Here is a 110,565-nt window from a genome sequence, read left to right as displayed (position 1 = left end):
CTGGGAGTTCCCTGGTGGCCTAGTGATTAGGATTCTTGGCTTTCACTGCTGTGGCTTGGGTTCAATCCCTGGTGAGGGAACTGAGATCCTGCAAGCCACCTGCTTTGGCTAATAATGTGTTAGCGGAAGGAGCATGTTTCACTCCCAGAGATGGGGAGAGCATTTAGGAAAGAGTGGCTAACTCTCCATACTCCTCTTCCCGTGCCACAGTGACTGTGGGAGGGTGTGTAGCTATGGAAGCACCGTAATGTTTAGGCAACCTGGGAGGCTGAGCCACCACCTGGGCAACAGCTGCCCTGAAGAGATGCCCAGCTCTTCAGTGTAACTTGCATAGGTAAGAAACGAACTTTTGTTGTGTTAAGCTGCTGAGATTTTGGTGTTCTTTGTCACCTCAGCATAACCTAGCCTATACTAACTGATGTTCCACTTCCAAACCATATGAAGGAGAGGTGTTCAAGAGAATCACACACCATCATGGGAGGAGGGCTTCAAGAAGAGGACAGGGGCATCTTGCTCCCTAGTTGACGTCTGCTGAGCCCACTCTGCTTTCGGTGCAGAGCGTAGTGAGGGAGATCATTCATCATGCCTTAGTCTCGATCCCATCCCTGGGGGCTGGGATCAAGGCTAAGGCAACAGTTTTTAAGGAAGGGAAGAGGGCTCAGGCAGCTCAGGGGGAGGCAAGGCTTTGGGGTATGGGTGTGGCTGGGCCAGCCGTGACTCCTGGGGGAAGTCTTTCCCTCTCAGAGCTGCTGGGGAAGTAGCTCTCCAGGCTGTCGGGACTCCAAAGTCCTTCCTGGGTGCAAGGCAGTGTGTACTCTGGCCCTGGCCCCTCCAGCTGCATAATTCACTGCTGGCAGCCCCCAAGCCAGCTTCCGCTCCAGTCATTTCCGTTTTCCATGCAGTTGCATACGCTCATTCCTCTTCTGGAAACACCTTTCCCCACCTTCCTCAACCCTGCTCATCCTCCACAGCTCAGCTCAATCCCCTCTTCTGACATCCCAACCCCCTGTACACGCAGGCATGCACCGCACACATGGCTAGATTAGGAGCCTCTGAGGTGGGCTCCCGTAGCACCAGCCCACACCACTAACTCACCACAACCTTCTGTAAGTACCTGTTGGCAAGTCGTTTCCCCCTCTTGACATCTTGAGACAAGATCCTTTTTCTCTCTGGGCTCTCAGCACCAAGAACAGTGCCTGGCACATAGCCATGGACTGTTGGCCTAAATCACAGTGAAATTTGTAAAAGAAGATCTAGTTTCTAGTCCCAGCTCTGCCGTGAACATCTGAGACACTGACAGACCTGGACCAAGGCACTCAACTTCTCTAAGCTTCAGTTTACCCGTCTGGAAAATGGGGATAATGTTCCCTGACTCCTTCTCATTTGTGAGGATCACACAAGAGAGAAATGGGATTGGTCCTCTAGGGTGGCAGCAGATGTAAGCACACTGCAGGTTTAGGACATCAGCTCTGAAGTTATTAATAACAGCTGCTAATAACGACCTGCTTACTTGAAGGAAATTTCCCCTCCCTTTCTGTGGGATGGCCTGGTTTTGTCCTAACCCAGCTCCATTCTCTGCTTGACGATGAAGCCAGGTTCCCTCTTCCCTATCCCCCTTGTCTCACAGGTTTCATATGACCTCAGAAAATCCTTCAAAAGTCTGACCCACATTCTTTCTGTTGCAGCTCTGCCCCCCCCCCTCGTGTGTCCTAAGAGCACAGTCCTGTCTGTGAATCTCCGATGACCCCGAAGCCCCATCACCTTATAAGGCTTATCCTTCTGAGGTTGATGTCCCCACTGCCACTGCTCAGACAGAGGGAGAGAGATGGAGAGAGAGACAAAGAGAGAGGGAGAGAAAGGGAAGCCCCAGTCTGGAGTGAGGGCGTGGAGAGAGAATCACCGGAGAGATGGAGATAAGACAGCAACAAGGACTCCCCAACACCCAGACACACAATGACACAAATACTCACCACACCACCACCACCTTCAGCTGCCTGGCTTCCGGGGGAGGGACAATTGTCTTACGGCTTTCCATGACGTGAGTCCTCCGCGAGGGCTAGGGCTGTGGGTGAGGCGACATTTCCTGCCCCCGGGGGCTGGGGTGAAAGGAGAGATGAGTCGCTGAGTGTGCACACCTTTTGAGAGCCCAGACACACACCCTGCTCCAGGGGCTCCTTTCCTAGGCTGCCCCCATGGAGTTCCCCCTGGCCCAGATATGCCCTCAAGGTAAGTGTGAAGTTGGGGAATGTGGGTGGGAGGGAACATCAAGACCCCCATGATGCCTGCTCTCCTCCCTCTGGGCCTGAGCTCCCACTTCAGGGGTGACGGGCCACACCTCAAGCCAGAGCTGGCGGGCAGGCGGCCCACAACCCCTGCTCCCCTTCGGGGGCTCCAGGTCCACGCATCCCTGAGGATAAGGGTGAAAGGGTCTTCTGAGGGCTTCTTCGAGTGGAGAGAGGAGGCAGCAGGAGGATGAAGGGGGCTGGGAGGTCGAGGATCCTGGGCCAGCAGAGGGACCTGCCCTGAAGAGATCTGCCTCCTTTCCCGGATTTCAGGACTTCCGGACCAGCCGAAGGCCAGCTGGCTTACCAGCGCTCCTTCCTGGGGCCCAGTTTCCCTGAGAAGCCCCTCTGCGCCTCCTTGGCCCCTTACTCCTCCTCCCTGAGAAATCGTGTCTGCCATCCCTCCTGCATTTCTCCTGCTGTCACAACTGTCCCTGTCCTCCAGGTCCCCAGGGAGAGGCCTATGGGGCGCCTCTGAGCCTGGGGGAGGGGTGGGCGGCAGAGGGAGAGGCAGGCCCTCACTGAGAAACTTCTCTGTGCTAACAGGGAGTCAAGAAGCCCCCACCATAACCTTCAGCACCTGCCAGCCCATAGACTTGAACCGCAGGAGCTGCCAGAGCCTGGGCTTGCTGCCGGGACCCAGACTCCAGGCCCTGAAGGCCCAGGAAGCCCAGCCCAGCCCCAGGGCCTCCGCTGTGCACCCTGCGGTGAGTGGGAACCTGGGGGGTGTTGCTCCCTCCTCTGCTCCCACCGTCCCACGGGTGAGGGCTTGCAGGGGGACAGAGGCCAAGGCAGGAATGAGCTGGAGGCTGCCGACAAAGCCAGCGGCCCAGAGGGAGGGTCTGCATCTCTGTCCGTGGCCTTCATTTGCCCAGTGCATCCTCATCTCAGGCCTTCTCACTCACCCAGTCATTAGGAAATCCTCCCTGTGAACCAGCTCGGTCCCTCTTACTGTAGGGTGAGCCCTCCCTCATTCTGGCCTCTGGCGTTCCCTTCATCCCTCAGGCCAGGGAATGCCTTTCTGTCCATCTGGAAGGCCTCACTCCCATTTAAGCACAGTTTAACAGTTCACTGCTACTGGATCAAAGGCCCACGGACCCAGACGGAAGTGGAAGGAAATTCCCTGGAAACAAAAACAGTTTGACCTAAAGAAGAGATTTAAGTTACACTTTGGGAGGGACTTTCTGAGCAATTATACCCTAAAATAGGCAACAGGGATGGGGGACGGGGAGCTTCCTCCACATGTCCAGGAGGGGCTAGGTATGAGGATGAGAAGGGAGTAGCTGGCTTGAAGTCAGAAGAAGGACCACTAATCATGGCTACTTCCCCCTCCTTGAACTCTTCCCCTATCCAGGCACCTCCCCAGGCCCCAGGGGCTGCCTGCAGCCCAAAGGATATTGGGAAGGAAGAGGTGCCTAGGGAAGGAGGTATGTCCCTGCAGGCTGAGACTCAGGCTTGGTTCCAGAACACCCAGGCCCATGAGCTCCTGCAGCATGGGGCAGCCCCTGCTTGGTTCCACGGCTTCATCACCCGGAGGTGAGTCACAGAGGAAGAAATAGGCCCAGAGAAGGGCAGGAGCCAGTCCCGGGTCCTGCGGTCAGTCAGGAGTAGATTGAGGCTACAGGCCAGGCTATGACACCTGGAGGTTCCAAGGCTCCTCGTTAAGGCAGCTCTCCTGGGGGAGATCATTGGAGAGGCTCTAGCCCAAACCCCCTACTCCGTGCCTCAGTTTCTCCCTTCTAGGCTCAACTTTCCTCCTGTCTCTAAGGCTTCTAGTGCTCAAGTTTCCACCTCTGCCTCAGTCTCTCTCCCTCCATCTTTATTTACCTCTGGCTCTCTCCAGCCCTCTCCTCTTTCTTCCCTCCCTTGCAGTTCCTCCCTCTTCCTCCACTTCTCAGCTTCACTTCTCCCGTATCTCTCTGTTCACATCCTCTGTTCAGCTTGTGACTTCTGAAGTCTAGGAGTCTATTACCATCCCTCTTGCTGCGGCCACTGTACTGACCCCCTTAGTCCCCCACCCCAGGCTGCTTTTCCAGCCAGGATGAGGCCAGGAGGAGGATGCAGGGCTGGGAGGTCTCCTGACCATCTACGCCCAGTCCCTGCAGCAGGAGCGCAGTGCCCACATCCTCTCTCTCCCACCTCCACCCTTCTCTAGCCACTTAAGCCCTCTTGGTAGGGGGTAGGGGTCCCCCCATGAGAGCCAGGGAGACAGGGGGTGAAGCTGGAAGAGTCTGAGCATCTTCCGTGTCTTCTCCATCACCCACAGAGAGGCTGAGAGGCTGCTAGAGAGCAAGCCTCAGGGATGCTACTTGGTGCGTTTCAGTGAGAGCGCCGTGACCTTTGTGCTGACTTACAGGTGAGGGGCGGAGCGCTGCGCTGAGCGACAGGGAGGCGGGGCTTCGGGCTAATCAGAGGGCGGGGCTTGATACTGACGGACGTGTGAGGGGAAGAACTTCATGCTGACTCCCAGCAGGGGTGGAGGAGGTCTATGCTCAGCCCCCAGGCTACTAAGGGTGGGAGACCCGGGCGCGGGGCGGGTAGGGGTCACTCCTCGTGCTGGTGCCCTGGCCGGGAAGAGGGAGCAGGTCTGATCCTGACTAGTGCCTCCAGGAGCCGGACTTGCTGCCGCCACTTCCTGCTGGCCCAACTCGGGGACGGGCGCCACGTGGTGCTGGGCGAGGACAGCGCCCACGCGCGGCTGCAGGACCTGCTGCGGCACTACCAGGCGTGCCCGCTGAGCCCCTACGGGGAGACGCTCACCGAGCCCCTCGCCCGCCAGGTACGCAGCCCCCATCCCTGGCCCTGACACTGACCCTGACCCTGGGAACCCAGGCCAGCGCCCCCTCCCCACGCAGAGCCCAGGCCGCAGGACCTCGACATCAGGCACTTTCCCATTCCCACCGACGACCCAGCCAAACCTCCCTTGCCCACACATCTCCACGCAGATGCCCTTCCAGAAAGATGCGTGTGCTGGAGGAGGGGTCCTTGAGAGACCAGCCCAGCCACACAAAGGCTGGGAGTGGCCAGCTAGGCAGACGGGTCATTTGGTGGTGGGGGGGGGGGGTTGTTTTTTGTTTTTTGTTTTTTGTTTTTTGCCTCGAAGCTTGTGGGATCTTAGTTCCCTGATCAGGCATTGAACTCGGCAGTGAAAGTGCCCAGTTCTAACCACTGGACGTCCAGGGAATTACTGGGTCATTTGTTCTCTAAATTAAGAGATATTTACTGAGACAAGACATATAGGTGTCAAACCCACAAAGCTACTTACCAGCGGCAAAGACATATAATAGGAATCAAGTGTGAGAGTGTGATGAGAGAGGAAATACAGAGTGGGGTGCCATTGAGCTCACGTGGTGGGGAGCCGTGTCAGAGAGTGCCTCCCTGAGGAAGTTCAGGCAGTTCTGAGGGACCGCTCTGTGCCAGGCATTGGTCCGGGCACTGGAAAAATTGCAGTAAACAAAACTGACCCAAATACCCCTACCTCCATGGAGCTTCCATTCTAGTGACAGGAGACAGACAACGAATGCTAATACAGAAAACAAACAGAGAATACAGAAACAAGGAGTGACAGGGTTGGGGCTATTTTACATAGGAACATCAGGGAAGGCTATTCTGGTAAGGGGACATTTGAACAAAGGTCTGAATAAAGTAAGGGAGAAAGTCATGCAGATAAGTAGAGGAAAAACATTCTAGGTAGATAGCACAGCAGGTGCAAAGGCCCTGAGGCAGAAGGATCCTTGATGTGTGTGAATAAGAATAAGAGCAGTAAGGAAGCTAGCATGGGTAGAGAGGTAGGAAATGAGACCACAGGGGTGAAGGAAAGGGGCCCAGTAAATTCTTGTATGATTTGGAATTTTATTCTGAGTGAGATGGGATGGCACTGGACAGTTACAAGCTAAAGAGTGACATGACCTGGCAAGTTTGAGAGGGACATGGGTGACCAGATGGAGACCACTACAATACGTCAGGAGAGAAGATGGCAGCCTGGACCCGGTTGGTAGAAGTGAAGGGGTGAGGAGGTGGAACACTGGGTCTGTTTGGAAAGTGGAGCTGACAGGGTTTTTGCAGGATTGGGTGAGGAGTGTGAAAAGATGGAGTTGTCATTGACTGAGATGAGGAAGGCTACAGGAGGAGCAAGTCTGCAGGAGGCAGGGGAGATGGCGAGTTCAGTTTTGACGCTTGCGGTTTGAGACATCCATTCAATATGCAAATGGAGATGTCAAGTACGCAGTTGGAATACAGGGATCTGGAGTTTAGGACAGAAGTCTAGGTTGGAGATCAACATTTGGGAGCCATCAGCATGTAGACGGATTGATTCTAAAGGCTTCAGGAGGGATTAAATCTCAGGAATGAGTGTAGATGGAAAAGAATACCAAGTCTCCAGCATTGAGAGTTTGCAGAAATAAGGGGGAACCAACAAAGAAAACTGAGAAGGAGCAGTCAGAGAGAGAGGGGAGAAGAACCAGGAGTGTGATGCTCTAGACGCGAAGCAAAGAAAACGCATCAGGGAAGAGCAGGTCCCAGTGCGTCCAGAATTAACCACTGGATTTGGCCAACAGAAGGTCACTGGTGACCTGGGCAAGAATAGTTTCATAGAGCTTGATTGGAGTCAGTTCAAAGAACTTGCCTTGGGCTTCCCTGGTGGCTCAGTGGTTGAGAGTCCGCCTGCCGATGCAGGGGACACGGGTTCGTGCCTCGGTCCGGGAAGATCCCACATGCCGCGGAGCGGCTGGGCCCGTGAGCCATGGCCGCTGAGCCTGTGCGTCCAGAGCCTGTGCTCCGCAACGGGAGAGGCCACAACAGTGAGAGGCCCGCGTACTGCAAAAAAAAAAAAAAGAACTTGCCTTGAGGGACTGTGCCTAGGGGTAACTCTTGTGCAGAATTTTGTGAGGAATAAGTGGAGACCTGAAGATTCCCAAGCAGTTGGAACAGGGTGTAGGGAAGTCTGGTGGGGAGGGGAGCCAGCTGGAGCTGCGAGAGCCAAAGGCAGAGCTGTCAGAGACCAAGCTCCATGACCGGCCCTCAGAGGGTCTTGTCACTCACGTTTTCTGGAGTTTGGGCTTTATCCTGGAGCAACAAGCAGCCATGGAAGGATTGCTAAGGGAACTTCTGCAGGCTTACTCTGCTCACGGAGTGGAGAATGGGTTAGCAGGGCAAGATGATGCAGGAGGAGGACTTAGGAGGCCTGAACTGGAGTGGTAGCTGTGGGCGTGGAGAAGGTGTGCAGATGTAAAGATATTTAGGCAGTGGAAGGAGCAGGGTTTGTGCTCCGTTAGATGTGGGGAGGAAGGGAGGGAGGTGTCCAGGTTGACTCCTAAGGTGCTGCTGTTTCGGCAGCAGGGTAGAGGTGCTCTTTTTTATTCATAAAGGGAATGCTAAGAACTCTTAGGGGGTTGAGGCAAGGGAAAAGAATTCTGACTTGAATCCATGAACGGCCTATACACCTTAAGATGGAGACATACACTTGGTGGATTGCAGAAGCATGAGAAAAGGCCTATGGCCTGAGCCTTCCAAAAGTAGCGGGCATGTGGAGAACATTCAAGAACCCAGGGATAAATGCTGAGAAAAAGCCTACCTAACATGGGAAGGAACCCTATAAGGCTCATCTCCTCATCCCTGAGGCAGTGTCTCTGTCCCGAGAATGTCTAGCTTATAGCTCCATAAAGTAGAGTCGCCTGGCACCTGCAGAAATAAACACAAGCACAGAAGTCTTGGAGATCTATCCCCATGCCGAAAAATTTTAGGCTAAAGACTTCTAAAGCCTTGTTGCAGTTTTACAATCACAGGTACAAATGGCGACTGGCCTGGCCCTATGTTCCAGATGAAGTTAAGTTTAATGCTAAATATGGCCTGTGACCAGAGCGACTGTCCCGCCTCCTGGTCTCCTTGCCGCCTCTTCCTCACCCAGAAACCCAGCGCCACCCAAATTTCTGTGTCGCACCTCCACCCCCGACATTATCCGTATGGACGAGATTATTTTGCGCCCCGCTGCATCACTTGCCGACTCCCATCCGCCCCTCGTGCACCAAGTCCCTGAGGCCTCCTTCTTTCCCCGCAGACTCCTGAGCCCGCAGGACTGTCCCTAAGGACTGAAGAATCAGACTCTGGAAGCAAAAGCCAGGTCTCACAACCTCAGTATACCTCAATCCTCAAAAAGGAGCAAAGCGCAGCCCCCATGCAGAAAGATGGGGCGGGGGCGCCAAAACAGGTACTGGGCGGGAGGGGCTGAGAGAGGTGGTGGGGCCTGAGGGAGTGGAGGAGCCGGGAGACGAAAAGACGGAAGGCCCTGCGGTCAGGGGCGGGGCCAGTGGGGAGGGGGCGGGGCCTGCAGGGAGCGGAGGCTCGGGCTGAGCTGCAGCTTTGGCCCTGCCTGTGTTGCTCTGACCCACTCTCCTCCCCGCCTGCCTTCTCTCTTAGACGTCCCAGCCGCCCAAGCCCAAGCCTCCCATCCCCGCCAAGCCTCAGCTGCCTCCCGAAGTCTACACAAGCCCCTCTCCGAGACCCCGCCCAACCCCGCCCCCCAAGCCCTCCAACCCCATCTACCACGAACCTGATGAACCCATAGACTTCTATGCCATGGGCCGTGGCAGCCCCGGGGAAGGCCCCAGCAACATTTATGCCGAGGTGGAGGTGAAGGTGCCTGATTCAGGGTGTGAGGGCCCGCCGTGCATCCTCAGGCACGAAGTCCTACAGAAGTGCCAGTCCAGGCCTGTCCCAGGAAGCCAGGTAAATAATGGGGGTGCAAGGAGGATTTCCTGAAAGCAGATTGCGGAGGGTGGAGAAGGTGTTCAGACAGGATGCCTGGGTCAGGGTGAATGCAGGTCAGAGGTCTGAGGTGAGATGGGAAGGACAGAGGGTCCAGGCTGCCAGCAACCCTCTTCCAGGCCCAGAGTTGCTCCCTCTCCTCTGCCTGGAGTTACTGGGACCTGCCTCCCCTTTGTCAAGTCCCCACTCCCTCCACTTCTCAGAGAAAATAGAGGCCCCGTCAGCCTTCCCCCAACTGAGCCTGTGTCCCTCTCACCTGGCTTGTCCTCTTCAGACCCACCTGAGATTGACCCCACCCTGTGCTGGCAATCTCCTCCCAAGTCTGAACTTGGGCCTCTCACTCTGGCTGCCTCCCCTCAGCCTTCAGGGACCTCCTAAAGAAGAGCACCTGGAGTCCCTTGTGTCACCTCAGATGAGCTCAGGGGAGGGGGTACCTGCACGTCCCCTCCTTCTGCACACTCCTCCTCTCCTCCATCCTCCCACCTGCCCAGTCTTCTCACTGATCAGTTCAAGTCAGTATCTTGTTTCATGGGATGTGTTAGACCCACCAGCTGCTCCCACGCAATCCCTCTGCCTCTGCCCGCCTCCTCAGGCCCTTCCCCACCCTCCCCCCCACTTCTGGCACCTCAGGCTCCTGCTCAGCCCTTGTGCCTGCTCCCACTTATCCACACCCCTGCCACCTGCTACCATCCTAGAGCTGAGGTCACCAGTCCATGTCTCTACGCAAACTTCTCCCCAGGCTTCTGCTCAGCTCCCCAGCATCCCACAGCTTCTTGGACTCAGCACAGCCAACACTGTTCTTACCCTACTCCCTGGATGGCTCCCTCCATTGTTCCCTCTCTGATCGGGTACCTCTCCAGTCACCCAACTATTCAAGATCGTAGGGCTCCCTTGACGTCTCCCCTCTCTTCACCCTCACTCCCCTATAAGCCACTGATTCCTGCTGAGTCTCTTCCTAAATATATTTTTCCTTTCCCCAGTTTCAGCCCCCATCATCTCTCATCAGGACTTATCCAAGGGCTTCTTAACTGGCCTCCTAACCACCAGTCTTACCACTTCTGACCCACTCGGCCCCAAGAAAGTCGGAATGGTCTTTCTAAAACAGCTACCTGGCCCATGAGGCCCTCTATACTTGTGTGGGCTGGGGAACCACCTCCTCAGTCTTACCATCAGCTGCTCCCACCCTCCCAGAACTGGTCACATTCCTCCAAACACACCAAGTGGTTGCAAACCTCCCAAGGTTTTGCACATGCCAGTCCCTCTGCCTATAGCTACTTCCTGCAAGTGCACCCTCTGGCTGCCCAGCAACCTTCTAATCATCCTTCAAGATCAGCTTGCCCTTCTCCTCCTCTGCAAAGACTTCCCTGACCTCACCGCAGAGGCCGTCCACACAGAGGCTTTATACACACCTGCCATGCCACTGATCATTGACACCCATCTCCCCTCTCCCCCAGCAGAGTGTGAGCTCCCTGAGGGCAGGGGCTGGGACTTGTTCATCTCTGTTTCCAGAGCACCCAGCACAGTGCCTGGCAAAGAGCAAGTGCTCAGGAAATGTTTGTTGAATGAATGAGAGAGGTTTAGACCTCCTCTCTGCAGGCCAATGTCTGTTAAGATCAGACGTCTTGGCCCTTGAGGCTGCAGGTAAGCCTAGGAGGCAGAAGGAAGAGGGTGTGACCTGGGACCAACCTTCTCTCTACAGAATCCAGGTGGCCAACAACTGCATTCTGAGAACTCTGTGGCTGAACAAGGCCCTGCTGTGCCCCACAAGCCCCTACCCCGCTGGGGGCACACCCTCCCCCACAACCTTTCTAGACAGGTGCTTCAGAACAGAGGTCAGGCGTGGCTCCCCCTGGGGCCTCCTCAGTAGCTGCTGAGTCTGAGCTGGGGTGGGGCGGGGGTGGGGGATAACTTGGAACAGCGGGTCCAGAGACCTTCACACACACCCAGGCGCCCTTCTCACAAAATGTGGATGGAACAAACTGTAGATGATCAAAGCTGGAAAGGACCTCAGCCATCATCCATTGCAAAGATGGCAAAAAGGTGTCACCTCGCATGCCAACTCCAATCCATTCATTGTGGCTGCCTAGAGCGCTGCAATGGAAAGGATGTTGAGGTCATATCTGAACTCAGCAGAAAAGAACTCTGTGATTGATTAGTGATGTCTGCCACGGGTGAGAGAAGGAAGAGGAGCAGCATCTCCTTTGCTCTTACTGATCAAGTTCGACTCCCTCACTGTGCAGATAAGGAAACAAAACCAGAGGGGGATAGTGGCTTAGTCAAGGTCAAGGACTAGAACCCCAGCTTCCTGTTTAGTGCTCTGTTCCATACCCCACATCCACTAACTCTTTACCACGGGAAATGTCAAGAGATTTCCTCAGGAAATCTGGCTGCTTTCCAGAGTTCTGCCTCATGGGGGCCCGGGTGCTTGTTCCCCTCCTCCAGATCCCAGCTTACCCCTGTTCCCCTAACTGGTCTGAGGCCCCACAAAGAAGCCTGGAGGTCAGAGGAGCAAATGTGGAGTCGGCTTCCTTTTAGGGACACACTCACTGGTTCCCTCCCAAGAGTCTCTAAGAGCCCAGTGGCTCAGTGCTTGCCTCTAAGGAAGTGGGCTAGGAGGGCCCTGCTGCAGCCCGCTACCCTGGTTTCTCCTCCTGGAGTCTGATTTCCTTGGCCCTCTGAGCCTTTGAGTCCGGGCCCTGGTCCAATGCTGCTGTTGTCTGAGGAACAGTTTGGCGAGAACAGATGTTAGAACTTGTTTGTTGATTCTTGTCTGGCTAATAAATCATCGCCAACCACCTCCCCCAACAGGGATTCAAGTACTCCAGGCTCCTTCTGTCTCTCCTTCTGACTCTCTCATATTGTGGAAGGCAAGTGGTTGAACGACCATTGCAATGGTGGGAGAAGGGTCGGGGGTTGAGAGACTCCTGGGCAAGGGTCACAGATCTATGGGCTGGGGGCAGGGAGACAGCAAGGCAAGGGACACAGACCTCTCTCTGAAAAGTATTCTCTCCCTAACTGGGGTGAGCTGGGCAGCTAGCCAGGGGCAGAGGAGTGGCTACATCACCTGCGGGTTGCCAGGAAAGAAAGGGGCAGGGAGGGGAGTGGTTGAAAGGTAGCCCCTGCACCTCCTTCCCCAACCCCCTGCCAAACACAGGACTGGGAGGGGGAGGGGGCATTGTTAGCCTATGTGTGTGAGCCCCTTAGGAGGATGGGGAGCCCCCCTGCAGCAGCTCCCAGCCTCTTGGGCTTAGGCCTCCCCTGTTCCTCTTATGAGGCTTCCTCCTGTCTGCCCAGACCCACTTCAGGGCCATCTTCCTGCCTCTGTGGCCAAGCTCTGCATTCTAAGCTTCAACCACCTAGAAGAATCTGCCTTGGGTCTTATTTTTTTATCAGACTGGAGGCTCCCTGAGGCAGGGCTGTGTCTGCGCCTGGATGGCCCTGAGGGCTCAGAATAGACTGCCCCCAGGAGCCACTCAGGGGGCTTCTGGGTACTCCTGTGGTCCCAGCCTGTTCTATGAGAGTTCAGTCAAGACAATCAGAGCCCATCGAGGTCTCTCTTCCTGCCAAGGGGCTCTGGGTACTTGCCTGAATCACAGAAGCCCCCCAGACCCCCTCCCTGAAGACATATTCCCTAGGCCTAGATGCTGCCACCACCATGCCACCCCCAGCCTGGTGCAGGGCCAGCTCCAGTGACTAGTGAATTCCCCTCCTTTCCACTCAGTGCTAATCAGCTCAAGGAGAAATATGGTTGCTGAGTCAACAGAGTGGGGCTCCACTTCCTTCTGTCTGTAGGTCTAAACTCCCTCCTGAGCAAGAGACGGGGGAGGGGAGGGGAGCAGATGGCTTTGGGAGGGGAGGCTGAAAGCGCAAGAAAGGTCTTAGATTAGACTCAGGGAGTCACCTCATGGCTGGTTCCTCGTGGCAGGGGAGGAGGCAGGAAAAGGAGAGGCTTGCTGTATAGCAAGGGCTGGAAATCAGAGTCAGAAGATGGGATTTCCTTAGACTTCGGGATAGAACAGGATGGCGGGTTCGGGGAGGGGACAGAAATGCCTAGGGACCCACTTGGTGTTTCTGAAGGAGCAAAGCCTGCTAGAAAGGGGTGAGCAGGACCCAGGGAATCTCCCCCTCCCTCTTCAGCTCCTCACAGCTAGGGGTGGACTCCCCAGAGTGGGTGGGAGGATCCAGATGATGGCATTGTCAGGAGCCCTGGGTTCCTGTCACGGCTGTTTGCTAACAAGCTGCCCAGCCTTTAACAGGGGAACTTGTTTCTGCACCACTGTTCCCTACACTGCTTTGAAATGGAGAGAATGCCTTATTTGCCCACAGGGCTGCTGTCCAGAGCAGATGAGACCAGGCAGCGAGGGGCTTGGCCGAGCAGGACTGGGACAGGAAGGGACTTCCAGACCCCTTGTGACTGACTTCTTGGTTCAACCAAATCGGAAACTGAGGTCTAGAGAGGGGAGGTGACAGGGTACTGGAGATAGGACCAGATCTTGTCATCCCAGTCCAATGTTCCCCCTTATACTGTGAGGTCCCTCCCAGGCCAAAGGATAAGGCCCCGGTCCTCCTGAGGGCTCCAGCTGCAGGCCCAGCCCTGACGACCAAGGTAGTGGAACCTCCCTTCTCCCCACCATAGCCATAGGCACCCCTGCACCATCCTGCTGATTTCACTCCCACGGGGGCCTGGGGCTGCAGTGAGACCTCAGGAAAGAGAAGTTGAGTAACTAGTACAGGAAAGGGAGCCTGGCGATTGTGCTGAGCAGGTTCCTCAGCCCCAGCAGAGACCCCTCGGGCGGGGAGGGGGAGGGCATTTCCCAGCTGACTCAATCTCCCATGGTTATTCCATCCCTCCAGCTTCCTCTAGGGAGGGCTCTCTCTGGCTCAGCCCCCTGTCAGAAAGAAAAGTCTCTTACCCCGAGCCCCAGATCCCCTTCAGAGCCTGCAGCAGGCCTTGCTGCAAGTGGAGGTTCCAGCTTTTTCCTCCAGTTCCAGCCCCTTTAGCACCATGGCCGACCCTGAAGTCTTTTTTTTCCTGCTCCTGTCTCCCTTAAGCTGTCCCCTTTATCCTATCAGCTCCCTCAGCTAATGCAGTAGACAGTCTCAGTAAAGTACCCTGTAACTCTGGCTCAGGGGACCAGGGCAGGGGCAGGGGGCTGAGAAGCTATTAAACCCCAACCTCAGCTGTCCCGAGTCTATAGCACATCATTCCCCATGGACCCACTTAAGGAGGACTGGGGGCCAGTCATCACTGAGGCCCCATCCCCAACTACCTCTACTGGCCTTAGAACATGTGTCCCCACCGGAAACAAAGCTGAGCAGAGGGAGAGGGGGCAAAAGAAGGTTGGGAGCAGACAGCAAAGCCTTCCAGCACCCTTGCCACCTCCCCAGGCCCCACAGAACTTCAACCATCCCCTCAACAGACTGCGGCTTCTTGGACAGCAAGCTCAGCACCCAGCTGGGGCGAAGACCTGGCCAGGTCCCTGCCCAAGGGTCAGAGCTGAAACCCCCTTTGTGACAGCTGTGCCATCTCTGGGCAGTTCCTAAGTCTGCGTCCTGAGCCTGTTCCTGTGGACCTCACCTTCCTCAGCTCCTGCCCTGGGCAATGCAGCACTGAACACTTGGGCTTTGCCCCAGCACCTCCAACACCTTCTAGGGCCATTGGGAGCCACTCTGACCAAGGCCTTCACCTCCCGCCCCCACCAACCCCGCCCCTTGGCTGCTACCGCCATGCCAATTTGAGCCAAGTTATCATTCCTTATTCCTCCTTCCCTCTCCCTCATCCCTGTCTTCTCTTTCCTGTTTATTTATCAGAACTTGAGGTTATTACCTCAGGAAGCCCTCCCAAATAAAGTCTGTCCATTTTCTAACTTGTATTTCTCCTGGTAACCAAGAAATTCTAACCACCAAATAATAATGTCATCTTTAGTAGGAGTAAAAAGTGGCTTTAAAAAAATGGCTTAGGGCTTCCCTGGTGGCGCAATGGTTGAGTCCGCCTGTCGATGCAGGGGACACGGGTTCGTGCCCCGGTCCGGGAAGATCCCACATGCCGTGGAGTGGCTGGGCCCGTGAGCCATGGCCGCTGAGCCTGTGCATCGGAGCCTGTGCTCCGCAACGGGAGAGGCCACGACAGTGAGGCCTGCATACTGCAAAAAAAATAAAAAGGCTTAATACTACCTCCAGAGAACCAAAGGAGGTGGCAGGCAAGAGGAAGCTGAAAGATATCTGGCTTAACTATCCGTTCCCAGAAGACACCAGGACAACCCCTGACCACCACGCCTTGCCTCTCAACCCAAAGCACTTCCAGCTCCATCATGATGCAGCCCCTAAAATGAGAAAGTTGAACTGCTGAATCCCAGGAGTGTGGCAACTCAGGAGGGCAGGGCTGCGTCTATAGCGTACTGAATACAGAAACAGCACTTGACGCCATGGGACCTCAGACTTTGGGGCCCTGCTGAGCCTACCTCACCACCTCACTTCACTATGACACCCCTGAGGGGCGACCTCAGCCCTCAGTGCCTCTGTGGATGGTGGGAGTGGTGGTACGGGCTAATGCTCCTTGCTGAAGGCTGGCTGGATGCACTGACTTGGACAACTACAGCCCAAGTGTCCCTGTGGGATGCAGGAGCCCTGTCTGGCTCCAACCTGAAGTAGGTCAGATTTCAGATAAGCGGGTGGTTTTCCTGTAAGTGATGAAACCCTCCTCTGTACTTAATGAGAAACAGACTCCTCAAGTTACCCCAGCCGACAAGAGCAGAAGCATGATGAGATTCCTCACTTCTTCTAGTCTCCAAGTCCCCACCACACACTTCTTCAAACTGCCCCTCTGGCCTTAGCCTTCCTGTCACCAGGACTGTCAAACACCAGTTCCCCCTAGTGTTTTCCCCATTCAGAACCTGCAACGACTAGAGTCAGGCATCTTTGTCCAGTTAACACTGCTCTGCCTAGCACCTAAGGCTTTTCTTCTTGCAGGAGTTTAACAGTCCCTTCCTGCAGGAAGCCACTGCAGTCAAGCCCTACTGGAGTCCCAGTATCCTCAGCAACAGGTTTCAGTAGTGTCTACAGTAGGATTTGCATGCTGCTTGGTGAACGATACCCGGTATCTTCCATCTCTACTTGAACCTTGCTCCGAGGAGGAATCATGCCACCTTTCTTGTGGCTCCTGGGCACCACAGTGCCCTACAGCTAACTCAAGTCACAGACCCTGCCACCTCTCTTTCCCATCCATCCACCCACCCAACCTGCCCCTCCCTCTCAAGCAAAAAGCTAGGAGTCCAGAAATCTCCAAGATCTATCTAGACCCCAAGCTCTATGCAAAGCTTCCAAACCAGCCCAGGTCGATGACAACCAGTATAAATCTGACTCATCTTGAGGGACAGGCATTTCACCACTTTTTCATGTCCAACAACTCTTTCATGTCACAGAAACAATCTCCTTGACTTCCCCCAGTCTTCAGGGATACCCGAGATCAGCAACACTTTCCATATTTGGGATCACAGGCCCCTGTCCCATACAAAATTGTTGGTACAATTCCTAGAGTCTTCAATGGCCATGACCCCAGTTTAGATGGTGAGTACTCAGAAAAGATGCAAAGTAATCATAAGGCAGCTCACGATAGTTTGGAGGTTGCTTTACACAAAGTAAATATTGAGATCCAAAGACAGGATAACAAATGAGAAGGGTCCAAAAAAAGAGACCTCACTTAAAAGTAGGAAAGGGTCAGGGCAGGCAGCATCTGTCAGACTGAATGTTTTATTTCAACAGACATCCCTGGTTTAAAAAAAAAAAAAAAAAAAAAAAGATGGAGGGGTTCAACATTTCGTCACACCCAACAGAGAGCAAAACTCCCATCCAAGAACTCAGAACCCCTTCTGAGGCATCACTTGAGTCTCTGCTAGCTCCAAGACAGAAAGGAGCTGAATTTTCTAACTTTTGTTAAGAAAAATCTATCAAATATGTTCATTCTCGCAGAGGCGAGGGCTGGGTCCTCAGGGAAGGAGATCCTGGGCTTGGAACAGCTGGGGTCCCAGAGACGAAGCTGGGGGCCCGGCCAGCTGGGCAGCAGGAGATCCAGGGGGCAGTCAGGTCTACAGCCCTAGAATCCATATTTGGCTTGGGTCTGCCGGCGGCTGAGCTTGTTCTCCGACCAGGTGTTCTTCAGTTCCAGCTCCCGCTCCTTAGCCTATGCGAGGAAGAAGGGGCAGGGGAGAGTCACACTAAGGTTCTGAGAAATATTTTTCTTTTGCCTCTGTGCACTTCCCAATTTAAGTCTTTCTCCCGGGCTTCCCTGGTGGCGCAGTGGTTGAGAATCTTCCTGCTAATGCAGGGGACACAGGTTCAAGCCCTGGTCTGCGAGGATCCCACATGCCGCAGAGCAACTAGGCCCATGAGCCACAACTACTGAGGCTGCGCGTCTGGAGGCTGTGCTCTGCAACAAGAGAGGCCGCAATAGTGAGAGGCCCACACACCGTGATGAAGAGTGGCCCCCGCTTGCCACAACTAGAGAAAGCCCTCGCAAAGAAACGAAGACCCAACACAGCAAAAATAAATTAAAAAAAAAAAAATTAATAAACTCCTACCCCCAACATCTTTTTTTTCACTTATTTAATAATATTGGTATGTATATTTAGAATAGTGTTACATAAAATATTTTAAAAAATAAAAAATAGAGCCTTTCTCCCATCAAAACAATTAGGTGGAAAAAGCAAATTCCTTGAAAGATTTAATTTTCCCTTATTCAAGCAGAAGGGGAAGACCCTGAGAAAGCAAAGAAAAACCATCTCTTTGGGGAGCTAATAGGGTTTAAGCAGAATAAAGACTCAAGAATCCTGGTCCTTCATCAGCTAGAATTAAAACTGAGATGCTCAAGTGGGAAATGGACAAATGAGAAACTGAATCTGGCATCTGAAAGAAAGACAACTGGCTACCTTGGATACCTAACTAGCCAAGTGGGAGAGGACAGCCTCAAAGACTTGGACAGGTCAAAACAGGACACCAACCAATAATAACTTAGTCTGGAGCCACAGTTTGCTGTTGTGTTGAATACAGTGTATATGGTACCCTAGAAATTCACACCACTTTCAAGTATAAACTGAAGCTGTGAAAAATTGACTGGAAGGAACTAGAATTAATGCTTTCTCCTTCTGACTGCAACAACTCCTGGCTCTACATTGCATTCTGGGAAGGTACAAGCGCCACCCTAGAAATAGGGCTCCTCAACCCCACTCCCACAAGCTAGCTGATACCTGCTCATTTCCCCTGGAATGGGGTGGGGTGCTAAGGGTTTGGGTTTAAAAAAAGACCCTACAGGGGAGCAGCTAGCAAAAACAAATAATTAAAAAATAAATTTAAAACAATTTTGAAAGACCCTACCCTCAAATTCTTTCCCTACAAACAATAAGACAGGGTAAGGGTACAAAGGAGTCTCTGAAAAGGAATGTGAAAATATGATAAGAACAACGAAAGCAAGTTTTGCCACGGAAATCACCAACCAGCATATACACTCCCCAGGGAAATGGCCAGGAAAGAGTCTTATTCCTGTCTGTACCCTTGACAGCATTTAGTACAGTAGGTCTCGAAAAGATATTCAGTGATTCAGTGAATATTTGAAAGCTGCCAGGTCCTATCAAATAAATACAAAGACATATTCTAATTCCAGAAGATATTCTGGATTATCTGTAATTTTGAATTATTTGCACTGATGTTTCCTGCCACAGAAATGGAGAACATAAATAAAACCAACTTCCTCACGAGGTGGATGTTTTGCTAAAAGTTGGTGAACCAATTTTTCTTTAAAGTTTTTTTTTAATTTTTAAAATTTATTTATTGGCTGCATTGGGTTTTCATTGCGGTGGGCGGGCTTCTCACTGCAGTGGCTTCTCTTGTTGCAGAGTGCGGGCTCTAGGCGCACGGGCTTCGGTAGTTGTGGCATGTGGGCTCAGAAGTTGTGGCTCGCGGGCTCTAGAGTGCAGGCTCAGTAGTTGTGGCGCACGGGCTTAGTTGCTCCGCAGCATGTGGGATCTTCCCAGACCAGGGCTCGAACCCGTGTCCCCTGCATTGGCAGGTGGATTCTTAACCACTGCACAACCAGGTAAGTCCCTAAAGTTTTTAAAATTATCAGATAAACTTGCTATTTGAAAGAACCCTGTGATAAACCATTTCACTCCCCTCTTACCTTTATGCTTTGAATATCTGAATTTTCACTTACAGAGTTTATTCCAAGCACCTGTACTTGAGTCTTATCTAAAGTGAGACTGATGCAGAGTAGGAGAATTCTGAAGGACACATCCCCACCTAGTGGCCATATGGAGAACTGGGGAGGGTGCCTGCTGGAAGCTTCTTAGCCTAGATCTCAGCCTTCAAATCCCCAGGTTTACAGGGATCCTGCCTAGCAGGCCAGGGCCCTCAGCCCTCTCACCTGATGAATCAGATACGTGATCTGGTGTTTCCGCCGCTGCTGGCCTGTTGGCTGCTCACCTTTCTTCTGCAAGGGAAGAAAACAATCATTAACCCACTGAAAGAAAAGTGGAACTTTCTCACGTGCCCCAATGAGGCAAGGTTGGGCATTAAGAAACCAACTATACACAGCCCAAATCCTAGGGGGAAAAAGTCAGCTTGGAGCTGTTTTTATGTCTGTATACTTACAGTTATTTTTATTAAAGCCATTATGCAAAACTCCCAAGCTCAGACTACTTGCCTAAAATAGCCAGCTAACATCCCCATTAGACTGGAAATCCTATGGGGTCAGGACTGTCTACTACACGTCTTTGGTAAGTAACCCCACCCCGCCCCCAGCACCAAGCATGGTGTTCTGCCCACAGTGGGCACTTGATACCAGCTTTACTGCCTGCAGTCAGTCTAAAACAGCTGAAGTGCCAGGGTCCAGGAGACCTTCCTCCCTCCTTTCCTCCTGCCCTCCAGACTCTCTCACCACCCACTCTGCCCATCTCCCCTTTAGGCCCTCTTCATCTCTGTTCACCTCTCCCCAGTCAGGCCAGATGTCTAGCCTATCTCCTACCTACTGCTTACCAAGCTCTCTCCCATCAGTCACCTCTGGCTGAAACCCCAGTCCCTCATTCTAGTAACTGCCAACAAACAACTTCCCTGGAATTAGATTTTCGCCATCACCCCACCTCTCTCCAGTCTTCCAGCCTCCACCCGTAACTGCACTGAACCCCTAACCAAACTTTGATGCAAATGATTTACTGTCAAAGTCTATATTGGTCTGGGCTTTCATTCTGCGGTTTTTCTGTCCTCTGCCAGTCTTGTCTCAGACTAGAAGCTTCCTAATCAGCCCCACCCAACTCCCAAAACTCCTCTCTGGAGTCTCCTCAGCACTTATGTAATCAATTTGCACCATAATCATTTACACTCAAGTGTCCTTAAATCTCTTTTTCTCAACTACACTGTAAACCCCTCAAGGACAGGAACTGTATCTTTCCTTTTTTTTCAATCTGGCTCAATACAATGAGATGATGGAAAAAAACCTTAGACCTGGGAAAACAGCAAACTCCAATTCCTTGATGCTATTTAATATCATTTAATATGACAGTTAAAGATGACAAACATAAAACATCCAGCTCCATTCCTGGCCCACAGTGAGCACTGACAACAGTAGCTATTACTATGTGATGATGCTTCTCGACCCACAGTTAGTAGAGCATGCTCTCCTAAGTGGTTTTTCCAGTAAACAATGATGGATCTATGCTGATCTAACCACAATCCTTTGCTCTGTCCTGTATGGCCGCCAACATTCAGTTAAAACAAATGGCTGGGGCTCAGATGGCCATCTGTGGCCACAGAACAAAGCAAAGAAAATGGATAGAGAAGGGAGTAAAATGCCCGACCTTGGCCTTACTGGTGCTCGGCTAGAATCCAGGGTTCCCCACATTTTCCCCCCCTGTGGCAGGCTCATAAATGTCCACATTTGCTGTACTCAGCTACTAGGTGAAGAGATGTTCATCATACTGACGGAAGAAAACTAGCAGAGAGAAGGTAGGAGTGTGGTGTGGGAAATGTGAGGAATAAAGCATCTGAAAAGACTACAGCTGGCTACAATAAATAATGGAAAGAAAGGAGAGAGAAGGACATGTACACTCAGCACCTAGGACCCCAGGGCTTCTGAGGCTCTGCTGTGCCCACACCTCACAGATGTCTGTGCCGGGTCCCAACTTAACAGAATGGAGAGAGGGATATGACTGCAGAGAGAAGGAAGAGCAGCTATGGATCCCGTCCAGCCAGGGAAGGAGCCACACATATCAGAGATCTTCCCAACTGCAGGTTAGGAAACTGTTTCAACCATCCAATCTCAGTAACCAGACTCCACCACCCAGATGGAGAGCAAAGTGCTGCAAATTCTGAAAGGCGGGAGCTCTATCTGGGAGGCTTGGTGTACACTCCAGTACCAAGGGGAACAGGTGTTTGCTAAAGGTGCTGGGACAGTAACAATGGGGTTTGGGGGTCAGATTTTGCTTTGGCCACCCACTAGACCTTTCCCACTTACTTTGCTGAATGACTTCATGGTTTTCTCTTCTGTCAATGACTTGGTCATCCACTGCTGGGCCCCACTGAGCTGGTCATCACCTTTGATCTCCACAAAGTTGATCTCCTCCCTCCCTCGGTTCCTTTTGCCCTGCAGCCGCTTAAACTGGAAAAGGGGGAAAAAATTCAGGAGTGGGGGGTCTGGGTAGGGGGTCAGGAGATGTCACCAAGGATCCAGAGTTTATGGAATGGTTTTGGGCCTCCCCAATTCCATTGCACCCTTAATTCTCTCTATGCAGTATGTCCTTTCACTGTGCCACCTACCAAGTGGCCTTGAAGCCAGGTGAAAGGCTACTTCTCAGAGGTTCTCCTGGCCTCAGGGAAAGGAAGGCCAAAATGTATTCCCAAACATAAGTGAGTGCAGAGAATCACTGATATGAATTTGTATTCAAATTATTTATAAATTGTATCTGCCTAAAAGGACTGCATACTATTTTCAAATTAAGGGTACAAAAAAAAAAATTTTAGGATTTCTCTTCTAAAAATTGGTTCTTTTAACATGTCTGTTCCTTCGCATTGGTTCAGTATCACCAAATCAGCAGACCGCACAACAGACCAGACATGAGAGAAGGAGAACGTAGAGATGGGGAGAGAGGAAGCCTCAAAAAAAGACCTGGCAAATTTTCTAGGAGACAGCTACTCTTTCCTCCTCAAAAAAAAAAAACAAAAAAACATCACACCACAAGTCACCAGGAGATATGCCTAGAAGGAGTGTGAGCAAAGGGGAATTAAATTCAATAACACTCGGAAACCTGCAATGAAACCCAGGTTGTGGTCTGAGCATTAGCAAGGCCTCCTGGGGTCACTCTACCCATAAGAAGCTGACTTTTGCCACTGGATGAGCTCTCTGCTGCCTCCTAGGCTTAAAACAAAAAGGGCCTAACTACTGAACTTGTCAAGGAGGATATACACAGGGAGGTGTATGAACACAGTATTAACCACAGGCAGAAGTTTGCAAAGGGATGCACATCTTTCTGTGAAAAGGTGAGAAGAAAATTATTTTTATAAGAACTTGCATGCAAAGAGGTAGAATCCCCAATTTCTCCAACCCACTCCTAATAGGCTGTGACCTCCCTACAGATGGAATACTTTATCTCCTCAACATGACCAGATGGCCGCAGGACATGGGGTTTTCATCTTCCCTTGTGCTGAGTTGGGGAAAAGCTCAGCAGCAGGGAACACAGTGATGTGAAACACAGGGTTATTTACTGTGGCTGCCGTTCCCTCCCCAAATCCACTCGCCTTGTCTCCGTTAGTATGAATGAACCCAACGCTTCGGCTAGGCACATTACCACCCAGCGAAAAGACTCCATTTCCTTGCAACTAGATATGGCCATGTGACCAGGTTCTAGGCAGTAAGACAGAAGGGGAAGTGTTCTTAGGAACTTTCAGGAAGTCTCCTAAAAGGGGAGGTGACTTTCTTTCTCCACTCTGCTGCCTGGTATGCAGTAATGATGGCAGTGGACTTAGCTACATTCTTAATTTTTTTTTTTTTTTTTTTTTTTGCGGTACGCGGGCCTCTCACTGCTGTGGCCTCTCCCGTTGCAGAGCACAGGCTCCGGACACACAGGCTCAGCGGCCATGGCTCACGGGCCTAGCCTCTCCGCGGCATGTGGGATCCTCCCGGACCGGGGCACGAACCCGTGTCCCCTGCATCGGCAGGCGGACTCCCAATCACGGCGCCACCCGGGAAGCCCCATTCTTATTCTTATCACTAACCCTAAGAATAAAGGCCACAACCTAGGGATGGGCAAAGTAATGATCAGAAGGGGACTGGACCCCTGACAGCTTTGTGGAGCTGCCATACCAGCCTTCGCCTGCCTACCTCTAGCCTTCTTTTATGAAGAAAAAAGTTAACTTCCCTTACATAAGCCAGTATTACTTGAAGTTTCTCAATTATATGTTGCCAAACCTAATCCTAAGTGAATGTAGTTTAAAAAAAAAAGAAAGAATTTCCTTTAGCTTCAGATTTGAAACCTGGTGACCAGGGGTTAAAGATGGTCACTTGTGCTTTGTTAACTTACTGCTTCGTCATCGATGAAGGAGGCATCTGGGGCAATTTCCTGTGGGGGGACCAGAGTTGGGTCCTGTGCGGGATAGTAGCCACCACTGTAATAATCCTGCAGTCAAGGAGGGAAAAAAACACACCAACTGAGGGCACAGTGGAGAGGGGACAAAGAAAACCCTCATCAAAGAGGCAGTGGTGACACCCACACCCACACTACAGACCCTCAAATGGACCAGTAAAAGCACAGATCCTAAAGACCTACCCTATAACTCAAGAACCAGACTTTCTTCTCATCGGCACCATCCAGACGGATATTTTTTAGGGAAGAGAGGTAAGAAATAAAGACGTTCTCTCTGGCTTCAATTTACCCCCTGCTCCCCTGGCCACTTCCCAAGAGTGGTTCCCACTCCTGACCTCTACTGCGCCTCAGCCCTGCTCCTGCTCGTGAGACCCCAGCAGAATCCAGTGTGAGCAGAGGTGAGAGGTGTGAGTCATGCCATTCATGCTCCTCGTCCTATCTAGCACCCTGGACACAGGAGATCACCTGTAACAGGCAGGGAGGTTGCAGATCTCGGATAAAAATCAACCCCTACAAGGGTGGTATGGAATTTACAAAGCTGGGAACAAACCAGGTTTGCATTACCAGATTTTTAGTTCAGGAATTGATGATTTCCCTTTAGAGGTGAGCTGTCCAGATGTTGTTATGGACCCTAGAGGAAGAGGGGTGAAGGCAAGGGCAAGGCCCCTACTGTGGCCGAGTCAGGCAGCCACAGGGCTGAGAAACTGTTTCCTCCCTGCCTGCACATTTTCCTAATTCTTCCACCTTTGCCCAGAACTCCAAGAAATGCTCCTCTAAAAACATTCACTTTATAGTGAGCTATAACGGTTTAATTCTGAATAAAAATAATACATAAAAACCCAGAGTAATTAATTTTCATTAGAAGTATTGATAATAACATACATTTAAATTGCAGGGCCCCCTAGTGTATTTAAAGTGCTTTAATTTGCACAGATTACCTCAATACTGTTCGTAACTGCATACAGAATTCCAACTGATACTCATTTGCTGGATGTAAACTAGTGGTTTCTTAAGATTTTTTTTTTCTTTTCTCCTGCTAAAGAGATCAAAACACTCATGTTCCTCCTTCCTTCTAACAACCTTGAGGGGAGATGCATTATCCCTGATCAGCCTACAGGATACAACAAGGTTTAACGGCAAATAGTTCTCAAGGTCTTTGATCAGAACAGAGTGCCTTCAAAGCCCACTGCCTAGACTGTAGATAAGATTAACACTGACCATTCAGAGAATCACAGTGGCTGAAGAAGACTGAAGTCTTGAAACCATCGCATGCTGGCAGGAAAACTTCCTACAGCTGCCCAGCCACAGGACCGGCCAGAGGCCTCTGTCCCACCTCCACCACTGCCGTGAGTCCCCGAACTCCTGGGAGCTCTCTCCATCTCAGGAAGCTCTGACCACTGGAAAAGTCTTTCTTAAACCTATTTACAACCTGGCCTCATATATTCTCACTCTCTGAGGCCACATAGAACAATTTAAACAGCTCTTCCAAATAACATTTGAATAAAAAGTTATCATAACCATTTACTGAGCATTTGCTATGTTCCAGGCAGCACGCTAAACCAATGTAATTCTACCTAACAACCCTGAAGTTGCTAGTATTCTTCCCATTTTAGAGCTGAGAAATCTGAGACTCAGAGAGGCAGTTAAGTAATAGACTCACATAGTTTGAGATTCAAACTCCAAACCACCCTCAAACCCCATTCTCTATCTCTGCCCAAACTATGGTCCTCCAGCATCTTCTTTCCAGGGACTTGCCTCAGTCCCTTCAACTTCCTGTGACTCAGTCGAGGCCTCTCACCATTCTCCTTATTCCCTTTTGCATTCGACTCTCCAGATTCCCTCCTGTCCTCCACAGTCCCTCCTCTCCCTTGCAGTCCTCAGCACTCCCCGCCTCCAGAACTCTTCTTGGACTCACTGCTGTCTAGGAGTCTATGCCACAGTTCACTTATCCTCCTCACCCACATCTGCAGAAGCTACCTGGGATCTCTAAGACTAGAGATTGCTCCTCTTCCACTTTCTCCCTATACCTTTCATCAGCTCCTACAATGACATTTTGTTTTCAGAATAAACGGGTCAATTATGTGTTTCGACCTATCAGACTACAAGACTTAGCATAAAGGTAGTATGTTTTGAGGCCTGACAGGTACAGGAAAACCAAGGCACCAGAAGATTCATTAATTCAGCCAAAGTGATGCCACAGAGGCCGTATCACTGGCTCAAAGCTCTCCCTGACGGCCGTACTCCAACATTCCCTGGCCTGCCCTCCATGCCTCTTACCCACCTGATAGTAAGCACCAGCGGCATTGGCATCGCCATACGTGGAAAACTGATTGTAGCTGTAGTCATCCCCAGGCTTAGGCATCCAAGGGGCCCCACTTGAGCCTGCTGCCATCTTGAACTCTAAGGGGGCATTGGCTGCATCGTCCTGGAAGGCCGGCTCTGGTTCCGTGCCTGGAGGCAACTCTTCAGGGACAGTGGGAATGGGGTAAGGGTATGGCTCAACTCCAGGCGGCTCAGCCTTCTCAGGGAGGGAGAAAAAGTTCTCAGGGGCTACTTCCTCATCACTATCGTCCTCTTCCTGCGTGATCTGCTTCGTCACCTGCAGGGCAGCACTCTTGGCAGCAGCCTTGATAGCAGAGGGCGATGGAGTGGTGGTTGTGGTGCCCACAAGAGGGGCGAGAGAAGAGGGCTTGGTCTTAGAAGCTTGTCTGGAGGGCTTAGTGTCAGAGGAGCCATCCGAGGGTTTCCGGGAGAAGGCATGGGGCAGGAGCAACCTGTTAGTCTCTTTCACAGTCAGGTTTTTAGGTTGGGGAAGCAAGGCGGACAAACCAGTCCCCTCACTGGATCCCTGGTAAGCCCAGGTTTGGGTAAGGAGGGAAGAAAGATGACAAGTGAGATGTTATGATACATACTTACTGACATTAAGAACAAGCATTACAGATATGTGCTCTAGCCTAAAATCTTACCAGCCCTGTTTCTGTCTAACCTCGGACCACTAACGTCATCCAAACTGGACTTGACTCCTCCTACCTCAGGCCATTCTGCTGTCCGCTTCTCCCAAGGTAAGATGTCATCCCTGTTTTCCTCATCCATCTCAACCCAGCTCCACTTCCCTCTGCCACAAAGCCTTCCCTGACTCTGATTTTTTTGCAAATATGATAAATACATTTGGCAAATACATCATCCCTCTTCGCAAAAAGCCCAGGGCTCTCTCCAGCTGATCACTGAACCTCTATGTCCTAACGGTTCCTCTTAACATGGGACTACTCCCTGCTTCCTTTGGATTGCCACTCAAAGTCAAGAGCGAGCCTATGTCCAAAAAAGATATTCATACATACCGCCAGAAGTTCCCTCCCCGACCCAAGAAAAGCCCTACAGACGGGGTATATTCAGCTTGCTTACGCCAGAGTCATGCATTTAACTTATCAATTTGTAAGCTAATTGGCTCAGCCTATCCAGTGTTCCTCAGCCCAACCAGAGTTGCTATTATTCATAAGAATCTCTGGGATTCTGCTTTCCATGTGCTACAGGTCCAGCTTGGCCTAACTGCAGGGCTGAGGGAGGTGTCAGTCTGAAAAAGGAGAATGGAACAAGGTCATTGTGTCACCGTCCTGGAGTACCCATCTACCTCAGCTCTCTCAGCCAAGAAATGCCCAGAATGAGTAAAATAAGACTTCTGAGTCAAGCAGGCCAGGCAGAACTGTTCATCCAGAAAATGGGCTCTTCTCCCTGCTGTCTGTGTTCACAGATTTGGGTCATTTCAGCCTGGTAGACCCCAGAGGCTCAGGTTCATAAAAGGCAGACTGAGGTGGCAGGTGGAGCACATCCTCAGGCTACCTTCAAAGTATCTGACTTCTCAGATACATCTGGGATCATGGCTACATCCCTGGGCAGTGCTGGGTCCATACTCTGCCTTAATAGCTCAGAGTTTCTCTATGCACTCATCTCTTCCTACCATCTGGAAGACTGCTTTTTACTCCTGGGGTGCCTTCTGAGCCAGTGTCCTCTCATCTCTTCAGTTGCCAGTCCACGTCCTCCAGGAAGCCATTCTGATAACAGAGAACAACTGGCTTCATTCAGTCTCAGCAAGTCAGTATCTTCCATGATTCCTCCTCCATCACCCACTACAAATATGGACACAACATCACTCTCACTAGTTATCTTTCTAACTTTCACATGACTTTGTCCTTCTAACACCTCCCAGCCACGGAAGTGACACCTTAACAGAGTCAGGGGAAGGAGCAACTTCAGCATCATATACCTAAATCATGAGACAGCAACCTTATAAAGGCAGAACTGTTTTTGTTTTTTTAGCTGTTTTGGGTCTTCGTTGCTGCACGCCGGCTTTCTCTAGTTGCGACAAACAGGGGCTACTCTTCGTTGTGGTGCACAGGTTTCTCATTGTGGTGGCTTCTCTTGTTGCGGAGCACGGGCTCTAGGCGCACAGGCCTCAGTAGTTGTGGCTCACAGGCCCCAGGAGTTGTGGCTCTCAGGCCCCAGGAGTTGTGGCTCACAGGCCCTAGAGTGCAGGCTCAGTAGTTGCGGTGCACGGGCTTAGCTGCTCCGCGGCATGTGGGATCTTCCGGGACCAGGGATCGAACCCGTGTCCCCTGCACTGGCAGGCAGATTCTTAACCACTACACCGCCCCCAGGGAAGTCTCAAGGCAGAACTGCTTTTGCTCTTCCTGAGGCATATAATCAACATGAGGTCAGAGAGTGTATAAATCACCGAGTGTGGAGCTGAACAGGAAGAAACTTCTGGGAGCCAGAATAAAGGCACCGGGACAAGGGGAAACAGGAAACAGCAGCAAGATCATCTCCCGACACTGTCTGGTTAAGGACTTCTGGTCTTGATGACAGAGCAGCAGCCAAATGCAGCAGGTAAGAGCTTGGACTCTACAGTCAGACTGCCTCAGTCTGAACCCCAGCTCTGTCCCCACTAGTTGTCTGACCTCGGGCAAGTTCCTTAAGCTCTCGTTTTCCTTGTATGTAACACGGGGATGATAATAACGCTATGACTTAGGCACTATTAGGAGGATTAAATCAGTTAAACACTGGTACAGCACTTAGTGCCTGGTAAGTGCTATTTAAGTGTTTCTTTTCCAGGTTAAAAATGAGACAGGGAGAAGATGGATAATTTTAAAGTTCAGATGTTCCATAACAACATTTTGACCAATCCATTTACTCTACCGTTCCTAAATAATCCTTTTACCTGAAATGTAATGGATCAAATTGAGTTCCAATTCATCTCCCTACCACGCCTGTCCTCTAGGAGAGACGCCAGTGCGCTGAAGCCAGGGAACAGCCAGGAGAGGGTAGAGAAGCACGAGGTCTGATGTTATCAGGAAAACAAAACTACACCCAAACAGGCAGTCGTCCAATACTTGCATTTGCTCTACGCCTGACCTGGAAATTTCCCATCTTTCAGGAAGCAATATGGGAAGAGAAGAAATGGCTTCTATTACATCACAAAGCTTACCTGAAGGACAGTTTTCTTCTTTGTGGGTTCATCTTCCTCGGAATCTGACTAAGAGAAAAAGAAATGGAATAAGGCCTCACTGTTTAAGGACAGTGGAGAAGCACCCACATTAAATGAAGCACAAATAAAGGACTGGACAACAGGGGTCATCATCCTGTCCGAGCCCCTCCTCTGTAAGCGAGATGCACCCCCCAGAACCAGCCAAAAAGCAGAGCTTCCTTCCTGCTCTCAAACGGCTTCAGAAAACAAGGTATGCGTTGACCACCCCTGGTTACTCATTCCCATACCTCCAGACCTGTTGCACAGCCTTCTTAGCATCCATTTCTAGTCCTTTAAATTAAGACTACTTCCTCCCATTCAGTCTTTGGTGGAAAGAAAAAGCTACACCCATTCTTCTTCCTATAAATCTGTCCACTAGAAGATGAATGGGATTTGGCCCACAATCTCACCCAATCTCAGTTTCACTTCTAAAACCACTTATATAGACTACATAACCACAGGGCTGGGGAACTCCAGTGGGATTAAGTGGTATGTTAACTACTCTTCTATGAGGTATTAAAGGTCAAAGCCATTGGAGAAATCCATTCCCTCTCGAAGTATGATCTATTGTCTGCCAGACAGAGTTGTTTGTGTCCAGGAAGAAGGCGAGCAAATGATGACTGTGAGAATTTGGAGCAAGAAGGGAGCTCATCTGTGTTACTCCTCTGACTCATCAGGATTGTTTCTAATACAAGCTCTCACACTAAAAATGTCTAAACTTTTAGCTCAATACCAGTTCCTCAGCATCTCCAACTATCAGAAAGATGCAAGGCATATGAAGAGCAAGCTTTCACATTTTATTTTAAAAAATTAATATCCAAACTGAGAACCTTAAAAGTTTTCCATTTGTTCTTAGCACCTTGGTTTGGGGCATCTGTAAACAAAGGTGATTAGGCAAGAATCTAAGATCCTATTCATCTCCAAGATTCTAAAGAACTCAAATCCTCTGCCTGTCTTTCTCAACTGACCCTCATATCTCACAAGTTCCTTTTGGGGTTTTTTGGGGGGGTTTTTTTGTTTTTTTATATTTTATTTTTATTTATTTATTTTTTTGGCCACACCGCATGGCATGCGGGATCTTAGTTTCCCCACCAGGGATCGAACCTACGCCCTCTGCAGTGGAAGCACAGAGTCTTAACCACTGGACCGCAGGGAAGTCCACAGGTTCCTTTTTGGATTTGTGTGCTACAAGGACTTTTTGATCATCATTACTCAGAACCTACTGTATGCAAGACACTGTGCCAGGCACCGTAGACAGAGTTTCCCAGCTGGTGTCCTATGGCTGGGTTATAGGTACTGTGATGATACTGACCCACTCAGCCCACAGGGCATCAGGCAGGGCTTGGAGCAGGTAGAGTCCTGGCCCACTGGTTTCCAGAGGCACAGCCTGTACCACTTCCCCCACTGTGCTTCAAAGATTTTCTTGTGTGCCATGACATGAAAAAAGTCCCTGCCCTCAAGAAACTTACAGTCCAGTTAAGAAGAATGACAAGTACCCAAATAACTGTAATAAAGGCAGTAAAAAGATAAGGGCATCAAGTGTGGTTCCAACATCCCCTCAAAGAATTGGCTGATCCTCCATTTGTGCTTTCTTTCACGTAAGTCCCCCACCTTATTACTCCCTCTCCCCTACCTGAGTCACTGACACCTCTCACTCTCCTGTCAGTCTGCACTCTGTACTTCCTGACTCGAAACTCCTGAAGTCTTTCTGAAGAAGCTCACCTTGCTCTTTTTCACTCTGTGTCCCTAAGTTATTCATTTGTCTGGGGTGGCATCATGCTAACAATGATTCATTTGTGCTTGCTGTGTAAATGTTACATTTTTCACGTGCGTATTCTTCCCTTTACTCTGACAGCCAAGGCCCTATCTTACAGTTCGATATTACCTCACAGTAGTCAGTACACAATGATTTTAATTACTAACTGCTGCCAATTGTAGTATTAAAAAAACCTGTTAAGAGAAATCTGTCTTAGACTTCCCTGGTGGCACAATGGTTAAGAGTCTGCCTGCCAATGCAAGGGACATGGGTTCGAGCCCTGGTCCAGGAAGATCCCACATGCCGCAGAGCAACTAAACGCGTGCACCACAACTACTGAGCCTGCGCTCTACAGCCCGCAAGCCACAACTACTGAGCCCGTGTGCCACAACTACTGAAGCTCACGCACCTAGAGACCATGCTCCTCAACAAAGAGAAGCCACCGCAATGAGAAGCCCACGCACCGCAACGAAGAGTAGCTCCCACTCGCCGCAACTAGAGAAAGCCCGTGTGCAGCAATGAAGACCCAACACAGCCAAAGACAAATAAACAAAACAGGGCTTCCCTGGTGGCGCAGCGGTTGAGAGTCCGCCTGCCGATGCAGGGGACACAGGTTTGTGCCCTGGCCTGGGAAGATCCCACATGCCGCGGAGCGGCTGGGCCCGTGAGCCATGGCCACTGAGCCTGCACGTCCAGAGCCTGTGCTCCGCAACGGGAAAGGCCACAGCAGTGAGAGGCCCGCGTACCACACACACACAAAAAAAAATTAATTAAATAATAATAATAAACAAAATAAATAAATATATATTTTTTAAAAAAAGAGAAATCTGTCTTAGTTCTTAAATATGGGGGTAAGAGAAAGGGCAGTAAAGGACAGGACAGTCATTTGCTGAGTAGCTACTATGTGGCAGGCAATTTATTCACAAGTTTTTATTCAATCCTGAATAAAATTTCAAGGTAGGCATTATTATCTCAACTTTACAGGTAAAGAAAATAAGGCTCAGAGAGGTTAAATAATTGCTAGTACACGGCAGAACCGGGATCTGAATCAGTTTAGGCTCCCATGCTTTTGCAGCAACATCTGTCACGTTTTTGCAGCTGAGCTGTGCGTGTCCAGACCTGAGATCCACACTGATCAGATCCCACATGAAACAGCCGAGAGCACAAGGCACAACATCAGAAATACAGGTTTATAGCTAGTGGGAAGCAGCCACATGGCACAGGGATATCGGCTCGGTGCTTTGTGACCGCCTGGAGGGGTGGGATAGGGAGGGTGGGAGGGAGGGAGACCAAGAGGCAAGAGATATGGGAACATATGTATATGTATAACTGATTCACTTTGTTATAAAGCAGAAAGTAACACACCATTGTAAAGCAATTATAGCCCAATAAAGATGTTAAAAAAAAAAAAAAGAAATACAGGTTTGAATCTCAGCTTTGCCACTCATTGGCTGGGAGGATCCCCAAAGAGCCATTTAACCCCCCAAGCCTCAGTTAGCAATAATACTTATCCATGTCACAACATTGTTCTAAAGACTGCATGAGCTACTATCCATGAAAATGTATATAAACTAAAATTCTTAACAGAGTTCAAGGATTACTATTCTCTCTGGTCTGCCAAGATGTCAAACACAACCGAAGAATAAGGCTTAAGCCCCAAACACCCAAGCATTTCTGACCTTTTCTCTCTGTTCCAAACTCCCACTGCCTCAGGGGCTACTGACCATTTCCCTTGTCTTCTGACCGTGAAGACTTTTCTCCTTTCCAGCAGACCACACAGAGCCACCTCACTATGGGGTATACAAGGTTTTCATGAAGTCCCCAGGCACATTTAAACTTTAACATCTAAGGCAATACGTCCAATGGAAACAATCTGAAAATAAAATTTTATCAAGTTTAAGATGATTACGTTTATAAAATTGTACAAGCATACTTTTATTTTTCAGATCCTGTGACAAACAGAAAGTGGCTACTTTGAAAGTGTAGGCAAACTGTCCCACGGCTAATAGAACTGAAGGCCAGATCAGCTGTGGGAAGAAAATTCAATTTTTCCTTAAATGTCAGATTGTTTCCATTACACTGTCAACCTAAGTTGTTTTATTTTTTCCAACCTAAGTTTAAAAGCACGTGTGCGCACACACACACACGCACACACACACACACAAACTGTACAAAGACTTTGGGAACACCTTATTAATTCTGGATTTAGAGAACTGCTATGGCTACTCACAATCATCCTTCTTTGAATGTTTTGTACTAACCTAATGAACTCCATTATAAACCATCTCAAGACGGGCACAAAATATGACAGACTCCCTAAAACAGAACACTAAGACCCTCAAAAACATGTGCTGAGCCCCTAAACACTTCTTAAGTCATGACTATTCATCTTTGAGCGAGGGGTAGAAATAAATCTTTACCTCTTAAAGCTGGCAAACAGGACTCCGAGACATTCAGTAATCTACCCAGGGCCACAGAGGAAGTCCAGGGCCATTGGGAGGGTGAGGAAATAGAATGAGAACCACCTCTTGCCCCCTGAACTAACTTTAGCCAACTAAAGAGGTTGGAAACACAGGACTCACTGGTTCACTATGAAAAGAGGCCTAGATGCCACTCAAAATACTTCTGGGCATGTGGGGGCCTGAATGAAAACTAACAGGAAGCGAAAGGAAAGCTCAGCAAGGAATTATCCAAATACCTCAAACAAAAAAATAAACTTCAGTTCAGAGTGCCGAAAAGGCGGAGATAAATAAGCCAAAAGCTAAGAGATGTGCCACATATCCTCCAGTCACAGGGTAGGGGTTGGAGTCGGGGGGATACAGCTGTCTTGGAGCAGTTAAAAGAAAAATTAATTCAGCTTCTATCAGGAACCAGCTAGAAGCAATGGGCTTAGCCTAAATACAGTATTTAACTAAGACACAAGAACTTCCTTGATGGTGAGAGGCACATGAGTATACTGGGTTTTTCCCCCTTATCATGGTAAAACATATATAACATAAAATTTATCATTTTAACCATTTGTAAATGTACAATTCAGTGGCAGTAAGTACATTCACAATATTGTATAACCATCACCACTATTTCCAGAGCTTTTTCATCACCCCAAATAGAAACTCTGTACCTACTGAACAATAATTCCCTATTGCCCAGCCCCCAGTAACCTCTACTCTACTTTCTATCTCTGGATTTGCCTACTCTAGGTACCTCAATATAAATGGAATCATACAATAGGTGTCCTTCTGTGTCCAGCTTATTTTACTTAGCATGATGTCTGCAAAGTCCATCCATGTTGTAGCATGTACCAGATTGCATTCCTTTTTAAGGCTGAATAATATTCCATTGCATGTATATACCACACTTTTGTTTATCCACTCATCTGTTGATAAGTTGGGCTGTTGCGCTGTTGCCACCTTTTGGCTACTGGCTACTGTGAGTAGTGCTGCTGTGAGCACTGGCATACACGTATCTGTGTGAGTCCGTTTTCAATTCTTTTCACCTAGGAGTGAAAATGCTGGATCACATGCTAATTCTAATAAACTTTTTGAGGACCTGCCAAACTGTTTTCCACAGGAGTATATTAAATGGAGGCTGTGGAGTCAATTCCTAGAGAATGCTAAAGACCAGCAAATGGTGATCTGAGTGGGTCTGTTTCATTAGACGCAGAAAGAAGGGTGATGCTAGAGATACGGGAGCACCCAGGGCTGGAAGAAGTACGCTGGGCCAGAACAGGCATTCCCGGGTTTTAGAGACACAAACCGGTTGTGTCTCTTAAGAAGAAAGTATTGTATTTCTTCTTGGCCTCATTAGAGCCTGAGCCTCAATGGCCACCACTGTCCTCTCTGTTCCAGCTGCCAAGAGTGACAAGACACACACACCCAGAGACTGCTGAGCAAGAACGGAAACAGACATTTTCCATTAAGCCAGGCCCAGTGGGATCTGCTAATCTATCAGAGCCTCATTCCCCGTGGCAGCCTCCCTCTTATCTTTCCAGGCTCTGGTTCTGACAGACTCCCTCTCCAAAAAAGCAATCACTAGTTGCCAGGGCCAGGAGCCAAGAAGAAAATCAGGGCCCAAGCACAGCCTCTCCTACCCCCAGGCTCCAAACTCTAATCACTTCTACACTCCTCTCTGCTATTATCCCAATTAGCTAGATTCATCAACTTCTCTACCCTTTGGTCTCAAATATGTTCTTACATCTGCCCTTCAGTTAGGACGTCATTTTCTCTCCCGCTTTTGCACTGCTCATCGTATCACTTTCATAGTTCCGGTTGCTCAAGGTGGTTCTATCTTTTTGGTAGGCACTAGGATAGAAAGGAACAGAACACACCCTGGGTACGACTTCTGCTACTCCCCAACTGTGTGATTTTAGCTCTGCTCTCTAAATTCCTATCTCCTCACCTGTAAACTAGGGGTAACACTTAGCTTACAGAGTCGCTGAAGTGCCCAGCACCATGTCGGACACTACGCAAGTGCCCCACAGGTGTTAGGGCGCTCCTCCTTCCCTTTCTATCTAGGGCTAAATCTTAGCTAAATCCACCGCAGTCTACTCTTATATTACTTGGCTAACAGAAATGAGCAAAATTAGTGAACTTGCAATCTCACAGCTTCAAATCTTCCACTACCTGGGTAAACAATCTAAAAGGACGGGTAATACTGATCCAGATAACCCTAAAATTTCTATTTGTGTTGTAATGCACACTATATGACAGAAAACTCTTACAGCAAACTTATTCTTCTAATTTTGTTTTTTTTGGTATCCTAATTTTAGAAGTCTGCATCCCCTAAGCCCGCAAAATCAACAATAAACCACTGTTCAGAAAAAGAACAGTAAGAAGGGAAAAGGAAAGGATGGTTCTCCATTTTATGGGTCATTCCTAATTCCTCACAGAAGTCAAAAGCTGACTGAATTTGATTTTGCAGTGCACCTGGAGAGAGAAATTTGGTACCACCCTGTCCCCGGACTGCAGCTGACTGATGAGCTCACCCAAACCAATCATATCCTCTCCCCTGGAAAACCAGAACTGGGACTGAGATTGTAGGTCAATCTGAGCCAATCACTAAAAGGAAGAAACTAAAAACCAAGGAGGTATGGGTGGCCATCTTTCACCTGCAACAAAAGTTGAGAAGTGGAAACTGGTCTGCAGACAAGGAAGAATGAAGCAGATGTGCAGAGAAGCTGTGTGGGTCTCCGACAGATCTCCAATTCCTGATTCCAGGCCCTTTCCAAGGTACCTCAGTATACTTATGACGCATTTCCATTTAAGCCAGCTAGGAGCGGTTTCTGATACTTGTAACCAATTAAATCTAATCCCCAATCTGCTCAGCCTCTGTATTCCCTAAATGCACCACTACCCTCCCAGCTGCCTGAGCCAAAAGGCAAGGGATCAGCCGGGAATCCTCTCCTTCACCCATGACACCCAATCAATTCCCTAGTCTTAAAACGTCTACCTCAGAAAAAGACCTGGAGCCTCCAGCTCTCTCCAGCCCCCGCTACTCCCTTATCCAGGCCGCCATCATCTTTCACACTCTCTGCCAGTCTTGCTCCCTCCAGATCTTTCAGCACCCTGCGATCAGAGAATTCCTGCTCAGACTTCAAGGGCTCTTCACTACCCTAGAATTATGTACAAAGGCCTTGGCATGGTTTCCAAGACCCATTATCATCTAGCCTCAGCCTCCTTCTCTCTAGCTTCACCTCTCATCACTGCCCCGCCCACCAATGCGCTCCAGCCATGGTGCCTTACAAAAGGTTCCCCCAAAGCATTTTCATTCTCTCACCTCTGGGCTTTTGTACATTCTGTTCCCCTGCCTGATGTTCTCCTCTCCATCGCCCCTTTCTCTGGCTACCTTCTGCTCATCTGTCTTATCTCTGAAGTTTAGACATCGACTCCTCCTGGAAGCCTCCCCAACCTGTGAACTGGGTTAGTGCCCCAGAGGAGTGCTCCCATGGCACCAGCTCTATCATGGTTCTTCTCTGACTTGACCTAAAATCTATTTCCTTGTCTGTCTCCCCCACATTGACCATAAACTCCTTTTGTGACAGGATCTATCATGTTCACTACTGTACTCTTAGCTCCTGGCACAGAGAAGCAGCTCAATACTGAACGAACAAATGAATGAAAATTCAGAGTAATTATTTCTACTTCAGCACCAAACCCTAAAGGGAAATTATTTAAGGAAACCTAATTCATTCACTCAAATGTTTACTGAGAGCCCAATAAGCACAAGACACAGAGCTTGGAACCACAGGGCCTTAGAACCACAACTATTTCAAAGGCGAAAGTCACCCTCACCTAATCACCTTGGAACTCTCTTAGGCTACACTTCCCAGGAACTATATGTTCAGAAAACAAAAATACTAACTTGAACAGAACAAAAATGGGAAACTGAACCAGCTAAGGGCTAGGATTTGGCTTTATTTTAATTATCCACATCAGGATTCACCTCAGGAATTTAGTAAATTATACTCACAAAGGAGGGACAGTTAGAAGTCCTCAGAGTTTTCTGCCACTTCAGCCAGCCTAAATGGAAGATTCTACAGCCTCTACCAGCACCTTTTTTGTTTTTTTTTTTTTTGTGGTACGCAAGCCTCTCACCGTTGTGGCCTGTGGTTGCGGAGCACAGGCTCCGGACGCGCAGGCTCAGCGGCCATGGCTCACGGGCCCAACCGCCCCGCAGCATCTTCCCTGAATGGGGCACGAACCTGTGTCCCCTGCATCGGCAGGCGGACTCTCAACCACTGCGCCACCAGGGAAGCCCCCAGCAACTTTTCTTAATGCTACCTTTGCAGACCTAAAAATGAGCCTTTCCACCGTCACTGTGGAGGGTGGAGGGAGGCAGGTTTAAAGTGCCATCTTCCACCAGATGTAACAATTAGGCTGCGAGAAAAGTTGGTGGGAAAATTGTGAAAAGAAAACACCCCAAACAACAAACCTATTTTCCTCTGTTCTACTCAGGGACTTTCCTTTGTTCCAGGTTAAATCAAGACCAAACTAAGTTTCAGTGGAGCAATACAAGCCTTTCTGGGAACCTAAACTTAGAAATGACAAACTCAGGTGAGAAAGAAGGGGGAAACGATATGGAAAAAAGTTTGGAACAGGGCCTCTCTGGTGGCGCAGTGGTTGAGAGTCCACCTGCCGATGCAGGGGACATGGGTTCGTGCCCCGGTCCGGGAAGATCCCACATGCCGCGGAGCGGCTGGGCCCGTGAGCCATGGCCGCTGAGCCTGTGCGTCCGGAGCCGGTGCTCTGCAACGGGAGAGGCCACAACAGTGAGAGGCCCGCGTACAGAAAGAGAAAAAAAAAAAAAAAAAGTTTGTAACAAGGTAGTAAAGGAGATTCTGGAAACTCCTTCTATAAAGAATCCATATTCATTTGAGTTCATTCACTCAAAATATTTAGGTAGCATTTAGCTTGTGCCAGGCACTGTTTTAACCACCAGGGATATGGCAGCGAATAAAATAAACAATAAGCCTATCTTCATGGAACTTGTATACAAGCAAAAGGAGAAAGGCAAATAAAATATACAGTATGCTAGACGGTGGTATAGTATTTTAGATGTCAGTGCTACAGAGAAAAATAAAAGAAGTGGGGTGGGGAGGAGCATGTGACAGGAAGTTGCAATTTAAATAGGTCGGCTAGGAAGTCCTCACCGAGAACGTGTCTTTTAAGCCAAGATTTGAAAGAGGTGAGGAAAAGAACATTAATACATGGAGGGGGGGGCGGTGGGGGGGGGAGAAATAGCCTCCAGGCAGAGTCTGAAGAAAAGAAAGGGCAAGAATCAGCTTCTCTCAGAGGGTTACCAAAGGTGAGCCAGGGATTGACCTAATTAACCTTTTAGAAGAGAGAGAATGGAAAGAACTCCAAATAACTGTAAAGTATTACCTGCCCCTAGGCTGTCTCCTTTATCCCCCAAAGTGCTCACCCCAGAAAAGGCCTTCAATTTTTCTGATACAACATTCAGAAAACGACAAGAGCTTGGTTGCCTCTCTAGGACCCAAATGTCCTAATTCACCTAGGCTTGAGAAATACCTAAACCGTGAAACTGAGGCACAGGCCTGGAGTTCAGATAAACCCTTAATCTTCACTCTGCCCTTTGCCAGGTAAGATCATGCATACTGGACACCTGTTTCTCATCTGTAAAAATTAGAATGTTATCTCCCAGAGTTCTGTGACAATTGAAGGAAAGGGCCAGTGCCTGGTAAACGATCTATACTAACCAAATACTCAATTTCTTCCCTAACTCCCCTCAAACACAGAATCCAGGATTCCTATCCTTTTCGTTCCGAAGCCTGATGCTTTTAAGTTCAGAGGCAAAGGAAAAGGTTAGTCCTGAATGTTCAGCAAGGGCTCAGGAATCCTGTCTGCTGTTACCTAAGGTGCCAGATTTTATGCTGTTCTCAGTATAAGACAGAAAGAGGAAAAAAAACAAAAACAAAACTGGGCTGCGGTGAAGATGCAACAAGGCGGAGTGGAACCACGTGTCCCTAGGCCTGGGCCTGTCAGTGCCAGGTGATGGTATATGGCCCTTCTGCAGGCGAATCCAGCTTGAAGAAACCCGCATGGACAAATACCCTAACTCCCCGAAGCCGACAAACTTCACCTCAATTCATCGCACTGTACCAGGAATCCAGCGGTCCGGAATCAACGGATGCATTTACAGGAGAGAGTCTCGCAATCTCCACAAGTCCCTCCTACAGCTGAGCCCATGCCCAAACCCAATGGGCAGTTTGGGGGTGCCCTCCTCAGATACTCACATCCCCCTTATGCAGCTCTGGCGCCGCAATCTTCACCGGCTCTGTCCTCTTCTTTGGCTTGGGAAGCCCCAGGGGGGGCCCGGCCCCGCCGATATTGGGGGGCAGACTGAGGCCAGGGCCTCTGGGCGAGGGCAGCCCCAATCCCAGCCCCTCCCCAATTCCCGCCGCTTCAGCCGGGCTCACGCCTGGAGGTGGAGGGAAGCCTCCCAAACCGAAGGGCAAGGAGGGAGGAGGCTGGAGCCGGGGGTCTCCGGTGGGTGTGGGCAGCAACAACGGCGGGGGAAAGGCTGGGGCCAGCATCTGGGGGGAAGGAGGCAGCAAGCCCGGACCCTTGGGCGCGGGAAGAGAAGCGAACAAGCCCCCTAAAGTGGGCCCAGGTGTAGGGGCTGCCGTCTCCTCCTCCTCCTCCGCCTCCGGCTCAGCCTCATCCGGCTCACTCTCATCGCTGCTGGCGTAAGCAACCAGCGACATGGCGCCTCCCGCCTTTGGGGCGCCCTTGCCGGCAGACGAGGCCTACTTGACACCGGGGATGTCCGGAGGCCTAGTGGGCCCCGCTAGTTAGCGGGGCGGTGAACCAAAAAGCCCGCCTTCTCCGTACTCTAGGGGTAGCCCCGGTAGAGGCCCATGCCCACAGTTGATTTCCACCGAATAAGCCTTCCCTCTCCACTTAGGCTCCTAGTCCCGGGCAACTACACACAGCTAATGGCCGCCGAGTCACTCCACCTCCTCCTCGTCTCACCAATATACGAACTACAACTCCCAGAAAACACTTTGGCCACAGCACCATTCTCCGCCGCAGGGAGCTCAGCGCAAGGCACGGCGGGAGTTGGAGTCCGAGGAAGGATTAAGGGGTGCGGAGAAAGACAGGAGGTAAACCCGCCTCTGACACGAGGACTCCTGGGATGAGTAGTTTTTTTGGTCTCCTGACAATTCCTAGGTAACTACAAGCCCCATCGGTCACCGCGGTAGTCACGGAGACGGATAGGAGAGCATTTCGGTACTTGAAGTTCCCTAAAACAGCTGCCTGGGCGCTAAGATTTATGGGAGACGTAGTGCTCTTAGAAACTGCAAGTGAGGCTGGGAATGAGAGGGAGTCTGGGAAGGTGACGGATTGAGGGAAAATAGCTTAAAGGGAAAGAGGTCTGTAAATGAACTGATGAAGCTTCCGAAGCCACTGAAACCCCTAGTTGGAATAAAACATCCCAAGAAGAGCCAGGGCCCGAGACACCTGTACGGAATTGGGCTGCGAGCCAGAAAGAAGCAAGACTTCAGGCCTAATTAAAAACATCTCAGAGCTGAAATAAATGTGACGTAAGAGGGAGTAAGTGATCTCCCTCGCCTTGACCAAGGTGCATATCCAGGAGCACACCTAGCCCTTCCAGCCTGGGTCCTAACCTCTCTCTGCAGTGAGACTGAAAGATGGGCAGGGCCCTGGAAGGCAGAACCTGGTACTTGAGGTTAATCCCTTCCCCTCAGCACAGTGGGTTAAGGGGGCCAGCTACATCTGATACCCCTTCACAGATCTGAGGCATCATCTGAGTCCATCTCTATCTGCATATGTCCTTTGTATCTGTGTGTCCGTGCTTGGTATTCGTGTGACTTTGTGTGTGACCTTGTTAATCGGTCTCTGTGAGTGCCTCTTATATCCATCCATGTTTGTGTGTCCTTTTCCAGCGCACACATGTCTGCCCGTGATTCTGCAGCTGTCCTTCCCTGTCCGCCTGTAATTTTGTGTCCTTTTCTTTATATTCATCTTTGCCCCTTCCTGTCTGCCTGTGAGTGGGTGCCCTCTACTTGTCAACTCTGTACATGTCCTATATATGCCAAACCACCTCTGTGTGGGCTCTATCTCCCTATTCCCAGAGCAGAAGGCTCTACTGAGCTCAGCCCATAAAGACTGTTGAGGTTTGGGGAGGAGGCTAAAAAGGAAGATGGAAAGGATGACAAGGGGGGCGATGATGATGGCAACAACAGAGAGGGACAGTGAAAGCCCAAGCATGAATTCTCTGTCAGACAGGCCTGCTATGGCCCCCTCCTCCCCACCTTCTCCATGTGTCTAAATCTCACCCTACCTTCACCAACAAACTCATATGCTGCCTTCTCCGTCTGTTTGCTTAAATCTGTTTGCTCCCTGCTCTGGATGCCCAGAGCATTTTTTCTGCCCACCAATTCTTAAACTTTATTGTGCCTAAGATCACTGGGAAAACTTCTTAAAAATGCAAACTTCTGAATTCCAGCCTAAGAGATTCCTCTTCAGTAAGTGTGGGGTGGGGCCCAGAAGTCTAAATTTTTATTTTTATTTATTTATTTTTTTCCAGTACGCGGGCCTCTCACTGTTGTGGCCTCTCCTGTTGCGGAGCACAGGCTCCGGACACACAGGCTCAGCCGCCATGGCTCACGGGCCCAGCCACTCCGCAGCATGTGGGATCTTCGCGGACCGGGGCACGAACCCGTGTCCTCTGCATCGGCAGGCGGACTCTCAACCACTGCGCCACCAGGGAAGTCCAGAAGTCTGACTTTTTAAGAAACTCCTCAGTTGATTGCAAAGCAGGTGCACTGAGGACCGCGTTGAGAAACTAGACCTTCCAGTCCTACCTCGCAGCTTTGCACAGTACTGACTTCTAATACCACCTTTTCGAATCTAGGTTCCCCAACCTACTTTCTGGTGACTTTGGACAGTCACTTCTCTTCTCTGAGTCTCACTTTCCTCCTTTGAAAAATGGGTAGAGTATGAAGGAACCCTACCCTACTTCTGTGAGAGACATCTGATATTAACACACAGTGAAATGATTCAGAACCGTAAGAGAATGGGAAACTTTCAAAGGGAAATGACTATCCTTGTTCCTGGTCAACATATCTTGCTGCCCTGCAGTGAAGAGACACCCCAAAAGGGCAGAGATCTTTTTGACAAACATTTTCTAAGCAGGGTCCTCTTACTGTAAAGATTAATGATTTACCTTAATAGGTAGATACCCTGCCCTTGAAAGGTTGTTTTCGTGCAAGAAATTGATAATAGAAACTTGAGGACAGGGATGGGAAGGGGATTTATTTCTTACTGCTTACTCCTTTATACCTTTAGAAATTTGTAACTTGTGCATGTATTACCTATTCCAAAGTAGTAATAACAGTTATAAAGTCTTCCATTAAAGATAGTGAATAGCATAGACATATCTAATTTGGTTCCTTCCTGAAATTCTACTAAAACTTCAATTAAAGGAATTTTTTTTTAAGGCATTAAAGATCATTTTGAAAAGATTTAAACCCACAAAGATGGGGACATGAGAAAAGGAGATCACAGTAAGAACATTTGGAGGGTGGAGAGCAAGATGCATCAATGGTACTGACTTGGCATATCCAAGAGAGCCGAGAAGCAAGCTGGCCTTGGGGAATGGTGAGAATGAATCTGAAGTATCTGTGGAAACCTCAAAGGGCTCAGGAGTGGTGGCATCAAGTACCTCCGGAAGTGAATGAGAAGGGAAGGAAGCAAAAGTGAGGGCTGGTTACAAGATGGTTAACAAACAGTTAGATCCCTGAATCCCCTCCCCCACTTCATGCTAGTGGAAGACTGCCTCTCCCCAATCCCAGAAAAAATAAAGGGTTTTTGTTTTTTTCCAGAGGGAACAAAACAAGAGGGTTTCTGCTATGGGGAAAACCAGGCACAGTCAAGGGCAGAGGTATTTTACAGAAATCAAAGGAATTAAAGCAATACGCACATGGAATACTGAGACCCCAGACCTAATTCTCCAGAAGACTGGCCACGGCCTTTACCCTAAAGGCTAGATGCTGGGAAAAATCTCCACAGGAAAATGTGTTCAGCCCAAGAAGAAAGATCTATGGAATCCCACATCAGAGATTCCCCCTACAAATTTCCCAGCCAGATAACCCTCACATCAAGTTCTCAGTTGAGAAGCCCCAACCACATGCCCATAGGTACAAGATGTCTTTTTAGTCCTTCACTCTTTTTTTTAAGTCCCTCACTCTTAAACATGAGCAGGCACTCTGACATGAATGATAGAGACAAAACAAACAAGTAAAAAGAGAGAAAGTGCAGGGAGAAGAAAACTTCCAAAACCTAACAATTTTCTCAAATAAGTAAGAGAAAATACTATATACATGAAACAAGAACAGAATGCCATAAAAAAGTAACAAGCAGAAAATAAAATAGAGCTCTTGAGAAATCAAAATATAAGCACAGAAATAAAATTCTCACTAGAAGAGTTGGAAGAGAAAAGTTCAGAAAATCAGAGAACCAGCCCAGAAAGTCTAATATCTGAATAATAAGAGTCCCAAAAAAAAGAGAGACAACAGAAAAAACACAGAGGGAAGGAAATCGTCAAAGGAATAATTACAGAAAACTTCCCAGAACTGAAGGACGAGCGTTTGTTTTCAGATTGAAAGGGCCTACCCACTGCTCAGCATAATGGGTAAAAATGGATCCACACCAATATGAAATTTCAGAACACTGAAGACAAAGAGAAGATCCTGAAAGTTCCCAAAGAAAAGAAACAGATCTCTTAAAATGGATCAGGACAGGGACTTCCCTGGTGGTGCAGTGGTTAAGAATCTGCCTGCCAATGCAGGGCACACGGGTTCGAGCCCTGGTCCAGGAAGATCCCACATGCCACGGAGCAACTAAGCCTGTGCACTGCAACTACTGAGCCTGTGCTCTAGAGCCCATGAGCCACAACTACTGAGCCCACATGCCACACCTACTGAAGCCTGCGCACCTAGAGCCTGTGTTCCGCAACAAGAGAAGCCACTGCATCGAGAGGCCCGCGCACCACAACGGAGAGTAGTCCCTGTTCACCACAACTAGAGAAAGCCCGCGCACAGCAGTGAGGACCCAACACAGCCAAAAATAATAAATAAATAAATATGCTGCCAAAAAACAACAACAACAAAAAAAATGGGTCAGGACAGAATGTGCAAGGCCTTCAAAAATGCAGAGGAAAAATATTTCCAACCTAGAATTCAACTCCAAGCCAAGCCATCAATCAAGTGGGAGGGTAGAATAAAGACATTTTCAGACATAGAAGTTCTCCAAACTGTTCCATTCTAAGCACCTTTACTCAGGGAGCTACCAGAGGATGTGCTCTATCCAAAAAAAGGGGGGGAGGGGAGATTAACCATGAAAAAGAAACACCTAGGATTTAGAAAATACAGGAGAGGGATGAAGGGAATCCCCAGGAGGCTTGGGAAGGGAGATTCCAGGAGGAAAGCTGTAGACCAGACTACTCACTGCCAGCCACCTATTCACCTTCAGACCTACGCCTTGCCCCCAACACTCCCTCAGGGCCTGGCACAGCACCTACCAATGTGCTGTGAATATATGTGGGGGTGAATGAATGAAGCTTCAAGCCCGTGGCAATGTGGTGGCAGAAATGGTGGCCTTTCAGTACCTCCATTGCCATCTGTGCCCACAGAAGCCATAATCAGCTTCCTCCAGCAGAGCCAAAACTGCTGCTCTCTCTCCCTCGGTGGTGGGGAGGTGGGGAGAGGGGCAGAGAACCCACTAGGGCTCAATCTTATCATTCCAGAAAAGGGCCCTCGGCCCCTCCTCACCCAGGCACCTCCCAGGCTCCTCTCCTCCCTAGGCCTCTGTCCCTGGTGTCTCAGAGCAGTGCCCTTGGTGGGAGAGGGCTGAAAAGTGTGGTCAGACACGATCAGAGCCACAGCAATTCTGTCAGCCTGACTCTGGTCCCAGACCTCATTCCTTTAAGTCTCAGGGACCAAGGGGAAAGCAGACAGACCTGGGGTTTGTGGCTGTACACAATGGAGGCTTCTCATTCAACCTTAGATGCCCCTGTCTATAATTAGCAAGGTTACTTCCAGCACTACTTGTCAGCAAACTCCTGCAAATAATGTTGCTGTGAATGACCTTTTTCATCTTGCAAATGGGAGAGAAAAATGGTGAGGATCCTCACCCGTGAAAGAGATGAAATGGCACAGTTTTATTCACTACAGCATTATTGGTATTATCAAAAGAAAGGACAAAACCTGAACATCCATCTACAGGGGGCTGATTATATCATTTATGACACAGAAATGTTGTGAACTATTATGCAATCATTAAAATGAATGGGGCCAATCCTTGTGTACTGAAATGGAAGGAGTCCCAAGATATATTGTTAAGTAAAAGGTAGTAAAGTACAGAACGGTGAAAATGAGATGCTACAATTTGTGTAAAGGAAATAGATAGCTCTGCATTTGCTTGAAAATTATATATAGAGAATATTACTAGAAAAATACATACAAATTGGTAAATTTTTGCCTCTAAGAAGAAAATTGGGGTGGCAAGGGATAGGGAGGGGTAACATGAGATGACTTTTCGCTAAATTATCTTCTTGACTTTCTCAATTTTGCATCATATACACATATTCATTACATATACAAAAATTAAGCTGAATTTTTTTTTTTTTTTTTTTTGCGGTACGCAGTCCCCTCAGTGTTGTGGCCTCTCCCGTTGCGGAGCACAGGCTCCAGACGCGCAGGCTCAGCGGCCATGGCTCACGGGCCCAGCCGCTCCGCAGCATGTGGGATCTTCCGGATCGCGGCATGAACCCATGTGCCCTGCATCGGCAGGCGGACTCTCAACCACTGCGCCACCAGGGAAGCCCTAAGCTGAAGTTTTTTAAATGGCATCTACAACTCATGGGGATCTTGAGATGCTCCTGACTCTTTCCTGGTCTACGAAGGCTGAAGTTCTCTCCCCTGAGGGCTGAGGAGCCAAGGAGCCGTTGCCACCATAATTCTTGGAAGAGCGGAGAAGAGAACCCAGGAATACAGCTCCCCGGGAGCGTTCATAGCCCCTTCCACATGTGAGGTCACACGTCCCAAAGCAGAGACCACCGCTGTACCCTCTCCATGACCTGGCAACTCCAAGCCACTCCACACCCGTGCTGCCTCCAAATGAATCTTCTAGAAGTTCACGTCTGCTCTTGCCTAAACACTTTAACAGCTTCCACTGTCAACCAATTAAATCTAAACTCTGGGGAGTCTGGCCCAGGCAGTAGTATTTTATAATTCTTCAAGTGACTCTAATGTACAGCTCAAATGGAAAGCCATGGCCTTGGAACACTGCTGTCCAATAGAACTTTCTGAGCTAATGGAAATGTTCTGTATCTGCTCTGTCCAATACGGTAGCCAATAGCCACATGAGACCACTGAATACTTAAAGAGTGGCTCATGTGACTGAAGAAGGGAATATTTAGTTTTAATTAACTTACATTTAAATAGATATGTTAAAAGAATAGCTTTAGAGAATGAATCCAATGATTCTCACTTTTTAAAAAACAGAATCCAGGAGTTCCCTGGTGGCCTAGTGGTTAGGATTCCGGGCTTTCACTGCTGTGGCCCAGGTTCAGTCCCTGGTTGGGGAACTGAGATCCTGCAAGCTGCATGGTGGCCAAAAAAATTAAATAATAAATAAAAACAGAATCCTCTTTAAAAAAATATATTTTTCTTATACAGGATATTATACATACAGAAGAGTTATAAAACATAAGCGTTTTTAAGAAAACTAGCTAAGGGAATTCCCTGGTGGTCCACTGGTTAGGACACCTCATTCTCACCGCCAAGGGCCTGGGTTCAATCCCTGGTCCAGGAACTAAGATCCCACAAGTCTGTTCTAAGCCTGTTCTCAACATCCCCCTTTACAGATGGAAAACTGAGGCACAGAAAGGTTGAGTAACTTGTGGCTGGTCACACAGTTGGTAAGTGGTGGAGTGGGACTCAAACGCAGGTAAATGGGTTCCCAAGCCCATGTGAACACCCACATTCATTGTAGTAGTGCCAGCTTTACCAGCGCATAAGGCTAGTACCTAGAAGCTCACTGCAAAGTAACCCATTTTCTTGAACTATTACTCAATCGAATCTGATAAATACAGTGATCACTGATTTTATCAAGCATTTACCATGTTCCTGGCTCTATTCAAAGCACTTTAAAATACATTAAATTCATTCAATCCTCATCACAACCCTTTTTACAGACATGGAAACTGAAACTCACCCATTTCACAGACATGCAAACTGAGACTGGGAGCAGTGAAGTAGGTTTCCTAAAGCAATACAGTGTGTCACAGTGGTGGAGCAGGTACTTAGACCCTGTTATCTCTGACTCCTTGTAAAATGCATAAAACCATGAATGCTTTTTTTTTTTTTTTTTTTTTTTTTGCGGTACACGGGCCTCCCACTGTTGTGGCCTCTCCCGTTGCGGAGCACAGGCTCTGGACGCACAGGCTCAGAGGCCATGGCTCATGGGCCCAGCCGCTCCGCGGTATGTGGGATCTTCCCAGACCGGGGCACGAACCCGTGTCCTCTGCATCGGCAGGCAGACTCTCAACCACTGGGCCACCAGGGAAGCCCATGAATGCTTTTTTATTTGGGGAGGCACCAGTGGGAGGGGCCAATGGAGGCGGTTTTGAAAACCACTGTTCTAAACTTCCCATCCTTCTCTCCTCCATTTTCCAGAAGGGGTAACCGGGCCCAAGAAGTAGTAATGGGAGCAGGTCACACAGCGTTGAGGGCTGGGACCGGAGCCAAACCCCTCGACTCTCTCTTAGGAGTTAAAGGGAAGGAACCTCCTTTGAAACTAATGAGCAGGTAAGTTTTTCACTCAGATGATCTCCTTTTCACTTTACAACCACACCATAAGGGTGGCTATTTGTATTAGTACTTTTGCAGTGGAAGAAAATTTTGTTTAGAAATTCTAGTTAAGTCATTTGCTAAAAGCAAGTTTCAAACAAACACAGATTGTTTCCACTAGACTACATTGCCCCTTCCTCTAGTACTCTAAATTCCACAACCCTACTGCTGTGCCAGTTCCTCCTTCCTGACATGGAAAGAAGAAGTCCGCCACCATCTTCCCTGACCTAGCTCCTCCAGACTCGCTTCAGAACCCTAGAGCCAGATCTGCACCCTCAAGCCTTCTCTGCTCTAGGGCCCCAAGTCCACTGTCTGTCTTGACCTCCCCCCCACACAAATGTAGACTCAGGCACCAGCATCAAAGGAATCATCTCACTGAGACATCTGTGAATTGGTTCCAAGCTGGACTAGCAGCCGGGGGCCTGTGGCCGAGTGTTTTAGACGTTACTAATCAACAGAGGTCCAAAGCAGCAGCACCTTGGGTGATGAAATAGAAATGTGGGCACCCCACACCTACTGAGTTAGAATCTGCTTTTTAAGAGGATCCCCAGGTGATTCATTTGCACATTAAAGTCTGCAAAGCGCTCAATTAGACCTGAATCCCAGGGGAAGCAGGTTTATGCCCGCCCCTGTAACTGACCCTCTGTGGCTCTTGGCTTGGTTGGTAGGGGCAGCTGTGAATTGGTTGATGATGTTATTGTAAGGAGAACTTGGATATTAAATTGCAACCAAGGCCTGGGAGATTATTGCAACAAAGGGAACCCTGGTTGTTTTATTGCAACCAGCATCTGCATGGCAGACTGAATGACAGGCCCAAGAGATTTGTTGCAAAAAGAATTGAAGAAGCCTTATTGCCATCTCCATACAACAAAGTGGAGAAATGGATAGGAGTCTTTGGTTTAAACTAAATTGGGGTGTGCTAAATTGGAAAACAGTTTAAAAAACATGTTTGTTGCACTGAAATGGCATATTTGTAATACTGGCCTGAACACTAAATAAAAGGAAACCAATTGTGACACTGGATTTACTGAAACATTTCTAAGAACTTGTGACAAGATTCTCTCCTAACAACAATAAGAACAACAAAGAAGGGTATTAGCCTGACAGAATCTGGACTATCACACTGACTGCATTTCAAACTGGAATGCATGGTAGAGTAAACACCAACTGGATCTAGCTGCTCTGTTGCAACAAGTTTGGATTTGCTATTGAAACAAATCGACAGGTCTGTGGCTGAGGGCATGCATGAGGACCTTGCAGAGTGCCCCGCTGTGCCAGCAGCCTGGGGCCTGGAGTGCCTGTGGACAGGGCCAGCCACCTCCTATCACAAGGTGGGATTATGCTGAGAGGCCACATTTTACAAAGGCAACAATTGTGAAATGCATTGCCATGGACATAAGGACAACCAACTGATATGAAGGCCTGCAGGGAGCAAGGTCAGGCCTCAGCTAATGATAAGCAGCCCTTCCATGTCTGTGATGTTGGCAGGAAAGTAATGTGATCCCATCTCACAGTTGAAGAAACTGAGGCTCAGGGAGAAGTTCAGGGGGTAGCCCAAGTTCTCATGACTAGTGAACAGCAGGGTAGGATGTGGATCTGGGCCTTTTGGCTTCATCCTGCGCTTCTTTTTCAGGGAGACTTTGCACATGCTTTGAAGTAGGATCAGGAAACTTGTGGGAAGAAAAACACACATATTTTCTCTCTTCAAACCTAGAATATTTTGTTGCAAAATTTTAAGGATCTGGACATACTATAACATAAGATCCAAATAGCTTATTTCTAAGTTACCATAGGTGTCTGGAATTTCGGCAAATCCAAGATCAACAGAGTGACAGCAAATCAAAGATGTAATTACGGCAAAGTCTTGTTTGGCTTAATGGTAAGCGACGTGAATTCAAGTTTTGGCTCTATCAGTTCTTAACATATAACCTAGTCTAAAATGTTGTCTCTGGAATCCGGCAAGCTCACATTCGTCCTTTAAGGCCCAACTCAAAAGTCACCACTTTGTGAAGCCTTCCCAGATTTTTCCCCACTCTCACCGCCCCGAGAAAGCTAGTGACTTCACGTTTTATCGATGGTTTGGGATTTACTGGCATTCTACTGTCTCTTCCCACTAGAACAGAGCTCATCTTTGAGGGCTTAACTGGTGGTAAAGCCCAGATCTCTTTTGCCAGGAAGTAGCAGAGAACCGAGACCTGTCTAATGCACATGGAACGTGGCCACTTTGTGCCACAACCCCTCCGAAGCTTCCTCGATACCGAATTCCACAAAGGCCGTCGTAGGGCGCAATCCCCGACGTTTCAGGAGCCGCCCCACAGACTGTAAGCACGTCGAGGTCCAGGCCAAACCTCTGTGCGCTCAGGGGCGCGGTGCCCAGCTCTCGCCCCGGCGCCCAGCACGCTGCCATGCACTGGGTGCCCAGCAAACATTCGTGGATGGGGATGGAGCCGAGGGCAGGTAGACACTGCGCCTAGACGTCGACAGTTGGCAGCGCCGAAGCCGCAGTTGGGAGCGACCCGAGGGGCCGGGGGAGGGGCGCCAGGCCGCTCCGTCCTGCCGGGCGCCAGCTCCTCCCGGGCGGGCGGGCACCCACCGACAGCGGGCACACAAAGCCTACTCGGCTTGCTCGGCAATCGGCTCCTCACGCCTGTGTCGCCGCGCACCGCCAGGCGGCTCCAGGTTGGGCGTCGGGCAGTGGCAGGCACAGGGCGTCAAGAAGCCGCACTCATCAAACCGCCGCGGGAGGGAGCGCGGAGGAGGGAGGAGGAGGAGGAGTGAGAAAGGGAGGAGGGAGGAGGAGGAGTGGGGACCGGGAGGGGGGTGGAGGAAGAGGCCTCGCGCAGCGGAGGGAGCAATTGAATTTCAAACACAAACAACTGCACGAGCGCGCACCCATCGCGCCGGAGCGTTGCCCCCGATCCGCGCCCGCCCCGTCCGTGCGGCGCGCGGGCGGAGACGCCGTGGCCGCGCAGGAGCCTGGGCCGGGGGCCACCATCGAGGCGGGGGCCGCGCGAGGGCCGGAGCGGAGCGGCGCCGCCACCGCCGCACGCGCAAACTTGGGCTCGCGCTTTCCGGCCCGGCGCGGAGCCCGGGGCGCCCGGAGCCCCGCCATGTCGCGATCCAACCGGCAGAAGGAGTACAAATGCGGGGACCTGGTGTTCGCCAAGATGAAGGGCTACCCACACTGGCCGGCCCGGGTGAGCAGGGCGGCCCGCCGCCCCCTATCCACCTCCAGACTTGGGTTGCATAACACCCGAGAGGGCAAGAGCGCTCCGCGCGGAGGGGGTGGGGGTGGGGGGCGTCTGAGTCCCCGAATCTTTCCCGAGCGACTCAAGCCCACCCGCCGGTTATATAATGGTGGAGGCGGGGTGGTGGGGGTGGTGGTGGCGGCAGCGGCGAACACCTGGCCACACGGCGTCCGCGCGTGGTGGCGTGTGCGCGGCGTGGGGATCTGAGGGCGCCGGTCACTTCCCGGCCCCCGGCTCCGCGTGCTCAGTTCCGCCCCCAGCCCCCATACTCCCAGCGGTTTCGGGCGCGCTGCCTGGGTTTGGGCCAGCAGTGTAACTCCTCCCACCACCACCCCCAGGCGCCACCGCTACCCCCTTCAGGGACCCCCTTAGAGACCCCCAGTTTCTTCACTGATTGTTACCCCCAGTTCAAACTCTCCTCTTCCTACATTAGATGGTTAAGAAGGATCTCAGCCCTGAAAGGCTAGATGGAGGCGGAGTTCGCTTCTAGAAAACTTTGGTTTGGGGCATCCGTAAGAGGTCTGAAGTTGGGAGGGTCGAGGAATCGTTGGGGGGGGCGGCAGAAGAGGGGATCCGTCTAGCTTGGAAATCACCGGCTAGTACCCTTCACTCCTCAGCTCCACAAAAATATTTCTCCGTATGCTGCCGACTCAGATTGGGGGCTGAAGGTGGCAGAGCCCTTGTTGGGATTGGGAAGTCCAGTCCAGACTGCCCTGCCTCTTAGTGGAGGTGGGGGGAACCCGAGTTGCTTCTCCTCCCCATTTCTGAGCCTCTCCCGCCAGAACGGCCCAGTCTGCCATGTGGTTGATTAAGCCCGCCAATGTGAGGCGCCCACCCTCCCCCCACCCCAGCACCTGGCCAGGTGGGAGGGTGGGGCCCAAATGCCCAGCCTGGCGCATTCATCATGTTTCCCCTAAGAACTGAGACAGGTGAAGTAAGGAGTAAGGGAGGTTGCCAGAGGGTGCTGGAGGAGGTTGGGGGTGTCACAGGGCACAGTGTCTCTGGCACCTTATTTCAACGTTGGTGTAGAGAGAGGCCTTTGGTATCAGCCCTAGAGTATAGGACTCCTGTAGAGTGTAATCCAAGGGCAGAGAGGAGTAGAGGGAGGGAGTCTTCTGGGCAAGGGGACCAAGTGCAGAACTGCCTTATGGCTGTGGGTTGCTCTTTTCCACATGAGTCTGTGTCTTCATCTGGGCCAGACCCTGCTCTGAGCTTGGGAAGTTGCCCCAGGCTCCCTTGGGTCCTGTTCAGTGTCCAGACCAACTTTGGGGCCACTCCGAGAAAATCCAGGAGACCCTTCCTCACTCACTACCCTCTCCTGAGGAATATACCTAATCCCATATGCCTTGAGCTCCTTGTTCCCTGCAACTTCTAGATGTCTGGCCTCCGGAATGGGAGTGAAGTACAGAGTGAAGCAGGGCTCTCCAAGCCTCCAGGGCCTTCTAGGGGACTTGGGTTTGGGGGGTGGGGGGCAGTGTGAGGAAGCAGCCACAGACAGCCTTGTGTGTGCATGTATGTGTGTGGTGTGTGAACACTCATGTACTTTACCCTGCACCTTTGATCCATCTGGCTTCTTGGTCCAGATGCCAAGGTCCTGGTGGGCAGGGCAAGAACTGAACACAGGTCTCTACTGCTTCTACCTCCTGGGGGTGGGACAAAGTCCAGAGACTGAGGAGGGGGCTCAGCTGGAATGGGGGTTGTAGGGAACCCCTTCAGGCTGCAGGGAAGAGAGAAAGGGGGGCCCATGCAGACCCACATTGGCCCCTGTGAAGAAAGCCTTCAGGTTTCTGGTAGCCTTTGGAGTAAGGGCAGCGCCTGGGACTGGGGATGCTGTCCATTTCCTCTGTTCACCCTAGGCCTCCAGGACAGAAGGGCAGGACAGGGAGGCAGTCTCTTGCTCTGTTGAGGCCTGGGCCCTTTAGATAAAGTTTGGGTTGGGGGAGGGAGATCAGACTGGATCCCAAAGAGATAGGACCCCACCCTTTGCCTGTGCTCCGGGTCTTGATTCTGAAAATTGGAGAGAGTGGTACACCCAAGGTTGTTATCTTCCGAATACCTCACCATCCTTGGGTGCTGTCTTAGTCTTGTGAGTGGCAGAGCCTGAAGGGGGGCCTGGCTCCTCCTGAGATGGAGGAGGAGTAGGGGGGCCTCGCTGACTGCTCCATCTAATAGGCAACCAGAGTCCTCAGCCATGGTGAAGGCCACTGTGTGGGCTTTCCTTCCTCAGCCCCTGCTTCTGGGGAGGATGGCTGACTCTGGGTGAGACTGGAACAGCCCAGTGCTTGGAGAGTTCAGCCAGAGGGACCACGTGGTAGGCAAGACCTGCCTGGAAGGATGGTGTGACTCCATCTTAACCTTCTCCTTTCCTCTTCCTCCTGCCAGACTTCCTGGGGGATCTCCAAGCACTTAACAGTTAACCTCCAAGACTCAGGGATTTTCCCCCTGAGGTTCCTTCCTCCTTTCTCCACTTCCTGTTTCACAGTCCCAGGAAACCTGAGCAGCCAGAGGGCCTCGCCCATCTGTCTGCCCTCTGCCCTTCCCCCACATCCAGGCACCACCTTCTCTTTTCTGCCTCTTGGGCTTGCCACACTTTCCTGACCCCAACTGTCTCCTGCCCCACATTTTACGGTTCATGGGTCAGGCTGGGCCTGGGCCTTGGGTGTGGTGGTCAGAACCCTGGCTGGCAGTCAGGGTGGGCTTAGCCTTCTCTGCTGCCTTTCTATGTGCTCAGCTGGCGCCCCTGGGCCTGGATTTGGTATGAGGCTGGGGGAGAGGTGTTCAGTCCTCTCTCCCCACTCCTCACCTGGGTACTTAAGGCCTTAGAAGGTGCCCTGGGCTCTGGGAGGATGGGACTTGTGCTCAGGCCTGTGTGATGGAATGAGGCACGTGCAGAGGGCAGAGGGTGGGGGGTGGGGTGGGGGTGGGAGTGGATGAGCCCCAGCCGGGGTGGGGGTGGGGGAAAGTAACTTGCCAGGATTCCTGGAATGGCTGAGAAGTAGCAGAGCCCCCTCCCCTGTTGGCCAGTGGAGGAGGTGCAGTGGGGTACCCAGCACTCATCTGGCCCCACCCTGACCCACTTAGCTTTGACTCACTTGTTCTGAGTCACAACCTGGATATAAAGGCACCGCCTGGGAGACACATGTCTGTATTGGGAGTACAGGCCTCCCCTGAGACTTCATATCCTCTGTCTTCGACGGAGAACCTCCCTTCACTTCCAAATGCAGAAGGACATTTCCTTTGTGGCTTGAAGGATGAAGGGTCCACTAGAGAAGGAATGTCTCCCCTTTTTGGGGTGAGGGGTTGGGAATTCCATTAAGTTAAAGGAGCACGCCTCTCCTGGCCCTTCCCCCACGGTTGCCTACACTCGAGGTGAGGTGGGATTGGGGTGGTTTTATGCTTTGGGGGTAGATGCCCATCTGCCCAGGCCCCTGGCCTCCCTCTTTCCTCTTTCCTCTCGACCTACTCTTTATCTGGCTAGAAGTCAGCAGGGCGGGTATATCTGGTGTGTCCCGTTCTGTCTATTTTTAATTCCCATCCATTCTTTGGTTTCTCCCCCGCCCCTGAGGCTGGGCAGCTGGTGGCCTCCTGGATCCCCTGTCACAGCGTTCAGCTACCTCTCTTTGAGTTCGCTTCCCACGGGAAAGAGACTGACGGGCAGAGCGCTGCTTTGCCTGGTCTGAGCTCCTTGAGAGGACCTCATGTCTCCTGTTTCTGACCCCTTCACTCACCATCCCCCCTTTCCTGAGCCTCAGTTTCTCCCTTTTCATCACATGTTTCCTACAAGCCTGTTAACGTCCTGGCTCAAGTGTGGCACTGAAAATGCAGAGCCCAAAGTAGTTCCCAGCTGGGACCCTTAGATATTCCACCACCACCCCCCCCACCCCCCACCCCCCCCCGTCCTCTTTCCTGGTGCTCGATGATCCACCAACAAGAGGCCTAGGAAAGAGCTTTTGCTATTATTGTCCTCTGCCTGTCTCCTGGGATCTCTAAGCCCTGGAGGCCCTCATTTTATTTTTTGCTTCCCCCTCTGAGAGGAGGGTGGGGAGCTAGCAACAGGACCCAGGTATCCTAGCAGAGGACTGGCTCCTCCTTTGCCCACACCCCAGCTCTGCCTTCCTGAGAAGGGCCCGCAGCCCTCAGCCCTAGCTGTGGTTTCAGGCACAGCCAGGGACCCAGGTGCCAGACTCCAGGCTTGGGGGTGGGGTGTGTGTTAGTGTCCCCTCCTCCCCAATCTGGAGAGAGGGCCTGGGGGGGGGGAGGGGCAGTCACATTCCTGGTTGCTGAGTGGCCCCGGGGGCGGGGTTGGGTTGTCATGGCGATGGGGATTGAGCTGGGGTGGGGGACAGCGTGCCTTTCCACCCCCAGCTCTCACACCCCAGTGTCTTCCCGATTGTGGGGAGGGCCCAGTTTGTGCTGAGCCTTCCTGGGGGGGAGGGGCTGGACCTCTGTCCCCAGCGGCCACAGGGCAAGGGGGGAGGTGCTCAGGAGCTTGAAGACTCCATGTCTGGAGCAAGATGCCCCTCAGATTCTTGCTCAGGTTCCACCCCATCTCCTGGGTGTGTCTCAGCTTATTTCCATCCACCTAGCCTCCCTGTCTCCCCAGGCCCCCAGTCAGGCACTCTGTCCTAGTCTCTGTGTGTTTAATCACTGCCTTGGTCTGTCTGTCTCTTTCCTATCTGCACCCCGGGCCCCAGCCAACATGGCCACCTGGCCTCTGTCCGGTGGGAAGCCCGGCCGCTAGGGCTGCTGCAAGTGTTGCTGGGAGTTGTAGTCCTCTTCCCCCGTCCCCCACACCCCCTCCCCCCCCAGCTCAGCTTGGCCTGGGCTTCTAGGGCCTGATCTGGGAGAGGCTATCTGGGCAACTGTCTCTCACCATTTCCCTGACCTCAGACCTCTGCACCTTCTCCACCACAGCATCCCTTATGCCCCCAGGACATTTGAGTTAGAGGATCAAGTCAGGAGCTCTAGTTCTGAAATCTGGCCCTCACTAACTTGTCCTGTCATCTTGGGCAAATCACTTGTCTTTTCTGGGCCTCAGTTTCCTTGTCTGTAAAATAAGAGAGTCTGACTACATGACATGACTTTCAGAGAGTTTCCCAGAAGTCTTTTGGAGCTGCTACTGATGGGGGATATTGAATAGGCAGCCCTTGGCCTCACCTCTCCACTTCAGTCAGAGCAGGCTGCTTCTGTCTGTTTCATAGAGTCATTCAGCATATCTTCACTGTGCACTCACTGGGTGCTAGGCACTGTGTTGGACTTACAAACAGACCTCTCTGTTCTCGGGGCAGGTATAGTCCACGTAGACATTAAGCAAACGGTAACATGAAGAACTGTAAAACTAGAATTGTGAAAAGCACTGTGAAGGAGAGGTGCTGAGAGTTTTATCTGGGAAGCCAACCAGGTTGGGAGAGGTGGGGAAGCTTTCTGGAGGAAGTGATGATGGGGCTGAGGTTGGAAGGCTGATCAGGAGTGACTATAGGAGACTGAAAGGTCAGTGTGGCTGGAGCAGAGAGCAGAGGGGCAGCGTACTGGGGAGAGGATGATGATAGCGAGCACATATGCGGGACGTACTACATTATGGTCTTTTAATCCTTACAACGCTATGGCTTAAGTACTGTGACCATCTCCATTTTACAGTTGAGAAAATTGAGGTTCTGTCAGTTGCCCAAGCTCATACAAATACTGTTGGCAGCATTGGAATTCAGACCTTGACATTAGGGACAATGGTGAACAGGTGGGCCCTAGAGTCCTGAAAAGCCACCGGAAGGTTTCTAGCAGGGGGACTGAAATGCTCAGACCCGCACTTGGAAAGGCCCCCTCTGGCTGCAGTGTGGAGAATGAGTTGTAGTGGGGCAAGAATGGAGACTGAGAGAAGAGAGGGAGGCTGTGGTTTCAGTCCAGTCAAGAGGGGACAGTGGTTGGACCAGGGTGATGGCAAAGACGTGGAGCTTATGGGCAGGATCTGTTTATGGACGCTGTTTGGTTTGTGAAAAAGAGAGGCGGGGATTCTGCTGGGCTTTTATGCCTGACTTCTTTTGAACAAAGTCACACTGCTAAAAATGGTTCAGAAACCCCTTTGGTGAACTCCTGGGTCCCTCTCAGTCTGATTTTTCACAGATGTGCCTTAGAGATCAGCCCCTTAACCCCTACCCTCCGGCCCCAAATTCGTGACCTCAAGACTCCAGCTCACGCTCACTTTACTCATCTTGCTCTCAGATTGACGAGATGCCTGAGGCTGCCGTGAAATCCACAGCCAACAAATACCAAGTCTTTTTTTTCGGGACCCACGAGACGTGAGTGAGGGGGCAGAGGTGGGGAGGGCCACGGGGGGACCACTTTGGGGAACGAGCAGTGGTGACGGCACGCCTTCCCTATGGGGCTGCGCAGCTCAGATGCGGTGAGGGACTCGAGAGCACAGTCTCCCATCTCTCACCAGGGCATTCCTGGGCCCCAAAGACCTCTTCCCTTACGAGGAGTCCAAGGAGAAGTTTGGCAAGCCCAACAAACGGAAAGGGTTCAGCGAGGGGCTGTGGGAGATCGAGAACAACCCTACCGTCAAGGCTTCTGGCTACCAGGTGAGCTGCCATCCGCCCCAGAGACCTCCTGGAAAGCGGGTGTGGCCATAGGTGCCGGGAGCCCCTGGGCCCACGTGTGCTGCTTCAGGAACAGGGGGCTCAGACACCAACACCAGGGCTTTCAGAGTAGGAGCTCGTGGGGTGGGGGGTTGGGGGAGGCTTCTTGCAGAGGGGAAGGGGTTCCGGGTGTGTGATGTAGCTGTGGTCAGGGGCCACCTGTTAGACAGCGCCTGGGGGGGCAGGAACAGGATGGAGGCGGTAAGTGGGGACAGGCCTTTGGCAGGCCCAGTGTGAGTATAGGATGTGGCCTTAACTCTTTCCACAAAGGCTTCCAGGAGGAGGTGCTCGTGAGCCGGGCAGGATGAGGCGGGAGGGTGGGGGGCGGGGGTTGGCGGGGAAAGGGTCCCAGCTCCCTCTGGGAGAAGTTGACCCGAGGTTTTGCCTCCTGCTCCAGCCCTCCCCCCTCCTGCACAGAGCCCTGCCTGCCCGGCCAGTGGGTTTACCCCGGGGCTAATCCGACAGAGGTGGGTCTCAAATCACTTGTGAGACTGGGCACCTGGGTGGGGGCGGGGGAGAGGTGGGAGAAGGAAGGAGTGAGTGGCCGAGGGAGGGGTCTGGGGAGGGGGCCCAGCGTGGCAGTCGCTGGTGCCACTCAGCCTTTGCTGTCTCCGCCGCAGTCCTCCCAGAAAAAGAGCTGTGTGGAAGAGCCCGAGCCCGAAGCCACCGAGGGTGATGGCGATAAGAAGGGGAATGCCGAAGGCAGCAGTGATGAGGAAGGGAAGCTGGTCATTGATGAGCCGACCAAGGAGAAGAATGAGAAGGGGGCGCTGAAGAGGAGAGCGGGAGACCTGCTGGAGGTAACTGCCCCCTACCTGGGGCCCTGGAGCAAGGCTCCTAGTCTGAGGAGGGACGTTACGACGTTTTCAGGGAGTGCCCGTCTGAGAGACAGACTCAGCCCCTAGTTTTGGGGAGTCCCTTGCTGAGAAGATGGGACACAGGAGACCTCTCAGCTAGCAGAGGGTTGGAGGACTGTGGGTCTGCCTAGGAAGGAGAGCCTCTGGGGAAAGGAGGGGGAGGCTGGTGTCCTCCCTCTCTAGCCTCAACCCACCTCATCTCTGCTAACCCTGCCCAGGACTCCCCCAAACGTCCCAAGGAGACAGAAGACCCCGAAGGGGAGGAGAAGGAAGGGGCCACCTTGGAGGGTGAGAGGCCCGTTCCAGTGGAGGTGGAGAAGAACAGCACCCCCTCGGAGCCGGGCTCTGGCCGGGGGCCTCCTCAGGAGGAAGAAGAGGAGGAAGAAGAGGAAGAGGCTGCCAAGGAAGATGCTGAGGCCCCGGGCATCAGAGACCATGAGAGGTGAGTGAGCCCCCTGCCCCTAGGCAGCTGGGCTGGGAGGGCCCAGCCCCCTGCTGAGAGGAGGAGGAGGAGGGCCTGTAGCAGTCAGCCTCCAGGGAGGCAGGGTGGGCTCTCCCAGGAGGCCGGCACTGGCTGGGGCCCGGCCAGGCCAAGGCCACACCATTAACCCTTCTCCCCTCCAACCCTCCCCCGCAGCCTGTAGCCACCAATGTTTCAAGAGGAGCCCCCGCCCCGTTCCTGCTGCTGTCTGGGTGCTACTGGGGAAACTGGCCATGGCCTGCAAACTGGGAACCCCTTCCCCACCCCAACCCACTCTCCTCTTCCACTCACTCTCCCCCTTCTGAGCTCAGACCCTGGAGATTGACCCGGATGGGGCAGGCCACCTGGCCCTCACCTCCATGTCCCCACACCCCTGTGACCTGAGTCAGGTCCATGTCTTCTGCTCTGTGGGATGAGATGAGGCCACTGTGTCCCTCCCTGCCTGGAGCTGTTTCCCAGTGTATTTGTTAGGGCCTGGACTGGCTATTTCCATCTTCTGACACCCCTCTCGCCCTTCCCCGGGCATTCTAGACCTCTGGGTTGGTTGGGATCAGGGCTATGAGTGGAAGGGATGGAGTGTAAGTAGCACGGTGGGCTTCTGGGGCCTGGGAGGGGCAATCTTCAAGTTGGGGTGGGGGAGTGGGCAAGAGGATGGCATCTTGTCCCTTCCTCCCGCACCTGTTCTCCCAGCTACCTGGATTCAGGGAAAGTGGGACAGCTTGTGGGAGAGGGGCTCCCTTCAATAAATCCTTGATGGTTGACAATGCCCATTCTCTTACGCCAACCCTAGGTGTTATGGGAGTTACAGTTTATCATCAAAAGATTTGGGGTCTTCCAAGTTCTTTGGGTCAAGGACCTGAGATCTGAAGGGTTAACTTCACCCAGTTCCTATGGGAGTGTTGAGGAGTATCCATCCACCTTTAGACCTCAGGCCAGAGATGGGATGCCCTGGGGAGACCCTTAGCTGCCCTTTTCCCTCTCCCCACAGTGCTCAAGGCCAGCCTACAGTCACATACGTCACCCAGACATAAAGGAAAAGACACATTTTTTAGGAAATGTTTTTAATAAAAGAAAATTACAAAAAAAAAAAATTTTAAAGACCCCCCCATCCCTTTGTGTGCCCCCCACTCTGCTCCTTTCTTCCCCACTGTTGCCCCCATTTCTGAGGTGCACTTGGAGGCTCCCCTTCTGTTTGGGGCTTGATGACTTTTCTTGTTGTAGTTGGGGCTTTGGTGTTCCTTCTGGTGTCATTTCCCATCCACATACCCTCACCTGGTCCCCTCAGTGTTGTCACCAGATCCAATTTGTAACCCACTGAGAGGCCAGAGGGAAATAAGCACCCTCTCCCAGCCTCTTTCTAGTGGTCTATTTGGCTCTTCCGTCTCTCGTCTCTTTCACCCTTGCCCCCCTCCCTTGGGCTCTGATGAAAAATTGCTGACTGTAGCTTTGGAAGTTTAGCTCTGAGAACCGTAGATGATTTCAGTTCTAGGAAAATAAAACCCATTGATTACTACATTGGATTTTGACTGATTCTTTGGGGGTGTATTAGTTAACTGATGGTGCAGGGGAATGGGAAAGGGAATGCAAATGATTTCCAAATCCACTTTTCAGATTGAGGTAAGGTGTGCCAGCCTTCTCCATTCTCAGTCTGTTAGAGATATCTAAAATTCTACATGAGGGCAAAGTCACAGAATATGGTGCCCAGTATTCTACTTCTGCCCAGCCACTGTTTAACACAGTTTCCCTCATAAGCACCTGGGAAAGTTTTTCTAAAAGTTTGCACAAGAAGTAGGGTGTGGGACTTCCCTGGTGGTCCAATGGGAAAGACTCCCCGCTTCCAGTGCAGGGGACCTGGGTTCGATACCTGGTCAGGGAACTGGATCCCGCATGCATGCCACAACTAAGAACTCCACATGCCGCAACGAAGATCCCACGTGCTGCAACTGAGACACGGTGCAGCCAAAATAAATAAATATTTAAAAAAAGAAGAGGTAGGTTGTGAGAGGTGACAGTATCAGTCACAGCTCACGATGGCCAGGAAAGTTAGGGTGTTGGGGCTGGTTGTAGAAACAACTTTGACCCTCAAGGGCAAAGCCAGGGATGGCCGCTACTGATAACGTGATGAGGGTCGGGGAGGTTGATAGCATGGAATCCTCCCAATACTCCTGAATTAAGTGGAATGGCTGGATTAGATCCTCTCAGGTTTCTTTCAGTCTGACATTTTGTGACTGGATCATCGACTGGCATTGGAAGGGCCCACGTTTCATCCCTTAGTTTAGAAAGCCTACGACACTTTCTTCACTGCCTTGGCTCCTTCCAGCAGAGGGCGGGCGGGGAGAGTATTGACTGTAGCCTCACTAGAAAGCGAGGCCCTCTGCTTTGAAGAAGCCGCAATCACCTAGAAAATGGAGCCGTCGTCTCTAGTAACTACAATTCCCAGCGGCCTCCACGCAGAGCACGTGCAGGAATGTGCCAGGCGCGATAGCATATTCCGCTTTGCCTTCAATTCCCGACGTGCTTCACGGTGCTCTTAGGCTTCCTAGATTTCCTACAAGGCCAAATTTCCTGTTTCTCGCTTGCTTTGCAGCAGCGGACTACAACTCCCAGCATGCAGAGAGGCTAGATTATCGTTGCGCGTCCATTGTACCATTAGACTACTTTTCCCAGAAAGCCGGGGGACGCTGTGGGGCGGGGCTTAGGTCCCACGTGCAGAAGGGACTGGCGGAGGCTCCGGGGCTCAGCGGGAAGCGGAGGTGAGAACCGCGTGGCCCGGACGTTTTGGCAGCTTTGGGCTGGTCCGAGAGCGGGAGCGGGAAGAGCCTTCTTTTACCCTGGCATGGCTTAGTGGCTTCGTCCGAGGTCTCCCTGCTTCGGAAGCTCGGAGCGGGTGGTTGCTGAAGACTGCTGGGGGATGGACATCACCCGTACCTAAGATGGGGCCGGCGGGGCCTTTGGAGCCGGGGTCTGAGGGAGCAGACGCTCTACCTCACTACCTAGCACGGCGCCCCAGAGCGCGCCATGAAAGCCCCACTGCGGAAGGGCACCAGCCTCTCCAGGGTTTGGAGAAAAAAAAGGAAAACATCTAGGGGGCTGGCTTCTGGGATCTCCTCCCAGAGCTTCAGATCTTGAGTAGCTGAGGTTAAGGGACGTCTTGCGGCAATCACGCAGGAGTCTCGGGTCTTAAGATTGTCTTTTTTGGGGGCCGCACTGCGCGGCCTGCGGAATCTTAGTTCCCCCACCAGGGTTGGAACCCGTGCCCCCTACAGTCCTTCAGTGGAAGCGCAAAGTCTTAAGCACTGGACCGCCAGAGAATTCTGCTTCTATCAAGTCATGAACTAGGGCAAGTCTCCAGCTCTCAGGGCCTTGGTTTCCTCGTCCCCTGTCAACCTCCCGCGGAGAGCAGTGTGAAGATCAAATGCTGGGAATAGTGAAGTTCCTAGCATTAGACCTGTCACATAGTAGTGCTCCCTAAGCATTTTTGGATTCTGAATGGGAACACCAAGGCCCCTAACATTCATCCAGCATTAATTAAAAATAATATTAGGTCTTTTCCGTATAGAGAAGAGAAATGACCTGATATCTCACTGTTCAGATAAACCAGCTGATGTATTATTTTAAAGGTACGTGGTTAGAAAATGCAAACGTTATGGAAAGGAACAAGATGGAAAGAAATAGCCCTCCCAAACTTCCTCATCTCCAAAACAAGTACTTTATTTGTTCCCTGTTGCCTTCTTGTAAATATTTATGTCTGTGATAGAATATATATTTTTTAATTTACCCCAAAAAGGATACTATCCACATGAATCTGTACATTGCTTTGTTAAAATGTTAAAAATAACTCGAATGACAGAAACAACCCTGTAAAGTTTTATGGATGATGAAACTGAAGCTCGGAAGTCAAGTTGCCTAGGGTCACAGAATAAGTTGGTGGTGGAGCGGGGACTAGAACCCAGGTCGTCTGATTCCCAATCCAGAGCTTTTAATGTCATTAGAGTGCACTTTAATTGTACTTTTAAGTTAGGCTTTATTCTTAGCTATGAAACAAGGTTAATGGTACCTCCTTCATTAGTTGTCCTTGGGCTTAAATGAGATGCTACAGGAAAGCACTTAGCATGGCAACTGGAAGGTAGCAAGTGCTCAGCAAACTGAAGCACTTACTATTTTTGCCCTCAGTTGTCTCACCGCCCCATTGGTTTAGTCCATTATCCAAAATTGGGAGGCTTAGAGTACATACTTAGTTTGGAAATGTAGGACTCTATAATCCTAGAGTCTGGTTCTGGGTCCTTTTCCTTTAGAAAAGAAACTATCTTAGGGAGAAGTGGTTATTTCCTGATTGAGATTAGGAATTGGACATTTTGTAGGGACATTTTAATCCCAGTTTTTATCTCTGCCACCTGTTTGATTGTTTTACCTTATAACTGCCTGTTTTCTGGCTTTACGCCAGTGTCTTGTCCATTACTTGTTTTCTTTCCATCTTGCTGTTGGTGCATTTATTAAATAACTTTTTATTGAGTACCTACTACATGCCAGGCCCTGCTGGGATCTGCTGGATTCAAGGGTGATCTAGATAACATGGTCCCTGGCCTCAATGAAGTTTTGGACTTTGAAGTCAGATATATGTGGCTTTGAATGCTGATTCTCCCACATAGTAGCCTTATGACCATTGACAAGTCAGTTAACTTCTCTGAGTCTCTATCGTCATCTGTAAAGCGAAGATAATATCTTGTGAGGATTCAGTAAGATCAAGTCCATTGAGCCATGAAGTAAGTGCTTAAGAAAATGTTGCTTCCCTTGTTTCTTTGCCCCTTTCTTTGTCCTACCCCAGAGCCAACTAGGAAGATTTCTGGGTCTTTCACCGGCCAGGGGATTTCTCACAGTCTCCAGCCATGCGGCTCTCTGCTCTGCTGGCCTTGGCATCCAAGGTCACTCTGCCTCCCAATTACCGCTATGGGATGAGCCGCCCAGGCTCCTTGTCAGACAAGAAGAAGAACCCTCCAGGGACTAGGCGGCGCCGGGTGGCTGTGGAACCTATCTCTGATGAAGACTGGCATCTGTTCTGTGGGGACAGAGTGAGAATCTCAGATGGGGTAGGGTGGCGGGGTGCTCCTGGGCAAGGATCTCCTTCCCTGACGGTCATCTCTTCCCACAGGTCGAGATCCTAGAAGGCAAGGACGCTGGGAAGCAAGGCAAAGTGGTTCAAGTTATCCGGCAGCGAAACTGGGTGGTCGTGGAGGGGCTGAATACAGTAAGTGAAGAGTGAGGATGGCGATGCTCAGGAAGCCTGTGCCATCCGTCCCTGTCCACTAAGAGCAGCACAGGGAGGCCAGAGACTGGCTGAGGGGATGGTGAGACAACTGAACCTTCTGCTTTTCAACTTGAATGCTCTGAGTTGTGGTAGACAAGCCCCCTTCTCACCTCCTGGGTTCTGATAGCCCCCTCCTCTTTTGGACAGCATTATCGCTATGTTGGCAAGACCGTGGATTACCGGGGAACCATGATCCCCAGCGAAGCACCCTTGCTCCACAACCAGGTCAAACTTGTGGATCCTGTGGACAGGCAAGCACATGGGGCTCTGGTCAGAGGGTTTCTTGCCCTCTGAGTCCACACAGCTGTTGACCATGTTTATCCAAAGGGAATGGTGGGTTGGATGTGCTGAAAATTGAGAGGGGCCATCCATGACCCCCCGTAGGAAACCCCAGTGCAGGGGTAGCAGAGAAACGAGATGGTGACCTTAGTGTTCTTAGTCATTGACTTTCGGGTTGGAACATAGGAGGGAGACCTAACTCCCTGGCTGGCCTCACTTCTTCTATCCCCTAGGAAACCCACTGAGGTGGAGTGGAGATTCACTGAGGCAGGAGAGCGGGTACGAGTCTCCAGAAGATCAGGAAGAATTATCCCTAAACCTGAATTTCCCAGAGCTGATGGCATCGTCCCTGAAACATGGATTGGTGAGGCTGGGTGAGGCGGCAAGAAGTGGGGGGGTGGGAGGAGTCGGAGTAAGGGATGTTAAGAAGCCCTCCCACCCATCTTCTTTTCTCTGGCTCAATAGGTGGCCCCAAAGACACATCAGTGGAAGATGCTCTAGAAAAAACCTATGTGCCCAGTCTAAAGACACTGGAGGAGGAGGTGATGGAGGCGATGGGGATCCAGGAGACTCGGAGACATAAGAAAGTCTATTGGTATTGAGTCTGGGGAGAGCTGCTCCTCCCCTCCTTGCCTTAACCTTGAAGATTGGGGCCACCTCTTCTTCAGACTCTAATAAAGAGCCTTGGGTCCTGTGTGTGCAGCTGCTGTCTTTTGGTAGACTGGCACCCCTAACGCCTGTTTCAAGGACTGAGGGAGGGAGCATCTGTCTTGATGTTATGACAAAACCTGGATAGAAGTTAGCCAGCCTTAAGGTGGTCCTCCCAAAGGGCAGGGCCTGCAGATTCTGGGATGGAGATGTAAGGGAGAGACAGCTTCCCTCCATGGAGACCTCTGAGTAACAAGGTGCTACCTGTTAGGGAAGACAGTGGGGACTGGGGATGTGAGACCTAATTTAGCACCTCTGCAGGATTCGGTAGGGAGGGTGCATGTCTGTCCTTTCCTATACTTAATACAAAAGACAGAGAAGTAAAGATTTCAATTTTTTAATAAATTAAAAATAACTTTTTGCATAATGTTACATAACACACAGAGGGAGAGAAAGGGTATGAAGCTGAAGGTTTGTAGGGAACCAGGATTCCACGGAGGATGCTGGTTCTCTGGCTGAGGAGGTGGGTGAAGACTCCGCCACCCAGTGTGGTACCTGGCAGTTTCAGATGGGGTCTGAGATATGCCCTTCCTCAGGCTGTGTCAGCTGTCTTCAGTCTCCAGAACAGAGAAGGTCTCACCCAGAGGCCTTTTGGTGGCCACCAGAACCAGGTTTCTCGGAGAGAGTTCGGGGCTGAAGATGGGCAGGAGCTCAGCATGGAAGCCTATGAGAAAGGCAGGGCTACTCAGAAGGGGAGAAATGGAACAGACTCTTAGCCACTTCCTGCTTAGCCTGTAGGCATAGCCCCTTTTCCCCATGGGGGAGGCTCCAGGGGGTCTAAGGAGACCCAGCTCTCCAGGAACATGAGTGCCCGAGACACTGACTCGGGAGGAGGCAGTCTGCAGCACATCGTAGGTTCTCAGTGCCTGGGATGCTGGCTTAAAATGCACCTCAGGGAGGTACCACCACAGGCAGATTCAGTAGGAATTTGCATTAACAAGTTCCCCTTCCCCCATCTGACTCTGAAGCAGCTGGTCTGAGAATCACCACAGCAAGGAACCTAGTCCTGGCAGGTGCAGGGGCCAGGACCTGAAGGAGAGCCCTAGAACTCCAGCCCCTCTGGCCCTGGGTCCCTGCTTTGGCCACCCTCACCCTGCTCCTGAAGGTAGAGCAGCCGGTCCAGTAGAATCAGTGTCTCCACCAGCGGGGCCAGCAGCAGGGCCAGGCTGAAGAAGGCCACCACACGGTTCTCCTGGGCCTGGTGGGCCCGAAGGGCAGCCAGATTCAGCGGCAGGTGGGGGTCAAGCCCCACCCGCTGGAGCCCCCGCTGCACGTATCTGTGGGGTCAGCCACAGACAGCACTCAGTTTGGTTTTAGAACCCTCCTCCCCCATTCAAACTGTCCATTCCTAATTCAATTCCAGCTGTAATAAGATTTGCCACCCTAAGGCATTTTTAAATGTTTTTCTGGCTGTGAGCTGTCTGTCCAATAGCAAATCAATCCAAAAATTTATTTTCATCCTAATCTGTCCAATTATTTAGCCATATTTTTAGCATTTCAAAAACTTGATAAAAGAGTGACAACTGCCTTTTAAAGAAAGTTTGAAGCTGCTTCAGAACTCAAAATCACTCCCCTCCTCCCAGCACGTTTAGATTTTCTTCAGGACATGCTAAACAGTTGAGGGTGGGAGGGGAGTCATACCTCCAGTAGGTGATACCCCCCTCCTCACGCCCCCCCCCCAACTCCCCAGCCTCACTCTTCAATCTTGAGCTCGTGGACCCTGGGGATCCCCTGAACGCCTGGCCGACGGAGCTCGGGCCGGGCACGCCGGATGACTGTCTCCAGTGCTGCCCGGTAGCAGTGGGTTCGGAGGCCAGGGCCTGCTTTCTGCAGCCGCTCAGCGTATTCCTCCAGGGCGTGGCAGGCCCCCTCCCGTAGCCTGTAGGGCAGTTCACGGCCGGGCAGCCCAGCCACCCACTGACTCAGTGGGTAGCCACCGGGGTCACTCAGCTTCATGTAACAGCAGCCCACTGAGGCCAGGGCCGCCACCTCAGGGCGGCAGAAGTGCCTCAGCAAGGCAACACTCAGATCCCCACAGGCGTGGAGGCCTGTCAGCAGCAAGCGGGCCTCACTCTGAGGTGAGTTCTCCAGTGGAAGCAGGAGCTCCTCACACAGGGCCGTGGGGTCTACCCACCTAACCACATGGTGGGGGCGGTGGCGAGGGCCAGTGTGGACCACCTGTGGAGGCAGGACAGAACAGAGGCAGATGGGAAGCCGGCTTCCCGTCCCCGTGCCACCTCAAGCCACGGGAATGGATCTGTCCTCCGAGTTCCTTCCCAAGGAGGAAGGTGGGGGAGAAACTGGGGCAGAGGAGAAAGTGGAACTTTAAATCAGGAGATGGGATAGATTCTGGGTCTGTTATTAGTAACTGCAGGTCTTTTTGTCTGAGCTTCCTCATTTGATTGGCCACTTTTTACAGGTGGCTGTGAGAAGGACGTATCGGTGTGGAAAGCACTTTTTAACTAGAAGGTGCCTTTAAGATATGAGGAGGCTTTGGGAAAGGGGTAGCAGAAATAGAGACACGCCATGTCAAGCTGAGAAACTTAAAAGAGGGAATTAGCCTTGGTGCCCAATTCCAGCCAAGCAGACCCTGCTCTCACGGTCCTGGCTGCAGGAAGGGCTGGTCTACCTGTGGGTTCCTCTTCTCCTCTTTCTGCAGAGCCTGCAGGAGCTCCTGGTCTAGGCGCTGGGCTCTCTCCACCAGTCTCTGATCCCCTTCAATGCTCTTCACCATCAGCCCCAGCCCCAGGGACATGAAGCGGGAGAGATGGCCCTGGAGTCCCGAGAGGGAGGGTGGAGACAGCCCCGTTCAGTGTCCTCTCCACTGTCCCCCTCCCTATCTGTGGTTTGGACGCCTGGGTCCTAGGCCCCCAGAAGGCTTAAATTCTGCCCAGCTTGCTTCTACCACTCCTTAGCACCTGCCTCCCTGGGCCTGTGGCCCGATAACCTGTCTTCCAGCTGTTCTATCCCCACAACAAAAAACCAGAACATTAGGGGTCTGGCTCACCTGGCCTGAGCCTACATCCACAACTTGGGTGCAGCCTGTGAGGTCACTCAGCTTCTTCACCAACTGAAAGAGGAGGGAACAAAGGTCTCCTGCCATTGGTGTTGGCTCCCAGGGCAAACACCCATAATGAGGGTGGAGGAGCTGAAGATGGCAGAGGAAGATGGGTAGAGGGAAGAGACAAGAGACATGGAAACCAAAATGGGGTGTGCTGACCCCAGGCTCAGGCTACTGTCTTTGCTCCTCTCAGGCTAGTGATTCAGTCTCCTCCACAGAACAAGAGCCCTGCTGTGAAGCCGTGAGCAGATTGTGAAGGTTATCAGAACAAGATTAAGCCAGTGATTCAAATACAGCCACCAAACAACCCAGCAAAAGGATGAAGATATGATTATAGTGTATCTGACAAGGAAGGGACCTTCTGGGGCCTCTGGTCCTGCAGGTAATATAAGGTGCCCACACCTTTGTAACCCATAGGCTTAAGGAGTCCCCAGGCTCCCAGATACCACCTATACCCCAGCCATCTCCTCACCTCTCCCAGCCTCCGAATCTCATGCTGCTTCTTGGGCCTGACATGTTTCCGGAATGGAGCTGTCAGTCGGGAACTCTGGCTGGGGTTCTCCAGGAACTCTGAGGGGGTCTGAAACCCAGGCGTCCGGGTAAAAGCCAGGGCATAGGCTGTGGACTTCAGGGCCAGCAGGGTGAGTGGCCACACCGACCTGTACCTGAGATAGCCCACCCAGGCCCCCAGTGAATAGTCCCATTGCATCCTGAGTGTGCAAGTTTACAACCCAGGAAGCCCTTGTGAGACTCTGAGCAATGGCTCCCTGCAGGGCTCAGCACCAAGCCCCCCAACACAGGTGCCCTCTTGCCCATACCTGGCCACTTCCCCTTCCCCAGGCTTCCCCAGCAGCAGTGTGGCCAGCTGTGGCGGGTTCAGTCCATCCAGGGCTTCCTGCCATGAGCAAGGGAGTGTGCCCCATAGGTTGTCTGTGAAAAATTCCTGTAGGGGAAAGGGAGAAGCAATCAACAGGCTACTACTCTTCCCATCCTTCCCTGCCCCACTCAACACATGGCCACTGGCTGCAACTAACAGGCACCTCTACTCATTGGCTGTCATCTCTTCTCTGAAGCCTGCTCTAGCCTCCCCCTCCTTCCTCTGAGCCCAAACTGCATTTTGGACACATCTCTCCTTTTAGCAGTGTCCCCACTTATTTATGTGTCTGTTTCCTCCACTCAACTAAAGGGCAGGGATGGTGGCTTCACATCTGCATCCTCAACACCACAGTGACTGACGCCCAGTATTATTGTTACCATCTAGTAACCTACCATTAGATGTGCCAGACATTATATATGTCAGAATGTTGGGTGTTTTTTTTTTTTTTTTTTGCCCGAACTGCGTGGTTTGTGGGATCTTAGTTCCCCAACCAGGGACTGAACCCAGGCCCTCCGCAGTGAAAGCGCCGAGTCCTAACCACTGGACCACCAGGGAATTCCCTGCCAGAATGTATTTTTATTCATTCATTTATTCAACACAAATTCTGGAGCTTTGGTTAGGCACCAAGTTCTATCCTAGGCTCAGGGGATACAAACAATGAAGCAGACAGACAAGATCCTTGCTCTTACAGAGCTTACATTTTAAAAAATTATTTCAGATAACATCAAATGCCACATAGACAATAAAACACTAATGAAACAGTAACAATGGAGAGTTTGAGACAGTACTATTTTAGAGCAATGAGGGAAGACTTGTCTGAGAAGGTGACACTTGAGCTGAGACTTGAATGATGAACAGGAAACAACACATGTAAAAAAATTCAGGCAGTGGTTGCCAGAGTCAGGGGGTGGGGGTGGGTAAAATGGGTGAGGAGGGTCAAAAGGTACAAACTTCCAGTTACAAAATAAATGTCATGGAGATGTAATGTACACCATAGTGACTATAGTAAATAATACTGTATTGTATACTTGAAAGTACTGTGCACTTGAAAGTTGCTGAGAGAAGATCTTAAAAGTTCTCATCACAAGAAAAAAATGTAGCTATGTACGGTGATGGATATTAACTAGACTTACTGTAATCATTTCATAATATATACAAATCACTATATTATACACCTGAAACTAAAATGTCAATTCTATCTCAATTTTTAAAAATTCAGGTAATAGCAAACACAGAATACTATAATATGCCAGGCACTGTCTGAAACATTTTACGTATATTAATGCATTTAATCCTCACAATTACCCTATGAGATAGTACTATTTTTATCCCCCATTTTACCGATAAGGAAACCAAAGTACAGCAATTAAGTATTCTAAGTCAAAAAGCTAGTAAGTGGCACAGCTGGGATTTGAAACCAATTTGACTCTAGAGTTCTTGCTCTTAACCACCCTACTCAATTGCCTTTCTGTGGAGGAAAAACATTCCAGGCAGATCAGTAGTGTACAGATCAGTGTAGTACAGTGAATGTGGGAGAGACTGAAATGTGATGGGGTTTAAAAGAGAGCAGGGGACAGATCATGTAGGGTTTTATAGGTAATGGTAAAGAATTACAATTTCATCAAAATACCTAAGAAGCAAGAAGTGTCCTGGTGAGATTTACATTTTTAAAAGATTAATCTGGCTGTTTTGTGAAGAACTGGGTATGGAGGAGAGGAAGCAAACAGAGAGATCAGTTAGGAAGTAGTCCAGGAGAGAGATGATGTTGGCTTGTCCTAGGGTGGTAGCAATGGCAATGGAGACAAATGGGTGAATTTGGATCTATTCTGGAAGTTGAGCCAATAGGACTTGTTGAAGGGCTGGATCGTAGATCAATGAAGAAAAGAGCTGAATCGAGCATGGCTTCTGGGTTTGGGAGCTGAACAATTCGGTGGATGTTGGTGCCATTTATACATCATCTCATTTATTCTTCACAATGATCCTTCAAAAAGAGATCCATTTTACCGCTCAGGAACTGAGGCTAGGAGGAATGTTTTTTTTTATGCCTAAGGTTAACACAGTAGGGGAGGCAGGATTCTAGTCCAAGTCTGTCAACTCCAAAGTTGGAATTGTCCATTACACTGCAAAGCCAGGAATTTATTCAAAGCTTGAATGAATGAACATGTGTGTTCTCGAAACACCTCACATGTTTCTGGGAGAGTTTAACGTAGCTGCAGCAGCATGGCTCAAATGTCCATGCGTTTTATTACTTTGGACTTGAGAGGGTTAGAAAAACAACCTAGATGCTAAAACTATTAATATTTAGGTCATCTGAAAGAAAAAGAAGGGGGGGGGGCTGCCCCAGCTTTAACCCTTTCTTGTACAGACAGAAGACTGAATAAACATTAGAAAAGAGATCAGAAGCTAACTCTACATTCTTCCCCTGCCGTGGCTAGGGAGCCACCCACATAACCAGGAGCACCCCACCCACAACCCTGTGGCCTCACAATGATGTAGGCGTCCAGGATGGAACGGTAGAGCGTCACGACCCGGGTGAGGTTCACAGCTAGCTGCCTCCTCGCTTCGTGAGAGAGGCCCCGGGCGGAGACCCCCGGCATTCCGGGTCCCAGCCGGTGGCGCGGGGAGGGAGAATGCAGTGAGGCGGTAACCTGGGTCAGGACTACGCGGGTCCGGGACCCGGGCTTGGCTCAGCTCTGCAGAACCGGAAGAAAGCGCTCAGAACCCGGTCCCAGACGCCGCCTTTCCGGGATTCGAGCTTGGGGTTGAAGACTTGAGGCGCCCTCCTGACGTCACAGGCCGCGACGTCCCATAGACCGAAGCTGTCAGCATTGGACGCAAACCGGGAGGCGGTGCCAGCGCAGTGACGCCACAGAGGCGTGCCGCGGCGCCCACCTCAAGGAGTGGGGCGGGCCAAGTTCCAGGTCCCGCCTCCAGATCCCGCCCCTTCCCATACACTTCCCTCTTCTAACGGAAGTGAGGCCCGGGGCCTCCGGCACGCTGCAGTGCCAGTTTGTAGCGGTCTCCTCACACCTTCGAATTGTACCTCCACTGGGCTAGAGGGGCCGGGGAGAGCATCCCGTCTCCGCCCCCACCCACGCCGCCCCGCCGCCGCCGCCGCCGCCGCCGCCGCCGCCGCCGCTGCCGCATCTCACACACTAGGAATCCCTGGCCTCGCTCCCGGAGGCAGGTGCGCTGTGGGTACGCGGGCCCGGCCTCCGGCGCGTTCCAATCCGCTAGCCTGCCGGCTCGGGCCTCGCCTACGCGCGCCAATTTCCGCATCCGGCTCCTGGCGCTTCCGGTCTTAGCTGGGCCCATCTGGGAGGTAGGTGTGTGAGGGTGGGAAGCTGGCTCCGTGGCTTGGACGACCAGAGTGTGCTGTCCCCAGCCTCGGTTTTCCCCTCCGCTAATATGTGTTGTCAAAGGTCCTTTCTTGGGAGAAGGACTTGAGTGAGCTGCATGTGGAGATTTCCTTCACGTGGAGATGAGGGAAATGGGTGCCTGAATTTCTATCTCTGTCCTTGGGACCCGCGCTGGGGATGCCTGGGTAATTCAGAGGTCAACTATGTCAAACCTGTGACTGCCTTCGAGCATACTTAGACGTTCCTTCCCTGGGCAAATGATAGAGCTCACCTATTCTGGCGTTCCAGATCACAAGAGTTTCAGATGGTTGGCCCTGCAACCCCCTCAGTTTACAAATGAGACTGAGATCTAGAGAGGGGAAATGGCCTTCCTAATACCATACTGCTGGAGAATTGTGGGGCTTCCCCGGAACCCAGGCTTCCTGGTTCAGAAGGAAGTCCTCCTTCCATCATTTCACATTTCACGTTATCTGAGAGGTTACTCTGATGTCTTTCCTCTCTCCTTTAAGTCCTACGGAGATGGGTCTTATCTTACTGGTTCCCAGGCCTATGGACTCCGTTATCAGGATCATTTTCTTCCCCAGGGTGTACTACAAACCTCCAGATGTTGGCCTATGGGATTCAGCAGAGGATGAGTTGTCCATCCTCTCATTGGTAAGCTGTTTTTCCCAACTGTTCTCCCACCATCCACCGTCATCATGTCTACCTTACTCCTCAATCTGGATTTTGGCGAACCTCCCCCCAGAAGGGCATTAGAAGGCAATGCCAAGCACCAAAAATTTGTCAAGAAGCGGCGGCTCTTGGAAAGGAAAGGCTTTCTGAATAAGAAGCAGCAGCCCCCTAGCAAGGTCCCTAAGTTGCGCTCAGAACCTTCAAAGAAAGGGGACACTCCCAAGGTGGATGGCACTTGGAAGGCCCCTCCCCTTCCAAAAAAGAAGACTGCTGCTTCCAGCAGTGGGTCAGAGCAGTCCCTGGACAAGAAAGCTGCAGTGCCTTGGCTGACCCCTGCTCCTTCACAGAAAGCTGGTTCTGTTGTGGCTAAAGTAGATTTGCTGGGGGAGTTCCAGAGTGCCCTACCAAAGATCAAGAGCCTCCCAATTCGCCCCCAGAAGAAGGGCTCCCAGAAGAACCCTCCTCAGAAGACTGCCCCACAGATCTCCACCCAAGCTCACTCAGAGAATAAATACCCTGGAGCATCCCAGAAGATGCCAACGAAGATGGTGGCAATTGACTGTGAGATGGTGGGCACAGGACCCAAGGGGCATGTCAGTTCCTTGGCTCGATGTAGCATTGTCAGCTACAGCGGAGATGTGCTTTATGATGAGTACATCCTTCCCCCCTGCCACATTGTGGACTACCGGACCAGATGGAGCGGTATCCGGAAGCAGCACATGGTGAATGCTACACCCTTCAAGATTGCTCGGAGCCAGGTGAGAGGCATGGGAGATGGTGGTAGCAGCGGGGTGGGTGGGGAGAGGTCCAAATCATTTTTCTGCAAAGAATATCACCCTGGGGAGGCGCCGAAGGATTGTGGAGGGAGGGATGGAGTGGGTGGAGTAGCAGATGAAGAAGGCTTTCTGTTGGGATAAGGAGTGGTGAGAGTCTGGAAAGTTACAATTAGCGGGTGTAACGAACTTTATTAAGATCTTTTAGGTCCCAAGTGGAATCCTCATCTGGAGAACCGGGAATCTGCTAGAGAAATATCAGCCAGTGATGGACAGAGCAACAGGCATGAGTGCCAGGGGGAAAGGGCTCAATCTGAGAATGCCTTGTAGAGGTGGGGTCTAGGGTTGAGAATAGAGAGGTGGAGAGGGCTTGCCAAGCAAGAAGTAGCCTGTGGCAATGTGGAAAGTTGGTGGTAGGAGAAGGCAGAACATTGACAGAAGGAGCTGGGGCATATGTGTATAACTGGAACAGGTAGCCTGCAGTGGAGGGGATAAAAGACACCGGGCTGGTATGTTGGGGTTCTCGTCTCACTCACTGAGCAAACCTAGCCACTGTAAGTCCTATGCTGAATACTGGAGGCCCAACAAATGAACAGGAGAGGAGGGTGAGCCGGTAAATGTGAAGGGGAAGGGAGCCTGCTGGTCTTGGAAGGCCTCCAGAGGGCGCCTTTGGTCCACTTCTTTGTAATTTCAGCTCCACATTCTTTGCCTTCTCTAGACACACACTGTTCCAATAATTCCTCATATGCCAGAGCAGTCAGTTGGAGGAATTTCATCAGAGGTGGAACAGCTGGATTTTAGAAGGAACTTGAAGAGTTGAAGAACATCCTGTGCACCAGGGGCATAGCTGAGCAAAGGCTTGGGAGAGGCAGAAGATGGGGTGGGCCTGAAAGAGCAAATCCACTTAGCTTTAAGGCAGGCTATATGTTGAAATTAATGCGAAGTAAAGGTGTTAGTGGTCAGTAAACTGCAGGTGCAGTTAGGAGCAACTAAATACCAAGTTGATTGGACTATATCTGGCTTTCATCATAAAAACCAGTGCCCAAGCTGGGGTATGAGACTAAGGTACATTCAGATGAGTCTTTTCCCTTCCAAGGGGTCCCATTGGGAGGCCAGGCATTGATTCCAGGCCTGTTGCTCTTGTTCACAATCTGTTTGGAACCCCATTTTGGTAATGGCCTTCAGAGCTCATGACATATTCTTTAGTTATCCTCATTGGCAGTATGTTCTTATGCTTTAAGATTCTGAAATGGTGAGAAATTATTTGGTTCCAAGAATGGTGTGAATAAGGTTCCTGACCAGCTGGTAAATACCCTCTGGTTATGAGCAGGAGGAGCTATGAAGCGCCGGGACTGATTTGTTAAAGCAGCATAAGTGTGGGCACTTGATCACTTCCCTCTGCAGCCTTAGTCTATAAATGATTCTTAATCTTTTTCTTTTTTGAGGTGGGGCGCTGTACCTCACAGCTTGCAGGACCTTAGTTCCCTAACCAGGGATCGAACCCCGGCCCCAGGCAGTGAGAGTGCCGAGTCCTAACCACTAGACTGCCAAGGAACTCCCAATTCTTAACCTTTTATGGCTTGTAGGCTCTTTGAGAATCTGATGAAAGCCATGGATTCCCCCCCCAAAAAAAGGCAAACATATGCATATCTATTTGCATATAATTTGGGGCTTCCAGTACCTTCCTGGAGCCCATCTTTAACAACATTTATCCCAGCCTATGTCAAAGGCCAACATAATGATCATGGTTAAAGAACTTCAGGTATCAAGCCAGGACTGAACTAGGTAGTTACATGAACATCACATTGGGGTAGAAATTAATGTGAAGATAAGGTGCCACTAGTGATGTAAATCCAAACAGGGTTACACCATAGAAAATACCTACTTTTACCTTGGGGAGAGGAGACAGATTTCAGGTGAAAGAAAACTTGTGGAAGAGGGCATTTCAAGGATGAGGCAGGTGGGCAATTGGTTAAAAGAACCTAGAAGGACTTAAGCAGCCATGTTGGGCTTTGAAGATGCAGGGGCTACATCTTTGAATGCTGTTCCTCACCACCTCTTCTCCCATGCCTGTTTCAGATCTTGAAGATTCTCACAGGGAAGATAGTGGTGGGGCATGCCATCCACAATGACTTCAAAGCCCTTCAGTATTTTCACCCTAAGTCCCTCACCCGAGACACCTCCCATATCCCCCTCCTCAACCGTAAGGCCGACTGCCCAGAGAATGCAACCGTGTCTCTGAAGCATCTCACCAAGAAGCTGCTGAGCCGGGACATCCAGGTAGCGTCTTCCCAAATGCTGCCAGACCTCTGGCCTGGACACTGAAGGCTCTCCTGCTGCCTTTCTCCAGGCTCTGACCCTCAAATTCCTCTGGTTGTAGAGAGATCTGGATGGGATGCTCTGATGGGAAGAGCTTTGGGCAAAGGGGTCCATCTCTACATAGGGATAACTATTCCTGTTCTCTACCTCCCAGAGTGTTCCAAAGGATACTTGGAAAAGGAAAAAAGCCTGAAAGTGGGGATAAAACCCTAACTAAGAAAAGTAGAAAGCAGGTAGTTGTGGTGGTCTAAAAGACCACGTAGTGGATGCAAGAGGCTCTTATGTATTTCATATGTTTGGCAGTCAAAGAGGGGATGGCCTGCCTGGCATGAGGCTGTAGACACATGTCATATACAGATCAGTTAAGGAACTGGGGAAGGTGGAAGACTCAGAAGGCCTGTCTATGGTCTGGTTTGTTGTGCCTCTACAGAAGAATGTAGAACAATATGGTATGTCCATGTTGCTACAGAAAGGATTGAGGCAGACAGTAGCATAGGAGTTGAACCCCTGAAATGAGGTAAGGAGTAGGCTCTCACCACAGGTCTACCTTTGTAGCCCGCTACCTGCAGAAGCAGCAGCATCAGTGGGTTGGAGGGAGCCAGTTGGGAAGGGAAGAAACAGTCTCTTGTAGCTTCATGTTCTTTTCTTCCTCCCTTTTCTTCCTTCTCTCAGGTTGGGAAAAGCGGACATTCCTCTGTGGAAGATGCTCAGGCCACCATGGAGCTGTACAAGTTGGTCGAAGTTGAGTGGGAACAGCACCTGGCCCAGAATCCCCCAAAAGACTAGTGCCAGTGGGGACACTGGTGGTGTGGGGAGGCAGAGGCAGCACGACACCCAGGAGAACAGGGCAGTGGGCCAGTGGGCAGCTCTACCAGCTCTACACCTTTGGAAACTAGAGTTGTTGGGGAGAGTGAGGCTCCACCCCAGACTTAAAATCCATTAAAATTTCACCTCAGGTGTTGTTAAGTGTTCCATGGAAGGAGGAAGGCTCCATGTCAGAACCCAGCCCTGAAGGCTGTTTACCTCTTAAATGGTGCTAACCATGGGTCCCAGGGTGCTTTGCTCCTGGGAAAGCCTTTTGACTTTCAAGGGGCAGGGCATACTGGGAAGTGTAGTTTCCCAAACTGCCTTATCACTAGGGTGACCATATGTCTCATTTTATGCCTTTTGTTCTCAAGTAATTAGCAGCACCGTGTTGAACTTTCCAAAAGTATCCTGCTGGATGATAACTTGTATGATCACAGTTTCTCTCAGACTTTTTTTGGCTCAGAGTCTGCATCCAGTCTGTGTTGGGATATCACCTGTTCTTTCCACCTTGACTTCCAGAGGAGCCATCCCTGGTGAGGTTTAGTTCTTAGGGTTACAAGGAAGTAGAGGTAAGAGAGTGTGACTTGGAAATCAATTTTTCGGATTTAGGAAAGCAGCCTCTTTCCTAAAGTGATAGAGGATTTATTTAATTTAGACCCCACTTGGAAGGTTAAAGAAGAATTCAAAGTGTTTTAATGGTTTTTAGTCTTTTACTTTGCTAAACCAAGCCTTTTAAAACTCAAATTATTCCCTTGATAAATTTTTATAAAGGAAAAACAATTGTGTGATGTTTTCTTTACAACTTCACGTTAAATAGCTTTGTCACAGGATCCTGTAGAGCTGTAATTCTGATAGGGGGTCCAGGGTCTGTGTGAATGACACTAACTGGGCCCTGGTTTGCTGGAAGTCATCAAGAAGCGCTGACCAAGCCTTTGTGTGTAGCCCATGTGCTCTGCTGCCTTGTCCTCGTCCCTACCACAAGTCAACGAGCACACCTAAAGTGACACCCCAAGCCATGCGAACACCCTCACACAGAGGGTATGTGACCAAGAGAGTGACTCAGAGAGTGGGCGTGCGGGAGGGATGGAGCCGGGGAAGAAGGGTGCTTCATGACGCCAGCCTGGTCGCTCCTGCCAGCTCTTCCTCGGTGGTATACACCCTCATGTTGGGAAGGTGAATCACAGGTCTGACTTTGTGTCTGGGATCGCTGCACTCTGTCTTGAGAGAACGCAGACTCCATGTATACACCAAGGCTTGTGCCCTCTTGAGTGGCTAGTTTGGCTCCAGGGGCCAGAGTCACAGTCATGGCTGCCCATAGAAGGGAATTTCCTGCAGCCAAACCGGACCCCACATGTGGTCTTGCTGTTGTGTCCTGCGCTACAGGATCTGCTTGCACAGGCAGCTGTTGAGCTCTGAGCAAGTTGGTTCCTGTTGAACCCAAAATATGTAGTGTCCATGACACTTCACAAAGAGGTGCTAGGCGTCCTTACACACCTCTAAGTGGGATTAATCAAGGAAGGCTACACCAAAAAGCGGGGATACAAGTCTTATTTGAAATGAAGGCGAGTCTTACTTACATTGTGATCAGTAAACTAGAATATATGTGGAAAATTCTCATTTGAGTTCAAGTTTTAGGGTACCTGGCTTTGTAATTTATTCCACTGAAGTATAGTTGATTTACAATGTTGTGTTAATTTCTGACGTACAGCAAAGTGATTCAGTTATACATGTATATATACATTCTTTTCCAATGTAATTTATCGCAGGATATTGAATATAGTTCCCTGTGCTATACAGTAGGACCTTGTTGTTTATCCATACTATATATAACAGTTTGCATTTGCTAATCCAAACTCCCAATCCATCCCTTCCCCACCCCACTTCCCCTTGGCAACCACAAGTCTGTTCTCTATTCTGAGTCTGTTTCTTTTTCATAGATAAGTTCATTTGTGTCATAGTTTAGATTCCACATGTAAGTGATAGCATATGGTATTCGTCTTTCTCTTTCTGGCTTACTTCACTTAGTGTGATAATCTCTAGGTCCATCCATGTGAGTAGCAACTGGCTTTTATGCTCCACTTCACCCCCCACTCAGGTGCCCTCAGTCCAGCATTGGGAACAGCTCAGTCTCACTTTAGCTCACCAGGAAGAACCTGGAGACCAGAGGACCTTGCAGACATTTTCTTACTCTTCTCTTATCACACTTCCTGGTCAGAGCCCAGCTCACCCTGCAAGGTGCCTGGGGATCCCTGTACTTTATTATTATACTTTTAATAAATTTATTTATTTATTTATTTATTTTTGGCTGCGTTGGTTCTTTGTTGCGAGCAGGGGCTACTCTTCATTGTGGTGCACGGGCTTCTCATTGGGGTGGCTTCTCGTTGCGGAGCACGGGCTCTAGGCGCGCAGGCTTCAGTGGTTGTGGCCCTTGGGCTCTAGAGCACAGACTTAGTTGCTCCGCGGCATGTGGGATCTTCCTGGACCAGGGCTCGAACCCATGTCCCCTGCATTCGCAGGTAGATTCTTAACCACTGCACCACCAGGGAAGCCCTGGGGATCCCTGTATTTTAATCCCCTCTTTCTCTGCCCCTCTGTTCCCAGGCTTCATCCAACTGATGACAGATAAGCCCCATTGCAGATTACTATGGAAATAGCAATCAGCAAGTCCTGTTTTGTCTTGGGTATTAAGGCTCTTCAGAGTGGAGCATACGTAAAACAAAACACATGCTCTTCCAATAGCATTCTTTTCATAGCATAATAATGTTTTCTAATGCCAAGACCCCCTTCTGCAGGTGAGAAGGATAAAGGGAAAAGAGTGTGAGAAGTGTTATCATGCCAAACACATTACTGATCTTAAAATTTCACGTAACAAAGTGATTCTCAGAAGGGTAAGGGGGGATGTATTTTGAAATTTCAGGTGATAGCACTGCCATTCTCTCTACCCTTAAGAACCACTGATTGAGGGAATTCCCTGGCCGTCCCGTTAACCACTGGACTCTGCACTCTCACTGTCAAGGTCGTGGGTTCAATCCCTGGTTGGGGAACTAAGATCCCACAAGTCACACGGTGTGGCCAAAAGAAAAAAAAAACCACTGATCGAGTTAAGGCTCTAAAGGAATCATTTGATTCCTAGTTTAACAGATGGTTACAGCTGACGATAGGAAGGATGAACAGCACTGTAATTATGAACTTACCCCAAGACACATTAGCACAAGTGCAAGTTTAGAGACGCAAATTCCCATGTATGCAATATGCCAAGTGCATTTATGAATATCCTACGTCTACAGTCTACGTATCATTGTTCACAGTGCTCTTTCATTTACCCTGTAATTAAGGGCAAGTCCACAAAACAGCCCATAACAGCATTTTATTGTTGTATTGATACTAGGTTTTAAGTTTGATCTTGCCACTTACTAAATTCGTGATGGTCAGTCAGTTTGTTTCTTGGAGCCCCAGTGGTTCTAGCATTAAAATTCTGGGGTTCTTTTCTAACCTTGAAGTTTAACTGATGGTTGCTGTCATTAATAATAATAATGGCAACCATTTATAGAGTGCTTCTCTGTGTCAGGCACTGTGCTGAGTCCTCTAGGAGCATTGTCCCATTCTCTGTAAGGTAGGTGGAGGTATTCCCATTTAACAGTTGAGGAAACTGAGGCTGACAAAAAGGAAGAAATATTCCCCAGGCCAAATAGCTGGAGGTTGGTGGTGCTGGCATTCAGACTGCCAAGTCTGCCTGTCTGAAGCCTCTGCTCTTAACCGCTGCCCTGCTTGGCTGTTAACACATTCAGGCAGCACCTGATGAGGCTTGGAATCCTTCCACTCAAATGTTTATTAAGTACCTATGTGCCAGGCATTGTGCTAGGCACAGAGAAATGGCCTGTGACCCCGAGTTGCTTACGGCAACCTGAAGAAGAGAAACCAGTAAACTAATTTCAATTTAAATTTAAATCCTGCAAGGATTTAAAGCAGGGGAGTGATGTGGTCAGATCTGGGTTTTAGGAAGACGACGCTGGCAGCCCAATGGAAGCAGGATTGGGAAAGGGCCAGGAGCTGAGTTCTTCTGTTTGACTAATTTGATGAGCAGTGATGGAGTCCTGAATTAATGAAGTGGGAAGATGTATATGATCATCACTGAGGAGGTAGAGTCAGTAAGACTTAGAGATCAGGGCAAGAGGATTAAAGGTTGCCTTGATATTTCTGAATTACAGTGAATAGACAGCAGTGGTACCATTCACCAAGACAGAGAATATGGTGGGCAGAAGAGCAGGTTTTTGAGGAGGATGACTTGGGTATTGACTGACTTGACTTTGAGCTGCCTGAAGATACCCAAATGGAGATGTCCAGCCAGCAGCTGGATGTACCAGACTGGAGTTTAGCAGAGTAAAAGAGATCTGGGGCTGGAAACTAAGGCTTAGAGACAAGAGTGTAGCAGTGGGATGGAAGCCTTGGATTGGAACGAAGCCTTTATACATAAAGGTATAAAGAGCAGCAGAAGGTCAAAGTCTCAGGAAGTACCCATCCTTATAAGCTGCTGGAAGAAGAGAGGTCTGAGAGAGGGCTATTGGGTAAGAGGACAGCTAAGGAGAATCCCCAGGAGGGAGGAGATAGCATTAACAGCACGGAGAGCCAGTAAGCTGAGAGCAAAGAAAAGGGTCTATTTTGTAGCGATTTGGTGCCCTTGATCTCAGCAATGTCTGTGGTGGTGGTGGGGAAGGCGGCAGAAGCTCAGCTGACGTGGGCTGGAGAATAAATTGGAGGTGAGGAAGGAGAGGAGTGGGTGTGGACTGCTCTTTCTTGGCTCTGAAGAAAAGCAGGTGAAGGTTGCTGTAGGAGTGAGAAGTCTTAGGATGCCAATGGACAAAGCCAGTAGAGCATAAGGTGGCTCACGAGGGGGCAGGTGAAGTAAGCTACAGGGGATCCTGAAAGAGTAGGGGGAAGGGATGCCAAGCTTAGCCTTGGCCAGCAATAGGGATCCCTTTTCTTCTGGGACAGAAAGGAAAAAGGAACGGGTAGGGCAGATGGAGATGGTTTGGGATGATGGTGGAATAAAGTGATTAGCACCTGGTGACCTCGATTGCTCATTAAATGGGAGGCAGAGTGGTCTGCTGCGTATGAGGGGGAAGTCAGGGGACAGGAGCTTGGGAAGAATAAAGACGGTTTGCAGCAGCCACTGAGAAGACGGGAGAGCGCGCCAACCGAGAACACAAGGAAAGGCCTCTGAGCAGCGGCAGAGTTCCTGATTGAGGTCAGAACCTGAATTTGCAGGAGCACTGCAAGCTGCAAGCTGCTTGTCACAGTTTTTTTCTAGCATCACTCGGCAGCCCAAACAGAGAAGTGGAGAGTTTAAATGCTTGCGGCTGCATAGGCCGCAATGGGAGGACCATGTGTGGTCCTGGAGGTGAGTGTCTGAACTGAGATGGAGATGAGATTGTTGGAGTCCATGGAGTCAAGGACCTGAGAGGCTGACCTGTTGAGTAAGCGCTGGAAGCCCCCAGGTGGCTGGCTGTAGGATTACATATCTATATATCTATATATCTGTTCCTATATCTATAGATAGATAGATAGATTTCTTTTTGGTTGCACTGCACGGCACGTGGGATCTTAGTTCCCTAACTAGGGATCAAACCCGTGCCCCCTACGGTGGAAGCATGGAGTCCTAACCACAGGACATCCAGGGAACTCCCCGGCAGCAGGATTAGAAACAGGAGGATGGGGAGCCTGAGCTAGATCCTTAGGGACCTGAGATAGATAGATGCAGCAAACAAGGAGTTGAAGATGCAATAAACATATGGCGTGAGCCTCAAAGAGTTGGGTCAGGGATTTCTAAGAGGGCGGCTGAGGCATCGTGGAGAGTTCTGAGGCCTCCCAGGCAGCGGTCATGGCCTCCGACAGGGCTATATCACTCTCGTTTTCAGACCTGATTTTTGTCAGAGTACCTCTTTCATGCATCTATCAAGGACAGTTAAATGATTAAGCCAGGAACAAGAGTACTAATGAAAGACAGGTATTTCTTTCAGCCTTAGTAGTCATTGATTTTGGTTGATGTCATTCACTTTTCAGTCACTTGTTCAAGAAATATTTATTGAGTACAAACCATGTGCCAGGTACCGTTGTAGGCTAGCGAAGTCTGCACGAACTTCCCTTGTAGTGGGGTGATGAGTGACATGAGGAAAAGTAAGGGGATAAGGCAGATATGTGTACATAAGATTTTAGATGGGCTGTTTAGAGAAGACCTCGCTGAGGAAGTGACACTTGAGCAGACCTGAAAGAAGTGAAGGAGCAAGTCATGTAGATATCTAGGGGAAGAACATTCCAGAGAAAGAGGGAGGTGCAAAGGCAGGAGGAATGTTTGGTGTATTTAGGGAGCAGCAAGGAGGCCGGCATGGCTGGAACAGGGGAAGCCAAGGGGAAGGGGGTAGGAGTTGGGGTTAGTGAGCAGGGCGAGATACAGGCAGATAATATAGAGCCTTGTAGGCCATCATAAGGAGTTGGGCTTACTATCTGCACAAAATGGGGAACAAATGCAGGGTTTTGAGCAGACTGGTGTGAACTGGCTCAGGATTTAAAGGACTCCCCCTGACTGCTGTGAAGGGAGGAGAGTGGGAACAGAGAACCAAAGAGGAGGCTCTTGCTGTAATCTAAGCAAGAGATGATAGGAGTTGAGGCAGTGGATGTGGTAAGTGGCCTCATTTGAGACTGATTTTACATACACATGGATGATCTTTGGCGTGGTTGATGCTGAACAAATGTTTAAGCCAAGACCGACACCTTTGGCTTTTCAACTCCCACCCAAGCTCCTGTATACGCTAGCCCACCAAAGAGAGCTCAGGACGTACACGCCCCCTCAGAAGTTGGGGACCCAAGGATGGTCAGGGGTGGAGATTCGCTGCAGACTCTGAGCAGACAGTCAGGGTTGCACTATCTCTTTCGCGCAGTGACTAAATGGGTAAGTAACATCTAGTGGCACTGCTAGGGGAGGGGTCCTGGTGAGTCCCTTCCACCCCAGCCCCTGGCCTGTGGGAACTGCTGCACAGGTCTTTGCTCCAATCTCCTCTCTGCCCTCCCACCGCTTAACTGTGCTGACTTGCTGGTTTAGTTTGTTTCTTTCTTCAATATGTAAGGCTTCTAGCCTTATTTAGGGATACCATCAACTCTGTGCTTTCTTTGAAAGAGTATATATAATGCATAGGATTTTGAGAGAGATGGGGGTGGAGGGAAGAGGCAGAGAGAGAAGGTATTTTTAAGAATTTGCCATGGAAAGACAAGTACATCTTAATCTTCCTCCAGGCTCAACTGAATTCCACTCTGAAGTGTTTTAGAGCAAAGCTTTGGAATCAAACAGACCCAAGACAGTACATGGAAAGCTGTTGCACAGTGGTGGGTTCAGAGTCAGAGCCACTCCTTTCCCAGACCTGGGCACTGAGGATCGGGCCCTGTGCCTGTGACCCTGACCCCCCTGTCCCAATGCAGCACCAGGAACCTAAATTGTCTGGCATCCCTAGACCAGAGGCAGCTTCCCCAAGGGGCAGGTTCTTCACTCCCTTCTACCTTGTGGAATCCTGCTCGGTTCCTTCTTGGAAAGATTCCATGAGACGGATCCAAACCATAACCAAAGGAGGAAGAAGGCAGACTGCCCCCACCCTGGGAGCTGGGGAGGGAGATGGTGCCCACACCCAGGACCAACAGGGAGGCAGAGGCAGATAATATAGCCCGATAGCCAGACACCTAAGGCTGGGGCTTGGACGCCGGGCTGAGCTGGCAGAGTGGGTAGGTCTGGGAAGCTTTCCTGAAGGGTGGGAGGGTGGATCTGGGGTCAGATCAAAGGGGCCCCCGGGCTGGGGAAAGGGCAGAGCGATCTGTTGCCTTTCTGCTAGGTTAGAACCCACCCCCATGCCCACTCTCCACTCCAAGGCAAGAACTGCCTCCTCCCAGCTTTGGAATCAATTCCCTGGGGCTCCTAGGAACCTAGCACCCGTGGGTCAGGGAGCTCATCAGAGGAGACTTGGCCCAATGAGACCACACTGCCCCCAAGCAGGGAGAAAGGCACACACTGTGTGTCCTTGACTCAGGATGGCTCCCTCTCTAGGCCAGCCACTGCAAGCTCAGTGGGAAGACTAACCAAAACTCCGGATCATCCGGAAACCTGGAAATGTGTGGCTAACAGTCCTAGAGCACTGGGATTTAGAAGGCGTGAGACCGTGGCGAGAGGTTGGCAGCTGTGAAATCCAGGAGCTGCTGGCTCCTTTGATCCCCCAGGGACGTGTCCCTGAGTATCCCAAGTGCCAAAGCTCCCGCTTGGATGTCTTTCCCAGATTGGTGGAGAAGACGCAAGCGGGGCGGGGTGGGGTGGGGGGTTGTCACAACAGTGTGTCCTCAGCCTGGCGAGCTGAAATTCACAGACACTAGCCCAGTGCCCTTTAGGAATCCAGACAGGCTGGGGGGCCCTGGTGGATGGGATGGGGTAAGGGGTACTGGGTTGGGGGAGGCAGGGAGACTGTACAGTCTCTCTTTGACAGCTAACATTTTCCAGAGCTGGAGCCTACAGGGGAAAGGAAATCAGAGCTTCCCACTTCACACATCTTTTTCCCATTTTGTTCATGCTGCCCAGGGAAAGCCATTAGGGCTAGGTCAGTCTGGGGCCTCCCCCACACTCCCATGTCTCCAGCCCTGCTATAAGGAGGGGTGGGATGGCAGGGTCACTGGAAGGACAAGGCCCTAGCCTGGCAAAGGGGCCAGACTCTGAACTCTTGTATCCCTTCTTAATTCCCTGCCTGCTCAAGATGGGAGGATGGGGGCAGGGACCAGGAATCTGGGCTCCTGGGGCCCTCCCTTACTCTGCTCTAATCCCCCTGCACCTCTGATTCTGTCTCCAGGGAGTCTGGCCCCCTGGCCTGGGCCTGGTCTGCAGCAGGAAGGGCCCTGGTGTTGGGGAAGCTGGCCCTTATTACCCGACTCTTGGGGCTTCAGCCCCCTTCCTGGAGCCATTAGCACAGCTGGTTTCCATAGGCCCCTAGGAGCCAGGCTGGGGGCCAAGCTACTAGGTCTTTTTTTTTTTTTTTTAATTTATTTTTGGCTGTGTTGGGTCTTCATTGCTGCACGCCGGCTTTCTCTAGGTGCGACGAGCGGGGGATACGCTTCGTCGCGGTGCACGGGCTTCTCATTGCGGTGGCTTCTCTTGTTGCAGAGCACTGGCTCTAGGCGCGCGGGCTCAGTAGTTGTGGTGCACAGGCTTAGTTGCTCCGCAGCATGTGGGATCTTCCCGGACCAGGGCTCGAACCCGTGTCCCCTGCTCGAACCTGTGTCCCCAGATTCTTAACCACTGCGCCACCAGGGAAGTCCCAAGCTACTAGGTCTTACCTGGAGACAGTAGCTGCATTTGGGGGCTAGAGACAGGAGGGGAATGTGAGAGCTAAGGAGCTTTGAAGTGGTGTTCTCCCCAAGCTGGCCGACGTTCCTGAGTCTGACCCATCAGCCCCCTTACCCTGCCCACAGCCCCCCCCCACCAGGGACAGTGAGTCCAACACCCTCTTTCTGTCTCCATCCAGAACCTCAAAGCTCAGACCTGCGGCCCCCTCAGTTTCTCCTCTGGGACCTCGCCCTTCTCGCCTCCCTCCTGCCTCTTTCCTCTTCAATCCCAGAGTCTGATTATCTGGCCCAGTGCCCACCTTCTGCAGTTCAGGCCAGAAGAGGGATAGAGCACCCATCCAATCTGCAGCCTTGCCGATTTCTTTGTTCCTCCAGAAACTCCAGACCATCTCAATGGAGAGAGGGGTTCTTTACACCCCTGGCTCTTCTTCCATTTGCCATCCTCAGAGAGTGGGAGAGGAGGCATCTGGGAGATGGTTCGGGCTCCCCAGAACCAGTTTTGGGCTAGACTGAAGGCTGTTCATCTTTTCCAGGGTTAGCCACTGTCCCCAGGTGCCATGCAAACCCAGGTGTCCAGCCTGCCAAACCTGTCATAGCTACAGCCTTCTCCCTCCTGCCTTGGGCTGCCAGGGTTAAGGGGCCAGTGCAGGGCAGGGAGTGGAAATGGCAGAGGGGTCTGGCCCTAGTCACTGCATCATAAAAGCTAAAAGGAGTTTAACTGCAGGTCTCGGTGCTGACTGACTTCTTCATCCAGCAGTGCTGCCCTGGGGGGATTCCTTGGGGGGGAGGGGCCACAGCTGGCCAGAGTCAGGTCCAGGCCCATCCAGCTTCAGATGCTGGCAACTGCCACCAACAGTCCCAGCCACACTGAATCCCCACCTCAGCCGGGAGGTTCTCTGAGAAGCGTGGAGGCTCCAGAGGAAGGGGAGTCGGATTTGGTGCCTTTCACTGCAGTAGGAGAGAAAACTGAGCAGGGGCCTACGTGGAGAAAGGGATGACCTCCCATGCCAGACTGGCAAGAAGCAAAGTCTAGGTGGTGGAGCCACGGTAGAGGGACAGAGAAACAAAGAGCCCAGGGTCAAGGAATAGAATCAGTGCAGTGGTGGCCAGGCCTTGTGCAGGGGGTCTCCAGGCTCTTCAGTGACTGCCCACACCTCTGCGCCTGCCCCCTGAAAAGGCGAGCAGAGCCAGGGGCCTCTCTCAGGCGAAAGAGATTCAATCCGAACACTGTCTTCAGCCAGTGCATCCCCACCTCCTCCTTCTCCCCTCCCTTGCTCAGCCCCCCCGCGGCTCAGTGTGCCCGGCCCAGCCCTGAGGAAAGCGTTGGCGGAAGGAGCTGGGAACCAGGTAGCAGAGCCAAAAACAACAGAGGAGCCGCCTGGCTGCCTGGGTGCGGTGCAGATCCTCCCCTTGTCTAACTGTAATCCCTCCTATCACAGTCAGTCCCCTCCTCACACCCCGTGGCTCTGACCCTACTGGGCCATACTTACCTCCCTCTTTGCAGGGCCCTGGGGCTGGCCCCAGAGGCCACTTGTCATCCCCTACCTTTGAGTCCAGCTGCCCCTTCCCCCGGTCACTCGGATTCTCTGCTCACGTCTTCCTTAGTTCTCAGGGTCTCTCCCATGTGCCCAGATGTTCCTGGGAAATGAGTTGCCTCCTTTCTAGTTCTCTGCCTCCCAGCTTGCACTTTAGCTTGCTGGAAGCTCTTTTTTGGTCTAACTGCCATCCATCCTGTTGCAACGGCAATTTCATTTGTGGAGAATCAGAGCTGGCCTTACCAGATTTGAAAAGGGCTGGTCCCTAAACCCAGGGAGACACACGAATGGAACATCCCCTTCGGTACCGAGGATCAGAGCAGACTAGGAGGCAGGATGCTTAAGTCTACGCTCGGTGCTGAGTGGAATCCTGAGGGCTCAGGGAGGCCAGGAGACACAGCTGTCCTGCCCCAGGCACTCCCAACCCCCCTCTTCTACTTTCCGACTTCCCCACCCTCTATAGAAGTCCTGCTTTATTTGCTGCCCCTACCCTGAGTGGCAGAGACCCAGGTGTCCAGCCCCACCTGGGTTTAATTTCTACATGACTCCCAGCCAACAAACTCTGTGATCCAGCAGATGCAATAACACTGGTCAGGGTGAGGCCCTTCTACAAGTGCTGGCTTTGGCCAGAGAATCTCCTTGGTCCCAGTTGGGGGTGAGGGTGAGGGGTTCATGACACTCCCACTCTTCCCATCACTCCTCCCCCACTCAGCTTCAAGGGAATGATGGAGAGGAGTGGGGGAGCCTCCTCTTCCCAAGCCCCCAGACCCCTCAATCGTACACGCATCTACATCTACTCACACCCACACTCTTGCAACCATTCAGAGCCTGCCCATCTCCATTCCTTGTGCAAAACCAGCCACTTTCCTCATAGCCACACTGCAACGGGAACAAATCCCCGGAGTGTTTCTTTCCTAACTCTCTCAAGCCGGTTGGTTTCCTCCCCACCCCACCCCCATCCTGCCTCTGCTCCCCCAGCTTTTCTCACCAATTAAGCACCCTCCCCCACCTGAGTCTCCAAATTCCTAGGGGGAACCCCAAGAGGAGTATGACCAAGGCTCCTAGAAAGGGGAACGCGTTGCCCCAGGAGATCTGCAGCAGATTTGGTCATAATTAAAAGGCCAGCGACACTAGGAAATTCCTTCTCCTTATGGATCCCAGCGGGAAATTAAAGCCAGTTGTGACTGAATGACTGATGCTGGCTAAACTCCTCCCCATCGCCTTGTTCCAGGGCCCTAGTCCCCGCCCCTTGCCCCTAGGCTCCCCCAGCCTCCTCTGTTAGCCCCCTTTCCCGGTACCCCCAGCCCTCTCATCCCACTGCTCCCAACCCCAGTCCCCCAACCCCCTTCCCCTGAATCTCCCCTAAGCACCCCTTACACATGAGCCTCCATGCTTCTGTGGGGTAACAGGGCTGCTGGAGGCTGAGGCATCCAGCCTAGCTGCCCGGCACCATGCTCTGGACCCTCTGCCCACCTCCCTCAGCCAGGGTTGGGGTGCGGGGGCTGAAACTCAGGCCCAGAGCTGCCAAACCACAAGCACATCTGGAAAAAATTCCCCTCCCAGCCCGACTTTCCTTTGTCTTACTTCTGTCTTTTTGGAAATTCTGGCTGCCTGGCCAGTGGGGGGAGTGAGGAAGTGAAGGGAGGGGAGTGGGCCCAGGCCTCCTTCCTCCACCCCAGGGAGCCCCCACCTCCAGCCTCTCCAGTTTCCTCAGCCAGACCACATCCCTCCTCTGTGCTCCTGCAGGTCTAGGCTCCCTCGTTCTGGTTGACCATCTTTTGAGCGAGGTTTCTACATCCTTCTCACAAGGCTTGTGGGGGAGAGGGCCACCACTGGCCCTTCTCTTTTGCAGCAGGAGGGATGCATATTGAGGAGGAGACTGGACTATTCTGGCTGGGGTCTCAAGAGGGCTGGAGTGGAGATGGACATGGGACCTGGGTGGAAGAGGTAGGGGGCAGTGAGGGGGAAGGAGAGGCAGCAGGAGTCTGCTTTCCACCATGTTCCCTCCCCCAGCCTCTCCTCAACCCTTTGGCTGGGAGCCTGATTTCACTGTCAGAACCTAATCCCCCTCCCTTTACCTACAGCGTTGCTGGAGCCGGGTGGATGGGGGAGGAGCACAGGCTGTGCCTTAACCCCAGGCCCTAAGCACCCCTCAGGGACCACCACCACCTCCGCTTTTGTCTGTCCATCCTCCGAGAGCCCTTCGACCTGCTGCCCCCTCACTTCCAGAAGACCAGGCCACCCGCACCCCCAAATAAACTCTCCCACACCAAACCTGGAACCCTAAAACCAGGCTGGAGCATCCAGCTCCCTTCTTCAGAACTGACATTTTATTGGTTATTGCAGGGTGGGACTCTGTCAAGAAGTCCTTTCTACAGTCTAATCTCCATCCCTCCTGCTCCAGAGTCACCCTAGTTGCCTTATTTTTTTTCCCTACACATCCGTAATTCAGAGATTTTCCTCTTTACAGCACAGAGACTCGACCTCCAGTGTGACTTTGGTAAATCCTCCAGCCCCTCTCCCTTGGCTCTCCTCCTCCGGGCTCCTCCCCAACTAAAGGCCCCTACCTCCTTAGACCGTTCCCGGGCTCTAAGGGAAAGGACTTAGAATCTCGGAGAGCCTGTCTTCTGCTCCACCCATGGCCACGCTGGCAGGGAGGGGCCAGGGCAGGAACCCAGGGCTGGGACCAGATGAGGGGATTTTCTTCACCGTCTCGGAAGAAACTGGGAGGACAGCTCCGGCAGGGTGGCGGGGGTGGGGTGCGGTACGGGCATCGGGGCCACGTGCACGGATTCGCCGAGGGCAGCTGGGCTGCAGTGTCCCTCAGCGCTAGACAGGCCCCCGGGTTCCGCCCGCTCAGGATACCGCATCCTCTGCGGTCGGCGGTCTTGAGTCTCCCGGCCTGTCTCCGAGGTTCCCTGCCTGACTTCCATTTGTTTCTCTGTCTCCTGGCCCTCTCCCCCGGGGTCTCGCTCACTCCCACTTGGGTCTCCGCGGGGAGCCGTTCCCTACCCCCTTCCTTTGATCTCCCACTTCAAAGCTGCTCGCGGCGGGGCGGCCTCTCCTTCCGCCAGTTTTACGGCTCAGAATGGTGACACCTGAGACCCCGCTCCGCCCCTTCCCCGGGGCACCCAGACTCCCCCCAACCTAGGTGGCAGCGCGGCGCGCCGAGGGCTCCGCGCCTCAGTCCCCGCCTCCCCTCCCTGCCGCCTGCTGCGATTCCCTCGGGGGTCTGGGGAGCCGAGTGACAGAGAAAGCGCCGTAATAAAGAGCTCGTGTCAAGTGATTGGCTGTGACCTCTGCCCTCCCCAGCCTGGCGCTCCAGGCTCCTGTTTAACCCTTCGATGCCCGCCCAACGCTTTAAGAAGAATGAGTCTCTTTGCTTCAACTTCCAGCGTCCGCAGGCGCTACTTGAGCCCGATACCGGGTGGGGAGTCGAGGGTGGTGGGTAGGGGGTGAAGCCCCCTCCCAGCCTCTTCGAGTTGTTCCAGTAGGGGGAGCCGTTGCCTCACTTAGGTGCCTGGCCCCTAAACCCCAGGGCTCCCCAGCCGGTCTCGAGTTCGGAGCGGTCACACTGGATCCAACTCAAGCTTCAGTGGAGCCGGAGCTCGGCCGCGCATTCTCTTCCCCAGCTCTGGCTTGCAAGCAGGGGTTCACCCGCCAGTGGTGTCGCCGGGTGTCCGGCGCCAAGGAGTCGAGCGCACCGTGTCAGGTTGGGCAGGGATGGGGAACAAGCGAGGTGCGACCCTGTGCCTCGGACTGCAGGACGTGAGAGCCCAGCATCTGTGCCCCGGGCCTAGCGCCCTCTCCTCTCGGTTGAGAGCCCAGTCCGAGGGCTGTAGCCCTCCGTCCGCCTCCTCATCCACCCACTGGCGCGGGAGCCAGCAATCTCGGGCCCCCTCAGCGAATTCTGGACCCGCCCACTGGGCTAGATCCAGAGGACGGGGTGGGGGTGGGGGTGGGGTGGTAATGCAGGGCCGGGGCTCAAGGCCCCCCAGGTGGGGTGGAGGGGGGGGCGGAGCGGGAGGCGGGACCACCTCATTCTTGGGCAAGGGCGGGTCCACAAAGGGTATAAAAGCTGCCCGCGCGAGAGCCCAGGCCGGCTTTAGGGTTATCCTCGGACGAGTCCTGGATCCTGAGTCTTACCATCCGGCGAAGGCGGCGGAGACATCTCTTTCGACTAAAGGACTCAGCGTCCAGTGCTCCAGCCGAAGGATCTAAGGGGACCGCCACTAGCACCGCCACCATGCCCAACTTCTCTGGCAACTGGAAGATCATCCGATCGGAGAACTTTGAGGATCTGCTCAAAGTTCTGGGTAAGGAGATTTTTGAGCGCCCGGAAGAGGAGAGGGGGTTCCGCCGAGGCCTCGGAGGTGGGTACGAGAAAGAAAGGGAAGTTGGAATCAGGGCGTGGGAAGCTGGGCGCCTGCATTCCCAAGAATAGGGGTCAGACGCCTGGGTCCCGGGGCGCTGAGCCCGAACACCTAAATCCTTCTTCCTCTGGCGGGGCGCCCACAGACGCCAACTCCTGCGGCGACTCAGCCTCTGAATCAAGTAGAAACCAGAAGCATGAGGTCGGTATTCCCTGGGGTGAGGCAGTGGGGTTCTCCGCAGTTCGGAAGCTGCAAACCCTGCATCCAGGCTGGGAGCCTGGGTCCCTACCCAGCCGAGCCTCCCACCCCCACCCCAGGCATTCCTGCCTCCTTCCCCTTGCCCCCCGCAGGTAACCCAATCCCCGGGCAGATTCCAGATCTCTCTGTGCGGGGCTCCACCCACCAGGTGATCCGTCACCGCAGGGCCCCCAGATCCCCCTTTCAGAACTTTTCCACTCTGCTCCCCCCACCCTCCATCTGTGAGACAAATATTTTCCTACAGCGAGCAGCTCCAGAATCCTAAACTCGCTCTGGATAATTATCACTTTCTTAGATTTCAACAAATGGCTTCGTGTGAAACCCCAGCCATCCCCTCCCTTTGAGAAAATCCGAATTCTCTTCTCCCTGCCTCCCTGGAGACGGGCTGCAGCCCAGCTAGGTCTGTTGGTTAAAGGTGGAGGAAGTTGAATCTACCCAGACTGCCCTTCCCAACTCCTGTGTGCCCTCTGGTGTCTGGGGAGGAGGGGTGGGGAAAGCCTGGGCCGGCTGGGGAGAGGGCTCTGCAAAGAGATGGAGGTTAGTCAAGGACCCAGCCACTGGGAAGCCACCTGGAAACCCTGGAGCCATCCATTTCTGAACTGAACAGAGAGACCCCAGCTGGAATGAGCAGAGGGCACCCTGTGTGGGGCCGGGGGCTGTAGAAATGAGTCAGGAACTAGGAAGGGGCTGGAATGCAGTGAGGAAAGCAGGAATTTCCATCCTTCCTTACCATTAGTTCTGCTTGCAGTCTGACCACAGTATTTCTTGTAATCATGTCAGCCTTTCTTGCCCTACCCTTGTTGAAATGAAAGATCCAGGACTCCCCTGGTGGTCCAATGGGGACCCCGCACTCCCAGTGCAGGGGGCCTGGGTTTGATCCCTGGTCGGAGAACTAGATCCCGCATGCATGCCTCATGCTGCAGCCAGGATCCCGCGTGCCACCAAGATCCTGCCAAAGGATAACAATTTTCCCTTCAGAAAGCCTAGATGCCATTCCATCCCCCAACTTCTCTGGATTCTGGCCCCTCTCCCCAGTGGAGGAGGCAGTGGCCTGGCACACCCCCAGGCCCCAGCTGGAGGATAAGATCCCAAACCCAACCCTGTTGTCTGTCTGTCTTCAGTCTGTTTGTCCTCCCTGCGGGGTCTCTCAGAGCCACGTGCCCTCCTCAGGGCTTGCTGTGGGGCAGATTGAAAACAGACCCGTTAGACAAACACAGTCCTGAGTCAGCCAACGTTGGCTGAGCCTGGCCCCAGCACCACAGGTACCAGAAGCGGGCTGGAGGGGTGTCTCCTCTGGACCTAGCCTTGCTTCCGCAGGAATCTCAGTCCCTTCTCACCCCTCTTTGTCCTATGCAAGAGTCTCTCTCCCGGGGAGGGATGCTCAGGTATTTGGGGGATACCTGTCCCATCCAGTATGATGGTTACGACACACAGCTAGCAGCTCCTGTTCCTATAACGGGAAAGATGGATAACAGGATGGACTTCCCGGGTAGCACCAGAGAGTGAAGTAGTCTTTTTGTCCAAGGAGGTGGAGTGGGATATGTCTCTTTTACCAAGTCAATTAGTCCTGGGAACCTCAGTCATTTCTCCCTGGACCCAAGAGATTGGCAGCCAAGAAGTGGGCTCCTGGGGCTCCTGAGGGACAGGGCTTCCTCCCACTCCCTTCTGTCTGGAATAGAGTGGGTCTGCTCTGGTGCCGAGGGGAAAGGGGATTTGTTTCTTCTCTAGGGACCCAGGTCTGGAGGAGGGGCAGGGGGTCTGGACCACATTGGGAGGTAGGGAATCCCACTTGCCTGGCCCAGCCCAGCTTGGCCCCCATCCCACCCATTGCTTCCCTGAAGCGTTCTGCTCCAGTTCAGGGCAGGAGGCCAGGCCAGGTGAAGGGTGTAGAGCTTGGACCTGGGCCCTGACTAGAGGTGCCTCCCTGCCTGCTTGACTTCCTGCCAGAGGGCTGCTCTCTCTGGCTCCTCCACTCCTTTGAAATAACTAGGGAATAGAGAGAAGGGGTCCAATCTGGGAAAGGATAGGGGGACAGGCACAGCGACTCTGAATCCACAGAGGCTGAATGAGAAGACCTGACCCCTGAAGTTGGGTGGGTGTTCCTGGAGTCGGGCCCACATCAGGGGAGGGGAGGGGAGTGACCCTTTCTGTTCCAGGAGGGCAGGTGGGCAGGAGTCCGATGCAGGGAACTTTGTCTGAGCCCCAACTCTGGCTTTTTCTTTGCCTTCCTTTTATCAGTGAAAATAACAACAACAATAAGAGTAGCTATTGTTTCCTGAAAACATATAGATGTGCCTGGCACTGCGTGTGCTATAGGGCCTAAACACACATCATCCCATGTGATAGGCTCTTGAAGAAGTTACTGTCTCCATTTTACAGTTGTGGAATCTAAGGCTCAGAGAGGTTAAGCCATTTGCCCAGGGTCACCCAGCCTGCAAGGGAGGGTGAGCCAGGTGGAAATCATGGCCTAATAGATCTTATTTCACAGCCGGTGGTGTCCCCAGGCTTCTGACCATTCTGTAGGGGGAAACAGCTGTCCCACCTCTTCCCCTGCTGAAAATCCCTGCTCCTTCTCATCCTGGGGAGGGACAGAGGCTCAGCAAATAAAGGCCACAAGACAGGGGAGGGGAGTGGGCAGAGAGGGAAGTGGCCCCTACTCCAGGACGTGAGTAGTGAGGCCTGGCTGGGGAAGGCCTGCCCTGCACGTGGGCGGGGGTGCAGACGCAGTGACTCTGATGAGCCCACCCCAGCAGATGGTCTCCAGCAGGATGGACAAAGGACCAAAAGTGAGGTGAATTGAGCCAAGGTGAGCTGTCGCAGGATGAGAGGAATAGGGGGAAGCTGCCCCCAAGAACCGAGTGAAGAGCTGAGACTTGGGGATCCCGATCCAGGGCTGCTGACTCATCCAGGTGGGGCCGTAGCTAGAAGCAGAACTCCCAAGGGCGGGGCACTGCCTCTCTGTCCCTCCTCCCTGAACCCACCAGCCATCAGGGCTGTACCACCTGCCCTCCCTTCAAGGTGCTTTCTTGGACACCCAGGCAGCTTGCCCCTCTTCCCAGCCGCTCACAGTTCAGCCTGCTCCTGCTGTCCCTGGGGAGAGTGTGAGCCAGGCGCCTGGAGCACCCATAAGAGTCGAGCCTCTCCTCTCCCTCCAGGGGTGAACGTGATGCTGAGGAAGATCGCCGTGGCTGCAGCATCCAAGCCAGCAGTGGAGATCAAACAGGAGGGAGACACTTTCTACATCAAAACCTCTACCACCGTGCGTACCACAGAGATCAACTTCAATATTGGAGAAGAGTTTGAGGAGCAGACTGTGGACGGGAGACCCTGTAAGGTGCGTGCCGGGACGGGGTCCCTCAGGGCATCTATTGCCCTGCCTCTCAACATGACATTTTCCAGTCTTTTCCTAGAGTCTTTCCTCCAGTTCCAATGGAGAAAGTCCCTAGATAGTGGTGGTGGGAAGAAAGGGGGTGCATCCCCTATACCTCTCACAGCATTGTCCCTGCTGTGGGCCCACCTCACCTGACCACCCTCTCATGCAGAGCCTGGTAAAATGGGAGAGTGAGAACAAAATGGTCTGCGAGCAGAGGCTTTTGAAGGGAGAGGGTCCCAAGACCTCCTGGACCAGAGAACTGACCAATGACGGAGAGCTGATCCTGGTAAGGCCTGCCTCCTCTCAGCTCACAGCAAGCCCAGTGCTACCTTCAGAGATTTTCCGGGACATTCCAGGGTGCAGGAGATTTAAGAACAACTGTGGCTGGTCTCCCTGTCTCCTATGAGGCTGCTGGGGCAGGACAAGGCTGTCTCTGTCCCATACAGTGTCCTTGTGCAAACGTAAAAGGATGTCCCTTCCATTTGGAACAAAGGACATGCGCTGAGAGGTCCCAACAGTTCTCCGCGGGGATCTTCCTGGCTTGGGGAGAAAGACTTAGGGTGGACCCCTGGGGCTGTACTGTCCTCCATCCCATGATGCCCAGGCATTTTGTGACCAGCTCTTACCTGTCAGTCCTGAGCCAAGAAGTAGGTTTGGACCTGGAGGTCAAGCAGAGTACCTCCGCCCAACCCTCCTGCAACCAAACACAGGACCCAGGCTAACAATGACTTCTCCCCTTTCAGACCATGACGGCGGACGACATCGTGTGCACCAGGGTCTACGTCCGAGAGTGAGTGGCTGTGGCCCAAGAGCCGCCAGAGCCTGCCACCAGCCCATGCTCCCTGCTTCACTGCCCCATGGGCTGCCCCTCCCCCATTCCTTCCTTCTAGGCTAGCTCTCCCCTCACCCCAGTCACTTCTGGGGGTGCTAGGATGCCTCCTGCAGGGGCTCTGCTTTTCTTGGCCCCTCCTCTCCTCCCATACACCAACAAAGTGGGATGGATGGCAGGACCCCAGATCACCCGTTCCAGAATCACTCCCCCCATCCCAAGTCAGCAATCCCAGCCCCAAGCCAGCCCAGAGCACCGTCTCTCTCTTTTTCTGCAAGGGGACCTGAGGGCCCGACTGGGAAGACCGGCCCTCTGTCTTCCACTCTTTGTCCCTGTAGCCCATACAGTGTAGAATATTTATTGGTTAATTTTATTAAAATGTTTTAGAAAATAAAACCTGTCTCTGGCTCATTGGGAAGGGGTTGGGTAAGTCACCTGAGTTCAACTTTGCCTCTAAATTGCAGTGTGAGAGAGTCGATGTTTCAGCAGCACCGGTGCGACTTACACACCTGGGAGGGAACCACCTTCCCTTCACCTTTCTCATCACCACCCCCTCATTTTCTGCTGAGTCCATGAGCATCACCTTCACTTCCCCTCCTCCAGCCTCCTTTGTCTCCTGCTCTGGCTTCCAAGGCCACCAGGGCCCCCCTGACTCTGAGCTGGCATGCTGGGGAACTGATTCCCACCTTCTCCCATGATGGTGACATAGCTTCCTCCTCCTCCAATTGTTCCTTCTCTCTCCTCCAACCCCAATCTGTGGGCGACCCTGGGCCTGGCCTTGGCTTCCCACCTGGTTCCAGACAAGCTCGTCACCGCCCACGGGCTGGCCTTGCTCTTACCCAGGTATCCTCTGTGTCTGAGACAAACCCATCTCTGCCTTGAGATCCCTCACTCTGCCCCATCTGCCCTGTCTCCTGGGTCTTCCAGGCCCCTTGGGTCCTCCTCCCACTCACCTCACTGAGCCTCCACACTCAGATCTGTCCCGTGTCTTCCCACATTCCATCATCATCTCTCAAATGCCTGCCCTCCTTCCCCAGGCCACTGCCCTAGACCATGCTTTCTCACTGCTCACCTCCTAACTGTTTTGCCTGTTTGCTCTTTACATTATCATGCTGTGATAGGGCGAAATGAGCACAAGTGTTAGAATAAGAGAGGCTCAAATCCTGGTTCTGCCACTTGCTAGTTGTGTGACCTCAGACAAGTTACTTAGTGTCTCTGAGCTTCAGTTGTCTGGAGTTTTTGTTTTTGTTTTTGTTTTGTTTTTGCGGTACGCGGGCCTCTCACTGTTGTGGCCTCTCCCGTTGCGGAGCACAGGCTCCGGACGCGCAGGCTCAGCAGCCATGGCTCACGCGCCCAGCCACTCTGCGGCATGTGGGATCTTCCTGGACCGGGGCACAAACCCGTGTCCCCTGCATCGGCAGGCGGACTCTCAACCACTGCGCCACAAGGGAAGCCCCTTGTTTTTGTTTTTAATTGAAGTATAGTTGGTTTACAATATTGTGTTAGTTTCAGGTGTACAGCAAAGTGATTCGGATATATATATATATATTTTTTTTCAATTCTTTTCCATTTTAGACTATTACAAAATACTGAATACAGTTTCCTGTGCTATACAGTAAATCCTTGTTGTTCACTTATTTTATATATGTTAGTGCATATCTGTTATTCCCATACTCCTAATTTATCCCTCCCCCATCCCCTTTCCCCTTTGGTAACCATAAATTTGTTTTCTATGTGAGTCTGTTTCTGTTTTGTAAACAAGTTCATTTGTATTATTATTTTTTTGGCCACACTGCCTGGCTTTTGGGATCTTAGTTCCCTGACCAGGGAGTGAACTCTGGCCCCCTGCAGTGGAAGTGTGGAGTCCTAACCACTGAACCACCAGGGAATTCCCTGTATTATTTTTTAGATTTCACGTATAAGTGATCTATAATATTTTTCTTTCTCTGTCTGACTTACTTCACTTAGTATAATAATCACTACGTCCATCCATGTTGCTGCAAATGACAATATTTTATTCTTTTTTATGGCTGAGTAATATTCCATAGTATATATATATATATATATATATATATATATATATATATATATATATACACACACACACATGCCATGTCTTCTTAGGCCAATCGTCCGTTGATGGGCACTTGGATTATTTTCCATGTCTTGGCTATTGTAAATAGTGCTGCTCTGAACATGGTGGGGGAGTACATGTATAGTTTTGAACTAAACACAAAATAACGTAATTCAATAGCTTATGTCCTGGGAAGTTTCAGCTGGGTCTAGCTTCAGGTGTGGCTAAGTCCAGGGACCCAAACAAGTACATCAGCCTCTCCCTTTGCATCCATCCTGCTCACCTCTGTTTCTTTGTGCATTGGTCGCCTTCAATCCTATCACACAGAAATGTTCTCTAAGTCATAGGAAATTGGCTTCATATGCCCCAAGCTTACATGGTTACTGCTTGAGATCCAAAAACAAGTGGGACTCTCTCCCGGGGTCTATATCTTCAACATCCCAGAAGGACTCAGTCTGGTTCTGCTTATATCACATGACCATCCCTTGGACCCTCGGTCTAGTCGCTGTTGGCAAAGCAAGGGGCCCACTGATTGGCCAGGCCTGGACCTCATGCCACACCCATGGCCAAGGAACAGGTCTGGTTCGGTGATTAACAATCGCATCAGAATTCCATGGGATGGGAAGCAGCACTTTTCCAATGAAGAGGGCTGTTATGAGTCTCAGGCTTCTAATCTAGAAAACAGCAATTATATATAACATCTACCTCACAAGCGTGTTGTAATAGTTAAATAAAATAAATCTCATTACGTACATAGCACTTAGCAATAGTAAGCTCTTAGCATCTCTGATCTATCCTCCACAGTGCTGCCAGAGGATCCTTCAACACATACATTTTATTAAGTCAGAGCCCTGTTTAAAAAACCATAAAACAAGACACAAAATCCCTTTAGCTGCACCCCCTCTTTTTGTCCAAAATAAAGTCCAAACGGGTATTAGAGGCCCTTCAAGACATGGCCCCTGCCCTTTCCGGTGTGTGTTCCTCCAGGCAGGCCTCAGCTCCAACCTCCCCTGCATGGTATGCCGCCCTCTCACCCACTGGCATTCAGCTGCTTCTCCAAAGCTTAGCTCCTCACACGGCCTGAAGCGGCCTCTCCCACCATCGGCACAGTGCACAGTTGGTGGTCACACTTCAGAGCCTCTGTGTCGGCTGGGGAGCCTCCTCTCCCTGCAAGACCAGGATGCCCTGGGGCCAGAGCCTTCTGTTCCTGCCCCAAGAGAGGCCACATTCGGCAGCTGAGGGCAGAGGGTCAGGGCCAGGGAGCAGGCAGACAGTGTGCAGAGTCCTTGGGTAAGCAAGTCCCGTCTCTGAGTGTGGGGTGGGGGAGGTGAGGGACCCTTTCATTTATTCATCCAACTATTGTTTCCTGAGAGCCTCCTAGGAGCTGGGCACCCTGCTAGGTACTGGAAACACAGAAATGAATAAAATGGACAAGATCTCTGCCCTCATGGGGGCTGTGGGGGGGAGGGGAACAGACCTTTAGTAGGGAAAGATGGTTAAAAAGTAAATGCATCAATAACTATGCAAGGGACTTCCTTGGTGGTCCAGTGGTGAAGCACCCACTTACAATGCAGGGGACGCATGTTGGATCCCTGGTCAGGAAACTAAGATCCCACATGTCGCAGGGCAACTAAGCCCATGAACCACAGCTACTGAGCTCACGCGCCTCAACTAGAAAGCCCGTGTGCCGCAAACTACAGAGCCCACGAGCTCTGGAGCCTGGGTGCCACAACTAGAGAGAAGCCCATGCACCACCACGAAAACCCCGCATGCCTCAACGAAGGCCCCGCGTGCCGCAACTAAGACCCGATGCAGCAAAAAAAAAAAATATATATATATATATATATATGCAATTACCTGTGTGGTAGGTGCTATGAAGGAGAAGCGGAGTAGAGGGAGAGAGTGCCACAGAGAAGACCTCATTCAGATTGGGGGTGGGCAGAGCATCAGAAGAGCAGGTGTTTTGGAGGACAAAGCACTTAGGGGGTCCTGGAGGACTCAGTGGGGTAGAGCAGAGGGGAAGGCGCTCTAGGCAGAGAGAACCATGGGGTAGAGTCTCTAAGGACAGTTTGGGGCTGTTCAAGGTCCCATAACTGGAGTGCCTGGCAGCTGGGGGCCATCAGTGGCTGGATGGTGCAGAGCCTGAAGGACCTGAGGGCCACAGTAAGTATTTCTTTTCTTTTTCTTTCTTTCTTTTCTTCTGACTGCGCCTTGCGCAGCTTGTGGGATCTCAGTTCCTGACCAGGGATCAAACCCGGGCCCTCAGCCGGGAGAGCACGGACTCCTTACCACTGGATCACCAGGGAATTGCCACTATTTCTTATTTTATTCTAAGAGCAATGAGAAGCCATTGAAGGATTTTAAAAAAGGGGGTGGCATTTCACTTGTGTTCTAAGGATTTTCTTCTGGCAGCCAGGTGGAGATGGAACAGAGAAACGTGGAAGTGAAGGAAAGCCATCAGAAGACTGGTGAGGTGCTCGGGCAGAAGGTGGAGAAAAATTTGGGGGAGGGTGCAGACTGTGATGCATTAGAAGGGAGGCATCAAGAATGGCTGTCTGGGGGCTTCCCCGGTGGCACAGTGGTTAAGAATCCGCCTGCCAATGCAAGGGACACGGGTTCGAGCCCTGGTCTGGGGAGATCCCACACACCGCGGAGCAGCTAAGCTCGTGAGCCACATCTACTGAGCCTGCCCTCTAAAGCCCACGAGCCACAACTACGGAGCCCACGAGCCACATCTACTGAAGCCCGCGCGCTCTAGAGCCCGTGATCTGCAACAAGAGAAGCCACCGCAATGAGAAGCCCGCGCACCGCAACCAAGAGCAGCCCCCACTCGCTGCAACTAGAGAAAGCCTGTGCGCAGCAACGAAGACCCAACGCAGCCAAAAATAAATAAATAAGAATAAACTTATGAAAAAAAAAAAGAATGGCTGTCTGGCTTTGGTCGCTGCTGGTGCTGTTTTCAGAACTGGAAGAATGAATCAGGCTGAGCTTTCTGGATGCGTTTTGTGTTTGGTTTAACCCAGAAGAGTCTTAATTTGTCAGCCTGAGCCCTTTCTTTATCTTCGGCATCACCTCCTCCCCTCTCACCCCATCCTTGACTCCAGCTCTGTCTGGCCTGCATCCAGGCTGCTGGCTCCCCAACCTACCCTTCCCCTGTCAACTTGACTCCCCACTCCCACCCTGGAGAGGCCTTTTTTCAAGCCTTTCTCAGGCCCTTGCGGCTGGAGCTCTGTCTGTCTGTTCGGGGCATCTGCTCTTGTTTCTCTGCCTAGCTTGTCTCTTTCTGAATAAAGTTGTTGAGAATGGCAGACAGAAGAGACATTTCTTTTTCCCAGGAGATCTCGGAGGGCAGGGACTGGGTCTCCCCCAGTGGACTGGGGGTTCTCTGAAGGCAGTAGCTGTGTGTCCACCCTGAGACCGAGGCGCCCCTTGGGCAGGCACCTCCTCCTGGCTCTGCTTCTCCAGTACTTCCCTGCCTGCCAGCCTGAGATGACGAGGAAGTTACAGTCCTGGACCCAGGAGATTGGACCAGGGAGCGGCCACCTCACCCATTTGGCCCAGCCCAGCCCAGCCTGTGAGAAAATCTCTCCAGCTTCCCCTCCCAACCCAAGGCCTCTTGGGTTCCTCTTCTGTTACCTGCCCTCATTACTCAGCAGTGCATTGGAGGGAAAATGCATAGGACCCCCCACCCCCTGCATGCATCCTGAAAATTCTGTGAGATATCTGTGGGCAGAGTCTTTTCTAGAGTCCAAGCTTCTCAGAGGAGAGGGAGAAGGTGAAACCTCTGGGGCAACAGAGGGGCCTGGGTCACAGAGCCCCAACAAGGGCCAGAGCGAGAAGAGCCAGAGAGGAAGGGAGGGCAAAGCCAAGGGAGGGGGTATGTGTGATTCTCTCCTGAGGTCAGGGCTGGCACACATGGCAGGGGCACTTACAGGCACTGGGACAGTCTACAGCGACATCTCAGGGAAACTGAAGTATACACACACACACACACACACGCCAAGAAACAGGAGCATGGAGCTGAGAGAAAGGTCTAGAAATGTCAAAACCAAGAGAGTCAGGGCACAGCTGAGACCAGAGAGGAGAAAGCCCTGGGGAAGCCAAGGCCCAGGGTACCTCTGAGGCCTCCAGAACCTGAGGGCAGCTCCGTGCCAGTGTGTGACAGGAGGAACCACGTTACAGGAATCCACATGGGAGGGATTGGCCGAGGTGGAGCCAGATACAGGAAGCCCTGAGAGAGGGGAGAGAGAGACAGAGAGAGAGAGAGACAGAGGGAGAGACAGAGAGATCTAGGCTGGAGAAGGCTGAGATACTCAGGAGGAGGGGAAGAGGGGGAAAGAAAGGGCCCCAGGGGTGGGGCTCAGAGGAGAGGGGGCATGCTGGTCAGGCCCTCTGACCCCAGGTCCCAACAAAGGGCTACTTAAGGACCGCCACAGGCACAAGATGGATGGGACTGGGGCCGCCAGGCCCTTTGTAGCGGAGGATGAAAGGGAGCAGGCTCTGAGGAGAGTCCCCCAGAGTCCCCCACCTCTTGCTGGCTCCTCTGCCTCTCTCCTCAGTGACTTTAGGACTCTTCAGGCGTCAGTGGAAAGGGAGAGACTGGGGTGGGGAGGTGGGGAGGAGTCCACCCAGGGATTTCTCCTGCCTGGGCCAGTCGTACCTGAGAAAGACGAGGGACAGGATAGCAGGACAGGGACAGCTGGGGGACCTGGGAGGGTCCTTCAGTCCGTCTAGAAAGTGAATTCGTCATATGCAAATAGGATGCAAAAGCGATGCCTACGGAGGTCCCCCGGTTGAGATTGCGGCTCTAGTGAGGGTCGGGGGTCCCCAGGTCAGGTCCTCCCACCTCTCCTTCAAGCCTGCCACTGCCCTCCTGACCTCTTGGCTTCTTCCTTCCCTTGTCCCCCTTGGTGCTGCCAGTCGAGAAACCAGTTCTGTCCCTGCCCTGGATAAGGATCTCTGGGCTGGGCTCTTCCCAGGCAGCGGCAGAAACCTGGCTGGCTGACAGCACCCTCACTCCCAGCCGGGGCTGCCAAGAGCTCCCCACTCCAGGCCCACCCGAGGGTGGCCTGGCCCCTTCCTCACCATCCCTCCTACAGTCCAGTCGCACCTTCCTTCCCAGCCCTATCCCCACTCAAAGAGAAGTTCTCCTCAGAGTAGCCTTGTAGGGGGCAGTGTCCCTCCCTCACCTTCTTCCTTGGGTGTCCCAGGAACCCCAGTCCCTCTCCTCCCATCTCTGTTCCCCTTTCCCTTTGGACTGGTGGGCTGGTGGGGTTTGCCTGAATTGCCCCTTCCTCCCCCGCTCCCCGCCCTCTCCCCACAGGGCTGTGACAATTGCTCCCAGACAGCAGGGTCAGCCCCTTGCCCAGTCACTGGCACCAAAGGGGGTGAGATGAGACAGGGTTGACCCCACTTAACCCCAGCCCCTGGTCTCCTCTTGAACCATCATTCTCTTCCCATGACATTCTCGTCCTTTTCTCATCCCTTGGAGCTGCATGCCCGACTCCTCCAACTGGAAGGGACTTTAAAAGGTCATCTCCTCCGTTCTTCTGCCTCCTCATCAAATGCCTGCCTGACCTCTGCCCCCGGCCAGCGCCCCAGAAACCTCATTCCTATCCCAGCCCTCCACAGGTTTGGCCAGCCTCTCCCAGCTTCCCCCAGGGGATCCAGCCACTTGCAGGGGAGTAGGAGATGAGAAAAGCAGAGAGGAAGGCAATTCTGGCGGCCATCAGAGGAGATCTGGGGGTGTCTGGAGGTAACTGGACTCAGGTCTCAGCTCCCACCCCCACTCATTGAGGTGAGCAGGTGTGTCAGGTCAGGTTGGGATTCAAGCTGGTGGCTCAAGCTGGAGCAGCCTGACAGCTGCACGGTCCTCGGCAACGTGCCCTCCCTTCCGGCTGCCCCAAGGTGGAATCTTAGAAGCTGGGAATTGTAGAACCAGAGAACAGAGTCCCAGAAGGAAGGGCCTTTGGGGATCATGCCTCTCCTTTGTTCAAGAAGCAACTGAGGACCAGAAAGGGGTGTGGCCTGCTTGGGGGATCACTCAGGCAGCAGGGAAATCATTGGTCACATTAAGAGGGGTCTGCTTGGTCCCAACAGGTGTCAGCAGGACCCCTCCACATCCTCTTTCTCCCCAGCCGGGGAAGTGGGTGCCCCAGGGTGGAGAAGTGTTAGTCTTCCCCATAGGCTCTCTTCCATCTCTCACCCTGGAAGGGGGACAAGCCTCTGCTCCTTGCTGGGCCTCTCCTCTCCTTCTGGACTGAAGATTATGAGGCCAGGATAGCTGTGGGAGCCCTTCAGGCTCAGGTGGGGGATTATGGGCTAAAGTTTCAGCAGGAGCCTAAGGGCAGGGGATCCTGGGCTCAGCCCAGAGCTGCTTGGGGAGGGAGAGCCACCCTCACTTGGCCCAGCTTTGGGGCGGGACACTGGAGCTTCCTCAGAGGCCTGATGGTCCAGCCCCCAATTCATTTCAGCCCACCCAGGGTGTACCTAAGCGTAAGGAGACCCAAGGACCAGCCCATCCTCCTCTTGGTTCGACCACAGCACAGGTGTCATTACTGTTTTCAGGGATGCCTACAAAGGCAGGGCCCAGGCCTGGCCTTGGCCAGATGGGCAGCATTTATTCCCTCAACAAACATTTACGGAGCATCAGCTAGTCACCAGACCCTGTGCTGAGCAGGACCAATGCAGTCCCTGACTTTCATCCGTCCTCTCATCCACTGAGGAAATACTCCCCAACCTCCTAGTATGTGCCAAGCACATCATTCCGGCTCCTCGCCCTCAGTTCCAGAGCTGAGCCGGGATGGGACACCCCACAGCAAGCTCTGTGGGACAAGGTGTCAGAAGGGCCCTCTCGTGCCATCCTCAGCCTCTGCCATCAGGCTGCCCAGGTCTCAGCTCCAGCCCCTTTCCTCACAGCTGGGTATAGAGGCTAATCTTTCAGTGAGACTTTCCTGTAATTGTCCTTCTGTCATCACAGTCCCTGACTCAGAAATCAGCCAAGGAACTGCAGAAACAGAGGCAGAAAGGTGAGGTCATCCTTCCAGCAGCCTGTCTCAGGGCAAGAACGTGGGCCACAACCCGGCTGAGTCCCAGGACTTAACAGAGAAGGAGAGGTTGTACACTCCCACAATCCTCTCTGGCTCACTCCTTCCCTTGCCCCCATTCCTCCAGGGAAGTCCTTCCTAAAGGCTAACTGAAGTTCCTCCTGCTGTAGCTTCAGCTCCTCAAGGGGCTGGAACTCAGAGGACAGGCTCCTTTCCTCAAGTAGCTTTAGAGACTCAGAAGAGGAGTAGTGTGGACGCACCCACGTGGGGACACTTTCTCCACCTCTCCCAGCTCTCTTTTCTTTTTCTCTTCTCCACCCCTCATCCTTTCCCCTTCCCTCCTCTCTCCTCAGTCCCCGACTCCAGCTCCTGGCTCAGTGCCAGCATTGTTCCTGCCTGGCTCCCCACTCCCCTCCTCCTTCTCTCCCTGCCCCCTCCAGCCAGCCCTAGGGGCACCAGCCTGCCCAGTCCCTACCCTCAGTAGCCCCAGGCTGGGGGGGGGGCGGGGTGGGAGGAGACCTTTCTGATTCCATCCTCTGCTTCCTCTTTGCTCTGCCCTTCTAGTCCCCACTGATGGCCTCCATCCTGCCATAGAAACCTGGGAGCTTGGGTTACGCAGGGGCCCTGGTTATTTTTAATGCCACCAGCTCAGAAGATAAATATACCTCCCCCTCCCCCCAGCTGCCCTGCATAGACCAACACCTCCTCCAGATACCCTCATTCTCCCACCTTTTATCCAATCTCCTCAGTCTTGCTAAATGCCTTCCCATCACATTCCTCCCTAGTGGGTACCCCACCTTGGACTCTCAGCAGGAAGACAGCATGACCCCCAAACCCCCATAGATGAGGTGGGAGGTGTCCCGGTGTCCTGCCTCCACTTGGTGGCTTCCTGAGACGAGGGCTCCACGGGAGCTTCCCCCTCGGCTGGCATGCCTGGGGCAAGACTCAGAGAGCCCTGGGGAGGAGGCGCTGGACAGGAGTCACTCCTTGGCCCCAGCCTCAGCCCTGGGGTCCCTCTCCTATTTGGCCAGGGGAGGGGCCAGTGGTCAAGAGCCCACGGCCTCTTCCTCTCCCTTATCCCACTCCATTTCTGTTTGATCCCACAAGACAGGCAAGTTCTTCCTAGAATTAACTTCCAGGCCTCTTGTTTTGGCTCAAAGAACCAAACTCTGGCAGGGAGTTCCCTGGTGGCCTAGTGGTTAGGATTCTGGGCTTTCACTGCCATGGCCTGGGTTCGATTCCTGGTCGGGGAACTGAGATCCCGCGAGCCCCGGTGCAGCCAGAAAAAAGACAACCCTCTGGCAATATTTCAGGGCAGGAACTGCAGCTCTCCAGGGAGGACAGGAGCGGGGTCCTGGGGTCCAGACGGATTGTTGTTCATTCCTAGAGTGTTGGAATCCCCAGGGCTGAAGAAGCCACCAAGGTCCTCTAGGACAGATCACAAAATGGATCACCCTAGAGTGGCTAGCTGTCTTGTGTCCCAGTAACGGGGCTCACACTCCCTCTGGTGGCAACCTGCTCCAGGACAGAAACAAGTCCTGTGCCCATCTCCTTTGTCTGGGCTGGCATCTGGGCCCGTAGCATCTACTCATCAGGACAGGTTCTGATCTCTGGACCCACTAAGAGGAGTCTGGGCCCTTTTACCCAAGAGCCCCTCAGGCACTTCAAATGACCCCACCGTATGTATTTATTTTCAAATATTTCACATACCCTATCGATAAAGAACTACATTACGCACAGTGGTGTACCTCTCCATCCCCCTTGCATCTCCTCCCTCCTCCCCAGAGGGAACTACTATCCTTTCCTTCATTTTTACCATTATTTTGCCTTTCAAAAACGTTTTTACGTACATATCTCCAGATAACACATTGTTTTGCAGGGTTTTGAACTTTGATAGAAAAGGCATCTGCCGTGTGGATTTTACTGCAGCTTTTCCTTCTCAACATGATGTTCGTGAGGCTCGTCCATGCTGATGCGTTTCCACAATTGTGCTGAATGAACACACTTCACGACTGTGAAAACTTAAAAAATCTGACAGTACCAAGACACTGTGGAGCAATGGGAACTCTTTGCACACTGTTAGTGGAGAGTAACCTGGTATGCCCGCTTTAAAAAACGATGTAGCAGGAAGTCGCTGGTGGTTCAGTAATTAAGACTCCAGGCTTTCACTGCCAAGGGCGTAGGTTCGATCCCTGGTTGGGGAACTAAGATCCCGCAAACTGTGTGGCCAAAAAAAAAAAAAAAAGATGTGGCATTGTGGCATTGTCCAGTGGAGTTGAAGATGTGCCTTCCCTCCAACAAGCAATTCCCTTCCAGATGGCTCCGAAGAGAATGGGACACACACGGGCCCCAGAAGACCTGGCCAAGAATGCTGGCAGCAGCGTGGGTAGTAACAACCTAACACACCCCACCTTATTCACTCATTTATTCATTTCACAAACATACACTGAACACCTGTTGAGGACCAGGCGCATGAACAGACTGAGAGGCGAGCTCTCTGTGCTCAGATTGGGTGGGTATTATTTCCCCCATTTTATAGATGAGGAAGCTGAGACTCAGAGAGGTTAAGTGTCTCTCCAGGACTCAGGTCTGCCACCAGAGCCTATGCTCTTAACATCCTCACCACACTTCGTCCAGGTGCCTGGTCCTTCAGTGGGCACGTTACGGTGTGTCTGTGCCCTCCTTCAGCGGGGTGCTCGGAGCCAAACTCAGCCCTGGAGTGTGGCCAGACCAGCGTGGGGTTGGACAGTCAGTCAGCGAACACCTGATGGGAGCTCAGTGTAGGCAGGGCATCAAGGTACCACCAAACACGGATGGCACCTTCAGCATCTTCCCTGGGATCCCAGCCCAAGCCACCCCTAGCTCCCTGATTCCAGCTCCAGTCCAGCCCCAGCTGGCCTTCTCTGTCCACTGCTCCTAAAAACTGGGTGGGTGGGTGGGTGTTGGTGGGGTGAAGACTGGATGATTTTAACCAGGGGAAAGTGTTTTGAGTCCAAAGTTAGTCATCTCCCGGTTGGTGCTGTGTGTGCTAAGGTGGCCCTGAGCGAGATGCTAGGAGAAGCATGGGGGATGGTAGAGATTAAAGACTTTCCCACAAGGTCCTCTCTGACTCATCCCCTGACCCCGCCCCCCATCATCACCTTCTTTCCCAGAGAGAGGGAGGTGCAGGCTGAGTCAGAACTCTGAGTTCAAGTTCTATTTGTGTGGTCTTGGATAGGTTACTTAGCTTCTTTAGGTTGTTTCCTCTGTTAGAAAATCATGAATGATCATGATGATAATAGTACCTACCTCACTACCTAGATATTATAGCTTAAAATCATCATCATCATCATCATCATCACAGGATTTCCCCAGGGAATGTAGCTTTTCTTGTGGCAATAGGGGCGCCCGGTGGCCGTGCCCCACTGCAGCCCCTTTTACTTTGCGGGGGTGGAGACCTGAGCTGAGCCGGAGCAGGCGGGTGGCGGCTGCTTTGCAAGCTGCTCAGCAAACCACAGACCCAGAGCATCACAGAGAGAAGGGAACAGCTCAGCATTCTGTACTTCTATCCTCTGTCCCTGAACAACCTAGTCCATGCTCACAGTCCCCCACCTTATCCACCCCACTCGGGCATCGTCCTTCTAAATGTGATCCCCAACCCTGTACATCTGGCAGCCACTGCACCTCTCCCCATGCCACCCTCCCTCCCCACCCTAGGGCCAAGCCACCAGTATGGGAATCTTCCCTGTCCCCTCCCGCCATCCCACATCTAACTCTTATTGGAACCGACACATCCTAAGTATTCTCACACTCATCCCTCCTCTCCGCCCCTAGGCTCTGGTCTCACCACCTCGAAGGTGGCAACTGCCTCCTGATTGGCCATCCTGCCTGTCTCCCCCCAGCCCGCCCCAGTCCTTCACAGTGATCTCACCAGGTTACCCGTGGTTGAGGTTAAAACCTTTTCAGGGCTCCTCGCTGCCTGGAGGGCAAAGGCCCCAAATTAACCACACGGCCACC

General features: G+C 51.7%; 7 protein-coding genes across 9 annotated transcripts; 5 read left to right on the top strand and 2 right to left on the bottom strand.

Annotated features, from left to right (window-relative positions):
- The first annotated feature begins 2,096 nt into the window (after nt 1-2,096).
- On the top strand, nt 2,097-10,919 carry SH2D2A (SH2 domain containing 2A). The gene is made up of 8 exons (XM_060032025.1): nt 2,097-2,226; nt 2,829-2,989; nt 3,637-3,818; nt 4,549-4,638; nt 4,893-5,061; nt 8,338-8,487; nt 8,697-9,005; nt 10,744-10,919. The coding sequence occupies exons 1-8, from the start codon at nt 2,193-2,195 to the stop codon at nt 10,909-10,911; spliced, it is 1,263 nt and encodes a 420-aa protein (XP_059888008.1). The 5' UTR covers nt 2,097-2,192; the 3' UTR covers nt 10,912-10,919.
- A 5,528-nt stretch (nt 10,920-16,447) lies between these two features.
- PRCC (proline rich mitotic checkpoint control factor) lies at nt 16,448-40,406 on the bottom strand. Its single transcript, XM_060032012.1, has 7 exons — nt 39,695-40,406; nt 29,148-29,195; nt 25,950-26,516; nt 23,606-23,701; nt 21,544-21,687; nt 19,459-19,524; nt 16,448-17,223 (listed from the first exon to the last, which is right to left on the bottom strand). The coding sequence occupies exons 1-7, from the start codon at nt 40,163-40,165 to the stop codon at nt 17,137-17,139; spliced, it is 1,479 nt and encodes a 492-aa protein (XP_059887995.1). The 5' UTR covers nt 40,166-40,406; the 3' UTR covers nt 16,448-17,136.
- Nucleotides 40,407-51,153: 10,747 nt separating this feature from the next.
- HDGF (heparin binding growth factor) lies at nt 51,154-61,068 on the top strand. 2 transcript variants are annotated; one of them, XM_060031987.1, is made up of 6 exons: nt 51,154-51,534; nt 57,802-57,878; nt 58,022-58,160; nt 58,838-59,017; nt 59,293-59,516; nt 59,712-61,068. In XM_060031987.1, the coding sequence occupies exons 1-6, from the start codon at nt 51,448-51,450 to the stop codon at nt 59,716-59,718; spliced, it is 714 nt and encodes a 237-aa protein (XP_059887970.1). In that variant the 5' UTR covers nt 51,154-51,447; the 3' UTR covers nt 59,719-61,068. The 2 variants fall into 2 exon arrangements, with proteins under 2 accessions (XP_059887970.1, XP_059887979.1); XM_060031996.1 differs by lacking the exon at nt 51,154-51,534 and adding an exon at nt 54,802-54,954.
- A 1,151-nt stretch (nt 61,069-62,219) lies between these two features.
- Nucleotides 62,220-65,835, top strand: MRPL24 (mitochondrial ribosomal protein L24). Its single transcript, XM_060008415.1, has 6 exons — nt 62,220-62,308; nt 64,381-64,624; nt 64,705-64,800; nt 65,008-65,111; nt 65,373-65,503; nt 65,605-65,835. Exons 2-6 carry the CDS (start codon nt 64,442-64,444, stop codon nt 65,739-65,741), a joined length of 651 nt encoding a protein of 216 aa, XP_059864398.1. The 5' UTR covers nt 62,220-62,308; nt 64,381-64,441; the 3' UTR covers nt 65,742-65,835.
- Nucleotides 65,836-66,207: 372 nt separating this feature from the next.
- METTL25B (methyltransferase like 25B) lies at nt 66,208-72,558 on the bottom strand. Its single transcript, XM_060031949.1, has 8 exons — nt 72,272-72,558; nt 69,727-69,851; nt 69,381-69,573; nt 68,855-68,917; nt 68,477-68,620; nt 67,544-68,025; nt 66,940-67,124; nt 66,208-66,511 (listed from the first exon to the last, which is right to left on the bottom strand). Exons 1-8 carry the CDS (start codon nt 72,380-72,382, stop codon nt 66,390-66,392), a joined length of 1,425 nt encoding a protein of 474 aa, XP_059887932.1. The 5' UTR covers nt 72,383-72,558; the 3' UTR covers nt 66,208-66,389.
- Nucleotides 72,559-72,888: 330 nt separating this feature from the next.
- Nucleotides 72,889-79,986, top strand: ISG20L2 (interferon stimulated exonuclease gene 20 like 2). 2 transcript variants are annotated; one of them, XM_060031973.1, is made up of 4 exons: nt 72,889-72,972; nt 73,729-74,574; nt 76,669-76,869; nt 77,581-79,986. In XM_060031973.1, the coding sequence occupies exons 2-4, from the start codon at nt 73,843-73,845 to the stop codon at nt 77,692-77,694; spliced, it is 1,047 nt and encodes a 348-aa protein (XP_059887956.1). In that variant the 5' UTR covers nt 72,889-72,972; nt 73,729-73,842; the 3' UTR covers nt 77,695-79,986. The 2 variants fall into 2 exon arrangements, with proteins under 2 accessions (XP_059887956.1, XP_059887947.1); XM_060031964.1 differs by having other exon boundaries at nt 72,896-73,107.
- A 12,739-nt stretch (nt 79,987-92,725) lies between these two features.
- CRABP2 (cellular retinoic acid binding protein 2) lies at nt 92,726-97,817 on the top strand. The gene is made up of 4 exons (XM_060008405.1): nt 92,726-92,932; nt 96,403-96,581; nt 96,790-96,906; nt 97,364-97,817. The coding sequence occupies exons 1-4, from the start codon at nt 92,863-92,865 to the stop codon at nt 97,412-97,414; spliced, it is 417 nt and encodes a 138-aa protein (XP_059864388.1). The 5' UTR covers nt 92,726-92,862; the 3' UTR covers nt 97,415-97,817.
- Nucleotides 97,818-110,565: the final 12,748 nt, after the last annotated feature.

The sequence above is a fragment of the Delphinus delphis genome, chromosome 1, assembly GCF_949987515.2.
Source record: "Delphinus delphis chromosome 1, mDelDel1.2, whole genome shotgun sequence".
NCBI classification, from domain to species: domain Eukaryota; kingdom Metazoa; phylum Chordata; class Mammalia; order Artiodactyla; family Delphinidae; genus Delphinus; species Delphinus delphis.
The sequence above is the reverse complement of the archived record's forward strand: the minus strand, read 5'-3'. Positions and strand labels throughout refer to the sequence as shown.

Coding starts and splice junctions, on each gene's coding strand:
- SH2D2A (XM_060032025.1), top strand. CDS start 2,193: ATGGAGTTCCCCCTGGCCCAGATATGCCCTCAAG. Junction 3,819..4,548: donor CACGGCTTCATCACCCGGAG/GTGAGTCACAGA, acceptor CATCACCCACAG/AGAGGCTGAGAGGCTGCTAG. Junction 5,062..8,337: donor CCGAGCCCCTCGCCCGCCAG/GTACGCAGCCCC, acceptor CTTTCCCCGCAG/ACTCCTGAGCCCGCAGGACT.
- PRCC (XM_060032012.1), bottom strand. CDS start 40,165: ATGTCGCTGGTTGCTTACGCCAGCAGCGATGAGAGTGAGCCGGATGAG. Junction 26,517..29,147: donor AGAAGAAAACTGTCCTTCAG/GTAAGCTTTGTG, acceptor TGGGCTTACCAG/GGATCCAGTGAGGGGACTGG. Junction 23,702..25,949: donor CCGCTGGTGCTTACTATCAG/GTGGGTAAGAGG, acceptor CCTTGACTGCAG/GATTATTACAGTGGTGGCTA.
- HDGF (XM_060031987.1), top strand. CDS start 51,448: ATGTCGCGATCCAACCGGCAGAAGGAGTACAAATGCGGGGACCTGGTG. Junction 51,535..57,801: donor ACCCACACTGGCCGGCCCGG/GTGAGCAGGGCG, acceptor TCTTGCTCTCAG/ATTGACGAGATGCCTGAGGC. Junction 57,879..58,021: donor TTTTTCGGGACCCACGAGAC/GTGAGTGAGGGG, acceptor ATCTCTCACCAG/GGCATTCCTGGGCCCCAAAG.
- MRPL24 (XM_060008415.1), top strand. CDS start 64,442: ATGCGGCTCTCTGCTCTGCTGGCCTTGGCATCCAAGGTCACTCTGCCT. Junction 65,112..65,372: donor CTTGTGGATCCTGTGGACAG/GCAAGCACATGG, acceptor TCTATCCCCTAG/GAAACCCACTGAGGTGGAGT. Junction 65,504..65,604: donor CGTCCCTGAAACATGGATTG/GTGAGGCTGGGT, acceptor CTGGCTCAATAG/GTGGCCCCAAAGACACATCA.
- METTL25B (XM_060031949.1), bottom strand. CDS start 72,382: ATGCCGGGGGTCTCCGCCCGGGGCCTCTCTCACGAAGCGAGGAGGCAG. Junction 68,026..68,476: donor AGGAGAAGAGGAACCCACAG/GTAGACCAGCCC, acceptor CTGCCTCCACAG/GTGGTCCACACTGGCCCTCG. Junction 66,512..66,939: donor GCTCTACCTTCAGGAGCAGG/GTGAGGGTGGCC, acceptor CCTTTCTCATAG/GCTTCCATGCTGAGCTCCTG.
- ISG20L2 (XM_060031973.1), top strand. CDS start 73,843: ATGTCTACCTTACTCCTCAATCTGGATTTTGGCGAACCTCCCCCCAGA. Junction 74,575..76,668: donor TCAAGATTGCTCGGAGCCAG/GTGAGAGGCATG, acceptor TGCCTGTTTCAG/ATCTTGAAGATTCTCACAGG. Junction 76,870..77,580: donor TGCTGAGCCGGGACATCCAG/GTAGCGTCTTCC, acceptor TCCTTCTCTCAG/GTTGGGAAAAGCGGACATTC.
- CRABP2 (XM_060008405.1), top strand. CDS start 92,863: ATGCCCAACTTCTCTGGCAACTGGAAGATCATCCGATCGGAGAACTTT. Junction 96,582..96,789: donor TGGACGGGAGACCCTGTAAG/GTGCGTGCCGGG, acceptor CCTCTCATGCAG/AGCCTGGTAAAATGGGAGAG. Junction 96,907..97,363: donor ATGACGGAGAGCTGATCCTG/GTAAGGCCTGCC, acceptor CTCCCCTTTCAG/ACCATGACGGCGGACGACAT.